The sequence below is a fragment of the Phytophthora cinnamomi genome (genome assembly GCF_018691715.1).
Source record: "Phytophthora cinnamomi strain GKB4 chromosome Unknown Contig27, whole genome shotgun sequence".
NCBI lineage: Eukaryota > Oomycota > Peronosporomycetes > Peronosporales > Peronosporaceae > Phytophthora > Phytophthora cinnamomi.
In genome coordinates this window covers 1,584,467-1,717,343 of record NW_027150960.1, presented here as the reverse complement: position 1 = coordinate 1,717,343, position 132,877 = coordinate 1,584,467, and the positions used below count along the sequence as shown (strand labels likewise).

General features: G+C 57.1%; 31 protein-coding genes across 34 annotated transcripts; 14 read left to right on the top strand and 17 right to left on the bottom strand.

Moving 5' to 3' along the window:
* Window positions 1-23,289: 23,289 nt before the first annotated feature.
* On the bottom strand, window positions 23,290-27,414 carry IUM83_04233 (pleiotropic drug resistance protein ABC superfamily; the record flags this gene model as incomplete). Its single annotated transcript, XM_067928292.1, has 1 exon — window positions 23,290-27,414. One exon carries the CDS (start codon window positions 27,412-27,414, stop codon window positions 23,290-23,292), a length of 4,125 nt encoding a protein of 1,374 aa, XP_067793704.1.
* A 5,313-nt stretch (window positions 27,415-32,727) lies between these two features.
* Window positions 32,728-36,852, top strand: IUM83_04232 (pleiotropic drug resistance protein ABC superfamily; the record flags this gene model as incomplete). Of its 2 annotated transcripts, none has more annotated exons than XM_067928291.1 (1): window positions 32,728-36,852. In XM_067928291.1, the coding sequence occupies one exon, from the start codon at window positions 32,728-32,730 to the stop codon at window positions 36,850-36,852; it is 4,125 nt and encodes a 1,374-aa protein (XP_067793705.1). The 2 variants fall into 2 exon arrangements, with proteins under 2 accessions (XP_067793705.1, XP_067793706.1); XM_067928290.1 differs by having other exon boundaries at window positions 33,490-36,852.
* A 944-nt stretch (window positions 36,853-37,796) lies between these two features.
* On the bottom strand, window positions 37,797-39,605 carry IUM83_04231 (putative ubiquitin family protein; the record flags this gene model as incomplete). The annotated part of the gene is made up of 3 exons (XM_067928289.1): window positions 37,797-38,106; window positions 38,189-39,338; window positions 39,425-39,605. The coding sequence occupies 3 exons, from the start codon at window positions 39,603-39,605 to the stop codon at window positions 37,797-37,799; spliced, it is 1,641 nt and encodes a 546-aa protein (XP_067793702.1).
* A 184-nt stretch (window positions 39,606-39,789) lies between these two features.
* Window positions 39,790-40,540, top strand: IUM83_04230 (uncharacterized protein; the record flags this gene model as incomplete). The annotated part of the gene is made up of 3 exons (XM_067928288.1): window positions 39,790-40,045; window positions 40,119-40,199; window positions 40,293-40,540. The coding sequence occupies 3 exons, from the start codon at window positions 39,790-39,792 to the stop codon at window positions 40,538-40,540; spliced, it is 585 nt and encodes a 194-aa protein (XP_067793703.1).
* A 62-nt stretch (window positions 40,541-40,602) lies between these two features.
* IUM83_04229 (E3 ubiquitin-protein ligase) lies at window positions 40,603-41,325 on the bottom strand (the record flags this gene model as incomplete). Its single annotated transcript, XM_067928287.1, has 3 exons — window positions 40,603-41,049; window positions 41,115-41,208; window positions 41,282-41,325. 3 exons carry the CDS (start codon window positions 41,323-41,325, stop codon window positions 40,603-40,605), a joined length of 585 nt encoding a protein of 194 aa, XP_067793909.1.
* Window positions 41,326-42,316: 991 nt separating this feature from the next.
* On the top strand, window positions 42,317-44,555 carry IUM83_04228 (Coiled-coil domain-containing protein 63; the record flags this gene model as incomplete). The annotated part of the gene is made up of 8 exons (XM_067928286.1): window positions 42,317-42,769; window positions 42,841-43,077; window positions 43,142-43,374; window positions 43,444-43,521; window positions 43,581-43,701; window positions 43,766-43,849; window positions 43,912-43,986; window positions 44,064-44,555. 8 exons carry the CDS (start codon window positions 42,317-42,319, stop codon window positions 44,553-44,555), a joined length of 1,773 nt encoding a protein of 590 aa, XP_067793908.1.
* A 541-nt stretch (window positions 44,556-45,096) lies between these two features.
* Window positions 45,097-46,116, top strand: IUM83_04227 (uncharacterized protein; the record flags this gene model as incomplete). Its single annotated transcript, XM_067928285.1, has 1 exon — window positions 45,097-46,116. One exon carries the CDS (start codon window positions 45,097-45,099, stop codon window positions 46,114-46,116), a length of 1,020 nt encoding a protein of 339 aa, XP_067793901.1.
* A 918-nt stretch (window positions 46,117-47,034) lies between these two features.
* IUM83_04226 (uncharacterized protein) lies at window positions 47,035-48,054 on the top strand (the record flags this gene model as incomplete). Its single annotated transcript, XM_067928284.1, has 1 exon — window positions 47,035-48,054. One exon carries the CDS (start codon window positions 47,035-47,037, stop codon window positions 48,052-48,054), a length of 1,020 nt encoding a protein of 339 aa, XP_067793900.1.
* A 132-nt stretch (window positions 48,055-48,186) lies between these two features.
* On the bottom strand, window positions 48,187-52,103 carry IUM83_04225 (CAMKK protein kinase; the record flags this gene model as incomplete). Its single annotated transcript, XM_067928283.1, has 6 exons — window positions 48,187-50,385; window positions 50,746-51,294; window positions 51,359-51,430; window positions 51,524-51,568; window positions 51,638-51,907; window positions 51,972-52,103. 6 exons carry the CDS (start codon window positions 52,101-52,103, stop codon window positions 48,187-48,189), a joined length of 3,267 nt encoding a protein of 1,088 aa, XP_067793903.1.
* Window positions 52,104-52,566: 463 nt separating this feature from the next.
* IUM83_04224 (Transcription factor IIA, alpha subunit, N-terminal) lies at window positions 52,567-53,018 on the bottom strand (the record flags this gene model as incomplete). Its single annotated transcript, XM_067928282.1, has 3 exons — window positions 52,567-52,614; window positions 52,711-52,836; window positions 52,911-53,018. 3 exons carry the CDS (start codon window positions 53,016-53,018, stop codon window positions 52,567-52,569), a joined length of 282 nt encoding a protein of 93 aa, XP_067793902.1.
* A 355-nt stretch (window positions 53,019-53,373) lies between these two features.
* Window positions 53,374-53,877, top strand: IUM83_04223 (succinate dehydrogenase, cytochrome b556 subunit; the record flags this gene model as incomplete). The annotated part of the gene is made up of 1 exon (XM_067928281.1): window positions 53,374-53,877. The coding sequence occupies one exon, from the start codon at window positions 53,374-53,376 to the stop codon at window positions 53,875-53,877; it is 504 nt and encodes a 167-aa protein (XP_067793905.1).
* Window positions 53,878-55,124: 1,247 nt separating this feature from the next.
* On the top strand, window positions 55,125-55,880 carry IUM83_04222 (Zinc finger protein; the record flags this gene model as incomplete). Its single annotated transcript, XM_067928280.1, has 1 exon — window positions 55,125-55,880. The coding sequence occupies one exon, from the start codon at window positions 55,125-55,127 to the stop codon at window positions 55,878-55,880; it is 756 nt and encodes a 251-aa protein (XP_067793904.1).
* A 2,579-nt stretch (window positions 55,881-58,459) lies between these two features.
* Window positions 58,460-59,293, top strand: IUM83_04221 (Zinc finger protein 76; the record flags this gene model as incomplete). The annotated part of the gene is made up of 1 exon (XM_067928279.1): window positions 58,460-59,293. One exon carries the CDS (start codon window positions 58,460-58,462, stop codon window positions 59,291-59,293), a length of 834 nt encoding a protein of 277 aa, XP_067793907.1.
* Window positions 59,294-59,801: 508 nt separating this feature from the next.
* On the top strand, window positions 59,802-60,674 carry IUM83_04220 (Proteasome subunit beta type-5; the record flags this gene model as incomplete). Its single annotated transcript, XM_067928278.1, has 1 exon — window positions 59,802-60,674. One exon carries the CDS (start codon window positions 59,802-59,804, stop codon window positions 60,672-60,674), a length of 873 nt encoding a protein of 290 aa, XP_067793906.1.
* A 337-nt stretch (window positions 60,675-61,011) lies between these two features.
* On the bottom strand, window positions 61,012-63,221 carry IUM83_04219 (NEDD4-binding protein 2; the record flags this gene model as incomplete). The annotated part of the gene is made up of 4 exons (XM_067928277.1): window positions 61,012-61,402; window positions 61,477-62,093; window positions 62,219-62,410; window positions 62,637-63,221. 4 exons carry the CDS (start codon window positions 63,219-63,221, stop codon window positions 61,012-61,014), a joined length of 1,785 nt encoding a protein of 594 aa, XP_067793745.1.
* A 1,061-nt stretch (window positions 63,222-64,282) lies between these two features.
* IUM83_04218 (Beta-glucosidase 32) lies at window positions 64,283-65,992 on the bottom strand (the record flags this gene model as incomplete). The annotated part of the gene is made up of 1 exon (XM_067928276.1): window positions 64,283-65,992. The coding sequence occupies one exon, from the start codon at window positions 65,990-65,992 to the stop codon at window positions 64,283-64,285; it is 1,710 nt and encodes a 569-aa protein (XP_067793678.1).
* A 695-nt stretch (window positions 65,993-66,687) lies between these two features.
* On the bottom strand, window positions 66,688-68,424 carry IUM83_04217 (Glycoside hydrolase; the record flags this gene model as incomplete). The annotated part of the gene is made up of 1 exon (XM_067928275.1): window positions 66,688-68,424. One exon carries the CDS (start codon window positions 68,422-68,424, stop codon window positions 66,688-66,690), a length of 1,737 nt encoding a protein of 578 aa, XP_067793679.1.
* A 91-nt stretch (window positions 68,425-68,515) lies between these two features.
* Window positions 68,516-70,337, bottom strand: IUM83_04216 (putative glycoside hydrolase; the record flags this gene model as incomplete). Its single annotated transcript, XM_067928274.1, has 2 exons — window positions 68,516-68,597; window positions 68,737-70,337. The coding sequence occupies 2 exons, from the start codon at window positions 70,335-70,337 to the stop codon at window positions 68,516-68,518; spliced, it is 1,683 nt and encodes a 560-aa protein (XP_067793680.1).
* A 555-nt stretch (window positions 70,338-70,892) lies between these two features.
* IUM83_04215 (putative beta-glucosidase) lies at window positions 70,893-72,590 on the bottom strand (the record flags this gene model as incomplete). The annotated part of the gene is made up of 1 exon (XM_067928273.1): window positions 70,893-72,590. The coding sequence occupies one exon, from the start codon at window positions 72,588-72,590 to the stop codon at window positions 70,893-70,895; it is 1,698 nt and encodes a 565-aa protein (XP_067793681.1).
* Window positions 72,591-72,892: 302 nt separating this feature from the next.
* IUM83_04214 (Beta-glucosidase 25) lies at window positions 72,893-74,635 on the top strand (the record flags this gene model as incomplete). Its single annotated transcript, XM_067928272.1, has 1 exon — window positions 72,893-74,635. The coding sequence occupies one exon, from the start codon at window positions 72,893-72,895 to the stop codon at window positions 74,633-74,635; it is 1,743 nt and encodes a 580-aa protein (XP_067793682.1).
* A 2,165-nt stretch (window positions 74,636-76,800) lies between these two features.
* On the bottom strand, window positions 76,801-80,667 carry IUM83_04213 (Argonaute3 (AGO3); the record flags this gene model as incomplete). 2 transcript variants are annotated; one of them, XM_067928271.1, is made up of 2 exons in its annotated part: window positions 76,801-77,460; window positions 77,602-80,667. In XM_067928271.1, the coding sequence occupies 2 exons, from the start codon at window positions 80,665-80,667 to the stop codon at window positions 76,801-76,803; spliced, it is 3,726 nt and encodes a 1,241-aa protein (XP_067793684.1). The 2 variants fall into 2 exon arrangements, with proteins under 2 accessions (XP_067793684.1, XP_067793683.1); XM_067928270.1 differs by having other exon boundaries at window positions 76,801-80,667.
* Window positions 80,668-83,718: 3,051 nt separating this feature from the next.
* On the top strand, window positions 83,719-85,001 carry IUM83_04212 (er lumen protein retaining receptor; the record flags this gene model as incomplete). Its single annotated transcript, XM_067928269.1, has 6 exons — window positions 83,719-83,756; window positions 83,838-83,946; window positions 84,043-84,399; window positions 84,469-84,579; window positions 84,667-84,869; window positions 84,947-85,001. The coding sequence occupies 6 exons, from the start codon at window positions 83,719-83,721 to the stop codon at window positions 84,999-85,001; spliced, it is 873 nt and encodes a 290-aa protein (XP_067793685.1).
* A 647-nt stretch (window positions 85,002-85,648) lies between these two features.
* Window positions 85,649-86,854, bottom strand: IUM83_04211 (myosin-like protein; the record flags this gene model as incomplete). Its single annotated transcript, XM_067928268.1, has 1 exon — window positions 85,649-86,854. One exon carries the CDS (start codon window positions 86,852-86,854, stop codon window positions 85,649-85,651), a length of 1,206 nt encoding a protein of 401 aa, XP_067793686.1.
* A 1,019-nt stretch (window positions 86,855-87,873) lies between these two features.
* On the bottom strand, window positions 87,874-88,773 carry IUM83_04210 (WD repeat-containing protein 5; the record flags this gene model as incomplete). Its single annotated transcript, XM_067928267.1, has 1 exon — window positions 87,874-88,773. The coding sequence occupies one exon, from the start codon at window positions 88,771-88,773 to the stop codon at window positions 87,874-87,876; it is 900 nt and encodes a 299-aa protein (XP_067793687.1).
* A 1,060-nt stretch (window positions 88,774-89,833) lies between these two features.
* On the top strand, window positions 89,834-93,735 carry IUM83_04209 (uncharacterized protein; the record flags this gene model as incomplete). Its single annotated transcript, XM_067928266.1, has 3 exons — window positions 89,834-93,249; window positions 93,308-93,452; window positions 93,523-93,735. The coding sequence occupies 3 exons, from the start codon at window positions 89,834-89,836 to the stop codon at window positions 93,733-93,735; spliced, it is 3,774 nt and encodes a 1,257-aa protein (XP_067793877.1).
* A 15-nt stretch (window positions 93,736-93,750) lies between these two features.
* On the bottom strand, window positions 93,751-95,347 carry IUM83_04208 (uncharacterized protein; the record flags this gene model as incomplete). 2 transcript variants are annotated; one of them, XM_067928265.1, is made up of 4 exons in its annotated part: window positions 93,751-93,846; window positions 93,969-94,571; window positions 94,656-95,052; window positions 95,175-95,347. In XM_067928265.1, 4 exons carry the CDS (start codon window positions 95,345-95,347, stop codon window positions 93,751-93,753), a joined length of 1,269 nt encoding a protein of 422 aa, XP_067793876.1. The 2 variants fall into 2 exon arrangements, with proteins under 2 accessions (XP_067793876.1, XP_067793875.1); XM_067928264.1 differs by lacking the exon at window positions 93,751-93,846 and having other exon boundaries at window positions 93,909-94,571.
* A 117-nt stretch (window positions 95,348-95,464) lies between these two features.
* On the bottom strand, window positions 95,465-96,247 carry IUM83_04207 (uncharacterized protein; the record flags this gene model as incomplete). Its single annotated transcript, XM_067928263.1, has 4 exons — window positions 95,465-95,651; window positions 95,743-95,792; window positions 95,885-95,948; window positions 96,048-96,247. 4 exons carry the CDS (start codon window positions 96,245-96,247, stop codon window positions 95,465-95,467), a joined length of 501 nt encoding a protein of 166 aa, XP_067793881.1.
* A 152-nt stretch (window positions 96,248-96,399) lies between these two features.
* On the top strand, window positions 96,400-97,869 carry IUM83_04206 (mitochondrial 2-oxoglutarate/malate carrier protein; the record flags this gene model as incomplete). Its single annotated transcript, XM_067928262.1, has 4 exons — window positions 96,400-97,221; window positions 97,285-97,370; window positions 97,445-97,682; window positions 97,741-97,869. The coding sequence occupies 4 exons, from the start codon at window positions 96,400-96,402 to the stop codon at window positions 97,867-97,869; spliced, it is 1,275 nt and encodes a 424-aa protein (XP_067793880.1).
* Window positions 97,870-97,981: 112 nt separating this feature from the next.
* Window positions 97,982-98,983, bottom strand: IUM83_04205 (putative D-isomer specific 2-hydroxyacid dehydrogenase; the record flags this gene model as incomplete). Its single annotated transcript, XM_067928261.1, has 1 exon — window positions 97,982-98,983. One exon carries the CDS (start codon window positions 98,981-98,983, stop codon window positions 97,982-97,984), a length of 1,002 nt encoding a protein of 333 aa, XP_067793879.1.
* Window positions 98,984-100,045: 1,062 nt separating this feature from the next.
* Window positions 100,046-101,047, bottom strand: IUM83_04204 (D-isomer specific 2-hydroxyacid dehydrogenase; the record flags this gene model as incomplete). Its single annotated transcript, XM_067928260.1, has 1 exon — window positions 100,046-101,047. The coding sequence occupies one exon, from the start codon at window positions 101,045-101,047 to the stop codon at window positions 100,046-100,048; it is 1,002 nt and encodes a 333-aa protein (XP_067793878.1).
* Window positions 101,048-101,654: 607 nt separating this feature from the next.
* Window positions 101,655-102,656, top strand: IUM83_04203 (D-isomer specific 2-hydroxyacid dehydrogenase; the record flags this gene model as incomplete). The annotated part of the gene is made up of 1 exon (XM_067928259.1): window positions 101,655-102,656. The coding sequence occupies one exon, from the start codon at window positions 101,655-101,657 to the stop codon at window positions 102,654-102,656; it is 1,002 nt and encodes a 333-aa protein (XP_067793885.1).
* Window positions 102,657-132,877: the final 30,221 nt, after the last annotated feature.

Here is a 132,877-nt window from a genome sequence, read left to right as displayed (position 1 = left end):
AGCTGAAGCTGTTTTTGATTCAAGCTCTAATGCCTTCTCGCGTCACCTCATGCGACAAAAAAAAATCAACCCAGGCTGCACAAGATGTTATTAGTGAAGCTCACACTAATACGGCACTCTTCGAAGCGGGCGAGCAGTCGGTCCAAAGTCTCGAGCCAGTCATCAAACGACTCACCCCCGAAGTAAATATCGTCCACAAATGATCGATGCTCAAACACCGGGACTAGCGAGGACTCGTCGGGTTCTCCAGTTGCGAACATGTCGGCTGCCCGGCTATTAATGAGTTCCGCGACCGAGTCTTCGGCCCGAGTGCTGTCGCAGCTTGCTTCAAACTTCGTGGGTGTTTGGTTTGGGTCAGGTGACGGATCGTCCGACGGTTCAGCCAGGGTCCGTCCGAGGGTTCGACCAAGGTCTCGGTCACTCTCCTCCGCACACCGCATTAACTCTGCGTAGTGTTTCCATCCACCTTTCGGTTGTACAATCCCCACAGTGCATTATCGAGCATGCGTTGGTAAATCATCGGTGCATTCTTTAGTCCAAAAGGCATCCTGAGCCACTCAAAATGACCGAGGGCACACACGAGGCCGAGATTTGGCGAGCCCTCCGCTTGTCATCATAATCGCCCAAAATCCACTTGCCGCATCCAACGAGCAGTACCACAGATACTTCTCGAGGTCTGTGAGAAGGTCATCGACCAGAGGCATTGCATATTCCATGATTGCGGTGATAGCATTCACCATCTTGTAATCAATGCATAGCCGGATGTCCTCGCCGTTCTTTTCAACACAATCACGATTGGCGAAGCCCACGGGCTGTTCGGAAACGCTACCAGGCCCGCCTTGAGCAGGCCTCGTAGTAGTTCGTACAACTTCCGTAGGTGCCGAAGGGGCACTCGCCGAGCTCTCTGTTTGATGGGCGAGTGTTCGTTCACATCGATATCACACACCACCCCATAAGCGGGTGGAGTAACATTTTAGAGATCATGATCTTCTCGTGCTTCTTGAGCACTACAACGCGATCCTGGCGTTCCGCACTCACTCCTGGGAGACGCATTCGGCGCCGAGTAGTCGAAGTCTGTCACCGAGGTCTCCGTTAGGTCGGGAAGGAACGTCAGTTCGTGAGCGTAGTCCTCTAAGTTGATTTCATTGGGCATATGCTCCGACGAGGGTTGATCACCCCGTCATCTGCGCCCTCTTCCGTCGCCAACGCAGTAGCTACAGACAGGTACGTCGCTTCTAGGGTATCCGTCGAGTCTTCCCCGCCGACTCCTCGGCCGAGTCTTCAGACAGCCCAGGCTTACGCTGATAATAATTGGATTCCGCCGCCTCTGGGACCTCATCGGTAGACACGCTTAGTTCCGAGCTCACGTCGGAGCCATCGTCGCTGGGCTGGTCGAACGTGACCTCGTTCGTAACTTTCGCCGAGGTCTCGGTACTGTGACGAGGTCCGAGCCAATTCTGGCCAGGACCCATCAGAGGCCCAAACCCTACCACGTACCGGCCACATGTCACTTGAAACGTGGATATTTCTTGACCCAAGTCTGGTTTTGTACATACTTCAAGTTGTGCTGGCTACATCTGGAAACTGAGCTCTGCGAACGTCGAGTTGCGGCGACCCCAGAATCCCCAGGTCTGAGATTTGAATTCGGTCTGGAGTCTGAGGTCTGAGAATCGCTCTAGAGGCCACAGATCTGAGGTTCCAGGCCTTGAATCGGACTCTGGGCGAAGAGCTGAGCCCTGGCCTTCTGGGTTTGTGATTTGAAGTCCCATGGTTGCTTAAGTCTCAGACCCCAGGTCTCAGATTGGTGACCTCACAGTTTGGAATGCCCGGAGTTCTGAGACCTGAGAATGATGGCAAAAAGTCTGAGACTTGGTGATTTGGAGTTCGGTCTGAGGTTTGCCTGTGGACCAGACCCTGAGATGTGCAGTTTGGGGTCTGGGAAGAGGGCGTGGCGTGCGGCGTCTGATTTCATCTCGGCTTTGGGGTGCCACAACTGAGATATGGAGTCAACATCGTAATTTTGCCCCAGCTCAGATTCCCAGACTCAGAGTCCCAGAAGTTGAACCAAAACTGAGACTCGTCAAATTGGTTGGACAGACGGGATATGGAATCAACATCGTAATTTTGCCCCAGCTCAGATTCCCGGCCTCAGAGTCCCAGAATTCGAGCCAGAATTGAGACATGTCAAATCGGTTGGACAGCCGGGGTATGGAATCAACATCGTATTTTTGCCCCCAGCTCAGGTTTTCAGCCCGGCAGTCCCTCAACTTGTGCCAAAACTGAGACACGGTGATTGTGGGCGCAAGTTGGTGTCTGGATGCACGATGTTCGTGAGGATAAGTGGCAACTGGTGAAAGACAGCTGATGCTCCAAGCCTAGGACGTGACTAAAGCCTACGGCGTGCCTGCAGAGCCCGAAGTATGATTTCGTGGCCTCGCATATGAAGTGGGTACACAAGCGATGGCTACATTGCCGGTCTGGGAGCTGCGGTAGTTGCTCTTCGGAGTTGGCGGTTGCCGCTTGGAAGGTCGCTCTGAAGGGTCGCCCCGTTGTGGCTTTTCGGCCCCTGGTGTCGGGCACACAAGATTCGGCCTGACCAGTCGCCTATGGATTTGGGCCAACGGGAGCCGCAGAATCTTGGCGTCATCCTGATCACACACTGATTTGTACCCAGAGTAATCAGTGTAATCAGGTGATGACAGACCAAGTCCGCCCAATCCCGGCCACAAGATCCTGGCGTAATCAGGATATCACTGATTTGCACCCAGGTGTAATCAGTGTAATCAAGTGATGACTGACACAGACAGGCCAATGGAAGGGCCGACGCGCATTCACGGGCGCCGCCAAGCCAGTAGCTTAGTGGGTGTCTCACCCTTGTTCAAGGTGTACCCAGGAGATGTTTGCACCCTTACTTGATAGGCCCTTTGTATGTGCATGTGCATGATAATAATCAGAGTTTGTTTTGCCCCGAAGACCGCAAGGTGCGGAGTTCGTCTTGCGCCGACGGGCGTGTTGCTTCACAGGGACCAAGTCCCTGCCCCCCGGCAGCGCGCGCAAGGTCAAGTGGAGTCGCTACGAGTGTTCTACGGTCAAGCTCAGCTAACTCCAAATAAATTCAAGTTCAACAACCAAGCCTTTTCGTGTTTCGGCCCGGTTTGCCTTCATTGTTGTATTTCCACACGCTGGACATTGGTTTTGCTGGTTTTCGTGCTGGTTGGCTGGTTTCCTGGCGGTGCTTCATATTTTCGGGCGGAAGGTGCTCCGCTCTGAGGTTTCGGCAGAGCAACACCTGGGATAGTGGTTTCTGGGGTTGCTGGTGGTATCCGTGTGGCGCGAATAGTCTGGGATAGTGGTTCCCAGCTTCGCTGTGTCGCCTACATCAAGGCGTGGTGCGCGGAAGTCCCAGGGTGCAGAGCGAGAACCCTGGATCAAGGCAGGCTCAGACCGAGCCAACTCTCGGGGCCACTCTGGTCTGAGGGCGAGTGAAGACCGTTGTGCGGCTCTCAGTCTGAGCCGCCGGAGGAAGTGTCGTGACTGGAAGCGACTCGAAGCCGGAGTCGCTGAGCAAGGAGGAGGCTGTTAAGGCCCAGAGTCCAAGGGCCTGAGAGAGAAGTGGACTAAGTGTGTGTGGAGTGAACGTGTTTATATTCAAGAAAACGGGGCACAGCGGACTCAGCACGTGCGTACAAGGGCCTTCCAAGCAAGGAGCAAGCTTCGTCTGGGGGCATCTGGGAACTGTCGAGTTCGGAGGCAGCTGGTGTGGCCGACGCAAGTCTGGGCCCACAGCGTAGCCTTAGGAAGAACCAAGTCAAGGGATTGCAAGAGTGAGGAACACACGCCTCACCCAGCTTGGGATCTGAGATCTAATCTCAGATTCTGAGTTGAGTGGTCTGAGATCGAGGTCTAGCCGCGAGGCTATTCCCTGATTTTGGAGCCCGCATCGCCACAGCTGGTGCGCGTGCCCGGATCAGGAAACGACTTTGGTGACGGACTTGTGCAAGTCATGTCGACTGCTCCCGACTCGAAAGTTTCCGAGACAAGTGGTGAGATGCCTGAGTCTTCGCTTCGGCGAAGTCTCAGAGTTGCTGGTTTGCCGGCTGAAGTGATGACGGAAAATGCTGGGACGCCCAGGTCCAGGAAGTCGGAAAGGGTCCCAGAAAGTGATGATCTGAGCGTATCTGCTGAGGAAGAAGCTGAGCTGAGTGCTGAACCTGAAGCTGCGCCCAAAACTGAGGATGCCGAGCCGCCGCCCAGCTCGCCTGTGAAGAAGCAAGCTGAGACTGGTCGAGATTCGGATCCAAGACAAGATGTTCCGATAAATGATGGTCCGAGTCTGGGATTACCACCAGCGAGTCACAGCTCGACACATCGAGGAAGTTTCTCAGCTGAGATGACCACTGCTCAAGCGCCGAGTCTCAGCCCAGAGCCAACTACTGGGAGTAATCCCGGTAGCCAAGCCGAGGGTGGTGCGCTCAGCCTTTTGGGTAAGCGCGAGCTACATCTGAGAACGAAAAGTGTTTCTGGGGCTGGGACGACCCCTACAAGGCTGAGTTATGCGCCTGGTGTCACACTTCCCAGCTATGCAAGTGGTGGCGGTGCTTGGTCAAGTACTCTGTGGCCTGAACAGAGAACCACTCGCAGATTGCAAGGTGTGCCTGAGGGTGAAGCTGAGACTTGGGCTCTAGCCCCACTCCCAGAGATGACTGACGAAGATATCCTGAGCTATGCGCGATCCCAGTTTGAGATGTGGATGGGAGTCCCAGCTGAGACTGTTCACCCGGTCGACATCGCGTACAACCCGTGTCACGGTGGTTACGACCTGTGGGGATTCATCAAAGCTGCTGACTCGACCGGTCGACACTTGTTTTCTGTGACCCGGTCGCCTGCCGCTAGGTGGCTGAACGTGTTTCGAGCTGAGCGACGTCGACTCCCAGTCATCTCAGACCTGAGAGCTGTGAAAGTTTCGCTGAAATTGCTTCCACCGATTGCCTGCGTGGCGCTGTTGCAGACTATGCTCTGGGAAGCTGGGTATGAATTTGTGAACCGAGTCCCAGCTTGGCCCAGCTTGGATGAAGTGTCTGGGGTCCCAGATTCTCGGGTCCGAGTTGAGATCGAGCGAATCGCTCATTTCTTCGGCATTGAGCTGGCGACTTGGAAATCTGTGGTTGGTACTACAGCATACTATGTTCGACAAACTTCAGATTCTCTTCAGACCCAGTCTGCCGCTCAGAGATCTGAGACCCAACTCGGATTTCCAGTTGATCGAGATGGCGATGTGGCTATGGGTGAGGATGCCCAGCTTTTCCTTGGCCCAGAAGTGGTAATGCGTCTTCAGCTGACTGGTCTTCGGCCGAGAAGCCCAGCTTCGAGCTTGGATGAAGAACCAATTCGCAAGAAACCCCAGCTGAGCCATGAACCGGCTGAGATTCCGCTGCCCTCGTCGCGCTCAGATCCTTCGATCCCTCAACATCTCTGCTATCCTGGCACGGGTCTGGGAGTGATTCGGATGCTATGCGAAGTGCAAGATCGGGCACAGTTCCAAGTGTGGTTGGTGCAAAAGCTGGTTCTGATGCCTCCATGGCTGGGAATGACCAAGGGACGGACCTGTCTGGATTAAGTTCCTCGGGATCGTCTCTGATGTCTTTCTCAGATTATGGTGTTGGAGCTGGAACGTTTGGACCCACTTCAAGTGCAACGGTGATGATGGGATCTGTGACCTCAGCCGCGCGGAGTAATTTCCCAGCTGTAATGGTCTCAGTTACACCCCAGACTACTTCAGCCTCAGCTCGGTCTGAGACTGGGACGGCCAGGGACGTGAACCCCTCGCAAGTGCCATTGCCTGGCACACCAGAATCTGAGAAGAACGCTCTCAGCGGCATGAATGACGCGGAACCTCAGAGAACTGTGACCCCAACTGTGAAGCCGACCTGGGAAATTCGTCAGACTGCGCAATATGCTTTTCCGGAAATTTCTCAGCCTCCTATGACAGACACTGAACTGGAGAGTGTGTATCAACGCGAGATAGCTCGAGTCCGAGCTGGGGCGGAAGCCAGAATTGCTGCAGCTCAGGCAAGACGAGCTGAGCTGGAGGCTTAGCTGAGAACTTTACTTGTGGAGCAAGGAGCTGAGTCGATTGATCACCGCGCTCAGCACTACATTCCCCAAACAAGTTTAAACTCAGCTCCCAGATCTCAGAAGTCAGAGCAACAACTTCAGTTGGAAGCACTCGAGCGGTTGGCCAAGCAGAGGGCTGAGGAGGAATCTCAGAAACGCAAGGAAGACGAAACCCGTGCTCGGTATCTCTTGGGTGTGCAACAAAGTCTCAGAGAAACTGAGGATCGAGCTCGGCAGGCTGAGCGGAAGAAAGCTGAGGAAGCTGAAGCGAGCAGCATTCGAGCCGAATACGAATCTGAGCTGAGAATGATGAATGAGAAATATGACCAAGCTCAGATCGAACACAGGAAGGCAGTGGCGATCCAAGAAGAGAAAATCCGCCGCTTCCAAGCGGCTCAAGACCAACTTCGCCAAACCGCTGCTTCTCGATCTCAGTCTGAGACCCCAGCTCAGATTATCCCAGCCATCCCGGTTACATCTCAGACTCCTGGAGACTCTGTGACGGCCCAGCTTGCTCAGCTGACGAGTATTGTGCAACAATTGGTAAAAGCCAGTCAAAGCAAGCCAAGTTCAGCTGGGAAAGCCCAGGCTTCAACCAGGACCAAGACTTCTGAGACCAAATCTGAGACCAGGTCTGAGATGAAGTCAGGCTCAGCGTCTCGCCGAAGTCAGAAATCTCGGACGTCGCCGCCAGAAGGCCCAGATGATAGCGGATCTGAGTCAGACGATTCCAGCTCAAGTGACTCTTCTCAGGATGAGCTCGAAAATCAGTTTGGAGCTGTGGCCCAGTCCAAGAGTGCTGACCCCAGCTCTGGGACTCGAGTGGTAGTCCAAGCGATGATTCCCCATGATGCTCTGGAAAAGTTCAATGAATATGCACCCCTGGAGGACCGAGTCAACTGGTGGGAGCGTTTCATGTACTATGCTACCATGGCACCCTGGGATGAACGAACTCGGATTGTTCAGCTTCGTATGAGACTCTCAGGTTCTCTGAAAGACTGGCGTACTCAGCTCTCAGATGATGTTCGCTCAGACTGGAAACAGCTTTCACACGTTTTCAAGAAGGAATGGTGCCGAAGCATTGGTTCCAAGGCTGAGCGGTACTACGAGATGAGGATCCGAGACCGAGAGACCCCCAGAATGTTCTTCTACCGCCTCAACCGTGCTGCAAAGAAGGCCAACATCGCTTATCTGAAGCCAACCCCAGACCGTGAAGCGCATATTAGGCGCTTCATCAAAGCTGTGGGTGATTCTCGGCTGAGAACCACTCTGCAAGGTCAGAAGTTTGACACGCTGAGCGAGTTGGAGGAGACTTTGAAACGTATTGAAGCTCTGCAGCGAGATGAAAGCCGGGATGCTCAGCAAAAGCGAAGCCCATCTCAGACTGTGCAGTTTGGCAGGTTTAAGCCTCAGCAACGACGAGCTGAGGGCCGGGCGTTCTTGGCTGATGGAGGAAATTTCGACTCAGATCTGAGACGACATGTCCATTTCAAGGATGACTCTGAGATTCCCTCCGAAAATAAAGCTGAGACTGAAACGGAGACCGGAGCTGAGAATCTGAGCTCTAAAGAGGCACAGATGTCCGGGAAGGAGATCACAGAACCATCTGAGCTCAGCTGTACAACAGCCCTACTGGATGAGGAGATTTACCGAGTTGCTGAGAAATTGGCTTGGAAGCCCAGATCCCAGCCCAGAAGTGATGAGTACCAGCATGCTGAGACTTGTGGAGAATGCGGCAGCAGCCGCCATACTACGGAGAAATGCTGGAGCAAGCTCATCTGTGGACGTTGTCACGAAGAGGGTCACCCGACTCAGTTCTGTCGACGCCAACCATGTTCCAAGTGCGGCGAATACCATCGCCGGGGTTTATGCGACATGTGGTCGGCTCTGAAAGCAGTACAGGATGTCATCCGTGCTGGGGGTTCCATCGAGGGCCTCGCTCCTGACGTAGTCCAAGCTCTATTGGATGGCCCGGAGTCTGGGACGCCGTTAAACCACTAGGCTCGCTGGTCTGGGAACCAGTGCGTGACGAGCCGAAGTCCCAAGCATGCTGCGCATATGCATATGTGGGCTCTGCCCTTCCATGTTGGCGCAGTAATAACCCCAAATGTATGTCTTCATCTGAGCAAGGATGTGTTTATTCCGTTGGAGCTGACCTCGAAGACCCAGACTCTGAGGCTGAGCTTGAGAACCATCTCGAGTTTGCCCTAGTCCCAGGTCAGAGATATGGCTGGTGGAGCAATCACACTTTACTTGGTGAAAGACGGGCGGTGGCAAAGGTGCATGGAGCGATTTTCGATCACAGATTACAGATTATGTTGGATTCTGGGGCTACTACGAGTTTTATGAGCTTAGACCTTGCACGCAGGTTAAGGCTCAAGCTCAGACGTGGTTACAGACTCAAAGTAACTGGGGTCGGGGACGTTCCCACCTGTGTCTCAGCACAAGCTAGGATCAAGTTGACGCTCGGAACTCGGGTTGTCTACATCATGGATATCTGGGTTGGCAATGTTGGAGAAGGTGTTGACTGTCTTTTGGGAATGGACTTCATGATTGCTGCTGGGGTTCGCCTCTGTGCACGCGAAGGCATGGTCCAACTCCCAGATGAGGAAAGTCTTTTCTTAGTTGGAGGACCTGAGGTGGATCACATCGGTTTGGAAATCGGAGTCAGAATGTTGGAGACCGCCTGGCTACAACCAGGAGAATCTGTGATTCGCGCTGTGAAGTATGACCGTGCCGACCCTCAGAAAGTCCAGGAATGGGCTGGGAGGGGCAAGCAATGGGTGACACAATTCATCTATGGAGCTGGGCGGAAACCGAAAGCAGTCAAGATTGTCAATATCTCAGACCGGTTGACCCCAGTATATCAACACACTGTGGTTGCTTGTTTGGTGGAGAAGGATTACCTGCCACATGGAGACTTTTTTGTGCGGCCGCGATCTCGGAAGTATCGGGAATGGGCACAGTTGATTTTTGAAGCAGAGCCCTCTGAGGATTTTCTGAGGCGAGAAGAGGAAGCTGAGAAACTCCGGGAGTTGAACGAACCCCCTGTCGTTGAGAAGCATTCTTATCCTTGGCCTCAGAAGATCCTAACGAACCCGAGATTTGTGCGAAAATCTGAGCCAGCGACCTCTGAGAATGCTGATCAGGAACTGAAGAGAGTTTTTTCGAGACAATCTGAGGCTTTTGTGGGCAACCCCAGATCTCAGCTGGACGAGACTTTTTCCCGATGTCTGAGAATGGAGGCTGAAATAGATGAAGAAGCTACGGTGTTTTATCACGAAGGAAGCGCGCTGCTGAGCGATCTCCGAGATCAACTAGCGGCTCTCCCTAAACTGAAGGACTTGAACCCCAAAGCGGACCTGAACTCAGCTGACATCGGCGAAGTTGGTGAAACCACACCTGAGATGGACTCCCAGATCCGGGAGATCTTGGAAAGACACCACGCAAGTTTTCTGGGAGATGGGAATGCTGTCCCAGCCCCTGCGCGAGGTGTTGTCTGTGACTTAGATGTTGGTGACGCCAAGCCTATAGCTCAGCGCTCGAGATCGATTCCTCCGCATCTGTTGCCGAAGGTGTACGATCTTCTCAAGAAGTTACTGGAAACTGGACTGATCAAGACTTCACACTCAGATTGGGCATCACCCATTGTCATTGTGATGAAGAAGAATGGAGTTGATATTCGACTTTGCATTGACTACAGACTGGTGAACCAGCTGATCAAGCTAATGCATTACCCTCTGCCTTTGATCGATGACTTATTGATTGGGTTTGAGAGTGCGATGTGGTTTCTCAGCTTGGACATGGCTAGTGGATTCTGGGCTGTGCCTATGACGATCAGAGCTAAGCTCATATCAGCTTTTATTTGCCCGTTAGGCCATTACCAGTGGACCCGCATGCCGTTTGGCTTGAAAAATGTCCCGCTGATCTACCAACAAATGTTGGACAATTGTCTGTGGGGATTTGTCCGCCTTCCAGCCTCGGAAGAGGCTCAGGTGGACCCAGATGTGCTGAGGTTTCTGGGGATTAAGCCAAAGGCCTCAGATGGAGTTGAGAATGAGTTGCCGGTGTTGTGTGCAGAGCTGACGGTGTTTCGGAGAAACATACCAGCCCCTCTTCAGCTGAACCCAGTTCTGGGACGAAGTTCGTACATCGATGACATCGCTTATGGAGCTGAGACCTGGGATCAACTGTGTATCGACCTGAATCGATTGTTGTACCGACTGCGATATTGGGGAATTTCTGTGAGCCTACCCAAGAGTGAATTCGGTGAAAAGACGATCTCGTACTTGTCCCACGAAATTGGGGCTGAGGGGATCCGAGCTCAGCCGAAAATCGCCAAGGGAGTCCGAGATTTGCCGTTCCCGTCGACTTTGAAGGGGGTTCAGTCTTTTCTGGGAAGTCTCAATTACTATAACAAGTTTATTGAAGACCTCCCAGTTGTAGCCTCTGTCCTCTATGAGTTGACCGACGATCAAGTCCGGGAAGGCCGAGATCTCAGTCGAGCTAAGGAGGCGTTTGGGATCCTGAAAGAGAAAATTGTTTCGACGCCGTTGCTCAGACACCCAGACAGGGAAAAGCCGTTTGTGATCATAGTTCACGCTAATCCCTGGGCTGTCTGTGCCGTGCTGGGACAAGAGTACGATGGAGTAATTCATCCGGTGCGTTACACCGGAAGGGTGCTTCATGATCAGGAGCTCAGATACCACCCAGCTGAGAAAGAGGTCGTAGCCCTACTCAGGGTTCTCAGAGTTTTCTACACAATGCTGGTTGGATGCAAATTGCTGAAAGTCTACACCCGGTATTCAGTTCTGAAGTGGTTGTTCAGGTCTCAGTCCCTGGAAGGTCGCTGTGAGCAGTGGGCTGCTCGCTTGGCTCCATGGCCCTTGGAGGTTCACAGAGTAGAGCGTGATGAAGACGGACTCGCCGCAATTCTGGGAGCTGGGATAACCCCCGGGAGCAGCTTGATAAAATCGCTGAGAACCTGATCCCAGCTAAGGGACGTGTAGTTCGAGCTCCGCCCATCAGTCTGGAGATGCTTGAAGCTGATTACGAGGGATGGCTGCTTAGTTTTGACGGAGCAGCTAAACTTTCAGATCGGCGAGGCAGTTCCGGGTGCATCCTGTGGAAGTTGCCGTCCTGGGACGTTGTAGAAGCTCGAGGTTTTCATTTCGAAGGTGTCACGGTGAATGAAGCCGAGTATCATGGTCTAATCGAGGGCACTCGCATGGCTTTGGAACGTGGAATCTCAGATTTGGTTGTAGTTGGAGATTCTCGAATTGCTATTCAGCAGGCACAGGGTTTGATTCAATGTTTGAACCCTGGGCTTCAATTATTGCTGGCTCAGTTCGAGTCTACCCGCCTCAAGTTTAAATCGCTGAGACTAGTACATGTCAAGCGAGAATTCAATGCTGCCGCAGATTATTTGACCTCAAAGACACTCCTTGCTAAGGGCCCAGTAGTGGTTGATGACCCGGTGGAGCTGAGTCAGCTCAGACAGATGAATCGAATCCCTGAGAAATTGGTGAAATCTGAGGCACCTGAACCTGCTAACCCCTCGGCGGAACACTTAGTTGTCACAAAAACTGCGCCCGGACCCAAGACAGAACCAACCTCTCTCGAAGCTGCGGCTGAACCATTGACTCCTGACGCAAAGATTTTTGTGGTCACTCGTAATCAAGCCCGGCGCCAAGAAGCGGGCGCTGATGCAGACAGGGAACCCCCAACGGAGACTTCAGAAATCCAGGCTGAAGCAGAACCCAGGTATGTACCTGAGATGACGACACCCGCCGCATCAATAGCCGAAAGGTGGCGACGAATCCTCGTGCAGCAAGAAGCTGAGCCCTGGTCAAAACAGCTCAGAGCTTATCTTAAAGGTGAACTTGAAGACATGTCCGCGGCCGAAGCTGAAGATGTGGCGAAGGTTGTGGAGCGTTACGTGCTAGACTCTCGGGATATCCTGTATTCTCTGAGCCGTCCTACCCCAGGTCGACCCGGGGACGCTGCTGGGAATCTGAGATTGGTAGTACCTTCCGCTCTCAGGGACGACCTGTTGCAGCTGAGCCATGAAGATTATCAAGGCGGCCATCAGGGAATTACTCGCACCTTCGAGAGACTTCGCCAAGAATACTATTGGCCTGGGATGTATGCAGATGTGGAACGCTATGTCAAGGAATGTGTGGATTGTGTCACTGCTAAAGGAGCTCCGCCCAACCCAGGGCCTTCACCCGGAAATATTCTGGCGTCTCGGCCCTTTGAGGTGGTCTCTATGGACTTTGTGACACATCTTCCTAAGTCAGACCGTGGCAATGTATTTCTGCTGCTTTTCCAGTGTGCTTTCTCAGGGTATGTTATTGGGCGGCCTATGAGTTCTACTACAGCTCAGGATGTGGCTGAGGTTTACATGGAATATGTCTTTCAGAGGTTTGGAGCGAATGAAATGCTGCGTCATGACCGAGATCCTCGGTTTATGGGTGAGGTTTTCACCAAGTTCCGGGAAATGCTGGGAAGTCGACAGCGTGCGACCCTAGCCTACCGCCCTCAGGCCAATGGCCAGCAAGAACGCTCTGTGCAAACCGTAGTCCGAGCTATCCGAGCTTACGTCTCCGAGCCTGACCAAAGCGACTGGGACGACCAAGTGGAGAAGTTGATGTGGGCTCTGAACACGTCCTTCGACGCTACTCGTCTCGACACTCCATTTTATTTGATTCACGGTTGGGACCCGAAAAGCACAGTCTCAGCTATGCTGGGATCTCCCCCAACTGGGCTGGATCAAAGGACCGCTTATGAGTGGCGACGGAACGTGCAGAGGCAATATGAGTACGCCCAAGCTTGGGCTAAGGACCTCCAAGCTAAAGCCAAAGAGAAACGTTCGAAAGCTCAGACTAAGGTCTGGGCTGAACTCTCTGAGAGGCTGAAGTCAGGGTTTGCTGTCGGTGATGCTGTTTGGTTATACTTGGCCCGAGTGCAACCTGGACTGAGCAAGAAATTCGCTCATCTCTGGCATGGGCCGTTCCGGATCTTGGAAGTCTCAGATGACTATCGGTGCAAGCTGAAAATCGAGGGGACTGGGTACAAGCTCTACCCGTGGGTCCACGTGAGTCGACTCAAGCCACGAGCACTGTTCCCAGACCGACCCACAGCTGAGATCGAAGTTTCTGAGGAAGATGATCTAGATGCAGCTTTACTGCCCGAGGATATTGACGAGCCCGATGAAACTCAGGATGTCTATGAGGTTGAGGCCATCCGAGATGTCCGCTGGGTCAAGAGAACCCGGACGTCGAGAAGAGTCCGAGAGTATTTGGTAAAGTGGAAGGGTTATTCGGAGTTGGAATGGCTGCCGATGTCGCAGCTGAACTGTGGAGCTTTACTTTACGAATTCAACAAAAGCACGCGAGCGCATGCACGGTTTAAAGCTATGCAGGCTGGTGATGAACCTCCTGAGCCTGAGGCTCAGTAGAGGTATTCAGCCTAAACCGTGCATGTGTTAGTGTTGCTTCGTGTTTGAAATTTGTTGAAGTTTTACATGTTTACCCTATTCTGAAGATGCCTGGAGTGAGCCGAAGCGGTTCCTAGCTGAGGAAGTGAAAACAAGCTGAGATGCATAAGAACTCAAGTGACACACGCAATGCAAAATTGTGAGGACGTCATATTAAGTTAAAAACGCTACATCTCTGTGAACTACTCATCCTCCTCTCCTCGGTGGCGCCGAAGGCTCTCCAAAACTCTCTCCAACTCAGCTTGATCGTAAATGATGCTTGGGTCGATCGGATTCTGGGCTCGCTCTTCATCGTCCAGTAGGTCTCTTTGGAGCTCGGCCGGGGCCAGGTCCAGAAACGCGTCGTCCGAGCTGCGAGTGGCGAATTGCGTGCGAGCCGGCTCAGCATCGTCCAAAGTCTCGAGCTGATCCGGGAGCGAGATCTGGCGACTTGGGTCGCGAAGGATCCAATGACAAGGATCGTGAGGCACGACCCAGAGTCCAGGCTCGTACCAGATATCATCCGTGTAGCCTTTGACGCGTCCCAGGTCATCCATGAGCTCCCGACGTCGAACCTCGAACTCGGCACTGCGCTCCTTGCGGTCACGGTAGAGATCCACAAGCTCAGGAATGCCCAAAAGTGCAGCCATGGCTTCATAATCAAAACGTGTATCCATCGTGACCCAGTGCAAGCGTTCCCAGTAAGCTCGCCGCCAGAGGCTCATGAAGTTGACCACGCGCTTCAGAGCGCGAACCATAACCGGGCCCAAGTCGCGACATCGAAAGAATACCAGAGTCTGGATTCGCTGATTCCACATGGCATCCCAGGGCTTTGTCTTGAGAAGTTCCAAGTACTCGACCGGTTCCCAGCGCTGGTGCAGGTGCTGAATATGGCTCTTGCACGGCGCGTATCTGGGGAAGCCAAACGTCTGCCGAGGAAGGTCTTGGACTCTGATGCCATAATGCAGCCAGCTACCTTGGCCCGGTTGCGGTTCTTCGATAACTCCATCATCTGGGCGCGCTGCGAGCCCTGCCTTAGAGCGTCCACTCGAGCGAACTGAGATCTGCTGCGGAGCCAATGTACGAGCTGGGTCAATCGCTTGGTCAGACACTGGAACCTGCAGATCAACAGGACTGGACCTACCATGCGAAGTTGTACGGGACGAAGTCTTGCCGCGCTTGGAAGTTGAGCCACCGGCGGACGAAGTTGGGTCGCGTATCCTTTTGCCCCCACTGGAGCTTCTCCCTGAAGCGGCACCTGACTTGGAGCTCTTGACTTGGTAGTGCCCGCCACTGCCCAGCTCATCATCATCGTCATCGGCATCGTCGTCGACATCTGAGAAGTCAGTGTCGATTGAAGAGTCGTCGTCCTCGTCCTCCGGGCTGGGCTTCTCAGGCAAGGGATCCCAGTTGGGCGGCCGTTGACTCAAGTGCACGTCGCGGACCCGCTTGATCGCTGCCTCGTAGTACGCTGACGGCACGTACGCCAGCCAAGGCGTGGAATCCAATTGCTCCCAGTAGATCGCCGAGACCAGCATGCTCACGAGGGCCTTCTTCCCAAATTGGTCATGCAGGAGTTGCGCCTTCCCGGCTTGGTCCACGGCGTCCCAGAAGTCGACGCCGGCGCGCATCAACTCCCTGACGTCGCCACGGACATGCTCCCACGGCAGATGTCGGGGGAGTTTGAGCGCTGCCAGACGATCTGAGACCCGGGACGGAGATTCCTTGGAGGCGCGAACCTTCTGGGGCGAATGGGACGAAGGGTAGCCGGGCAGACTCATCCGATCGTTGATACGCTTGATCCTGAGGTGTTTGGATGGACTTGTGCTGGAAGCGGCGAGAAGACCTGAAGACTTGCTTGGCTGGGCTGGAGCTTTGGCTACCTTGCCACCAGCCTTTCGAGCGCTGCTCAGCGAAGGAGTCCGGGCGGAGCTTGGCTTCTTGTTCTTCTTCTTGCTCGGCTTTGCTGTCGACGTGGCCTTGGGCTGAGCTAACGTGCTGCTGGGCTGAGCTGAGGCTTGAGCTTGGACCGGGACCGAAGTGGGAACCTGAGCCGATGTCGCTGACGCCGCCGGAGGTACAGCCGAACCCAGGAGAGACGTCAACGTCGAAGCCGCAGCGCTGAGAACGATCGCGGACGCTGGGCTTGGGACTGGGTCGGCGGTGTTGAGCGGAACGTAGGGCCCGCAGTCATCCGAAGTCTGGTCCCGCGCCGAAATTTGGATTGTCGTCCTGAAGCTGGCTGGGACGTCCGTCTGGCTCTGGAAACGCTGAAGCAGCTCATAAAGGCGCGCCCAGTGCCCCGAAGCGCTGCAGTTTGCCATCAGGAAGTTCATCAGCGCCTCAGCTGAGAACGGGACCGCGCTCAGTAGCTGGTGCTTGAGCTGCGTGGTGTAGACGTCGCTGGCGTGCAGAGTGCTCTGGCAGGCGGCGAGGTCGCTGCCGCACTTCTTCAGCTGCCCGCAAAGCGCTTGGTTCTCAGCTTGCACGTCGTCCAGCCTCTTGGCTAGCGCTTGAACTTCAGCTTGAAGTAGCCGATCCGGACTGCTGGCCGGAGTTGGGGCTGGTGGCTGTGCCCTGAGCTGAGCCCGAAGCTTCTTGTTCTCGGACAGCTGGAAATTGAGCTGAGCCTCAGCGGCCTGGAGCTCACCACGGACCACCTGTTCTCGCCCGGCTGCGGCAGCGTCGTACTGGTGAGAGCCTTGATAGTCGCGCATCTCTTGAGCGTGGCGCTCGCGCTCGCGTTTCAGCTCCACGGTCAGCCGATTGATCTCGGCCGAGAGCTGCCCGACTTGAATGTGGGCCGCACCACCGGGACTGGGACGCTCGAGTGCTTGAGCGTAGTTCAGCACGCGCTGCAAGCACTGGGCCGTACCGACAACGCGGCGCGCGAAGTGCTCCACGCCGAAACACTGCACCAGGGGGACGGTCTCTCGCTCGAAGCGAATACGCGATCTTGGATCCGAGAAGTTCAGCGGCACGGAAGCGACTGGCTGGATCACGTCCTGCGAAGCGGTGACATGTGCCATCCTGCTCAACCACGCCAACTCGTTGCTCGAGAAGCGTGTGACGTCTTCAATGCGCGCAACCCCATCCAACCCATCAACGAGGTTTGCGCGGTTCTCCACGTCATCAAGCGTCGCGGGGACCCGAATGGTGGACGGCACGGGCGACGGGTGGCGTTGCGAGGGACTGAAGAGCGTGAACGACCGCCGTGGACCCGCCGGAGACGTCGCCGAAGGCGTCTGCAACGCTGGCGGTGGCGTCAAAGCTGCCGTGCTCACGGATGCGAGCGTCGTGGATGCGGATGGTGGTGTGATCGACGTGCAGGAGCTCGTGGTGCTGCCGGACGGTGGCTGCGAAGCCGGCAGTGCCGGTGCAGAGCGCGGAACCGTCGAGGCGGATGCTGGAGTCGCCGGAGACATGCTGGAAGCTGCCGAAGATGTCGTGGAGCCCGTGTGCGCCCTCGTGGAGGTCGCCGACGACGCGAACGCGCTTGTGGAGGTCGCCGTCGCCGTGAACACGGAGGCGGAAGCCGTGGGAGTGCTGCCAGAGGCCGTGAACGTGCTGCTTGTGGACGTGGACACGCTGCCGGAGGTTGTGGGAGCCGCAGGAGCGCCCCGCGACCCCGCGTCTTGTCCGCCGCCACCTTGCGATGGCGCGGGGAGCCGCTGGTCGTCCGCGTGGTCGTCGGCCATCCGAAAAATGTGCTGCGCGTGCCAGCGCTGCAATGTGAAGTTCTGTGACTCCGGACTGTTCGCGAAATGGCTGGGCCCGAGGCCCGGGAGCCGCGGCAAGAGATTTCGCGGCCGGGACGGGGCGAGTGTGGGCATCTTCCGGTTATGTGCGTTGGGGCCAACTCGAGAATGATCTCTTTGGACCCAGCGCACATAAGGGACGGTTGTGACGAGGTCCGAGCCAATTCTTGGCCAGGACCCATCAGTCAGAGGCCCAAACCCTACCACGTACCGGCCACATGTCACTTGAAACGTGGATATTTCTTGACCCAAGTCTGGTTTTTGTACATACTTCAAGTTGTGCTGGCTACATCTGGAAACTGAGCTCTGCGAACGTCGAGTTGCGGCGACCCCAGAATCCCCAGGTCTGAGATTTGAATTCGGTCTGGAGTCTGAGGTCTGAGAATCGCTCTAGAGGCCACAGATCTGAGGTTCCAGGCCTTGAATCGGACTCTGGGCGAAGAGCTGAGCCCTGGCCTTCTGGGTTTGTGATTTGAAGTCCCATGGTTGCTTAAGTCTCAGACCCCAGGTCTCAGATTGGTGACCTCACAGTTTGGAATGCCCGGAGTTCTGAGACCTGAGAATGATGGCAAAAGTCTGAGACTTGGTGATTTGGAGTTCGGTCTGAGGTTTGCCTGTGGACCAGACCCTGAGATGTGCAGTTTGGGGTCTGGGAAGAGGGCGTGGCGTGCGGCGTCTGATTTCATCTCGGCTTTGGGGTGCCACAACTGAGATATGGAGTCAACATCGTAATTTTGCCCCCAGCTCAGATTCCCAGACTCAGAGTCCCAGAAGTTGAACCAAAACTGAGACTCGTCAAATTGGTTGGACAGCCGGGATATGGAATCAACATCGTAATTTTGCCCCCAGCTCAGATTCCCGGCCTCAGAGTCCCAGAATTCGAGCCAGAATTGAGACATGTCAAATCGGTTGGACAGCCGGGGTATGGAATCAACATCGTATTTTTGCCCCCAGCTCAGGTTTTCAGCCCGGCAGTCCCTCAACTTGTGCCAAAACTGAGACACGGTGATTGTGGGCGCAAGTTGGTGTCTGGATGCACGATGTTCGTGAGGATAAGTGGCAACTGGTGAAAGACAGCTGACGCTCCAAGCCTAGGACGTGACTAAAAGCCTACGGCGTGCCTGCAGAGCCCGAAGTATGATTTCGTGGCCTCGCATATGAAGTGGGTACACAAGCGATGGCTACATTGCCGGTCTGGGAGCTGCGGTAGTTGCTCTTCGGAGTTGGCGGTTGCCGCTTGGAAGGTCGCTCTGAAGGGTCGCCCCGTTGTGGCTTTTCGGCCCCTGGTGTCGGGCACACAAGATTCGGCCTGACCAGTCGCCTATGGATTTGGGCCAACGGGAGCCGCAGAATCTTGGCGTCATCCTGATCACACACTGATTTGTACCCAGAGTAATCAGTGTAATCAGGTGATGACAGACCAAGTCCGCCCAATCCCGGCCACAAGATCCTGGCGTAATCAGGATATCACTGATTTGCACCCAGGTGTAATCAGTGTAATCAAGTGATGACTGACACAGACAGGCCAATGGAAGGGCCGACGGGCATTCACGGGCGCCGCCAAGCCAGTAGCTTAGTGGGTGTCTCACCCTTGTTCAAGGTGTACCCAGGAGATGTTTGCACCCTTACTTGATAGGCCCTTTGTATGTACATGTGCATGATAATAATCAGAGTTTGTTTTGCCCCGAAGACCGCAAGCTGCGGAGTTCGTCTTGCGCCGACGGGCGTGTTGCTTCACAGGGACCAAGTCCCTGCCCCGGCGGCGCGCGCAAGGTCAAGTGGAGTCGCTACGAGTGTTCTACGGTCAAGCTCAGCTAACTCCAAATAAATTCAAGTTCAACAACCAAGCCTTTTCGTGTTTCGGCCCGGTTTGCCTTCGTTGTTGTATTTCCACACGCGGGACATTGGTTTTGCTGATTTTCGTGCTGGTTGGCTCGTTTCCTGGCGGTGCTTCATATTTTCGGGCGGAAGGTGCTCCGCTCTGAGGTTTCGGCAGAGCAACACCTGGGATAGTGGTTTCTGGGGTTGCTGGTGGTATCCGTGTGGCGCGAATAGTCTGGGATAGTGGTTCCCAGCTTCGCTGTGTCGCCTACATCAAGGCGTGGTGCGCGGAAGTCCCAGGGTGCAGAGCGAGAACCCTGGATCAAGGCAGGCTCAGACCGAGCCAACTCTCGGGGCCACTCTGGTCTGAGGGGCGAGTGAAGACCGTTGTGCGGCTCTCAGTCTGAGCCGCCGGAGGAAGTGTCGTGACTGGAAGCGACTCGAAGCCGGAGTCGCTGAGCAAGGAGGAGGCTGTTAAGGCCCAGAGTCCAAGGGCCTGAGAAGAGAAGTGGACTAAGTGTGTGTGGAGTGAACGTGTTTATATTCAAGAAAACGGGGCACAGCGGACTCAGCACGTGCGTACAAGGGCCTTCCAAGCAAGGAGCAAGCTTCGTCTGGGGGCATCTGGGAACTGTCGAGTTCGGAGGCAGCTGGTGTGGCCGACGCAAGTCTGGGCCCACAGCGTAGCCTTAGGAAGAACCAAGTCAAGGGATTGCAAGAGTGAGGAACACACGCCTCACCCAGCTTGGGATCTGAGATCTAATCTCAGATTCTGAGTTGAGTGGTCTGAGATCGAGGTCTAGCCGCGAGGCTATTCCCTGATTTTGGAGCCCGCATCGCCACACCAATATTCCCGGATTTTAATAAAGGAAATAGTGCGTCCTAGTAAACCGCAGCATCATGACGAAAATGAGTGCGAGGAGCTCACCGAACCTCACGCAATGCATTATCGTTGTCGTAGCTGAAAAAGGCATTAAAGTTGTCGCTTAAGAACGAGAGAAATGAGCGAATGAAGCGCGGGGGGGGGTCCGAACCGAGCCGGAATGGAAAAGCCAGTCCATTCGCCGTTCGTCTCGCCAGAGCTCAGAGCTCCCCGACGCCACACAGCTCAGAGCTGCCAGACGACGTAGCCTGGCTGTCTGGAGGAATTTTCACAGCCACGATTGTCACCAAGCCGGTTCCCCTTGCCAACAACCCACCTTGCCGTACTTCGATGGACTCCGCCCTGGACCGCCTGTGCAGCTCGAAGCGTCGGATGAGCTTGACGGGAGGGGATCGGTCTGCGTGACTCTGGACCGCCGCCCCAAGCTTCTGCTGCCGATCGACCGCGGTCCATTCGATGGAGTGTGTCGCCCTGTCTGGCAGGCGATGTTGACAATTCTACGACGTGACCAGCGCCGTGAGGACCTCCCGTTGGCCATCTAAGAACACGTTGACGTTGAATGCTGAATCCCGCTTTGGCGTCTGACCCGGATCAACCGCGACTTATCAGCGGAGCTCCTGGTGCGCCCGCTGTTGTCAATCTTACGCTTCGTTCGATTCAACGTTTTCTACGTGGATACATCCGACTCAGACACCAAGTGTGTTCGCCGAACGTCTTACGTTCCCGTTTTGGGGCAGGTACTCACCTATTCTTCTGCCTCCTCGATCACGTTGGTGGTCGACATCAACATTCTATGATCCGGAATTTGAGCTCGGCGCTCAAGGATACAAACGCACAAACAGCTAAGTGGACAGGAAGCAGCCAGCTACTACATCGATGCTCAAGATGCAAGAACTCGTCCAGCTCATCGAGTCGCAGGAGCAGTTCGTATGGGGGTCAATCGCCCTAGGATTCTTCGTCCTGGACAGATTTCGCAGTGCGGAAAGCTGCTTTCGTTTTTGTGACATTTTAACAGTTGCAACCCAGGATTGCTTAGGCATGGCAACTTTGCAATCCATCAGGACACTGGGAAAGATATGTATCACAGTGTGTATGATTTTGGCTAATCATGAACGCGTCAGCCATTGTCGGCACGATCATTAAATATTTGATCGGGCACTGATGTAGGTGTTTATCCAATTAGAGGCCGTACTGTGGGTGCTTTGACCAATCAAACATCGATGATATTTCATGAATAAAAATAACTGTTATTTTTCCTTATGGGATAGTGTAATTTGAATGCGTTATGTTAGGTATTCCCACGGACAGGTTCTTCATGACGTTCGCTAGTTTTCGGTGCGCGGTTTTTCTTATAAATGTGCCCTCGATCGATATCACGCTTAACAGAACAGTGGAGTGTAGTATGCTCTCGGCTTATGTTCTGTCGTGATAGCGCCATGTGCTTATAATGTGTCGACGAGAGGTTTCGAGCTTTTTGCTTCGTATCTATTTAGTGATACAGTCAAACCTGTTTATATGATCCTCCCTATTTGAGCCTTGCCATTTATTTGATGCAAGCTTTGTTGCTACCAAATATTTTACTTAGTTTTTGTATAACCTCTGTTTATATGTATACAAGGTATATGAGTCACATTTTGGAGGACCAAATTAGGTCTAACCTGTTTATTTGATTCACACTGTTCACGACCACACACTCTTCAAAGCCCCCACTGCTCAACGCCCAACGCCCAACGCAAGCCCCCTTCCCTCGCAATGTCTCCTCGCAGCTAGAACAAAAGCTCCAAGTGCACCTAAAGCTCAAGCAGAATCCTGGCATGAACAACCCCATGCTCGCTGAGTGGATCTACGCGACGTTCAAGGCCCGGGTCAGCCGTGCCACCTGCGCAACCTGCCTTCTTCCTACTTCAGTCACGTCGACCTGAGTGCAACCAAGCGGCGCCGAGTGAAATTCCCACAGTTCGAGCGGGAACTGAGGGAAATTTTCTTTCAGAACGAAGCTAAAACGGCAAAGGCGGACGACGTGCTCCTGCTGAAGGCGCATGAGCTGGCGGAGCGCTTAGGCATCGATGCAGTTTCACAGGACGAGCAGGAGGAGGAGGAGGAGGACCAGGAACCCACAATTCAACCTGCCATCGCTCTGAGACACTGCATGGAGCTGTCTGCATTTCTGCTTCAATGCGGAGAGCAGACTGATAGAGAACGAAGAGCTTTACAGACCGTGACCGCTTTGGTTCGGGAGACTACGGTGAAGGCAAAGCGGCAGCGAATTATGCGCGATTTCTTTACGTGCACCACATAATTTTTTTAACTGAGTACATTTTATATGAGTCATTGTTGTAGATGGCCACCAACGGGGCCTCATATAAACAGGTTTGACTGTAGTATCATTTGACGGCCTGAGTATTGAGTGATAGTATTTTTGGCTGCGGTTGAGGCTTGACGCGGAGTACTACCTCCAGGTACTTGACCATATAGGAAGTGGGATCCTTTTGATGGTTGTCAAGTGGTTTGCATCAGGCCACCCGCGCAAAGTATCCCTCTAGACTGCAGTAGATGCTCGCAATAGTGGCTTTGACTTGCCCGCAGCAAGCGAGCAGATCAAAGTAGGAACACATCCTAATCTCTTCTTTAGCTCCGGCTCCTCCATCGCGTTGCCCTCCCTCGGCACCTGCTCCTCAAGTTCGTCTTGGCCTCTGTTTGCTTTAACTTGGTGAACGGGCTGTAGTTATCCCGTGTCACTTTCATGACCACGCGAGCTGTGTTCTCGCGTGGTCATGAGCAACTCCAACTCGCATTCCGCCTACCGTGCGTGTGAGCACCAGAACTAAACACAAGAGGATTCGCCACCGATCGAGAACATGAGATGCGGCTGAGAACGGCAGGCAAATTGGGCTACTAGTAGGTCCTACTACGGTTCATCGCTAGCTCAGCAGTCAACGGTGCTATTGACTGGATCCGTATCAAGTTGAAGTTCGTTTTCGCATCAAAATGACCAAATCTGTAGAACAACCTTTAGACAACCACAAAACACTAATATCGTCGTGGTGACAAATGGAGCAAAAAAGTCATCCACAGTGATCGAGACACTCAAAGAGCAACGCAATTCTAGTTGTAAGTACAGTTCATTTATATTCTAATACTTAGTAGTATGTACGTAGTAGCTGCTGCTGGCTGGGCCAAGCAATGCTCTTCTTGCTCGCCAACCGACCACAGCCCCTGCCTAACTCGCGCTCCCTCTATCTCTTGGTGTGGTTGATGTAGCGCAGCGACACCATCGACAGCACGCGGAAGATGATGATCGTCACGAACACGTAGCCGAAGTTCGCCCAGCGGTCGTCGTAGTTGTACTTGAACGTCGACTCGATGTACTCCTTCACCGTCATGTGCGAGTACGTCACCGGCAGGCCCGACATGGGCTGGCAGCCCAGGTTCGAGCCCACGTTCTCGTACTGGCTCAGCGACGCGTTCCACGTCGGGTCCTCGGGGCAGTCGCAGAACACCAGCGCCGACAGGATCGAGATGGAGAACCGCTGCGGCACGATCGTGTACAGCCACTTGTAGCCCTCGGGGATCGACGACGCCGGCGGGTTGAAGCCCGCGAACAGCAAGAAGATCGAGTTGATCAGCGCGCCCATCACGGCCGCCACCTCGATGCTCGGGAATGCGTGGACCAGCAGCTGGGCGAAGTACATTTGGCCCAGCACGAACAGAGACACATGCACCCAGTAGAGCACCGCCGTGGCGAAGCCCTGGAAACCCACCATCGGATAGAAGATCACGATGAACAGCAGCGACTGGCCGAACACGTACGGGATCTCCACCACCGTCGTGGCCACGAAGTACCATAGCGAGTTGTACGTCTGGGCCGCGCGCTCGCGGTAGAACGCGGCGCGGTCGATCGAGTACACGGGCAGCGTGCCCATGAAGCCAGCCATAGCCATGAACAGCGTCGACATGAACACCAGACCCACGCCGCCCACCAGGCCGCTGTACGTCGTGTAGTCCACGCTCAGGAACGACAGGCCGCAGATGATAGCCACGCCGAACACGATGCCGAAACGCGTCAGGTTGAACGCCGGCGAGCGCCAGTACAGCGCGAAGAAGCGCTTCATGAGGAAGTACATCTGCGTCGAGCCCTTGGACGCGCGCTTCTTCATGAACGTTACCTCCGGCCACTCGGGCGACGGCGTCGTGATGCCGGGCTGCTGCAGCATCGCGTCCAGGTTGCGCTTCTCCTCGCTCTTGGAGAAGATGTCCACGAAGTCCAGGTCGCGCGCGCGCTCGTTGCTCACGCCGGCGCCGATGACCTCTAGCATCCACGTCGCGGGGTTCTGCTTGGGCGGGCACGGCTTGACGCTGGGCACCGCCTCCAGGTACTTGACCAGCTTCTGGCACCGGTCGCCCAGCTCGCCCACGAACACCGACTGACCACCGCGCTTGAGCAGGATCAAGTGGTCGAACAGGAAGAACACGTCCGACGAGGGCTGGTGGATCGTGCACACGATGGTGCGGCCGCTGTCCGCCACCTTGCGCACGCCGTCCATGATCAGCTTGGCCGAGTGCGCGTCCAGGCCGCTCGTCGGCTCATCCAGGAACAAGATGCTCGGCTGCGCGGCCAGCTCCACGCCGATCGTCAGGCGCTTCATCTGCTCCTGCGAGCTGCCGCGGATGATCTGGTCCGCGATGTCGTGCATGTCCAGCAGGTCCAGGCACTCCTCCACCGTGTCGTACTTCTTGCTGTCCGGGATGCTGCTGTCCTGGCGTAGGAACGCGCTGAACGTCAGCGCCTCGCGCATCGTCGACGCCTCCGAGTGCACGTCCATCTGCTCGCAGTAGCCCGTGGCGCGGCGGATGGCCAGGTCGTTCGCCTTGTAGCCGTTCAGGTAGATGTTGCCCTGGATCGTGCCCTCCGTCTTGCGGCCAGCGATCACGTCCATCAGGGTCGTCTTGCCAGCGCCGGTGGAGCCCATCAACGCCGTCAGAGTGCCGGGCGTCGCGTAGCCGCTGATACCCTTGAGCAAGTCCAGCGTCTCCTTCGGGTTCGTCGGGTCCGGCACCGAGTACCACAAGTCCGTGAACGCGATGGACACGGGCGTGAAGTTCTTCTCACGCCGCGGCACCGCCACCATGACTTCGTCGTGGGACGTGTCCGAGCCCGAGTCCTCTTTGTGCTTGGACTTGGGCGTCATGGCCAGCGCGTAACCCTCCTCGGCCTCCTCCTCGATCTCCTTTGGCAGCAGTTGGATGTTGGTCGGCGCCAGGTACCGACGGTACTCGAGCAGGTAGGTGCTGGCACCGAGCAGGAACACGTAGAACAGGAACATGAAGATGGCGCCCGTCCACAGCCACGTCTTGCTCGACGGCACTCCGAACTGCGACAGGTAGTACTCGCCCATGGTCATGTCGAACTCGGAGCAGTAGTTCACGCCGCCGTACTCGCACACGTCGTACTTGGACGAGCGGTACTCGTTCACGGACAGCGCGCGCATGCACCACCCGATCGGGTTGAGCCAGTAGATCCACACCAGGTAGTCGGGGATCTCGCTCTTGGGCTGCACGAAGCCTGCGAAGATGATGATGAACACGATCGAGAACGTCGACATGGGCTTGGCGATATCCAGGCTCGGGCACAGCGCCGTCAGCAGGAAGAACCACGTCGATAGCACCAGGTTCGTCAGCGTCAGCAGCACCAGGTAGATGATGTACGCGCCCGCGTTCGCGACGAAGCCGCACATCCAGTACACCAGCGAGCCGAAGATGATGATCTCGAACAGCGACGGCGGGATCAGCGCGATCGAGTAGCCCACCACGTACGACAGCGTCTGGTAGAAGTTGGCGCCGCGCTGCTTGTAGAAGATCTCGCGCGCCTCCATGAACACGGGGATCTGCGACGCCTGACTCAACGACATGAACAGCACGGCCTGGAAGATCACGCCCAGCATCACCTGCACGTCCGTCGGGTCCACGTCGAAGAACGTGCTGCCGTAGATCAGGCCCATGAAGCACGTCATCACCACGCGACTCGCCACGTACGCCTTGTTACGCCACAGGATGGTCATGTGCCGCACGCTCAGCGCGCCGATGTTGCGCAGCCACGACCGACGGAACTGGTGCACCGGGTCCATGTACTCGTTCATGTGCTTCTTCAGCTCGGGCTCCAGCGGGGCCTCGATCATGCCCACCATGTCGGCGTACACGCGCGAGTGGATGAAGGCTTCGGCGAACTCGCTGGCCGAGCGAGGGTGCTTGGTCATGCCCAGAGGCAGCGGCACCTCGTACTGGTGCTGCATGCGCGTGCCCAGGTCCAGCAAGTAGTCGGCCACGTCACGGTCCGCCGGGCACTTGAAGCCCAGGCTCTCGAAGTACGGCACCACGTCCTCGCGGCGCCCGTGGTACATGACCTCGCCCTCGTTCATGATCAGGATGTAGTCGAACAGCGCGAACACCTCCGGTGCCGGCTGCAGCAGCGAAATGGCCACAGCCTTGTGCAGCGTCTTAGCGATGTCGCGCTGCGTGCAGATGATGTCGTAGGTCGCGGCGCTGTCCAGGCCCGTGCTGATCTCGTCCATGAGGCTCACGTACTTCATGCCGAACTCCATCTCGCCCGTCGTCACGCGCTTGCGCTCGCCGCCCGACACGCCGCGCAGCATGGCGTTACCGATGATGGTGTTCTCGCAGTTCTGCAGACCAAGCTGGCCGATGACCACGTCCGGGTAGTTCTTGTAGTAGGCCTTGGCGGCCTCGATGGCGGCCAGGTTCTCCTCCACCGACCCCTTGGTGAACGCCTCGGCGCCCTTCTCGGCCAGGCCGGCGCCCACGAACTTGTGCGCGTACTCGAGCGTCTCGCGCGTCGTGAGCGTGGCGAAGTGCCGGTCGGACTGCGGCACGTACTCCACGAACTGCGGCACGCGCTTGACGATGTCCTTCTGCGGCACGCCGTTGTATGTGATCTCGCCCTCCACCGTGATGTTGCTCTCCACGGGGAACTGCGCCGACAGCATCTTCATGAGCGCCGACTTGCCCGAGCCGGGCTGGCCCAGCACCAGCGTGATGGTGCCCGGCTTGAACACGCCGCTGGCGTTCTTGATGACCTCCTTGCGCACCACGCGCCGCATGGGCGACATGCGCGCCAGCGACCGCGCCACCGTGTTGTAGAGCGTCGGGATCTCCGACTTGGCCGTCACGTCCTCGGTGATGATGATGTCGGCCGTCACGGACAGGTTCTTGTAGCGCACCTCCAGCTGCGGCATCTCGCTGCCAATGGCCGGCTCGAAGCTCGAGGCCAGGTACCGGTTGAGCGCCTCGGGGCCCCGCTCGAGCATGGTCTTGCCCGACTCCAGGTTGAGGGGCGGAGCGGACATGGTCGCTGCGTGTCTTCTTCTATCGCTAGGAGTGCCCTCGACCAAAGCAAAGCTTGGCGTAACTATTGGAGGAGGACTTGCTGTCGAACGAGCGAATTCAAAAATGAAAGGCGCAAAGACAGCGGCAACTGGCCGTCAATGGGCGACCGCGCGCTGCGAGGAGCAATCTCGGTGCAGTCGATTGCGCGGCGCGAGTGCGAGCAATCGAGCGGCCCCGATTGCTCGCACACAGTGGGACCGTGCGCGTCAACCGGGTCGCAGGTACCTACTGTACTGTGTACAGGGGCGCACGCGTCGCAGCTTGCTCTGCAACGTGACCACGAAGCGCCCTGTATTAGGGCAAACTGGCAGAGCGCTGCTTACGTGTTTGAGAGCGCAGCATGGCGGCTGACCGAGCTGCTTGGCAACGACGCGCGCCTCTGTCTCCCCCGTTTAGTATCCATCGCGATAGTCGCCGACTAGTCACCGACTTGGAGACGAATACACGCATCTCGGCGAGCGGCGATCAACGATTGGTCGAGCCGCGACACACAAGTGATACACAGGTGGCCATCATCTGATCCATACTGATCAGCTCTGATTGTGGCGGCGAGGTGAGACAGTCCATCCCCCTTGCCAGTCGCGCCGGCGCACATACACTTGGCGCGCTTGGAGCTGCTCCATTATTGCCGCTGTTGCCGCACTGCGGTGCCGCGTGCCACGACTGACAGAATCGGAAGCGAATAGCCACAGCATTAACGCCCGGGTCAGAGCAGCAAATGCATGCAGGTGCAGCAGATGCAGGTGTCGCGTAGGGCGTTGCGGGTGGGACCGGCATCAATAGCGATAGTGTATGCGATACTGTAGATGGGCAAGCACACCACTGGCACCGCGCATCCTCAACCGAGCTCGTTCCAACACCGGTACTCCCCGCGAAGATTTCCTCTTCTCCAAGGCGCCAGCGCTGGGTGCACACTGAGGCGATGTCTGTCCGCGCGCGCCTTCGTCGGTCGCGCTCAACAAACAGACAGACAGGCAGCAGGCAGGCAGGCTGCAGGTCCGCCCCGTGGCGGTCGTGGATTTCCCTTGATTTGGCGGGCACTGCGGACTTTACCTTTCAGCAGTGGTAGCCTACCATTGGTAGGTAAGCCTGTCAAACGTTCCGGCCGGCCAGCCAGCGAGCCAGCCCCAAGGCGCATGGACGTCGCGCCGGCAGCTCGTTCGTTTAACCGTGCGGAGTCAACTTCTAGAAGCTGACGCCTGCGCTCGGAGCCCGTGTCGACGCCGCGTGCCTTGAGGAGCCACGCTATCGCAATGACCTCACTCCCTAGTACGAGCGTCTGTGGTTCATGGACGTGCAGGCATACAGTAAGGCCTTACTGCAGTGGCGGACTACGATACCAACGACAGCAACGATAGTGCGGCTCTGCAACTGGGAACTTCGGCGAGTAGACGCATAAAAAGCGAAGCGTGGCCTTACAGCCCCGAGTTTGCGAGCTCATCGCTACCCTGTCCTTATCTAGCTCCTTGGTAGAGCCCTGTTCGTTGGCCGGTGATTTCCGTCCGGCTCTCGATGTGGTAACTACCCTACTGTTTTTTTTGCATTTTTGTTAGTTTTCCGGTTTGAAAAACGAACTTCGACTTGACACGGATCTAGGCAATGCGCTTGACTGCTCCGGTGATAGTCGCATCTTAAGTTGGAGTGACAGTGTTTTCCTATGCGTTCTTGGGTAGCCGAGAAGTGAGAATTGTCGATGCAGCGTCGAGCTTCGTGGCCCCAATGTTACCTAACGTGCATCGATCTGTGGTCACCCTCTTCGTGCCTAGTGCCAATGCTGAGTGTAAATCGAAGCTGCGCCGCTTTCGAGTCGCATCCATCTGGGACAGCGGTGATGCGAGATTACTGTTATTACTGGAGCAAGTTGTGGAGACAAGTACTGCCATTTTCGTCATGGTCTTGTGACTACGCAACAGGATGGTTGATCGCGTCGCCTGCGCACAACAACCTCAGCCTTTAGGTGCTGTACGAGAACAGGCCCAGGACTTGTGCAGCTCAATGCAGCACATCTTCTGGCTCAGGCAGCTGACTGCCGATGGTGCTGACAATGTACGGCAGCAGCCTCGACAGCAGTCTCGTTGCCAATAACTTCGATCAGTTGAAGGAGTGCGAAGAGCGTTAGGTGCTCGTGTTTGAGAACCCCGTTGATGGAATGCTGTGCTAAGACTTTTTTTTCGGGTGCGGGCTAAACAGCAACCGTTTAGCACTTCTTGTACGTTTCCTCTTCCTTTTATGTGGTAGATAGGCGGAGATTCCTGCCGCACTAGATGTAAGTGTTCCTATGTTTCTATGAGACGACGCGTCAGGTTAGTGATGGTTCCGGCTGAAGACATCGGAAGTGCATTGATGTCGCTTAGTTTCTTTGGTAACGACTGCTACTTCATCCAGCCGCCCTGTTGCGCCACTTACTAATAAAATGAATCATCCCGTAGGCGGAAGAGTTCTGTTCGGGTAGCTTACATTGCTGGATGCATACTGAATACAACACACAAAGTCGAGTCGGAACCACACCCTTGAATGGGTAGTTTTTTTTACGCTGCGACGCGAGTGCATCGCCACGTAAATCACCGCGTCACGCCTGCAGACAAAGTAACATCAATATCATATACTAGCAGCGTGTACGTTGCCGAATTCGCGGGTGCGTTTTGCTCGCGACTGGCATTGAGTTGAGAAGAGTACCAAGTTACCAGCGGGAGTCAAAACGGCGAATGTGACGATTTGTCATTCCGGTGCCCCCAATACGTAGGGATCATTCAAAAGAACGAGGCGACAAAAAGCTCGCAAACACGGGGCTGGGAGGTAGTTCTCTGTTTTTTTTGTTTTTTTTTTTTCAGAGCGGTGCAACAGGGCGGCTGGATGAAGTAGCAGTCGTTACCAAAGAAACTAAGCGACATCAATGCACTTCCGATGTCTTCAGCCGGAACCATCACTAACCTGACGCGTCATCTCATAGAAACATAGGAACACTTACATCTAGTGCGGCAGGAATCTCCGCCTATCTACCACATAAAAGGAAGAGGAAACGTACAAGAAGTGCTAAACGGGTGCTGTTTAGCCCGCACCCGAAAAAAAAGTCTTAGCACAGCATTCCATCAACGGGGTTCTCAAACACGAGCACCTAACGCTCTTCGCACAACGTCAACTGATCGAAGTTATTGGCAACGAGACTGCTGTCGAGGCTGCTGCCGTACATTGTCAGCACCATCGGCAGTCAGCTGCCTGAGCCAGAAGATGTGCTGCATTGAGCTGCACAAGTCCTGGGCCTGTTCTCGTACAGCACCTAAAGGCTGAGGTTGTTGTGCGCAGGCGACGCGATCAACCATCCTGTTGCGTAGTCACAAGACCATGACGAAAATGGCAGTACTTGTCTCCACAACTTGCTCCAGTAATAACAGTAATCTCGCATCACCGCTGTCCCAGATGGATGCGACTCGAAAGCGGCGCAGCTTCGATTTACACTCAGCATGGGCACTAGGCACGAAGAGGGTGACCACAGATCGATGCACGTTAGGTAACATTGGGGCCACGAAGCTCGACGCTGCATCGACAATTCTCACTTCTCGGCTACCCAAGAACGCATAGGAAAACACTGTCACTCCAACTTAAGATGCGACTATCACCGGAGCAGTCAAGCGCATTGCCTAGATCCGTGTCAAGTCGAAGTTCGTTTTTCAAACCGGAAAACTAACAAAAATGCAAAAAAAACAGTAGGGTAGTTACCACATCGAGAGCCGGACGGAAATCACCGGCCAACGAACAGGGCTCTACCAAGGAGCTAGATAAGGACAGGGTAGCGATGAGCTCGCAAACTCGGGGCTGTAAGGCCACGCTTCGCTTTTTATGCGTCTACTCGCCGAAGTTCCCAGTTGCAGAGCCGCACTATCGTTGCTGTCGTTGGTATCGTAGTCCGCCACTGCAGTAAGGCCTTACTGTATGCCTGCACGTCCATGAACCACAGACGCTCGTACTAGGGAGTGAGGTCATTGCGATAGCGTGGCTCCTCAAGGCACGCGGCGTCGACACGGGCTCCGAGCGCAGGCGTCAGCTTCTAGAAGTTGACTCCGCACGGTTAAACGAACGAGCTGCCGGCGCGACGTCCATGCGCCTTGGGGCTGGCTCGCTGGCTGGCCGGCCGGAACGTTTGACAGGCTTACCTACCAATGGTAGGCTACCACTGCTGAAAGGTAAAGTCCGCAGTGCCCGCCAAATCAAGGGAAATCCACGACCGCCACGGGGCGGACCTGCAACCTGCCTGCCTGCTGCCTGTCTGTCTGTTTGTTGAGCGCGACCGACGAAGGCGCGCGCGGACAGACATCGCCTCAGTGTGCACCCAGCGCTGGCGCCTTGGAGAAGAGGAAATCTTCGCGGGGAGTACCGGTGTTGGAACGAGCTCGGTTGAGGATGCGCGGTGCCAGTGGTGTGCTTGCCCATCTACAGTATCGCATACACTATCGCTATTGATGCCGGTCCCACCCGCAACGCCCTACGCGACACCTGCATCTGCTGCACCTGCATGCATTTGCTGCTCTGACCCGGGCGTTAATGCTGTGGCTATTCGCTTCCGATTCTGTCAGTCGTGGCACGCGGCACCGCAGTGCGGCAACAGCGGCAATAATGGAGCAGCTCCAAGCGCGCCAAGTGTATGTGCGCCGGCGCGACTGGCAAGGGGGATGGACTGTCTCACCTCGCCGCCACAATCAGAGCTGATCAGTATGGATCAGATGATGGCCACCTGTGTATCACTTGTGTGTCGCGGCTCGACCAATCGTTGATCGCCGCTCGCCGAGATGCGTGTATTCGTCTCCAAGTCGGTGACTAGTCGGCGACTATCGCGATGGATACTAAACGGGGAGACAGAGGCGCGCGTCGTTGCCAAGCAGCTCGGTCAGCCGCCATGCTGCGCTCTCAAACACGTAAGCAGCGCTCTGCCAGTTTGCCCTAATACAGGGCGCTTCGTGGTCACGTTGCAGAGCAAGCTGCGACGCGTGCGCCCCTGTACACAGTACAGTAGGTACCTGCGACCCGGTTGACGCGCACGGTCCCACTGTGTGCGAGCAATCGGGGCCGCTCGATTGCTCGCACTCGCGCCGCGCAATCGACTGCACCGAGATTGCTCCTCGCAGCGCGCGGTCGCCCATTGACGGCCAGTTGCCGCTGTCTTTGCGCCTTTCATTTTTGAATTCGCTCGTTCGACAGCAAGTCCTCCTCCAATAGTTACGCCAAGCTTTGCTTTGGTCGAGGGCACTCCTAGCGATAGAAGAAGACACGCAGCGACCATGTCCGCTCCGCCCCTCAACCTGGAGTCGGGCAAGACCATGCTCGAGCGGGGCCCCGAGGCGCTCAACCGGTACCTGGCCTCGAGCTTCGAGCCGGCCATTGGCAGCGAGATGCCGCAGCTGGAGGTGCGCTACAAGAACCTGTCCGTGACGGCCGACATCATCATCACCGAGGACGTGACGGCCAAGTCGGAGATCCCGACGCTCTACAACACGGTGGCGCGGTCGCTGGCGCGCATGTCGCCCATGCGGCGCGTGGTGCGCAAGGAGGTCATCAAGAACGCCAGCGGCGTGTTCAAGCCGGGCACCATCACGCTGGTGCTGGGCCAGCCCGGCTCGGGCAAGTCGGCGCTCATGAAGATGCTGTCGGCGCAGTTCCCCGTGGAGAGCAACATCACGGTGGAGGGCGAGATCACATACAACGGCGTGCCGCAGAAGGACATCGTCAAGCGCGTGCCGCAGTTCGTGGAGTACGTGCCGCAGTCCGACCGGCACTTCGCCACGCTCACGACGCGCGAGACGCTCGAGTACGCGCACAAGTTCGTGGGCGCCGGCCTGGCCGAGAAGGGCGCCGAGGCGTTCACCAAGGGGTCGGTGGAGGAGAACCTGGCCGCCATCGAGGCCGCCAAGGCCTACTACAAGAACTACCCGGACGTGGTCATCGGCCAGCTTGGTCTGCAGAACTGCGAGAACACCATCATCGGTAACGCCATGCTGCGCGGCGTGTCGGGCGGCGAGCGCAAGCGCGTGACGACGGGCGAGATGGAGTTCGGCATGAAGTACGTGAGCCTCATGGACGAGATCAGCACGGGCCTGGACAGCGCCGCGACCTACGACATCATCTGCACGCAGCGCGACATCGCCAAGACGCTGCACAAGGCTGTGGCCATTTCGCTGCTGCAGCCGGCACCGGAGGTGTTCGCGCTGTTCGACTACATCCTGATCATGAACGAGGGCGAGGTCATGTACCACGGGCGCCGCGAGGACGTGGTGCCGTACTTCGAGAGCCTGGGCTTCAAGTGCCCGGCGGACCGTGACGTGGCCGACTACTTGCTGGACCTGGGCACGCGCATGCAGCACCAGTACGAGGTGCCGCTGCCTCTGGGCATGACCAAGCACCCTCGCTCGGCCAGCGAGTTCGCCGAAGCCTTCATCCACTCGCGCGTGTACGCCGACATGGTGGGCATGATCGAGGCCCCGCTGGAGCCCGAGCTGAAGAAGCACATGAACGAGTACATGGACCCGGTGCACCAGTTCCGTCGGTCGTGGCTGCGCAACATCGGCGCGCTGAGCGTGCGGCACATGACCATCCTGTGGCGTAACAAGGCGTACGTGGCGAGTCGCGTGGTGATGACGTGCTTCATGGGCCTGATCTACGGCAGCACGTTCTTCGACGTGGACCCGACGGACGTGCAGGTGATGCTGGGCGTGATCTTCCAGGCCGTGCTGTTCATGTCGTTGAGTCAGGCGTCGCAGATCCCCGTGTTCATGGAGGCGCGCGAGATCTTCTACAAGCAGCGCGGCGCCAACTTCTACCAGACGCTGTCGTACGTGGTGGGCTACTCGATCGCGCTGATCCCGCCGTCGCTGTTCGAGATCATCATCTTCGGCTCGCTGGTGTACTGGATGTGCGGCTTCGTCGCGAACGCGGGCGCGTACATCATCTACCTGGTGCTGCTGACGCTGACGAACCTGGTGCTATCGACGTGGTTCTTCCTGCTGACGGCGCTGTGCCCGAGCCTGGATATCGCCAAGCCCATGTCGACGTTCTCGATCGTGTTCATCATCATCTTCGCAGGCTTCGTGCAGCCCAAGAGCGAGATCCCCGACTACCTGGTGTGGATCTACTGGCTCAACCCGATCGGGTGGTGCATGCGCGCGCTGTCCGTGAACGAGTACCGCTCGTCCAAGTACGACGTGTGCGAGTACGGCGGCGTGAACTACTGCTCCGAGTTCGACATGACCATGGGCGAGTACTACCTGTCGCAGTTCGGAGTGCCGTCGAGCAAGACGTGGCTGTGGACGGGCGCCATCTTCATGTTCCTGTTCTACGTGTTCCTGCTCGGTGCCAGCACCTACCTGCTCGAGTACCGTCGGTACCTGGCGCCGACCAACATCCAACTGCTGCCAAAGGAGATCGAGGAGGAGGCCGAGGAGGGTTACGCGCTGGCCATGACGCCCAAGTCCAAGCACAAAGAGGACTCGGGCTCGGACACGTCCCACGACGAAGTCATGGTGGCGGTGCCGCGGCGTGAGAAGAACTTCACGCCCGTGTCCATCGCGTTCACGGACTTGTGGTACTCGGTGCCGGACCCGACGAACCCGAAGGAGACGCTGGACTTGCTCAAGGGTATCAGCGGCTACGCGACGCCCGGCACTCTGACGGCGTTGATGGGCTCCACCGGCGCTGGCAAGACGACCCTGATGGACGTGATCGCTGGCCGCAAGACGGAGGGCACGATCCAGGGCAACATCTACCTGAACGGCTACAAGGCGAACGACCTGGCCATCCGCCGCGCCACGGGCTACTGCGAGCAGATGGACGTGCACTCGGAGGCGTCGACGATGCGCGAGGCGCTGACGTTCAGCGCGTTCCTACGCCAGGACAGCAGCATCCCGGACAGCAAGAAGTACGACACGGTGGAGGAGTGCCTGGACCTGCTGGACATGCACGACATCGCGGACCAGATCATCCGCGGCAGCTCGCAGGAGCAGATGAAGCGCCTGACGATCGGCGTGGAGCTGGCCGCGCAGCCGAGCATCTTGTTCCTGGATGAGCCGACGAGCGGCCTGGACGCGCACTCGGCCAAGCTGATCATGGACGGCGTGCGCAAGGTGGCGGACAGCGGCCGCACCATCGTGTGCACGATCCACCAGCCCTCGTCGGACGTGTTCTTCCTGTTCGACCACTTGATCCTGCTCAAGCGCGGTGGTCAGTCGGTGTTCGTGGGCGAGCTGGGCGACCGGTGCCAGAAGCTGGTCAAGTACCTGGAGGCGGTGCCCAGCGTCAAGCCGTGCCCGCCCAAGCAGAACCCCGCGACGTGGATGCTAGAGGTCATCGGCGCCGGCGTGAGCAACGAGCGCGCGCGCGACCTGGACTTCGTGGACATCTTCTCCAAGAGCGAGGAGAAGCGCAACCTGGACGCGATGCTGCAGCAGCCCGGCATCACGACGCCGTCGCCCGAGTGGCCGGAGGTAACGTTCATGAAGAAGCGCGCGTCCAAGGGCTCGACGCAGATGTACTTCCTCATGAAGCGCTTCTTCGCGCTGTACTGGCGCTCGCCGGCGTTCAACCTGACGCGTTTCGGCATCGTGTTCGGCGTGGCTATCATCTGCGGCCTGTCGTTCCTGAGCGTGGACTACACGACGTACAGCGGCCTGGTGGGCGGCGTGGGTCTGGTGTTCATGTCGACGCTGTTCATGGCTATGGCTGGCTTCATGGGCACGCTGCCCGTGTACTCGATCGACCGCGCCGCGTTCTACCGCGAGCGCGCGGCCCAGACGTACAACTCGCTATGGTACTTCGTGGCCACGACGGTGGTGGAGATCCCGTACGTGTTCGGCCAGTCGCTGCTGTTCATCGTGATCTTCTATCCGATGGTGGGTTTCCAGGGCTTCGCCACGGCGGTGCTCTACTGGGTGCATGTGTCTCTGTTCGTGCTGGGCCAAATGTACTTCGCCCAGCTGCTGGTCCACGCATTCCCGAGCATCGAGGTGGCGGCCGTGATGGGCGCGCTGATCAACTCGATCTTCTTGCTGTTCGCGGGCTTCAACCCGCCGGCGTCGTCGATCCCCGAGGGCTACAAGTGGCTGTACACGATCGTGCCGCAGCGGTTCTCCATCTCGATCCTGTCGGCGCTGGTGTTCTGCGACTGCCCCGAGGACCCGACGTGGAACGCGTCGCTGAGCCAGTACGAGAACGTGGGCTCGAACCTGGGCTGCCAGCCCATGTCGGGCCTGCCGGTGACGTACTCGCACATGACGGTGAAGGAGTACATCGAGTCGACGTTCAAGTACAACTACGACGACCGCTGGGCGAACTTCGGCTACGTGTTCGTGACGATCATCATCTTCCGCGTGCTGTCGATGGTGTCGCTGCGCTACATCAACCACACCAAGAGATAGAGGGAGCGCGAGTTAGGCAGGGGCTGTGGTCGGTTGGCGAGCAAGAAGAGCATTGCTTGGCCCAGCCAGCAGCAGCTACTACGTACATACTACTAAGTATTAGAATATAAATGAACTGTACTTACAACTAGAATTGCGTTGCTCTTTGAGTGTCTCGATCACTGTGGATGACTTTTTTGCTCCATTTGTCACCACGACGATATTAGTGTTTTGTGGTTGTCTAAAGGTTGTTCTACAGATTTGGTCATTTTGATGCGAAAACGAACTTCAACTTGATACGGATCCAGTCAATAGCACCGTTGACTGCTGAGCTAGCGATGAACCGTAGTAGGACCTACTAGTAGCCCAATTTGCCTGCCGTTCTCAGCCGCATCTCATGTTCTCGATCGGTGGCGAATCCTCTTGTGTTTAGTTCTGGTGCTCACACGCACGGTAGGCGGAATGCGAGTTGGAGTTGCTCATGACCACGCGAGAACACAGCTCGCGTGGTCATGAAAGTGACACGGGATAACTACAGCCCGTTCACCAAGTTAAAGCAAACAGAGGCCAAGACGAACTTGAGGAGCAGGTGCCGAGGGAGGGCAACGCGATGGAGGAGCCGGAGCTAAAGAAGAGATTAGGATGTGTTCCTACTTTGATCTGCTCGCTTGCTGCGGGCAAGTCAGAGCCACTATTGCGCGCATCTACTGCTGTCTAGAGAGATAATTTGCGTGGGTGGTCTGATGCAAACTACTTGGCAACTTGTTTCAAGTTTGTCTTGCAGTATTCCTGCCTGCCGCGCGTGGTAAACGTAAGAGTGACTACCGATGAGCCACATCACCCGATAAGTTTTGAATGAACATAAGCCACTTGACCGAAAACAATTAATCTGTACTTTGCTAGTAGCTTGTATTATTGCAGATCGGAATGGCGATAACTTGTCAAAGCGATCCGCCCCGCACTTCCTATATGGAGCCGCTGAGCAAGCGCTCGACGGCAGCGTGCACATTGCCCAGTGTGGCCTGCAACGCGCGGATGTTCTGGTCGCGATTGGAGAAACCCATGTCGTTGAGCTGCGTCAGCTGCGACGCGTAAATCTCCTCTGGGTTGCCTGCAGGAGCGGCAGGGGTGCTCGCGGCCCCCGTAGCAGCTCCACCGAAACCTGCTCCGGGGAAGCCGCCAAACATTGCGAACGGGTTTGCCGCAGCAGGGTTGGGCGATCCAGCAGCCCCAGCTCCAGTAGCACCAGCATCACCCAAGTTCAGACCTTCAAGTCTACAAACATAAGAGAAGTTAGCACCACCGAACAGCAAAACATGGAGATCGCAACCGTTGCATCACCACAACGAAGACTTACCCGGGCATGAGTCCGGCGCCGCGTAGCTGGTTCATGGCGTTCTGCATCTGCATCATGGCCTGCAGGTTCTGCGGGTTCATAGCCTGGCGAAGGAACTCCGGGTTGGCCATCATCTGGCGCATCTGCGGGTTGGCGTTCATCATGGCGGCCATCTGCGGGTTCATGGCTTCCATCTGCGCCAGGAACTGCTCCGGGTTGCTCGTGACCTGATCCAGCGCCGCCTGGAACAGCGGACTCTGCATCATCTGAGTCATCATCTCCGGGTTGGCGCCGCCCATGCCCATTCCTCCCATTCCCATTCCCGCTCCCATTCCCATGCCTCCCCACGGGTTAGCACCGGCACCAGTTGCAGCTGGACTCGCGCTCGCTCCAGCGTTTGCCCACGGGTTAGCACCAGCGCCCGTTGAAGTTGCCGCAGACGGAGCCGAAGTTGAAGTTGAAGTTGCATTGTTGCCGGTGTTGCTGTTGCTGTTGCTGTTGCTGTTGCTGTTGCTGTTGCCGCCGCCAGCAACGCCCGGCATGGTGAAGGCGGGGCCTCGGGGCGCGGGGGCGCCGCTGGCCGCCGCGTCCATGAGCGGCTCCTGCACGTCGTGGTACATGCGGCGCAGCGCGTTGAAGCCCTCCGGGTGGCTCTCGATGTTGCGCAGCGCCGTGTCCTGGTTGCGCATCATCTCGCGCATGGCCGCGGGGTTGCGCATGGCCTCCATGCTCTGGCGCAGCAGCTCCGGGTCGTTCATGATGTGGTTGAGCTGCGGGTTCTGCTCCATGAGCTGCTGCATGGCCGGGTTGCTCTGCATGAGGTTGCGCATCAGGTCCGGGTTGCTCAGCAGGCTCTGCATGAGCGGCGAGTCCATCATCTGCCGCACCATGTCCGGGTTCTCCATCATCTGTTGCTGCATCTGCTGCATGGTGCCGGCGCCGGCGCCTAAGTTGCCGAACATGTTGCCGCCGTTAGCACCTCCGAGCCCCGGGAACAACGGGACGTTGAACGGGTTAGCACCAGGGGTAGGCGTTGCCGCCGCCGCCGGGGCTGGAAGCGCAGCAGGAGTTGCCGGTGTTGCTGTTGTTGCCGCGGGTGTTGCCGTCGCGGGCCTTGTTGTTGCACGCGCCGATCCTTTGACGAAGTAGATGGTATCTTCCGCCTGGATGCCTGCAACGGAAAGTTGCAGCAACTTGCGCGGTTAGCACTAGCCTAACCTAGCCGGTATTAACCTGGCGGGGCGTCTGTTGCCGTACCGTAGCTCTCGAGGGTGAGGTCGTCCTTGAGCACCTTGCCCTTGTAGATGAGCCGCTGCAGCGCCGCGGGCACCTCCGTGGGCGCCACTAGCGCCTCCTTGCACTGCAGCACGGTGCTGTCCAGCGCCACGTCCACCTTTACCTTCTTGCCCGCCGTCGTCTTGACGTGCAGGTTCACCATCGCCGCCTTACGGTAGTGCTAACCGCGCAGGTTTCCCTTCTCTCTCCCTCTCTGGAAGTTGCCACGTTCACGTAAAATGCGCTTCGAGAAGGAACCCTCTCGCACTTTACCGAGTGTACCGATTACGCAAACTTCACTTAAACGTTATGACAGTGCTGACCGCCGACCAGTTAGGTGAATAGCCATGGCCAGCACGCCCGAGGACGAACCCATGCCGCCGCCGGAGGCTGTAGAGGCTGTGGAGGCAGCCCATGCCGCGGAGGCAGCGGAAGATGTTGCAGAGGTCGCGCCGCCGCCCGCCAAGCGCGCGCGCATGGAGACGTCCGGGCGCACCTGCCAGTTCTGCAGCAGCAAGAAGCACGTGGCCATCGGCTGCAAGAACTTGGCGTGCAAAAAGTGTTGCCTGGCGCACGAGGGGGAGTGCGGTGTCCACCCGAAAGGTTAGTGCCCCATACGAAGCGCAAGTTACGGTTAGACACGCGGTAATCACACTTTTTGTTGCCACGAGTGCAGAGGTGGAAAAGCCCGAGTCGGAGCCCACCAAGCCCAAGAAACCCGTGATCAAGAACGAGTTCCGCGAAACCAATTTCCACTGTCAGTTGCCAATATTTTGCATTATTGTCTTCATCTCTCTTACTGAAATTATTTCTGTTATTATCATTGGCGAACTAACTACTGCTGCTGCAGACTACGGCGAGACCGTGACCATCTTCTGCGTGAAGGACTTCTTCGAGAACAAGAAGCTGAGTCAGGGCGTGCTGAACGACCAGGAGCGGGCGGAGCGCGTCAGCGGCAACGTCTGGGGGCGGCGCAAGAGGAAAAACGCCGCCAACCCCCAGTTGAAAGAGCTCATCCAGTGCGCGCTGGGCAAAAAGCCGGCCCCCGCTGGCTACGGGGACGTCCCGGGGGCTGTTGCCATTGCTGCTGATGCATAAAGTGCCGAAATCTCCATTGTCATTTTTTTCTTGTTCAAGGGTCTTATATTCGAGGGAGGGTGTTAACCGTTTTTCATCCAGCACGGCACGTCGTCTGCGTCGGTATCTGGGGACAGTTTGGGCTCCGGTGGAGGAGAATTGTTGGTGGTTGGTGCCGGACTATCGATGCTTGGTGCTGTTGCTGCCACTTTCCGGTTCTTGAGGAAGACGATCTCTTCCTGGAGCTGTTTGGCGCGGAACTGGCAGTCGCGACAGTACTTACGAGCAGTTTCCAGCTCCATTGCTGCGTCTTCGAGTTGCTGTTCTTGGAGGGTGTTGGCGTTTTCTAGAGCTGCCACTCGAGCCTGCAAGTGTTTGGTTTGTGAGCTCATCTGACCTCTACGGGCTTTGAGTTCGAGGTTCTCCTTTTTTAGAGTTGCGAGCTGCTCCGTTAATTGGTCCTCGACGCGGGATAGCTCGTTCTTCTTTCTCTCCACGTCGGCTGCTCTCGAACTCGCACCTTTCAACGTCTTTGCCAAAACATCTCGTTAGAAGAATTGTGAGATTTGGTATCCAGTCATCTCTGCCAGCGCACCTTCATCAACGCTCGTTGTTTTTCTTCAAGGGCAGTCTTCTCCTCTTCAATCCTCTTTACGAGGTTTTCAGCTTCTTCACTCTTTTTCCCCTCGCTTGCCAAAGCCTGCACCAAAGCACAATCAGAACAAATGCAGAAGCTACAGTCTATCACAGCAAAACTCTCACCTCTCGAAGTTGCAGGCAGATTTGCTGCGATGCTTGGACTTCATTTTCAAGCTGGCGGCATCTGGATTCGAGCTGAGCTACCTGCATATCCATCAAATGTTTAAAGTAGATTCAATACCCAAGTGCAAACGGAACGTACCGAATCGTTTTGAGCTTGCTGATCCTGAAGAACTCGCTGCAGTTTGTTTTCTAGAGCGTATCGATCGTTGATACTTTGCTCTCGTTCTCGTCGTAGTTCGTCTACTATTCGTTGGTGACTTTTGCTCTCGACGCGTGCTTGCATCTGATCCTTCTCGCGCAATCTCCTTTGCTCGAGTGCAGCCGTATGCTGCGTTTCACTGTCGACTTGCAACTACAGCAATTGCGACGTCAGTCGCGAACGCTACCCAGTATACACGAAGAGGTAACAGTCATACCCATTCGCACTGAATCTGCAGATGCTGCACTTGTCGCTGCAGCTCCTGGTTTGTTGTCATCAGTTCACTTACAACCCGACCATGCTCTTCTTGTTGCTGTTGCAATTGGCGATCGTGTCCTGCAAGTTCTCTATCGACTGTATTTTGCTTGCACCGTAGCATCTCCACTTCTTTCTCTTTGTTGGCGAGCTTGACTGTGAGCATTTCGACGAGTTCTTCTTGCACTCTTCGCTCCTCCTCCTGTACAAATGGACTCGATGGTTGGTTCTCCCAACTCAAACTACCTCGAACATCCTGCAACGAAGGAGCGCTGCTGTTATCGAATCGTACTGATCACGCAAATAATCTCGCTTGTAGGGCTTACAGATACGACACGACCCACGCGAAGGCCACCGCCACGCTTAACCGTGGGCAACTTGTGAGGCTTAATTGGTTTGGGTTTTTCACGGATTCCGCTGCTGGTTGAATGACGGGGTGTCTTCCACGACATGACAGAGAAATCTTGCACCAGCTGAGCCGGCAGAGCAGTGGAGACTCATTCATGGTGATGGCGGGACGAAAATACTTGGCGCGTTTCAGGTCCGGGGCATCGGCCTGTTGGGCACTGCTTCTCTTCGCGATGTCCAAGTCGAATGTTCGGGCGCAGAGTGAGCAGCTCTTCAATCTGCAGGTACAAGGAGACAAGTATGCCAGACTGCTAGTGGAGCAGAAGCACCGCCTTCGACAGCTGGATGACCACTGGAAAAAGGTTCACGAGGAGCTCAAGGAGCTGCGCTTGAAGCGTGGTGAGAGCGACCAACGCGGTGGAGGTGCAAACGCTGTGCGCGCTCGAATGGCCGACGAGCAGCGCGAGCTGATGAAGCTCGAAAACCGACTGTCGGCCTGTAGAACCCGTGAGAGCAAAATGGTCGCCTACAACTCCGAGCTTCGGAGCCGAGTGGACGAACTCCGTGCCAACCGAGTGCTGAGCCAGACCGTGTTCGAGAAGAACCAGCGGCGCCTTCGTGAGATCCAGAAGCAGATGCAAGAGACCTTCCGCCAATCGACCCAGATTGTGGCCGAGCGCGACCGCGTAAGTGATGTTGCGGTGTGATCTAGGCCGCGGTTTTGCCTAATGAGGTTACCATACTTCCTTGAAAACAGATTCTGTCGCAAGCAAACTCGTTGTCAGGGCAAAACATAGATGAGCAAGAGGCTTTCGACCAAGTGTATCAAAGTCTCGCGTCGATCATCAAACGAGAGAAGGAAAGTGCCGAGACTTACAGGAAGCAGATTCTTGAGCAAGACCCTTTAGACCTCGCAGACGACTTTGTTCGAGGCAACATGAAACTCGAGGACGAACAGCAGCTCAAGAAGACTCTGCAGAAGCTCGACACCACGGTAGGTGTCACATTGCTTCGATTCAACTCTGCCTTTGCTAATTCATATTGGGACTGCTTTGTAGATGTTGGAAGATAAACAAAACATCGTGTCCATCAATGAAAAACTGCAAGAGTTCGAGACAACGTTCGCGGCGCTGCAGCAGGAAATGGGAGTGGACGACTACCATGAGCTCGTCGAAGTGTACTCCAGAAAGGAGGAAGAAAACTTCGCACTCTTTCGCTACGTTCAGAGCACAAACAACGAAGTCGAGCAACTCGAAGATGAAAAACTGGCGCTGGAAAGGGAGATTCAGAAGTGAGTCCTCGACACTGTAAGCTTGTTGAGAACTCGTTGCTGATACACCTCTGCCTGTGGTTTGCTTAGATTAAAGAGCGACATGCTCGACGGCAGCGCCAATGCCCGAAAGCGGATGGTCGACGCTCTCGTAGAAACTCGTCAACGGTTCGTCGACTTTTTAGTTGTTGGGATCAAATTCAAGCTACTAAGAACTCTGTTTGCAGGATTTTGAAAGAAAACGCAGAGGTCGAGAGACTCCGAGCTGCAGCCGCTCGAGAATTTCAACCGCTGGCTCGCGTCGTCGATCGATTGTACAACGCGCTTGGCTGCAACGATGTCATGCCCGTACGAAACTTGGCAAATGTAATGTGGATAACAACTTCGTCTCACGTTTTTTGCTTTCGTTTAGCCTGTCGTGGGTACTTCCTCTTCCTCAAATGGCGGGGATTCAAAGCGCACGAGAAAACAGTCAGAAGACCAACTCGCGATGGTGGTAGGTCTCCACATGCACTCAACCACAAGAAACAGTTAGCTTATCTCTGTCTTTTTGACTAGGCACGCATCAACTCCATGAACGATCTACTAGCTGCGCACGGCATCACCGAAGGAAACATTCTTCAATTCCTGGCGGTTAGTAATTCGACATCTTCACGCTCGAACGCTGTAAGGCTAACTGGAGCTCACTACTTTGCTTTCTCCTCGAGTAGATTATTGAGCAGCGGAGCAACGAGCTTATCGAGCAGTTTTCGCGTCGTCTTCAGTATAAGAACCCTGCAGAGGCTCAACGCGCTTCACTGGGAGCCAATCTGCGTCCTAGCGACCCGACTCGGTCTGCCAATGCCGTCCGCGCTCTTCTACCGGAATTCTTAGGTGGTCCTGCAACAAACAGCGGATATGGTGGAACTAACTCTCCGCTAGCCACGAGCCCGGTGCAGTCAGCATCAACAGCAATGACGGTCGGAGGTGCAGGCGCCGAGTTTAGCATCCACAAGCAATTATCCGGAACCAGCGTCATGAACGCTTCGATCGCCGAGGACGAGCCCGAATCCCCCAGAAGCGACGACGAAGACTGTGATCGCCCGCTGACCAGGGTCGAGCTGCAGAAGCGAGCGGCGAAAAGCTTCGCAAGTCTTCAGGCCAGTCCAAAGCTGCAGCCCATCCGGATCAAACCCGTGCTCCCCAAGAAGAAGAAGTTCTGATCCGTGCCAAGTGAAGCTTGAAAGTTGGTCTACGCTGATGCAGACTTCACCACCCATGTATGACATGTAGACGAATTCTAGGTATCATCACTAGCAGCTGCGATTAAAATTCTATCCGATCGCGACTAAAATGTCGACCACCACTACACGAACGAGGATTTCACGGAAGCACTTGCCCCCCCCCCCCTAGAACTCCTCCACACACTGCATTATGGCTACGAGTAGCGTTGGTATTTGGAGGCACACCCTTGACTCACATGCCGGCTGTCTTGTCGAAGGGTTCAAGCTCACCCAGCAGTGGCGTTGTCTGCGCGTTGCAGACGAGCAGAGTTCCCGTTTATGACAGGTCTACCTCATGCATGCAAGCTCGCCTTCAAGGTGTCGGCAACGCGCGAGCCCGTCGTGACCGAAGACTCCGGTCTCTGGCACGATTGATGAGAGGAGAGAGCATGCCTACGCAACCGCGAGCACCAACGCCAAGCCGTCTCCAGCACCAACCACCTCGTCATTTCTCGATTGGCGCCAACATCGACAAGCAGAGATGAAGGTGTTCGCAGCGAGTGTGGCGGTCACGGCGGTGGCGGGCTTCCTGTCCACGACTCACGCTTGGTGGGACAACGGCCACATGCTCGTGGGCGAGGTGGCCACGCAGCTCATGACCTTGAGCGACGTCGCGACCATCGAGAGCATCCTGTCGCGCTGGGACGAGGACTTCCCCAACACGGGCGAGATCACCACCTCCGCCGTCTGGATGGACATCGTCAAGTGCACGGCGCTCAGCTCGACGTGCACGACGCCGGCCTCGCCTTCCATCACCAGCATGAGCGACTGGCACTACATCGACCTGCCGCTCAACATCAACGGCGACAAGTGGGAGGACAAGGACGCCGACCTCACGCTCTTCGACGACACCATGGGCGGCGACGGCGTCTCGGTGATCGAAGGCGCCATGAAGTCCTTCAAGACCACCAAGTCCAAGTGGGCGGCCAACCTGTTCCTGCGCAACTTCATCCACATCTTCGGCGACCTGCACCAGCCGCTGCACACGGTCACGGGCATCAGCGAGGCCTTCCCGGAGGGTGACGGTGGCGGCAACAGCGAGACTTTCGTGTCTCCCTGCGCCTTCAGCAACCTGCACGCGGTGTGGGATGCCGCTGGTGGCCTCTACAGCCTCAACAAGTGGTCGCTCGACATCTCCGCCTTCAAGCCGACGCTGCAGAGCAACGCGTCCGAGCTCATCGCGCTGCTGCCGAGCGTGGCGGACAACTTCACTTTCTCGCAGTACGAGAACGCCACGTACGACGAGCTGTACGCGGCCATGGTGACCAAGTCGGGGCTACGCGAGGTCATTCTGGAGACGTACAACTACGCCAACACCATCGTCTACTCCAACCTGGACCTGAACGCCACCAGCTCGGGCAGCTACCCGTGCCCGTCCGCGTCGTACCTGGCCATGGCCGGTGAAATCGCTCAGAGACGCATTGCCCTCGCCGGCAGCCGACTCGCAGTTATCCTCAAGCACTTCGCGGCACAGTTGCGCGTGCTCGGCCTGGCCGACTAGATCGTCAATTCTTGTACTCAAGCAGCATGTCGGCGGCGGCTTTCGAGCCTTAGCTCGGAGACTAGAATGCATCAATTAACTCAGCATCATCGAGGTGTTTTGCCTAGATCACTGCTGTTTGAAAGCAGTACGTTGCTGAAATAGCGCTGCTTGCTGAGGCCGTACAGTGGCTCAGACTACCGATACCGATCACGCCGCCCCTCTTGCTTCACAGGAGTGGAGATCCCCTCGCCGGCGCACACCTGAAGGGGTGATGGATGTCATGCATCCTGCTGGGGAATTTGTTGGCTGTGTGCAGTAGGTCCTGCTGCCCTCCTTGTAAATTCCAAAGGTGAACGCGACGCTGGCAAAAAGGGCCCAGCACTATGGCCAACGCGAGAGAACGAACCAGACGCTGTCGATCGCATAGACGTCGGAGCGCTGTTGGCGAGTTTGTGTCTCAACGCCTGCAGAAATCTTCAACATCGACGACTACCAAAACAACTTCAATAAATAAACTGTTGCCGGTTTTTCAATATGTGATTGACCTAAAGTGAACTCATCTTTTTAGGCAGTAAAAGACAACTATAGAAGATAAAAGGTTGTTAATCAACGGCAAAGCCGGCAGTCTTTCTCGTGGAGCACGTTCAAGTTGTTGCCGAGTCCGAGGAAGACACCGAGCGAATGTTTACACCAAGTGCAAAGTGATGCTGTTCGCAGCGGTGACAAGCGTGGCGACGAGTCAAAGCTGTGCCGGGCCATGCAACTTTTCGCTGCAGACGGGCACATGGACCTTGTACATTCACGCACGGGATCAGATAAGCGCGTCGTGACTTACCTTCGAATCTCCGAGCATGGCGCTTCCTGACCGCTACTAGCTGATCACGGCACGACCAAAGCCTGCCATTCTCTCTTTCGTCAGCAGGCCAAGAAGCCGAGATGAAGGTGTTCGCAGCAAGTGTCGCGGCAACGGCATCGTTGAGTTTTCTGCCGTCGACTCACGCGTGGTGGGACAACGGCCACATGCTCGTCGGCGAGGTGGCCACGCAGCTCATGGACTCGACCGACGTGGCCACAATTGAGAGCATCCTCAGCAAATGGGATGAGGACTTCCCCAACACGGGCGAGATCACCACCACCGCGGTCTGGATGGACCTCATCAAGTGCACGTCCGTTAGCTCGTACTGCCAGTCGCCTGTCTCGCCCTCGATCGCCAGCATGAGCGACTGGCACTACATCGACCTACCGGTCAACATTAGCGGAGGGAAGTGGGAAGACAAAGATGCCGACCTCACGCTGTTCAGCGACACTATGGGTGGTGATGCCGTGTCCGTCATTGAGGGGGCTATCAAGTCCTTCAAGACCACCAAGTCGAGCTGGGCCGCCAACCTGTTCCTGCGTAACTTCATCCACATTTTCGGAGACCTGCACCAGCCTCTTCACACAGTGACGGGCATCAGTGAGGCCTTCCCGGATGGTGACGGGGGTGGCAACAGCGAGTACTTCGTGTCTCCGTGCGCCTTCAGCAACCTGCACGCCATTTGGGACGCTGCTGGCGGCTTGTACAGCCTGAACGACTGGGCTCTCGATATCGACGACTTCAAGCCAACACTGCAGAGCAATGCCACGGAGCTTATCGCCTTGCTACCAAACATCTCGGACAGCCTCAACTTCGCCCAGTACGACAACGTCACGTTCGACACGTTCTACACTGCCATGGTCACCAACTCGGCTCTGCGCGAGGTGGTGCTGGAGACGTATGCGTACGCCGAGTCGGCCGTGTACAGTGGCATAAACCTGAATGCTACCAGCTCGGGCGATTACCCGTGTCCTTCGGAATCATACATGACCATGGCGGGCACCATCTCACAGAAGCGCATCGCTATAGGTGGCAGTCGGCTCGCGGTTATCCTCAAGCACTTCGCAGCTCAGCTTCGAGTGCTGGGCTTGGCTGACTGACCTGATCAACACACGGAAGACATGGTACGAGCGATAAGAGTTGAGTTAAGCTTGTTTAGTTCATATACCCGGATTAATTCACAGCAACGCTATCACGTAGGCTCACTCGAATGCCACCACTGTCCTCTTCTTTCAGCTTTTGCGTCCGCGGTGGGAGATGGAGAACTTGCAGCCGAGATAAATGCACGACTTGAGCACTGACGCCACGCCTTCACGCGTTAGAGTTTTGTCGCTCTCGTCCAAGAGCATGTACGGCTTGAGCGACGGATGTGTCTTCGCAACCTCGTCAAATTCTAGACCAAAATGCCAGCCGTTGGATACGTACTCGGTTGCCCACACCTCGTGCGAGTTCTCAGCAAGTAGATCGATGAGCATCATGATGTCCCATGACAAACGGACGTGGTCCATTGGGAAGGGAGCCTCGTGTGCTTTCTGCTTCGCTGGACGGCGGTATTTAACGTGAACTCCAAGAGCTACAATGCACTTGATGATCTCGTCAACCGAGCAGAAATTGCGGGTTCGGGCGGTATCATCTAGCACACGCATCGGCACCATACAAGGGTGGAGCAAGCGTGCGTCATCGCGAACGTCGCCGTATTTCCAACCAGCCAACGATTTGCCATGGCACCAGTCATAGTGCATCTGAGCTGCAACGAGCTCGCGATGAGGCTGGAACCACTGCGGGAGCTCGGTCGTCTTTGTGTCAACCGGATTAGGCCGATATTCCTCTCCAACTAGAGGCAACGGCGTTGCGTCCGCGTCTGCACTACTTTCTACGGCCAAGTCGCCCAGAGTATTATGTTGAATCGCGGCTGCCATTTTCAGGAACCTGCTCTGGTGCACAGACACCGCACTCCCCAGTTCGTGCTCCTCGACCGAGAGCACTGGGGCTTGCTTCAGCGCATTCACTTGTTTGCGCAGATTCTTCGAGTCTATGTTGCGATTTGTCCAGCGATGCTGCAAAATGCCTTCTAACGATACACGCTTCTCCGGGTCCTTCTCCAAGATCGCTTTCAGCAAGTCCTTCGCGTCATTATCTTCGCATGACGCAGGGAACTCCAGAGGATCATTCTCAATTTTATCAAACAGCTCGCTTACATCGCTCGAGTAGAACGGCAGCGACCCGAAACTAAGCGCATACATTGTCACTCCAATCGCCCAAATATCAGCCTTAAAGGCGCAGTAGGCATCTCCGCTGAGCGATTCGGGAGCCAAAAATTGGTACGTCCCTTTCGTGGACTTGATCATGCCTCGAAGGTGCCCATCTTCGTTGTTCGGCGTAGAATTTGCCACAGAGAGGGACGGGATGGGACTTTGGTTGATATCCCACAGCTCAATAGCATCGACGTCTTCTTCGTCGCGCAGCTCGCCGTTTTCTTCTTTAAAGTAGTGTGCGACGCCAAGATCCCCCAGCTTACATAGCGAGTGCTCCTCGTTGGCCATCAGGTTCTCTGGCTTGATATCGCGGTGCGCCAGGTTGTTCAAATGAAGTCCCTGTATGGCGAGCACGAGGTTCGTCACATACGTGCGCACCGTGCTTTCGTCCAACAAGCAAACACTGCCACTTGCAGCACTCTTTGCTCTCGAGCTGACATACGATTTTTGCGAGCTATCCCACTCAGCAATGGCACCACCGCCCATGTACTCCATCACCAGGTAATATTCGCGGTTCTCATTGTCGAGGATCACGTCGTGCAGACGAATGACGTAAGGAAGATTGCTGGCCTTCTTCAACAGAGCCACTTCTCGTCGAACGTCGTCAGGAATTGCGTTAGGTTTACTCATTTGCACCGATGGTCGTTTCCCTGTGGCCGCAGGAATCGCTCGACGATTGGGAATGCCCTTGGCTTTCTGAGGAACGAACTTCTTGATCGCAAACGGCTTGCCTTGCCAGGTGTAGAGGGACACGATACCCGAAGCACCTCGTCCAAGCTCTCGAACTAAGAAGTACTTGCCCGCCAGCAACTCGCGATCTGCCAGCCTATCCGCGACTCCAGACGTGAATCCACTGGCTGTCTTGTTGATTGCAAATAACCACGAGCTTTGATCGTTCAGCGACTTGGTACGGAACGCTACTTTCGCTCCTCCTTGGGTGCTTACTTCAAAGCCAGTAATCGAATTGTTTTCTCCCTCCACAGGTAACTCATCACTGCTCACACCATTCGGTGCCTCAGAAAGTGGTCGCGCATCTGCGATAAGAACGTCTCCGCCGAGCACACTGCCGTACGATCCCGACGGTTGATGGTTAGTCGTGTTGCACTTGATGAGCGCTACTTTGACACCGTCCAGGATAAACCAGCGCTCTTTCCACTTGCCATCCTTTCCCTGGTACTGCAACAGCCCTTGATGCGTCACAAAACAAGAGCTCCCCGAAAGCCCAAAGCACCCAACCTCACGACCTTCAGCCCCCATTTCAACAAAATGAAGCCTAATCGATTGTGGTCTAGAGTTGGAGTTACCTCCCTGCTCTCAGGTCGTCCTCGACGGAGTCCATGTATCTGAACAGGATGCCCAGATCAATCCCACAAAGCAAAAATACTTCGATCTCACAGGTAAGATGAATCGACAGAGTGCTATCGTACTGTTCTGATAATACCTATCACGTCGCATCCATTGGCGCCGCTACCGCTACCGGTTGCCGCGGAGCTGCACGGTACCCTTGTGAATAAGGTATTCCTTTAGACGACGCACTTGATGCATCTGAACTGTGATGACAGTCCCCTTGGCATCTTCAACCCTTAATTCATCAAGGGTATCGCCCAGCGAAACCACCTTCACGAGTCCCAAGTGGCCATCAAACCCGCGTTCTCCATAACACCAGACCAGATCTCCCGGAAGAACGGATTCGCTAGCGCTCAACCTGCTCGGCCACGTCAACACAATCGCGCGCAAATCACCAGCATAGCCACGGCGAACACCGCGATGCCCAAACTTTGTGTACTCAGCAGCCAACTGCAGTGGCAGGTCAATGCCCGAGAGTCCCGATACAGGAGCTATATCTTCCTCGGAAATGAGCAACGATGTCGACCCCGCAGGATTTAATGGCAGCTCTTCATCATTCTGTCGAACGTCTTCGTCCTTTTCTTCCTCCTCCTCTAGGGCATCCTGGTGTATCCCGTTCTCTACTTCGTCTGCGTCGCCGTTATTGCTGCCCTGTACATCGACATCGTCAACATGCACTACCGATGGCAGGACTGCACTATTTGCTGGATCTTCGCTCTGTGTGTGCTGCAGCTGCTGCTGCAGGGAGAAAATCAATCCTCTATGCCTATACGAGCATACTAACCAAAGCATCGACTCCCACCTTGCTCTTAGCAACGTCTTCCTCATCCGAGTCGGTTCCATCCAATTGATGCAGCTTCCGCTTGCCTCCAAGCTGACCAGCACCAACACGAAAACAACAGCCGCACCAATCAGACATGCTCAACCTCACCAATGTAGAACACTAAACAACGCATTGCGTCCGCACCATCCTGGCAAAGATGGACGAGGTCGTCGACGTCGCGGTACTCGACTACATCCAGAGCCATCGACGCCCTGTTAGTTCACAACATGATCCCCGATATCTTCCTGGACTGCTCACCAACTCCGCGCTTGGTCGACCGATGGGCATCTGTGGAGCAGCTTCCGACGCGAACGAAGACGCAACCGAAGACGACACAGAAGAAGAAGAGGAGGAGGAGGACGACGACGAAGAGCTCGACGACACCGACGACACCTCGTCCTCGTCGTCCGAGGCTTCGCTCTCGACGGGCGGCTGCTCCGCCTCCGTCGCTGGGGGCTCAGCCTCTTGTACCGTTGCACCCGGTTGCCCCCGCTTGCCCGTGTACAGCGCCAGCTTCTCCTTCCATGTCTACGGCAGGTGGGCAGGTCAGCGGCTATTCAGACCCCAGTAGCGGTAGACTGGGCGTGCGAACCTGCCGCAGTTGCGCGACGGCTGCGTCCGCCGGCAACTCGCTCTCGTCCTGATAGGAAGAACACACGCGCTGCATCACGCGCGCATAGAACGCCGCCAGCGCCGCCGCCTGCGGGTCGCTGCTCTCCTGCATGCTCGATGGTGGTGCGCTGTGTACGAACGTCTAATGACTTGCTGATTGTATGCACTCGGATAAGTGCGATGAATAGACCAAGCGGAAGTCGTTGCGCTGCGTAGCTGCTGGTGGGGATACCCTTCCTCACCTGGAGGCGCTGCCCAACTACTGTACCTGTGTCGGGACTACCACGCAGGTAGTGCAGATACTACTGCTGGTTGCTGCAGAGTAAAGCTGTTAATTCGATTTTGCTGGCGCAATGAAGCCGAAGAGGTTAATTGTTTTTTTCATGGACGAGTGCGACTTTTCAATGCGCGAACCCGTCGGCGGTAGACAACTAACCTCCGTCTCGTGCTACGAAGATCCACGAGAGCTCCGCCGCTCCAGCTACTTATTGTCTTCATCTGTCCACCCAGCCAGTCTTCAACTCTCCGCTGGCGTAGACGATCATCATCCACCAAGAGACGCAGCTCAGGCTCATTTACTGGCGGAAGTTCTCCGGAACGCCGTTGCGCAGGTCGCGCTTGCGCTGCAAAGGCACAGCAGTCCAAAGCACCAACGAGTCAGTCCACTGTCCAAAGCGACAGTCTATTAGTCAAACAATGGCCTCGACAGCGCAACGTACGCGTTCGTCGGCGCCCATGACGTAGTAGAGGCCGAAGGGCACGACGCCCCAGGCCACCAGCGACGTGAAGAACTGGCCGTCGAACTGGAAGCGCTTCTCCGAGTCTCCCCGCCAGTTGTTCCAGTTCTGCAGGCAATGAACAGGAAGAGGTCAGACGCGCCCAGTTCTCGTCGCCTTCACGCCCAGGCCAGCAGACGCACCTCGATGTGCTTGTTCTTGTGGAGCGAGCCTCCGTGGCGGCGCTGGTTCTGCAGCTGCGCGAGCGCGCGCTTGGGGGCCGCCGAGCGGCGCAGGGTCGTGGCCAGCATCGCGGTGAGAGGTTTCCTGCGCTGCGGACCGCACAAATGCCTGCGGCCGGGTCCCCCCACGGCATTGGCTGAAACGCAACCTTTTCAGCCAATCACCTTCGTCGACCGACACCACCGGAACCTGCACGACCTTATCCCCGCCCAACTTGAGCTTGCGCAGTCCGCTCATGCTGTATTACAGTCTATACTATTCTCACAGGATACTCTTCCCGTCAAAAGCATAGTGAAGCCGCCGTTAAACACGCATGCGTTCTCGCGAGCCCAGCGCTTCCACGCGCGCTGCGTCGGCCTCGAGCCTTCAGTCTTGCATTCCCCACACAGAAGGTCGCCGCCTCGCCCCCACACTCGCCAGAGCATGAGTCTGCAGGTGCTGAGCAAGAAGCTGGCCTCGCGCGCCGCGGCCCCCACGCTGGCGCGCGCCGTGAGCACCGAGAACTACTCGGCCACGCAGGCGGCGCTGGGCCGCCCCATCTCGCCGCACGTGGAGATCTACAAGTTCCCCGTCACGGCCATCTCGTCCATCGCCAACCGCTTCGCCGCCATGGGCATGTCCTGCGCCTTCGTGGGCGGCGCCGCGCTCGGCATCGTGGGCGCCGACGTGCCCGCGCTCATCCACGCGGCGCAGGACTCGATCCCGCTCTTCGTGCCCGCCTCCAAGGCGCTCGTGGCCTTCCCCGTGAGCTACCACCTGCTCTGCGCGGCGCGCCACAGCCTCTGGACGTACAAGCCCGAGCTCATCAACAACGCGGACGGCCCCGCGAGCTGCTACGCCATCTTCGCGGCCGCCGGCGTCATCACGCTGGGCGCCACCGCCGTCACCATCAAGGCGCCCGAGGCCACGCCCGCCGCTGGCCAGTAGGCGGCTGGCTCCTCCCAGTGCTGCCTGCCTGTCGGTCGCACGCGCACGCGGCGCTCTCGCCGACTTGGATTAGACGAACACGCTGGCAGCGGCGGAGTGGCTGAATGGCTGGGGAGGACGCTCGGGCGTCGTGCGGTCGTCGCTGCTTGTTGCGGCGGGTGCACTCTCGAGACTTGAGATGGACGCTCAAGAAAACCCGATAAAAATGAATGAACGTAACGAAACTCGCAGCGCTGCGTGTGTGTCTGTGTCTGTACCCGTTGCCTGGACGTCGTGCGTGGCGGGGCCGTTGCCCTCCGCCGCCCACGGTCTCGGATGTCTGGACCCCGGGTCTCGACGCACGCGAGGCTGATTCGCGTCGCCATTGCGCGGGTCCGAGGTGACGCATGCGCGGCGTGTTAAATGGCGTGCGCGCCGCCCGATGCAGTGTCGTGGCACCCGTCGAAGTCGGCGAGTCCAACCCGGGTCTCTCGTGGCGTGACGTGCGTGACAGCAGTATCCACACTTCCGTCGCCACTGACGAGCCCGCGCTGACCGAAGCTGAAGCTACATGCAAGCGCTGACCGAAGCAGCCTGACCGAATGGCACCACGGCCGTTGATCTGAAATGGCTGCACCGGCCCGTGCTGTCCAACACGAGGGCGGAGATCGCCAGGCTTCACATCAGTGCAAATCGATCGCGCGGCGCGAGAAAATCAAGCTCGGCCAGCGGCAACATCAAGATGGCTACGAGCACTTGACTTGAAGCGCGCCCGCCTCCACTGGAGCAGCGGCGGCGGCCCTCATCTTTGCACTGGTAGCTGCGAAAGAAAGCACGCAACGCTTAGGTCAAAGTTTTAGTGCTGTGGACACGCTTATTAGAAAGGCTGGATTCCGCCTATTGCCCCCAGCGCCGTCGCAGTAGCACTGCCCCGTTCGAATGCGCCGCTTGCGCCGCTGACGTGCCGCCGCGAGACCACCATGCAAGCGCCCGCATGACTCACCTAGAGACGGCCGCGCGCGTCTGCGCGCCATCAGATCGCCGTCTCAAGGTCCGACGAACACCTCGGCCCGCAGAGTCTTACGCCGGGCAACACCGAAATGCCACATGGGCATCAGCGCTGATGATGCTGCCAATTTTTCGCCCACGAAGAGGGTGCAGCTCACGCAGGTGAGCCCTGACCCGCTGTCAGCAGACAGCCTCATTCTCCAACTTAGCGTTGACCCCACAAGACCCTCCTTACACGACCCACCGACCGACTCGCGAGCATGTCCACCGCCGTGTACCAATACGTCTCCACCATGACCCCGCGCTTCGCGACGGAGGTACTCAAACCCGCGGCGCTCTCGTCGCGGCCCTTCCTCAGCTTCCAGTGCGGCGAGTGCCCTCGCCAGTTCTCGCGGCGCTACGCCCTGCAGGAGCACTTGGCCACGCACACGGGCGCCAAGCCCTACGTGTGCCCTGCGCGCGGCTGCGGCAAGCGCTTCACTACTACGAGCAACCTGGCGCGCCACCGCCGCCTGCACGGCGACGAGCTGCAGCCGCTCGCCTGCCCCGTGCCGGCCTGCAACAAGACGTTCTCAACGCAGCACAAGCTGCAGCGCCACATGCGCGTGCACATGAGCGCGCCCACGCGGCGCTGCAAGTTCGCCAACTGCAACAAGACCTTTAGCTCCACGGGCAACTTGAACCGCCACATGCGGAACCAGCACATCCGCTTCGGCCATCCGCTGGCCAGCGATGCCCACAAGCTGGACCAGTCGCCCACCAGTGTGGACGCCGACCCGGCCAGCTTGTTCGCGTGGGGCAGCGACAGCGACAGCGACTGCAGCAACAGTAGCGTTGCAGCCGTCCAAGTGACGCCCATCGGCGAGGACTTGGCACTGGACGCCAGCAGCGAGCACGACGTCTCCGACGAAGAGCTGCTCGAGGTGCTGTCGTGCCTGCTGGACGACGAGCCCATGCCCAGCCAGGAAGACGCCCCGGCCACTGCCGTCGACCAGGCAACTCCTGGCGAGCTGTAGGCGCTGCAGGTACCAGGTGCTCAACCTGTCGACCAGAGAAATGGTTTATTCCGTCACAAATCACAATTTTTTATTCTGGATTTCTGGGTTCCACCCTAAATGCGCAACATAGCATAATGAAAATGAGTGAAGGTTGCCGCTTAGGAGAATTATGTAACGGAAGCACATGTAGCTTTCGCCACAGCGAGCGACCGAGCGTGCGTGCTCTATACGAACGCAGTTTCCGCAGCCCCCCGACACTCTAGCTTGAGGTCACGCTACAGGGAAAACTCGAAGCTGGGGTGGCGTGAGGACAATACTACATGTATATGTGTAACGTTTTGATGTTCGAGCTGCTAGCAGACCGCTAGTAGCAGTGGTCGCAGCGCGCGAATCCGCTCGTCAAGACCGTGAAAGCAGTTGGTGCGGCATTAAACTGGATGGAGGGGATCCCTACCTTTTAACAAGCACTCGGGGCGAGGGGATGGATTGAGGAGCGCGATTCGCGTGGGGTTTCCCTGCGACCATTGCGGTGATGCTATCGTCCCTACGAAGATGTTCTCGCTCACCATGACGGAACCCTAGTGTTCAAGGATCCAAGAGCTCATTGCGAACGATCGGTTCAACAGGAGAAGAAGGCGTTAAGATGCAAGGCCAAAGCTGCGGCGAAGTGCAAGCAGATAGGTCAATGGCCAAGCAAGCAGCCACAGCGACCGCACCTCGAATTTGCAAGGAGAAAGCGACGGAGGGAGTTATAGGGGCAACGCCTTCCTGTTCGGCAGCGCCACGGCTCGGAGGCGGCGCGAACCATCGAGCAAGCAGACGAAGATCGGGTACTGTCCACGTGCTACGGTCGTGTCTCGACAATCAGTCCCGAGCGGTGGACCAAATCCGCGCCAACTGCTGAAGGCTGCCACCAGCTGCGGCAAACACTACTGTACTCACCTGTGAATCGCAGGCCGCTACTTGATCAGCGCGTACAACCTGGCGCGCTGCGGCTGCGGTTGTTGACTTGACCCGTTCACCAAGACGGTGGAGGCGACGCACACGGCGCCTCAGCTGGCAAACGCAGGCGAGTTTCCAGCTTCGTAAGAATTTAGGCTTTAGCCTGACTGACAGAGTGCTCGATTCGAGAGCGTTTGTTGTACACTGATCTGTACGACTGTTGGAGACCCTACAGGGACATCGTTTACACTGAGCGCCCTCCCGCCCGGCTCACAGCTTCAACGCGATCCAGCGCTGTGTTGCGTGGCAAGAAAACTCGCCAGGAGCTGCTCCGTTGCGCTGCGTGTGGGTCTGCATCGCCTGCGATGGCGCTGGGGGATCATTTGCATCTCGTGCGCCGGGCGCGGGGCCGCAGCGGAGCAGCGGCAGCCATCGTCTACATCCAAGCGCGCGAGCTCGTTGCAGTGGTAAGCTCGCACGGATAACAGTACACCGAGGAGTCAGCGGCGCCTGGGACAAGGCAGCTCGCCCGGCTCAGTGTTGAAGTGGCAAAAGCTGAAGACGACGCGACGGCCAGCGGAGTGGAGCCACATGCTTGGCCCAAGCAGCCTCGTTACGCCCCAACAGCTTGCCTGCAACGTGCGATCGAGCGGCGCCAGCGCCGTCGTTGTCTTCCTGAGGCGGGGCGCCGCGATTGCGGTGCGGTGATCCAGGGGTCACCATCCTGGCGCTGCGCATTGAGTCAAAGCTTGAGTACTGTACAGGACGCAGGTCCGCCGTGACGAACCGCCCGCCTCGCCCGGCTCAGAGGTCCAGCGTGATCTTCCCCGCAGCAGTGTTACCACGGCTGGCCGGTATGGGGGCCATCGTGATGGAGGAGCGGCAGCCTGGAGCTGCTGCCTGCTGCTTCTTGGGGCGCGATTTGACCCAGCTGCCGGCAGGCGTCCTAGTGCATGTAGCAGGCAACGGCGGGAAGAAGCCGCTCTTGGCTACATAGCTAGCTGCATTAAGGCTATGCGCTGATTACACTGGCGGCTCTGCCTCGCCTTCATAAGGAGACCTCCGTGTTTCGTCCGACCCACCGGCCGGCGAGGCCCCTGCCTCTCGCCGCTCAACACCTGAGCCCGTGTTGCCGCGCGTCCTGACAGAGGATGTCGTACCTGCCCTGCGATGGAGTGGAGTGTCAACGGGCTTTGCACTCGCAGCGCCGATTCCATGTCGGCGCCGCCCTGCTCAGCCACGCACCGTTTCGCTGGCTATTCTAGCCAGATATTTTTACATGGGTTACGTCACTGTAATAGCCAGTGTTGCGGCGGAGCTGCCATCATGAGCTGCACGGGCAGCGGTAGCCATGGCGTCGGGGCTCACGCGCTCGGGATGTGTGCGCGCGGCCGTCGCCCGCCGACAGGCGCGTTCATCGCAGCGGTGATCGCGACGACCTGCCGGCCGGCGAGCCCCTATCATGGGTCTGTGAGGCGGCACCAGATGCCGGACCTGCCGCTGGCCGTTTTCTGAGACCAGTCTCACGGCGCCCCATCTCAGCGAGCCGTCAACGGCAAGGCGCCGCGAGCGAGTCCGCCATTTCGGAATCGGACGCCCCGCGTCAACAGCGCCCCAGGCCCCCACCCACCCACTCAGACAGACCGACGACAACGATGCTCGCAGGCAGCGTGGACCCGGCGATGGCGCGGCAGGTGGTGTTCCGGTGCTCGGTGCCCTACTGCGAGCGCTCGTTCGGCGACAGCTTCTCGCTGGCCGAGCACCTCAAGAAGCACGCGGGCGAGAAGCGCCACATTTGCCCCGTCAAGACGTGCGGCCGCCGCTTCAGCACGCCCGGCAACCTGTCGCGCCACAAGCGCCTGCACGGGCCCATCCGGCCGCTCGAGTGCCCCGTGGCCGGCTGCATCTGCACGTTCCGCAGCGAGAACAAGCTCTCCAAGCACATGAAGTTCCACCTCGGCAGCCCCGTGCACGTGTGCCCGTCGCCCGGCTGCGGAAAGACGTTCAGCACGGCCGGCAACCTCAACCGACACATCAAGGGCCACCACCCGGAGCTGGACACGCGCAAGACCAAGCTCATGGCCGCCAACATGGCCCCGCTGCCGGGCCTCGACGCGTCCTACGACAGCCCCACGTGCGCGGACGAGCTGCTGCAGGCAGGCGCCGAGCACATGTCCATGATGACGGAGCTGCGCACGCCGCTGTCGCCGGCCTCCAGCGTATCGACGGTGGACGCGGCCCCGTGCAGCCCCGCGCCCAGCTCGTCCTGCGCGTCGCCCATGCCGAGCATGACGCCGCTGGACATCGAGATGGACGCTGAGCAGCTGGACGAGCTCGTGTCGATTCTGAACGAGACCGTGACCGTGGAGGACTCGGAGCCGAGCGTCGTGCCCAGCCAGAGTTTCCCGGAAGAGCAGCTGTCGTCGGCGCCGCAGACCAGCGTGCTCGACGACATGATCCGGTTCCACATCGACCACCTGCAGATGTGAGTTCTGTAGCTATTACCCTTAACTTATAATTGAACGGAGATGTTGTTGTCAACGAGAGTCTCGGTCTTGCTTGTAGCTTAAGCTTAGCACCAGTTTGCTTTGGCTCGTTCATTTAAACGTTGGCGGCCTCGTGACCTGCCGGGAGTCGCAGCGTCCATGCCGACGACGGCGCGAACGTCTCCAGCACTTTAACCCACGTGCGCAAGCCCAGGCCAGGCCTCGTCGACGCGCGGCGCTGATTACGAGCGCCAAGTGCGTCCGCTAATCCGCCCCACCAGCTTCCTCGGTGCAGCCGGCGCAAGTCGCAGAGGAAGACACCAACGCAACGCACTCGCCAATTCCGTGTGTTGTACACAACATGTCTACACATGTTGCGTGACGGTTGCTCGAGCCTGCTCCCCTCTATGCGGCTCTTCGCGCAACCTCGCAGCCGTCTTGGATCTCTCCCCAAGGCAAGATAGATATCCTTCTCGACCCCCCCCCCCCTCCTTCCGAGACCTCGAGAGCTATGAGCGCGCCCGTGGTGGACCTCAACTTCCTGCGCGCCGGCAGCCGCGGCGCGTCCGTGACCTACGGCGGCGCCATGCCCAACATGCAGACGGCGGCGCTGGACGACCTGCGTGTGGACGCGCGCGCGGGCGACGCGCTGGGCGCGGGCTTCCTGCTGCCGCCCGTGGCCGACCCGGCCGCGTACTCGCGCGAGCACTTCAAGGTGCAGTACACGGCGGACAACGAGCAGACGCTCAAGTTCGCCAAGGGCACCACGACGCTGGCCTTCATCTACGGCGGCGGCATCGTGGTGGCCGTGGACTCGCGCTCCACCATGGGCCCGTTCATCGCGTCGCAGCAGGTGAAGAAGGTGAACCCCATCAACGAGTACATCCTGGCCACGCTGGCCGGCGGCGCCGCCGACTGCCAGTTCTGGCAGCGCAACCTGGCCGTGCAGTGCCGCATGTACGAGCTGCGCAACCGCCACCGCATCTCGGTGCGCGCCGCCTCGAAGCTCATCGCCAACACGTGCAACTACTACAAGCGCTACGGCATGTCGCTGGGCATGATGATGATGGGCTACGACAACGGCCAGCCCGTGCTCTACTACGTGGACGACGAGGGCTCGCGCATCCCGGCCAGCAAGGACGTGCCCAAGTTCAGCGTCGGCTCCGGCTCCACGTACGCCTACGGCGTGCTGGACACCAACTGGCGCTGGGACCTGACGGACGACGAGGCCGTCGAGCTCGGCAAGCGCGCCATCTACCACGCCACGCACCGCGACGCCTACAGCGGCGGCATCTGCAACGTCTACATCTTCAAGCCCGACGGCTTCAAGCACGTGGTGCACCAGGACGTCAAGGAGATGCACGACTACTCGCGCGACAACTGAACGGGGCGAGAACGAACCTTACTTACGGGTAGGTGGTGGGTCGTTTCCTGAAGCTGCTGACAGGCGTGCTTCTTGGACCACAGGACCCACTGCCTGCCGGTAGTTGACGCGGTAATACACAGCAAAAAATGTGTATGTGTGCGCTGACGGCTGTGCGACTGTTGTTGTAAAGGCCTCCGATCCACCACTGTATTTCCTTCCCATTAGTCCTCCGCGATATCGTCACCACACGTGAATGAACAAGACGCCGCCATGCTATCCCTACAGCACTGCAGATGCACACAACACGCTGCCACTCAAGTTTTCTGCATTTTTTGCTTGTTCGTACAGGCTTCCACTACCACCGCAAGTCCACAAGCAGCATCCCCACGAACCCTGCGCCGTCCGCCACGGGTGTGTACTGGTAGCCCTCGTCCGCCAGGAAGCGCTCGACTGCTGGCAGCAGACGCGCGTTGCCGTCGGGGCCCTTTGAGTGGTGCCCGGAGCCTGTGACCAAGTAAATGCTGTCCACGCCTTCGTCGGCGAGCTTGGGCAGCATCTGGGTGAGGAACTCCACGGCTTCAGCTACGTGCAGTCCGTGCAGATCCATCATACGATCCATGTACAGCTGGTTGGGCGGGTTGCGCGACTCGAATATTTCTGACGCAGCCAGGAAGTGGAAGTTCTTCATCTTGGCGTTGTACTCGTGTCCTTGCTTCGACAACCCCTTGGCCAGCGCCTTGTTACCACTGCAGACACAAGTGCACATAATAGAAACGTGAGCGAATAGCGTCTTGTTCCAGACTCAGGCGGCACAACATACTTGCGATATGCTTGAGTAGCGCCCATGAAGCACTTATTCCGGGCGCAAGCCATCTCGTATGCCTGCTCGCGCAGCTCCAGGTACTGGGTAGCCACACTCTGGCCTGTGGAAACCCACTTGGTCCCAATGCCTTCGCTGCTTCCTGCCTTGTGATACAGTGGACGGTGCACAGGGGGTGGTGGCGGCATTCGTCGCGTCGAGTCCAAGCCATAGCTGCCATTACCCAGAGGACGGGTGGTCGCTGCAGGCATCGGCTGGAGTGCCACGGCTCTGGCAAAGTTCATGGTCAGATTCGCCACAGCATCTTCCGTCGACGGGTACGTAGTAGCTGCTGTCAATGAGGGACCATCACTTCCTTGGGGTAGCGGCGGCGAGGCTGGTGCTGTTGCTCCTGACGTGGCGCTCTGCAGAGACGGGAACATGTCCTCCGCTTGGATGTCTAGCGGGGCGCTGTTCTGGTCCATCTCGTCTTCGCTATCGTAATCGCGCTGGCCCAGCGCGTTGTCGTCCATCGAGTAGTATTCACAGAAGTCGTGCGCGAAGACGCAGTGCTCTGCTTGCAAGCAGGTGCCACGCAGCCAGAACCGACAAGTGATCTTGTCCGTGTCGTGCAGGAACTACAGCCACAGGCAAGCCAACGTGAGCCGCAACAAGAGAGGAGCCGGAAGCCAGTGAGCATCCACCACACCACCCTTCCGCCTCTTACACCGCCCAAGTCTCAGCTTGCAAATGACAGACGCACCATGCAGTCCGCGCGACGACACTCGCCCTGCAAGTAGTGGCGGCACACTTGGCCCGGTCCAATGGACTCACGCTCGATCGTCGCCTTCAGCACCGCGTGGGCCTTGTCCACGTCCAGTCCCACCAGCCGCAGGAGGTCGCACAGTCGATTCGGATCGATGTCCGGGAACTTGAGTTGCAGGTGGCTCACGAGCTAAACGCACCACCAGAAAAGCAACAACACAACAACAGCAACAGCAACACGTTAGCCCCCCTGCACCACCTCTCCTCCTGCAAACAGCCCTCAGCAGCCGCCACTGCCGCAGAAAATTAAATGAATAAATAAATAAAAGCACAGAACGAGAACGCGGCGTCTCCATCCCGACGAACGAAGAGGTGCGACGTGACGTGTCCAGGTCCCGGGTGCCAGAGCACTCTACCTCGTAGGCCACGGACCAGAAGAAGCTGTCCTCGTTCTGCAGCGCGGCGCTGTCCTCGTCGTCGTCCTCGTCCTCGCCGTCCACGGCCTCCTCCTCCTCGTAGCCGTCGAGCGTGAGCGGCATGGGCGGGGGCGGCGGCGACGCGGCCGCCTGCGCGTGGCCGAAGCCGCCGCCGAACGGTCCCTCGGGGCTGCCCGTGGGACGGAACTCGGCCACCACGGGCGACAGGAACTTGCCGCGCGGCACGAAGGTGGGCGCCGAGGCCTTGAGCTCGTCATCCTGTGCCAGCAAGCGGCCGATGTCGTCCTCGATGCTGCTCTGCGCGGCCAGCGCCATGGCCGCGTCCGTGAGCTGCGCCGGGTTGTCGGCCAGCTTGGCCAGCTCGTCCACGAACTCGTGCGCGCGCTCCTCGTCCTCGGGCGCCAGCCAGCCCATGAGCACCTGGTGGATGTTGAACTTGGCGTCCTCCAGGTTGTCGTCCGCGCCGCCGTGGGACGGCAGCATGCCCACGATGTAGGGCGCGAACACGCCGTCCACGCCCAGCGCCTCCAGGCGCGCAGTGGCCCACGCCTCCAGCAGCTGCATCGGATCGCCAGCCAGCGCTTCTACGATGCGCGTTGCCCTAGTATTATACTGTAGCGTTATGGAGCTGCTCGCTCCGACATGGAGAAAAAACCAGGACCCACGCGAGCGCATGCGCATGACGATAGGGAGGTCAGAACTGGACTGCGGTAAGCCACTTTAGAGACTGGATGTATGTATCTTCACTCGAGACGGAAGCTGAAGCTGCACGGAGTGGATGCACTGCGGTGAATTACACTCGACGGCGAAACAGTTAAATGAGAGTGCCAGGCGCGGAGGTAGAGGTTGAATGGGTTGAGCTGGATCCCCCTCTCGTTGGGGTCTGGACTCCATACTCCCCCCTTACGAACAGTATGGCTGCGTGAAGCACTCAGATGCCAACCATGAATCGTTGACTGCACTAGGCTCGGCGAGCGCGCGCTCATGAGCAATGAGTGTTTTGGGTGCATGCATGTTTGACCAACTGCACGTTAAATAAAGGAGGTGGAAAGCCTACACCAGGCGCGACGACGATGACGACTTCGGTTGCACAACGCGCAGACTCTAGCGACAAGACCTGTCGCGCGCGAATATGTATAGTGCACGTGTGCAGTTTACACAAGTGGCAGGGAATTGGAAATAGGGCTTCATGATAAACCACTTCGATTCCCTGATCTAAGCCTACGTCTACATTTCTGTATGCCAACCACAAGATTAGCAAAATGCTGACTATAGACGAGTTGAGTGAATACACGAAAGAATGATGCTGGCAAAGCTGCAAGGGGGGAAGTCGATCTGAGCACAATAGGCTTAGTCGTACTCGCAATACTAATAGTGTATTGGTGGATAGTGAACTGTGTCGATCAACTCATGGCCGACCAGTCTGGTGGGCTGTCCTACTACATGTAGTAGCACTGCTAGTAGCATCCATGGATAAGTGATGCCATCCTTCGCAGCCATCTCGTACAAGTAGGAAAAGCAAGGCAACTAAGCTCTTTATATTTTGTGTCAGCACGTTTGCCTTTCAAAGATAACTCGACACACATATTGTCCTAGTATCCATGCCGAATGCGCAGTGGAGTAACCTAGTTGCGCGACAAAAGCGGCTCGTAGCCACTGCGACGGTGGCGGAAGACCAGTACCACAACCACGCCAATTACGACAGCGGCAAGCGCGACGAATCCGAACACAATGCCGAAGATGGACGTTTTGCTCTCGTGCGAGGCAGTCGCGGCCTTGGTGTCGACCTCGCTCCAGCCGTCGAGGCACTTGGTGGTGGCCACCTTGTGGAACCACTTGGCCGACGGACGCGGAATACGGGCCAAGTCCGTGGGCTTGGGCTCGTAGAAGTCGGGGGAACCGGTCTGCTCCGTGAAGTTGACGTAGTACATGCCGAACCGCGGGCCGTACGAGCCCCACTCGTAGTTGTCCAGGAACGACCAGGCGGTGTAGCCGATGACGGGGATCTTCTCCTCGACGACGGCCTTGTACACCTGCTCCACGAAGGCCTTGAAGTACCAGAGCTGATCCATGTTCTCGATCTCGTCGTTGCCGCACCATCCGTTCTCCGTCAGCAGGATGTCCACCGTCGTGTCCTGCGAGTGCAGGTAGCGGATCATGTCGAGGTATCCAGGCGGGTAACCCGTGAACATCTCGCAGTAGTTGTTTCCGAAGCGGTCCGGGACGCCGGGGCGCGTGCCCGGCATGAGGTGGGTGTCGTCCACACCCTTGTCCGCAGGGTACCCAGGCAGCAACGTCGAGCACGGCGTGTTGGACTGGTCCGAGTCGCAGTCCGTAATGGCGCGCGAGGCGTAGTGGTTCATCATGAAGATGTCGTACGAGCCTTTCAGCAGAGCGGACTCCTCCGCCGTGAACTTGGGGAGACGGTCGCCGGCACGCTCGCGCATGACAGCGGGGTAGTCGCCGTTGACGATGGGGTTCAAGAACCAACCGAAGTCAAAGTCGAACGCGCGCTTGGCAGCAGCAACATCGCGAGGGTCATTCTCGTTGAGCGGATAGTACCAGTTGGAGACCAAGACGATGCCGATGCGGGCCTTGTCGCCGATCACGTCGGTCGTCTTGAGCTCTCGGAACTTGTGCACGGCCTTGGCGTGGGACAGCAGCACGTTGCGGGAGACCGTGTAGGCCTGCGTGTCCGACCCGGAGTAGCCCGGGGCGTGCATGCCGAGGCCGTAGCCGGCGCCCACGAAGGACAGCGGCTCGTTGAACGTGGTCCAGAGCTGCACCTTGCCGCCGAACTCGTTGAACAGCAGCGTCGAGTACTCGAGGAAGTGGTCCACGATCTCCGGGTTGAGCCAGCCCTTGGGCTCGAGCTGCGTCTGCAGCTCGCTGGGCAGGTCCCAGTGGTAGATGGTGAGGATGGGGGTGATGCCGTTGGCGTTGATCTCGTCGATGAGGTTGTGGTACCAGGCGATGCCCTGGGCGTTGGGCCGCATGCGGCGCGTGACGGGGTCCCAGTTCATGGTGCGCGACCACGAGACGGAGAAGCGGAAGGACTCGAGCCCCGTGTCCACCATGAGCTTGACGTCGTCCTTGTAGCGGTGGTAGAAGTCGTCGGCCACGTTGGCGCACTTCATGCCGGGCTTCTCGCGACAAAAGTCGTCCCAGATGCTCGGCGTGCGGCCGCCCTCCTTGGCGGCGCCCTCCACCTGGTACGAGGCGGTGGCCGAGCCGAACATGAAGCTCTCGGGGAAGCAGCGCGGCTCGGAGGCCGACGCCACGGACCCGAAGAGGGCCGCCGCGGCCAGGGGCAGCAACTGGCGGAGGAAGCGCATCGTCTGGCGGCGTGCGGGAGAATTAGACTTCGGTGCGCACGAGCCGGCAAAAGGCGGAATGGATTGGCGTCAAGTGACGGCGACGGAGGGAAGATCGCTAGACACTGGAGCGCAGTCCACGCAGTTTTGATGCGCTTGAAGCTCGAGGCGAAGTTCATCCACTCGAAAACAATGACATCAGCTGTTTTCGACTGGCCTGGCGGTTGATTTGCTACCTTGTGTGTACCGGTACACTGACTGAGTAGCATACATGGAGGTATCCCTCGCGTGTGCACTACGTCAGCTTTACGACGCTGCTGCTTCATACACAGGTCATTTATTTTACTTCTATTGATCTGAACTGTTTTTCTTGGCGAATTCAACGCGAATATGCCGCCATTGGTGACATGTACTGAGATACGGCGCCCATGCATATTCCACGTCAAACCGAAAGCTTCATCGATGCTCAGTACCAATCAAAGAGAGAGAAGCTATAATACTTCTGCCACTATGTGGTACTACACGGCATGCGGTTTGTTCAATGGTTAGCATGGTCGAGATACGCTGGCCAAGCAAGGCTCGTACAGCCGTATCGACCTGGACGAACGCTTGTTTTCGATTGAATGCTGCTACTACGACATGTAGCTTACGCTGGTCGTGACCTTAGTCAAAACGCCAACATTGCGGACTGTTTTGCAGCCATCCTGGTAGGCAGATCAATTCGCCGATACCAGCGGAATACGTTCATAGTTCCGACGACGCTTTTGTGTCGCGATCCCCACCATGAGAACGAGTGCCATCACGCCAAGCATGACCAGCGGAGCTCCAAACAACTCGGTAATGTCCTTCGTCGGCTCCTCGACAGCCAGTGTGGTGCTGCTCGTCTCGACCTCGTCCAGGCACCTGGACGTGGAGAGTTTCTGGAACCACCTGGCCGATGGACGAGGAATGCGCGCCAGGTCCGTCGGCTTCGGGTTGTTGAAATCGGGCGAGCCCGTCTCACTCGTCCAGTTCACGTAGTACAGACCGAAGCGCGGCTTGTACGATCCCCACTCGAAATTGTCCAGGAACGACCAGGCAGTGTACCCGATCACTGGGATTTTCTCCTCCACCACGGCCTTGTACACTTGCTCCACGAACGCCTGGAAGAAGCGCACTTGGTCCATGTTCTCGATTTCATCGTTGCCGCACCAGCCATTCTCCGTCAGCAAAATGTCGACGGTGGGGTCCTGTGCGTGCATGTACTTGATCATAGCGAGGTATCCTGGAGGATACGGGGTGAACAAGTTGGCGCAGTAGTTGTTGCCGAAGCGGTCGGGCTTCGGGTGCAGCGTCCCAGGGATAATGTGCGTGTCATCCACGCCTTTGTCCGCCTGCCAGCCTGGAGCAAGCGAGGTGCAGTCCGCCTTTGACGTTGGTGAATCACAATTCGTTACCGCTTGCGTCGAGTAGTGGTTTAGCTGGAACATGTCGTACGATCCCTTGAGGATAGCCGATTCCTCGGCCGTGAACTTAGGAAGACGGTCACCAGCGATTTCACGCATGATAGCAGGGTAGTCACCCGTGAGAATCGGCTGCAAGAACCACCCCATGTCGAAGTCCAATGCTCTCTGCGCGGCGGCGACGTCTTTGGGGTTAGACGGATCGAGCGCGGTGAACCAGCTAGAAACCAACACGATACTGATGCGAGCGTCTGCAGCAACCACTCCAACCTCTCTCAACTCACGGAACTTCTTGACAGCCTTGGCGTGGCACATGAGCACTCCGTACGATACTTCGTACGCCTCGGTAGGAGATCCCCTGCGGGCAGGAGGCATGTTAGGGAACCCCATACCATAAGCGAAGCCCACCAAGCCAAGCGGTTCATTAAAGGTTGTCCAGAACTTCACTTTGCTTCCGAACTCGTTGAACATGAGCGTAGCGTAGTCCTCAAAGTGAGTGGAGATGTCAGGGTTGAGCCATGCTTGCGGGTCAAGTTCGTTTTGCAGTGCCAGGGGCAGGTCGTAGTGGTGCAGCGTCAAGATTGGCGTGATGTCGTTAGCGTTCAATTCATCGATGAGTGAGTGGTAGAACGCGAGTCCTTGCTGGTTGGGCCGCATACGACGCGTTTCGGGGTTCCAGGTCATGGCACGCGACCACGAAGTGGAGAACCGGAAGGACTGCAGGCCCGTTTCGACCATGAGCTGGATGTCGTCATGGTAGCGATGGAAGAAGTCGTCCGCGACGTTCGCGCACTCGATTCCCGGAGTTTCGCGGCAGTACGCGTCGTAGATGCTGGGCGTACGGCCAGACTCGTTCCAGGCACCCTCGACTTGGTATGCCGCTGTCGCCGAGCCGAACATGAACTCATCCGGGAAGCAGCGACGTTCAGCCACCACAGAGGATGGGAGAGCGGATAGCAGCAATGCGGCGATGCTACCGGCCAAACGGAGACCGTGCTCCAGGATCCGCATGCTGATTGACGTTTAGCGAATTCAAAAGTGAGATTTCGTAGTAGGGATTAACGAGGGGCCATCAATGATCGGTGGATGCAAAACGCGCGTGCTAGTGCTGCAGATGGTTGAAGTGTGGATGACACGGTGAAGTTGAAGCACTCCCGTCGGGAAGGCTCGCCACTACATTATTCCTAGGTGGTGGAGTTGATGAGTGGTGGCGAAGGGGGAGGTTGTACGAAGTCATGGAAAACTCAACCAGTGTCGTGTTTTATTAACTTTTAGCGTGCAAGCCTTCAACCATGCATGGTTTAGTGTGGTTGCTGGTTCGACGCAGTTTGGGGAACGCGTCGGTATCCATGGCGGCGCTTGATAGTGACCACGACTGCGGTTAAACCGATCGCTACAATAGCAACAAAGATGACCCAGAAGCCGAAGTTCTCCACCGATCGCGCAGTAGATATGTCCGCAGCAGCCTCCAGTTCGTCCCAGCCATCCAGGCACTTGGTCGTGGCCACCTTGTGGAACCATTTCGCAGCCGGACGTGGAATGCGCTCCAAATCCGAAGTCTTCGGCTTCTGGAAGTCAGGTGAGCCCGTCTCGGCGGTGAAGTTGACGTAGTACAGTCCAAAGCGAGGACCATACGACCCCCACTCGTAGTTGTCCAGGAACGACCACGCGGTGTAGCCCACCACCGGGATTTTCTCCTCTACAACAGCCTTGTGCACTTGTCCGACGAACGCCTTGTAGTATTTGAGCTGGTCCCAGTTCTCCACCTCCTGATTGCCGCACCACCCATTCTCCGTAAGCAAAATGTCCACGGTTGGGTCGTGCGAGTGCAGGTAGCGGATCATGTCGAGGTATCCCGGTGGATAGCCCGTGTAGCGGCCGCAGTAGTTATTGCCAAACTTGTCTGGACGGGGCTGCATCGTTCCTGGCATGATGTGGTCTTCGTCGACGCCCTTGTCGGCTTCCCACCCCGCGGTGAGCGATGAGCAAGGCGTTGTGGATGCCTCCGAGTCGCAGTCCGTGACCACCTTCGAGTAGTAGTGGTTCATCATGAAGATGTCGTAGGAACCCTTGAGCAGAGCGGACTCCTCCTCGGTGAACTTGGGAAGGCGGTCTCCAGCGCGCTCACGCATGACGGCGGGGTAGTCGCCAGTCACGATCGGCTCAAGGAACCAGCCGAAGTCAAAGTCGAGCGCGCGCTTGGCAGCATCAATATCGCGCTTGTTGTCAGCTCGAAGCGGGTAGAAGTACGCAGACACCAGCACGATTCCAATGCGAGCCTTGTCGCCAACGACGTCGTTCACCTTGAGCTCGCGGAATTTGTGAACAGCCTTTGCGTGCGCAACGAGTACGTTGCGCGAGACGGTGTACGCCTCCGTGGGTGAGCCTTTGTGGCCTGGAGCGAACATGCCCGTTCCGTAGCTGTAGCCGACGAACGCGAGCGGCTCGTTGAACGTCGTCCAGTAGTCGACCTTGTGGCCGAACTCGCTGAACATGAGCGTCGCGTACTCGACGTAGTGGTCGACGATTTCAGGACTGAGCCAGCCGTTCGGGGTCAGCTCGTGCATCAACGCGGACGGCAGGTCCCAGTGGTAGATCGTCAGGATCGGCACAATGCCCCTGGCGTTCATTGCATCGATCAGCGCGTGGTAGAACGCGATCCCCTCCGGGTTCGGACGCATATGTCGGGTCTCCGGGTCCCACGTCATCGCGCGCGACCACGAAATGGAAAAGCGCAGAGACTGCAGGCCAACCTCTTGCATCAGATTCAGGTCGTCCGGGTAGCGGTGGTAGAAGTCGTCGGCCACGTTGGCGCACAGCATGCCAGGCTGCTCACGGCAGAATTCGTCCCAAATGCTCGGGGTTCGGCCACCTTCATTCCACGCGCCCTCCACTTGGTAGGCAGCGGTGGCCGTGCCGAACATGAAGTCTTTCGGGAAGCACCGCGGCTCCGAGGAGTTCACGATAGGAGACAGCATCGCAGCGGATAAGCTTCCAACAAACCCAAAGAGGGACCACTTCATCTTGCAGTCACCGCAGCAGCTTGTTGGCGATCGAGCAAATTTGGTAATGCCGAATGTGCATTCGATACCGCGAGATTGAGCAGTTCCGCTGCTTCAGCCACGCATATTTGATGGTGGATACCAGCTCGAAGGCGAACTTGAAGCAGACAACGTACAGCGGATTTGCAAGTCTCATTTCGTGCCATTCCGGTGCTCGAGTTGGGAAAAACAACACACACGCATCAAGTTTGTTCGTCGGAATTCCAACGACGTGTACTGTATCAAAGTGAACTTCACGCCAAATCAATGATGAAGACAACAAACGAATGTGTGTATACTACGTGTACTCATACAGCTAGCTTTGATAACGAGACCAAACCGCGTCGTATCCCTACCACGCTAGCCCCATCACGTAGCAGACTAAAGCAAACGAGTAGCTTCGGTGGCCGAGCCTTCCTCATGGCCACGGAAGTGGCGCTAAATGCGACGGCCGAACAAGAACACCAACACAACCACCGCCACGAACGCCGCAGCCGCAAACACCACGATGCCAAAAAGCCAACGCCACACGTGGTGGTTGTGGCCGGCACTCTCGGGCGTCGTCGCAGTGGTGGCAGCAGCCTCCTCCGCTCCCAGACACTTGGTCGACGCCACCTTCTGGAACCACTTGGCCGACGGACGAGGGATGCGAGCGAGGTCGGTCGGCTTCGGCTCGTAGAAATCGGGTGACCCGGACTCGGACGTGTAGTTGACGTAGTAGAGACCGAAGCGCGACTCGTACGACCCCCACTCGTAGTTGTCTAGGAACGACCAGGCGGTGTATCCGATGATGGGTATATGTTCCTCCGTGACGGCCTTGTGCACTTGATCCAGGTAGGCCTGGAAGTACCATAGCTGATCTGGGTTGTCGATCTCGTCGTCACCACACCAGCCGTTCTCGGTGAGCAGGATGTCGGCGGAGGTGTCGTGTTTGTGGAGCCACTTGATGGTCTCAAGGTAACCAGGCGGGTAGGCAGTGAAGGACGCGCAATGTGAGTCTTTCAGTGCCTTCTGACTGCGTTGCCTGGTACCGGGGACGGTCTGAGAGATATCAACACCGCGGTCACGTTGCCAACCCACAGCAAGGTTGTTGCAGTCCGTCTTCGAAGCACTGGAGTCGCAATCCGTAGCGGCGCGAGTCGAGTAGTGGTTCAGCATGAAGAGGTCGTACGATCCCTTCAAGAGTTTGGTCTGCTCGGGCGTGAAGCGGGGGAGACGGTCGCCCACAATCTCGCGCATGACGGACGGGTAGTCGCCAGAGACGATAGGAGAGAGGAACCAGCCCACGTCAAACTCCATTTTGCGCGAGGCAGCCTCGACATCGGCACTGTTGGATGCATCCAGAGGATACGCGTAGTCGGCGTTCAACACGATGGCAATGCGAGCCTTGTCGTTGATGACCTCGGTGTCTTTGAGCTCGCGGAACTGCTGGACCGCCTTCGCATGAGACAGCAGCACGTTGTGTGTGGCGACGTACACCTGAGTCGGCGAGCCGGTGAACCCGGGCGCCTCCCTGCCGGTGGCGTAGCCTGCTGTCGTGAACGACAATGGCTCGTTGAACGTCGTCCAGAAGTTCACCTTGCCCCCGTACTCGTGGAACATAAGCGTTGCAAACTCGGCGAAGTGTTCGACGATGTCTGAGTTGAGCCATCCTTGCGGAGACAGCTCGGTGTGCAGCTCGAGCGGCAGGTCCCAGTGGTACAGCGTCAGAATGGGCTCGATGCCGTTCGCGTTCAGCTCGTCGATCAGCGAGTGGTAGAACGCGATACCCTCCGAGTTGGGGCGCATGCCGTGCAGCGCCGCATCCCAGTTCATGACCCGAGACCACGAGATGGAGAAGCGGAAGGACTGCAACCCGGTCTTCACCATGAGCTGGATGTCGTCCTTGTAGCGGTGGTAGAAGTCGTCGGCCACGTTGGCGCAATTCACGCCCGGGCGTTCACGGCAGAACTGGTCCCAGATACTTGGCGTGCGGCCTCCTTCTTTCACTGCCCCCTCGACTTGGTAGGACGCGGTGGCCGACCCGAAGAGGAAGTCCTCCGAGAAGCATTTCGAGTTCGCGGCCGAGGTGGACTCCGTCGTCGCTAGCAGCAGTGCCGCCGTGCCTCCGATCAGATGGAGAAGCCTCTGCATCATGCAGCCTCGCGAAGCCTGTCGCGCTTGGCGGAATTTGCAGCAATGCATGACGCCTGCGCAAGATTCCCCGTCGCAGCAATGATGAGTGGCGCGCATGCCGTTGAAGTTGCGATGCACCTTCAACTTGGCCCAGGGCGACAATACTGACCAGATGCTTCAAACACGCTTATCGAATTGTACGGGTTACAACTTCAACTTAGGCCATACAAATATCAGTATTATGGCATGTGATTCAGGGGTCGGTGAGACCGTCGCCAATGACGGCGCCATTGCTGGATTCGCCCTCGCCTCGCTTCGACGAAATGCGTCTCGCCACTCGCACCCTCCAATTGCTGGGGCTGGCAGCTTCTGCTGCTGTGGTCCATGCCGATTCTCGCTGTTTCCCTGAGGACTTCCTCTTCGGGTCGGCCACCGCCTCGTACCAGGTGGAAGGCGCAGTGAAGGAAGGCGGCCGCACGCCCAGTATCTGGGACGAGTACTGCCGAACGCAACCAGGCCTCAAGTGTGCCAACGTGGCCGACGACTTCTACCACCGCTACAAGGACGACGTGAAGCTCATGGTGGAGACGGGGCTGCAGAGCTTCCGCTTCTCGGTGTCGTGGTCGCGGGTCATGAACTGGGATGCGGCGCTGCACGGCATGCGCCCCAACTCGGAGGGTATCGCGTTCTACCACTCGCTGATCGACGAGCTGTCCTTGAGCGGCATCGTGCCGATCCTGACCATTTACCACTGGGACCTGCCCATTGAGCTGCACACCCAGCTGCGCGAAGAAGGTTGGCTGGACTCGGAGATCATCGACCACTACGTCGAGTACGCCACGCTCCTGTTCAAGGAGTACGGCAAGAAGATCAACTACTGGGCGACGTTCAATGAGCCATTGTCCTTCTCTGCGGGAGGTTATGCGCTGGGCATGGGGGCGCCGGGGCATACCGGATCCCAAACGCAAGCGTACACGGCGACGCACAACGTGCTGCTGTCACACGCGCAAGCGGTGCAGAAATTCCGGAAGCTCAAGGCCGACAACGTCGTTGGGGACAAGGCTCGGATTGGCATAGTGTTGAACGCTGACTACGCATATCCTTTGGATGCATCGGACCCTGCCGATGTCGAGGCCGCCTCGCGCAAAATGGAGTTCGACGTTGGTTGGTTCCTCTCTCCTATTGTGACGGGAGATTACCCGCCGATCATGCGAGAGATTGTCGGTGACAGATTGCCCCAGTTCTACGGAGGACAGTCCGAACTGATCAAGGGCTCGTACGACCTGCTGATGCTTAACCACTACGGATCTCGCCAAGTGACGAGCTGCAACTCCAAGTCGTCGAACAAGGACTGTGCTATCCTTACTCCAGGCTTTGAGCAAGACCGGGGAATCGACGATTCGCAAATCGTGCCAGGTACCAGACAGCGCAGCAAGAAAGCCCAGCAAGACTCGCACTGCGCGTCCTTCACTGCCTACCCGCCTGGTTACCTTGAGACCATCAAGTGGCTCCACAAACACGACACCTCCGCCGACATCCTGCTCACCGAGAACGGCTGGTGTGGTGACGACGAGATCGACAACCCAGATCAGCTATGGTACTTCCAGGCCTACCTGGATCAAGTGCACAAGGCCGTCACGGAGGAACATATACCCATCATCGGATACACCGCCTGGTCGTTCCTAGACAACTACGAGTGGGGGTCGTACGAGTCGCGCTTCGGTCTCTACTACGTCAACTACACGTCCGAGTCCGGGTCACCCGATTTCTACGAGCCGAAGCCGACCGACCTCGCTCGCATCCCTCGTCCGTCGGCCAAGTGGTTCCAGAAGGTGGCGTCGACCAAGTGTCTGGGAGCGGAGGAGGCTGCTGCCACCACTGCGACGACGCCCGAGAGTGCCGGCCATAACCACCACGTGTGGCGTTGGCTTTTTGGCATCGTGGTGTTTGCGGCTGCGGCGTTCGTGGCGGTGGTTGTGTTGGTGTTCTTGTTCGGCCGTCGCATTTGGCGCCACTTCCGTGGCCATGAGGAAGGCTCGGCCACCGAAGCTACTCGTTTGCTCTAGGTTTCGCAACCGCAGTCTACCTTTGACAAAGTACAGATTCTAAGGTAAATCTACGAAAAGCTTTGGTTTGGTGTACGCAAAGAACATGAAGTGCATAGCCTTTTTGTGTAAGACGTATCACGGAATACTGTTCCAGTTTACTCGGAACACTTCCCCGTGTCTTTCATATTCGCCTTAGCGATGACCTAGCAGCGTTGGCATGCCAGTGCTATCCGTGCCGGACATACTTCGGGCCAGATTTCGATTATCTTGATTAAACTATGCAGGCAATAGTGGTCCGATCACATTCCTGGCCACCATGCTTATCTCAGACCCAAGCAGACATGCAGATCCCCTCGATCGGAGGATTGTTCGCAACAGAGAACTTGGTACGCTTCTGCAATGATCGCCTAGCTCTCGAGATCGCCTTCTTCTCTGCATTCGCGGCCTTCTTCACTGCGCGGAGTCGCGCCACCTCCTTTTCTCGAGCAGCTTTTCTCCTCCGCCCGAGCTTGCCTTTCCAGCGCACGCTTCGCTTTCTCGTTTTCTCGCGCTTCCTTGATTCTCTGCCTCTCAGCCGCGCGTTCAGCCTTTTCCTTTTCCTCTTGCGCCTTGGCCGCTGTTTTAGCTTCTTCGGCTGCAACGAACATGTCGTAGTCGAGCAAGTCTCCATCTACGTGCCGCTCATCAAGATACTTACCTCTTTTTCGCTTTGCCTGTTTTGGCGCCACCGTGTGGCGCGACAGGAGATTAACAACGTTTAGGGCGTCCACGTTCACATCTAGCTCTCGCAAAACACGTCGCTGACGTTCAGAAACTTCAACTCGCTGGGACGGTTGGCCATTTTGCCCCATGATAATCGAGACGTGAGGCAGCGTATCGCGCGACACGAAAGGTTCCTTCAGTAGTTTCTGCAGCTTCACGTATCATGCAGCGGAGTTCTTCGAACCCGACGCACATGCCGTGCAGAGCCCGATAGCGCACGTCTTCAACACTTTGGAACCACCTTCGGAGAGGTACACACGTTGAGGTCCAGGCTTAGCGTCGAGTGGCACAAGCCCATTACACCGCTGATGAAGCGGCTCTCGAGCTCATTCCGTCTTTAACTGCAGCCACTGCTGCGATCCAAGTGTCAACCGAGGGTTTCTCCTTTGCCCTCGGCTTCTTAGATTTGGCTGAACTTGGCTGGCCGATTGCGCGCGCCCAAGTGATCGTTGGGGGGCGAGCGAGGGCTTGTTTGAAGGAAGGATTTCGCGCCTTTCGATAGAGGCGCTTAGAGTGCAACAGGACTATTATTGAGGTAGTTACGACGCGCGCAAAATGGTGCCTCTTCAACCTTATTGACTTGATTTTGTATGTGAGACCGCTGCCCTGAAATATGTCCAGACCTGGAATATGTCTGGCACGGATACCGCCATGCCGGCTGCACTTTCCTCTGGAGTAGTCTGACCTTTGCTCGGTCATGCGGGTGTCCACGTATCCGGGACTCAGGGTCAGCGCAAAAGATACCGTCGGACTTTTAATTAAAGCCAGGGATAGACTCGAGTTGATCGTGTTGCCGCCTTCGAAGCACGGAATCCGTACAAACCGCCGCTGTGATGTTCCCCAGAAACGTGAACAACCTTGGCCGAGCCGTTCTTCACTGCTGCGAGCTTCAGGTTCGGGAAGAACGCGCGTCGGTAGATTCGGCTTTGAGCTGACCAGCAGCAGCAACAATCGACTTCTCCTCACGTGAATGATGTTCTTCACCTGGAGCTATGTTCAGAAAAATAAGAATGTTAATACGATGCACGAAAGTCGAATGAACCGAACGCACCTCGCTGCCATTTTGTGGGTCTCGCACAGCGGCAAAGGCCTTCCAGTCCTTGTCCACGTAGTGCTTCGTTAAGGTCAGTCCGATACCTCGGTTGCTGCCGGTGATCAAAACAGTATTGGCACCCATCTCCAGCGCCGCAGGAAGGTGTGTGGTGTGCTTGGAAGCCAGCGAGCGATTCGAGTTCAATCATTATTCATTCAAATTTCTTGTTAGGTGGCACGAGTTAGTCTGTCACCACTACTGTTTATCGTCTCGATTCAACGCCAACCTGTGCGCAGCAGTGCGGATGTCATCGGATCATAGCAGCCCGATCCAGTCGTCGTCCATTTCAGCGTCGTAGCTCCCAGCAACACCCACCGACCTGCTGCAACTAAATGAAAAACATGCAGTTCTTGAGGTCGTTGTGCAGCTCCGTGAAGTCGAAGTTGGACGAGCTCGAGTTGAACGAGCCCACCGTGGACGCGCCGTCGGAGCCTTCGTTCAGGAAAAAGCGCGCGCGCCCAGCAGCCAGGTGCGCATAATATGCTGGAGTAGCAAACGACACTGAGCGCGTGCAGCGCGCAAACGTGTACCCGAGATGGTACGTGAGCCGCTGCACGTCTTCCGCCGTCATCTTGTTCTCGTCGTGCAAGACGGTGTAGTGGCACGGGACACTCGTGCCCTGGATGCCGCTGTGGCCGTACAAAAAGAAGTCGAATCGGTGCGAGTCGACAATGCCTGTGTCAATCACAGTTCCGGGGACCACGTTGCCCTTGCGATCGGCGTCGCGCGGGTTAATCGGGAACGCACGCATATGGTGTCGCTTGTTCACAATGATGAACGTAACTGGCGGGTTATAGCCGTCAGAGATCATCTTGAACGCTTTGCGCAGCGCACGCATCTCCGTCTGCAAAATGTCGTAGAACTGCCCCTCGCTGACACCGTCGCGGTAGTAGATCACATGCTCGGGCTTCCGGTTAGTGCTCTGGTAGTAAGCCAAGAAAAGATCACGAAGCATGTGGGGCAGAAGCTGAATGTCACTTGAAGCCTTCTGCGCAGCGACACGAGCGACATATTTCGCCGAGTAGCGGTCTAGCGAAGCAACAACGGAAGCAATCGACGGTCGCGATCCTATGCCTGAGCGAGGGTGCTCCACATCAGCGCCGATGATAATAGTAGGTGCGTCACTCACCAGCGGCAGCGACTCGCGCAGAATCGAATTCTTTCCGCTCAACTTCATGTTGATCTTCAGGCAGACATTGGCGCAGTATTGTGGCTTCGCATTGCGGACGTTCTGGGAAACGATGCACTGACTGGGGATGCCCAACACCGTATCGGACATACGCTTGATATCACCGTACGATCCAACGCTCTTATCTTGCTTGATCACCATAATGAGCTGCGGAGGGCCCCTGTTGCGCGATTCCAATTCCTTGAAGCACGTTTGCATGAGCTCCTCCACCTGAGCACCACGGAAGTGATCCATATGCACAATGTGTGGGTTGCTGTCCTCAATGGTCAGCCCACTCTTGCCTGCCATGTCCACCAAATTACGAATGAAACCTTGCACGTCACGCTCACCGACATTGGCAGTGATCACAACACCCCAGTTCCGCATAGTGGCGCCTTCCACGAATCGCTTGTCACGCAGATTCCACTGACCACCCGATGGTCTCTCAGACACATTTGCATACTGGACATCAGGGGGATCCATCACACGAGCATCGGTGGTTTCCAGACGCTGCTCTATCTTGATGCCGAACGCCCCCAGGTATGGGTCGTTTTCAAAACCAGCCTGGCGAACCTGATCAATGATATTTTCCTGGCGAGTCCGCGGGTTCTGACTGGTTTGTCGGATAATCTCTGCAGTGTCCAGCTCATTGATGTTCGGGCAGCGCTGTCCCGGTGCCACTTCACACAGCTCAATAGGCAACCAGTTTTCCTTCCCCGCGCGTTTACTACCCACGTTCACCAAAGGCAACTGCGGGTATCTCAGGTTCATGTTGTATCGCTTGCTGAAGTAGTCAGCAACAGACATCGTCTCCCCCTTGATGCTCACAATCGTCTGGTTGGCAGGTTGCGCGCTAATACCGAAAATGGCACGCTTGCGATCCTTGCGGTGGGTAGGAACGACTTCGATCTTGCGCAACGCACGCGCCAAGTTCTTTGCATCACGGTCTGATAAACCACGAATATCGTTCGGCGAGCGCGCGTTCAGCGCAGCTAGCACAAGCTCCATCAACTCTTTCGGAGCGTAAAACACCGTAGCAGCTTGATCGACGTTCATGAGAACTTTGCGATCAGCAATGCGGATAGCCTGGTGATAGCCCCAGCACAATTCCTTGCCACCCTTGAGTGGGAACGTCTTCTTCATGGAGAAAAAGTTGCGGCCCACAGCGATCAAACGCTGGGCTCCAAGATGACGTGCAGCCACATCCAGAGCTTGCAAGACTGGCATGACGTTCACATCCGGGTTGGAGTAGTAGTCCGTCAAGGAATTTGAGGCGATCGTCTCAGCAAGCTTGATCTTCACCACGAACGTGCGAGGCCCTCGGAACGGGCGGCGCGGCGCTTCGCCAGCCGCTGGTGGTGGAGCAGGCGCGGGTGTCGGACTGGGGCCATCCGGATTAATGTCTACAAAGGTCTTGGAGTGTGCCTCCCACGGCAACAAGGAAGGTGCAAACATGGCCGACATACCATCGTGGACAACGCGGATACCGCCGAACTCGGCCTCGTACTGTCTGAGAGCAGCGTTGATCACGTTGCGCACTAGCGTGCGCGGCAGCGGTCGTTCAGGACGCTGCTCGCGCTTCGGAGCCGCCGAAACTTCGCTCATTTCCACGTCCTTGTCCTCTTTGTCCTCCTTCTCGTCCTTGCCCTCTTGCTTAGGTTCGTCGCCCATGGTGTCGTCCTTTTGGTCTCCAGGCGCACCGCCGGACGGGCCGTACTTGGAGTCTGCCGCGAGGTCAGGTGAGCGCTCGACGTCCACGTGGTACTTGAAAATCTCCGCCGGGAGCGAGTCCAGCGAGACGCCGAAGTAGTTCACCTGCAGCTGCATCGACTTGCCGCCTCTGGCCACGTTCGGGCGGCGGCAGATGAGGTATCCCTGCTGGAGGTCGGGGTCGTCCGCGCGCACGTCGCGCACTCCGGCGCGGCCGGTCCACTCGTCCTGGAGACGGGGGTCAGCCACCGGGTCGCCAATGTTCTCGTAGCCGGAGCCAGTCACCGTGCCAACACCAGGGCCTGCTTCGCCACGGCCCCCGCCGCGCCCGCCTCCTCCTCCAAAGCGGCCTCCTCCACGGCCCCCGCCGCCGTATCCACGGTCTCCGCCGCGATCACCTCCGCGGCGGTCGCCTCCGCGGTCTCCTCCGCGGTCGTCACGGCGGCCGTATCCGCGGTCCCCTCCACGGTCTCCTCCGCGGTCTCCTCCACGGTCTCCGCCGCCTCCATAGCCGCGGTCCTCTCGGCCGCCGCCGCCACCACCGTAGCCGCGCTCTTCGCGACCGCCTCCATACCCTCGGTCGCCTCCGCTGCTTGCGCCGCCATAGCCGCGATCACCGCCGCCGCTGCTGGCCCCTCCATAGCCGCGGTCGCCGCCGCCGCCGCCGCCGTAGCCTCGGTCGTCCCGTCCGCCATATCCGCCGCGCGAGCGGTCCTCGTAACCGCCGCCGCTTCCGCCGCTGTACCCGCGCGAGCGGTCATCATAGCCGCCGCTGCGGCTCTGGTCGTAGCCACTTCCTCCGCCTCCTCCATAGCCGGCGCTGCGGCTCTGGTCGTAGCCGCCGCTCGAGCCTCCGTAGCCGCCGCCGCGGCTGTCGTAACTGGACGAGCCGCCGCCCCCATACCCCCCAGAGCCGCCGTAGCCGCCTCGGTCGTCGTAGCCGGAGCCTCCGTAGCCGCCTCTGCTGCGCTCATCGTAGCCGCCGCCCCCGTAGCTGCCACTGCCGCTGCCGTAGTCGCCGCGACTGCCGCCGCCTTCGTAGCCGCGCGAGCCTCCTCCCCCTCCTCCTCCGTAGCCGCCGCGGCTGTCGTAGCCCGACGAGCGCGAGTCGTAGCCGCCCCCGCCGCCGCGCGAGTCGTAGCCGCCGCGCTGCTGGTCGTAGCCCTGGCCGCGCTGCTGGTCGTAGCCCTGCTGCTGCTGGCCGCGCTGGTCGCCGTAGCCGCCTCCGCCGCTGCTCGGGCGCTCGTCGTAGCCGCGGCGCTGGTCGTAGCCGCGCTGGTCGCCGTAGCCGCCGCCGCCGCCGCCGCTGTAGCTCATGGCCGCTCCTTTTCACTTGGCCTTTGTATGCGCAAGTGCCACTGCGGGCGAGTTGAGGACTGGGGCTGATGGCTCTGCAGCGCGTATCCATGAAAGGACCGACCCGTGATTGGTCCAGACCCCGCCTTTCGGCCAATCGCAGGCCCGCGTCGCCCTTCCTTCAACATACGGTACGCCACGGAAGGTTCTGCCAGAGGCAACGGGTGCAACTGTAGCGCTTGCTGGACCAGCACCGCTGGAGCAGGCCGTAGAGGGCGATAGAACTCGGTGTGTGCTGTACGAACTTAGGGATGTCCCCTGGTAGAAGACGAAAACGCAAAGGTGAATTGAAGAGCATCGTTTGCTTAATAATAGCTTGCTCTGCAATCTACCATGCAAAACATTTTAGTACGCAGCCAGTTGGTTTTGCATGTACGGCGATATTTTCGAGCGGCTGGAACCGACGCTTGCAGCAATCTTCAGTGTACATGTAGTAGCCCAGCTTGATGTTCATGTATGCCGCGCGCACCGCACCAGCACCAGCACCAGCACCAACCAACCTTATGATTGGTTGCATCGACCGAACTCGGACTAGCTCGAGGTTTCCCTGCTCTGCTACTTCGGCAAATTTGTCCACCATTCACAATACGTACTCCTATGCAAACGCGATAACCCGGGAATTGGTTACGGTACGGTACCACGAACATGTTGTCTGTGACTGCTGGGTAAGGGCTACCAGGATCAGCTTCTCCATGTAGTGTAGTACAATTTGGCGCGACACGAGTGCGTCTCATTCAGTATTCGTCGATAGCAAGCTCTGGGCGTGAAAAGCACCTGCTTCAACTCTCTTCGCAGAGATGTCCGACTTTGCAGTTGCTCTAGCTGTTTTCTACGAGTTGCGCTTTATTTTCGTGGCCTTGAGGACGAACACAGACTAAAGGGGCTTTATCCGGTCATTGTTTACAAATATGTCACTAAAAATCAATTTTTGAAGTATCCGTCCAACACTGCGATGACGTGTTGCTAGTTTTGGGTAGAGGTCAGTGCAGACTGACGGACACTTTTAGTCTGAATTACGAAATGCAAGGACTAAATGCAAGGACTACACAATTTCAACATCAAAACGGCTAATTCCAAATTCTCGAAGCCCCCCCCCCCCCCCCTCCCGCGTTGCTAGAGCGACAAGCTTGGCGTATTTTTGCATTAGTATTCAGGTGCTGCATCAAAATTTGAAATGTATTCCACGAGTAAGTTTTATTTTGTATAGCTCTCGCCTTCTCCACACCCTGCACAATGAAGGCCTCCCAGACCAAAGAATCGCCTCTAGTTTTAATAACACGACAGGTTCACGGCATCACGAGAGTTCACCTTGTGACACAGCGGCATCACAGAGGGACATTTCTGAACATTTTGTTGCGGATACGTCAGGTAGTTTGTCTGAGGCTAACCACACGACTCTTATCCTCCAAGGAAAAAAAAAATAAGCAGCAAAAAATGGTCTCACAGCCGAAGGCAACAACCTTGTTTGGCACTATGCTCATCCTCAACAAAAAATATTCCTCGAGGTATGCCCAGAAAACCAACTTAGGTGGCCCAGAGAAGTATTCGGCTATGTTCTTATATAACAGGTCTATCAGGTGTTTTGAAACTTTTTTAAAAAGTGAATTTTACACAGTTTTAAGTATAGTGTAACGGATCAGTTTAGTGCACACTAACCGGTGTTCATATTTGTGGTTCTGAATCGTACAGTCTGTTTTGACGAGTTTCAGCCAATCGCAGACGGGCTTGATCCCGTCCAGTCGTTCGCTGTTAGCAGCCGCCGATGCTTTAAGCCTTCATCACTTCTCCATTGGACTCGACTTCAGCAGCTAAGAACTTGTCTCTTGTGTGCGTGTGAGGTTCCGATCGATCAGTTGCCCCATTTGCCACTCACGTCGCCTTCTCCGTGCGTCGCCTGGGTCTTCCGTACACTGTACACGGAGGCATAGAGCAGGCCCCTCTTGCGGATGTTGGGTCCATCAGCCCGACGCGAAAGTCCCTTGGGACGGCCAGAAGCGCTGGGCACTTTGGGAGGCGCCGACTCGCGTTTTGCGGTCTAACGCCTCCAGAAGAATCAGCATTTCGACATCCCCCATCTACTTTATTTGCTTGTTGCTGCGTGTGTTGTTGCCTGGTGGAAGCGCGAGGAGGAATTGATTTACGATGATTCAGTCGAAAGTGATGACTAACTATTATCATCTCTCCTACTCAATCTGAGCGCCCCCTACTACTACTGCATTCTTGTGCGTGTTACCGAGTTGCACTGTCGCCGAGCCCCGATGATATACAGTTATTAGCTCTAACCGAATCCACTTACTATCGGATAAATGTGTGGAGATCTTATTTAGCTGAGGGACTCGTGTCATCCACCACTGCATGCGCGTGGTTAAAGTCTGTTGTTGCTGCCGTCGTCACTTTCGGCAGCTGCCGAAGTTGCTAGGAGGCACATGGCTTTACTACTTGTTACTTTGCTTCAATCGATTGCGGCGATTTGTGCAAACCGACGGCGGCTTAGCCAAACGAGGACCGCACGATCGAGGCAAGCGGATGATGCTGCGAGTCGATTGGCGACCTCGAGTCGTTTAGTCAGCGCGCTTTACTTGTGAGCTTTGCCGTAGTCTCATCGTCTAGTGCGGCCGCATCCTCCTTTAGCCATCGTCCGCCACCTGCGACGTCAACGTCCGTGGGGCATTTACAAAACACCGGCCTGTTGCCCGACATCCGCCGTCGTGAGCTGCTGCTGCTCCTCCACCAGCCAAAATGTCCTCCCATTCCGCGCCGGATCATGCGCTTTGCAGGTGGGGGCTCCAGACGCTGCCACGCAGCAGGCAGCAACTGCAAGGCAAAAAGCACCGAGCCGTGGCGGTACACCAGATGTATTCAAAAGACCGCGCGTTCTTATCCGGCGCTGATTGGCCGAAAGGGACACGGACGACTCGACGACCGGAAATCTTCGGGTAACCTGCCTACGCGGCGCGTTGCCATTATCTTTTGGCGGCAGTGGCAGCGGATCAAGCGACGGACTTCGCAGCCATGATGGACCTCAACAGCAAGGACAAGTCCCCCGGCGCGTGCGTGGCCCTGCTCCCCCTGCCCCCGCAGTCTCCGCAGCCGCTCACCCTCTCCCCCTCTCTCTGTTCTCTCTCGTGCAGCGCGTTCCTGACGCAGCACAAGAGCAACATCGCGCTGTGGTCGGGCTTCGTGGTGGTCGTGTTCTTCTGCTACCACCTGTTCAGCGATGGCGACTTCTCCTTCCTCATGGTACAACCCCTTGCTTCTCTGCTCTCCCGGGCTTTTGATTGCTGGCCAGGCTAACCCGTGGCTTGGACGCGTTGCTCCTGCCGCCGCCGTCTCTAGACCATGGGCGCGTTCGTGCGCGCCTTCGGCTTCGCCTTCCTGGTCTTCAAGGCCTTCTCGCAGCGCTCGGTGGCCGGCCTGTCGCTCAAGACGCTGGAGCTCTACGCCTTTGTGTTCCTCTTCCGCCTCAGCTCCATCCTGCGGTACCAGGGCTACCTGCCCTACGACCGCAGCGGCGACTGGCTCTACACGTTCCTGGAGATCGTGGCGCTCACGCTCTGCTGCGGCGTCATCTACCTGGTCACCATGCGCTTCAACTCGACCTATGAGCTGCGCTACGACACGTTCGGGTGGCTGCACTTGCCCACGGAGCTCGGCGGCCTCTACATCCTGCTGCCCTGCATGTTCTTCGGCATGGTGCGTGGGCTATTTCTCCTCTCAGAGGTCTTGTAGGAGATTAACCGCAGGCTTGTGCCGTGTCTATAGCTGATCCACCCGAACCTGAACCGCAACTGGTCCTCGGACGTGGCCTGGACCATCGCGCTGTACATTGAGGCCATCGCCATCCTGCCTCAGCTGTTCATGTTCCAGAAGCGCGTACGTATTTGTCAGGTTTTTGGTGGCTGGGTTGGGTCTTGCCCAGTATCTTACGTTCGGTTGCTGCGTTGCATATTATCTGTACAGGGCGGTGGCGCTGTGGAGTCGTGCATCTCGCACTTCGTGTACGCGCTCGCTTTCGGCAGCTTCCTGCACCTGGTGTTCTGGTTCTCGTCGTACCACGAGCTTGGAGAGAAGGACGCTGGCCAGCACGTGGGCTACACGGTGATCTTCGTGCAGATTGGCCACATGCTAATGATGGCGGATTTCCTCTACTATTATTTCAAGAGGTACGAGCATCTTGTGTCTGTCAAGGATTTTGATTACTGTAAATGCTGATAGTTTCTTGGTTGGATTCTGCGTGCAGCATGAAAGAAGGAGGTCCGATGATGCTGCCCACGCACGGCGCCTACCAGGCGTAATCGGCTGTAGGTTGCATCAAATACGGACACCTTGCGGTGTGGAGGATATAGCGTGCTGACTAATCCTGCGAGGCTAAAAGCGGCGCCGGAGTGATAAATGAGAGAAAAACAATGAGCACGGGTGAAAATGTTTGAAAACGAGTGTGGTTGCTTGATTGAATTAAAGTTGAAGATGTCCCTCACATGTGGTGAAGTGCATCAAGTGGATACTTTACGAACATCCAAGGTTAGCGCTGCCAGCCGGTGTCGTCCTGCGTTCGTAAAAGCGTCCCCTTCGTGTCAAGAGACTGATGTGTTTCCATCAAGTGTTGTTAGTTTGATTGGCATTGCCGTCACGTACCTACAGAGGGCATACAGCATGGTGTCAAGCCTTCTGCGTCGTGAGCTGGTAAACTTGACGAGGTGGGGTTCGCTAAAGGCTGCTAAGCAAGATAAGTAGGCCAAGCGCATGTAAAACTTCTGTCGATTACTCGAGATGTGTGCATTCTAGCGGGTGTGCAGGCTAGAAGATGCCCTATTAATCATGGTACAGCCAATTGTATGGAGAAAGGTGGAGAGGACGAGAGCGAAGCGCATCCGCGGACAGGAGGCTCCATCCCTCCTTTGCTGCCGAATGAAGCGCCGACTTCTTCACTCGAAGTCTCTTCCTAGTCCCGTTCGTCTTCCTCCACGAGCAAATAATCATCGTCATAGTCGATAACAGCGTCGCTAGCTACCAATCGGTCCGCCGTGGTGCTTGCCCACGACAGGTCATTCTGTGCGACCTCGCGGACAGTGATACACGTACTGCAAACCTTCATCATTTCATGCCGCCCCTTGTTCGTAGGCTTGATGGCCATGTCCGTGAAGGGTAGGCGGCGCTTGTACTTGGAGCACGGGCCGCAGCAAATACGTCCGCATAGTCGGCAGTGATGGCGCCGCACGAGGAGGCCGAACTTGCGCGAGCACACCATACATGAGCGCTGGGTCTCGTAGGGCACCCACTCTGGCGGGTGCACGATGAACTTGGCTAGCCACGCGAGCTGCGGCGGCGACAGGATGTCCAGGACCATCACGCCTTGGTTGTTGCGGATCGTCATGCCAGCCTGTTCCCGTACGAGCGCCGCGGCGACCTTCCACAGCCCTTGGGACACCGCGATGTGCAGCACAGTATTGCCAGCGGCATCGACGGTGTTGGGGTCGCTGCCGTTCTTCATGAGCAGCTTGACGATCTCCGGGTCGTCGCTCTGCGCCGTGAGCGCGTGCGCGATGATCGGGAAGACGTCGCGCTTGCTCTTGATGGTCGGGTCTGCGCCGCGCAGCAGCAGCAGTGCCACCACGTCCGCGGCGGAGGGGGCGCTGCAGGTGGCCGCGAAGTGCAGCGGCGTGTTGCCGTTGCGGTCCGGCAGGTTGACGAGCTCGCGGAACTCGGGCGCGGCCAGCAGACGCACGGCCTCCAGGTTGCCGTACTTGGCGGCGATGTGCAGCGCGATCTGCTGCTGCTTGAAGGACTTGATGGCGGCCAGGTCGATGGCCTTGCCGTCGTACATGGCCAGCAGCGACGTGACCACGGCCTCGTCGCCGCGCTTGGCCGCGCGGTGCAGCGCCGTGTAGCCCGAGGCGTCGGGCTTGTACGGGTGGTAGCCCATCTTCTTCCACTTGTTGGCCGTGACCATGCTGAAGCGCATGGACTCGCTCTCGCGGATGGTGTTCATGCCGCTGAGCGCCTGCGAGACCTTGGTGGACACGCGCTCGCTCGTCCAGACGTGCAGCCTCTGCAGCGCCGCGGGGATCTCGTAGTCCGAGTCCATGGTGGACGTGGACGAGAAGGACGACTCCTCCTCCTCGCTGGGCGGGACGCGACGGAACGCCATGGCGGACGGCGTGCTGGGAGCTGCTAGACAGCGAGCGGAGCTGGCTGCAGTCGGCCAGAGATCAGAGTCTCGAGGCCGAGGCCAGAGATGGAGTTCTGCCTGTCGTCCGATAGGCCTGGATTGCCGATGTGACCAGCCTGTCCGACAATCCCGCCAAAACGGATAGAAAAAGTCCGAGTCCTTTGTAATCCGATTTGATTTGTACTATCGACTATTGCGTCTAACGGGTGAGGTTTTACTTCATATTTGGTATGTGAGCATAGTTAGTTTGGGTATAATAAAGATTGCCTACTAAAGGCTGTACATTGACTAGAAACAAGGCATGCCGGGATCGATACGGAGAGGGCCAGCTCTATGCCATGTGTCACACACAAGCATTCAGCGCGATTCCACTTCAACGCAACGAAGTTTGTGTGCCAGTCGCAGCTCCGGTGCAAATGAGCCCGCTCGAGTCGTGGCGGAGACTTGCCGCGCTCCCGCGCGCATCCGCATGCCGAGGCAGTCAGCGTCGTAAAAGCCGAGCCAAGGCGGACCGTACCATACTGTACATATGGGCCATACATCGAGTTGATGTTGATGAACCTCGGTCTCTACTTTCGGTGGCGCTCGCCATGTGTTTGCTGCTTGGTGGATGCGCTTCAGCACTTCAGCAAGTGCAGGTTGCACATGCACTTACGTAGCGACAATGGTCATTCTCGTTCGTGCAAACCCCGGCGTCACCAGCGTCGAGCCTCGACGGTCGAGGCGGTCGACAAAATCCCACCCAGCAACACCCTGCTGCTACAACTCGACCACGCCCAGCAGGTACGTGGCGGTTCATGTATCCGCCTGCTGCTCGAGCGTGCCAGTGGCACTGCCACGACGGCGCTCCATCATGGAGTCCACGCGAGTCGCATGACGCAGTGAGTGTGCGGCTCGAGTACAAATAGATGCAACGCTGATGGGGAGGGAACTGCATGATATTACCGGAGAGCTCGGGGCTCTGCTTATTTACTTGCTGCCGCGGAGCACTACAACCTTTAGCAAATATACCATAAATCGGGGAAGATTTGCCCGCAGGCGTCCATGTCTTCATCGTCGTTGAGGCTTGTGCTCGATCGAGTGAGCACGCGGGAAGCTGCGGCGGCCGAGGCATTCTTCACCACCAGACGGTGAAGCACGTAGTGGATCTCGACGCTCGACTCGGAGCCGTCCGCCGTCGTCAAGGCGCTGTGTCGGTAGATCGGGCCCGCGGCCTGCGCGGCGAACGCGGCGTCCAGGTCCACCGCCACTTGGCCGAGTCGGTGCTTCCTGCCGAGGCCGCCGGGCGCGACGCTCTCCACCTCGATGGTCACCTGGTGGTACTGCGCGTCGTGCTCCCGCCGCTCGAAGACGAACTTCTCGTCGAAGACGAACTCGTTGTCGCTGCGCTCGGGCTGCGCCGACACCTTGGTCGTGGCGCCGCTGCGCACGGTGCAGGCCACGCGGTGCGGCAGGTGCAGCTGGCCCTGCGACCACTTGGCGGAGCCCCAGATCGACGACTTGTGCAGTCTGCCGGGCCCGATCGAGCTCACGCGGTCGTTCTCCTCGGCGTCGTCGGCGCCCGAGTCCGTGACCTTCTGAATAGCCACCACGATGATCTCGCAGATCTCGCCGCGTGCGGCGTCGTCGTCGACCTGCTCGTCGGCAGCCATGCTCGCTGACTCAGTCGGGTCGTCCACCCCCGTGGGGCTGCTCTGGAAGCCCCAGAGCTTCCGGTGCGGCGGCGGGAACGCCTTGGCGAAGAAGCTCTTGGTCATGGAGGCCAACTGGCCGCGCGCGCTCAGCGACGGGAGTAGCGGCGTCTTCTTGATCAGCGCTAGCGGCAGCGCCGACGGGTCCGCGGGCTGGCTGGATGTGTTGTGCGTGCTCATGATCTTGCTCGGAAGCAGCAGCGCCATGGTGTGTAGACTGATTGATAGTTGTAGATGTGGGCTGGTATTGAAGCGCTGTTGCACTCGAGCGCGTTTCGCAGACTGCATCGGTCAGCCATGAGGGCACGACACCCCGTGGAACGCCCCCGCCTTGGACTTGGTCGAACGGTTAGCGATTGTGGACTGTCGCCATCTCCGGAGCTGGCGTGCGCGATCGCTCCTATGAGTGCTGACCACATCTCGGTCAATGCCAGCGGCGTCTTCGCGGATTCAGCGCGGGGCACGCCACGGCCCCAATCCTTGCAGGAACTCGAGCCCAAACCAGGAACTCGAGCCCAAACCAGGAATTCGCCTCCAGCCGTGCGGCGCGAACGCAGTGTAAGGCCTTATTTGGCGCCGTCGCTGCTTGGTCATCTCGAAGCCACACGCGGCCCGGTCGCCGATCCTTTACGCGGCGTCAAGGCGTGATGGCTCCCATCGGCAAGGCACCATCGAGTAGATGATGAAGTTACTATTACGTTGAAGGCGTCAAAGAGCGCACCTCCCTTGCTGCAGCTCCGCTGCGACCGAGACGCGCTGCAGCACCGGCAGTCGCTACTCACTCCCCTGGTCAAGTCAATCGTTGCTCGATAACCGCCACGCCATTAGCAACGAGAACCTCGACCGTTATCAGCCGCGAGTCGACGACGCCCTACTACTGCAACGCTACTGCAACGCAACAGGAGGAAGGGCTCCATTGCATTGCCGACTTGTCGAGCGAGCAGATCGACTGCCGGCACAAGCGCTGCAACCGTACAAGGCGACCAAACACACCGGCGCGTCTGACGCGTTCGCACAGCAAAAAAATTGCGCTCGCGGCAACGGAACGACACGGGGCACGCGAGGATGGCAGTGTAGCGCGTCCTGACGGAAGCTGCATTGCCGTCACCAGTGGTGTATTAGTACGACGTCCATGTCGAAGTTGCAGCGCCAACATCAAGGGGCGACTACCAAAACACCGTAGTAAATACGACTCACTTAAGTATCTCTGCATCAATCCTTGCCCCGCTTAAGTACACAGGTTCAACTGATCCCCCACGCTCGAACCATGGAGTCGCTGTTCGTGCGGTCGCTGGCGCTGGGGGCGGCGGCGCAGGACGCGCAGGCGCTGGCCAGCGCGTCGCGCACCACGGCGGACGCGACCTTCGCCGTGGCCAGCGGGCGCGAGGGCGTGATCCGCGTGTACGCGGCGTCGTGCTCGGCGCTGCTGCACGAGTTCGCGGCCATCCACAGCCGCGTGCACGCGCTGCACTACACGAGCTTCTCGGACAGCCTGGTGACGCTGGAGAGCGACGGCGACGACGAGGACGCCGAGACCTTCCTCTGCGTGTACCACGACTGGCGCGAGCGCAAGATGGTGCGCGGCTACACGCTGCCGCTGGGCGTGCTGGAGAGCCCGTCCTCCAAGCGCAAGGCCGACTGCGTGGCCGTGTGCAGCTTCACGGGGCGCGTCGCGGTGGCCATGGGCTCCGTGCTCAACATCTGGCAGTGCAGCCGCGGCTTCTTCGAGCACGTCCTGGAGCTCAAGGTGGACATGGCGCAGCGCCACGCCTTCCTGCAGGTGGAGTACGTGGCCATCCACGGCGTCTACGTGGCCTTCGCCTCGCAGACGGAGGTGCGCGTCATGGAGATCCACGTGCGCAGCTCCAAGGACGCGGAGGACGCGCCCAAGCTGGACGCGCCGCTGGACAAGACCACGGCGCTCGAGGACTGGACCGCCAGGCACGAGGACGACGGCGACGCGGTGCCCGAGGACGCGGCGCAGTGCGTGCAGGTCGCCAGCTTCGAAGACCTGGACGCCTTCGTGGAGGTGCCCGTGTCCTGCTCGGCCTACAGCACGATGGAGGCGGACACGAGACGCGAGCAGGACGAGCAGCGGATCTTCGACGAGCAGGACCAGATCCCCATGGTGCTGGGGCGCAATGAGGCGCAGCAGGAGGTGTGGAACCTGGCGGGGCTCGTGAAGAGCCAGGATATCCGCACGAACCAGGCCATGTCGTACTTCATCGGCGAGAACGACGTGAGCGTGCTGCTGCAGCGCTACTTGCCGCCGAACCACAGTGTTCGCTCGCTGAAGTTCCTGCCGGAGACGGTCGACAACCGCGTATGCGTCGAGACGAGAAGCTACACGCGCCTGCTGGTGGCGACGGAGAAGCACGCATTCCTGTACTATTTCTTGTCGGAAGAAGCAGACTCGACGAGGAAGAAAATGTCCAAGAAGGTGCTGGGCAAGGACGAGCGCACACGATCGAGGGGCATGCATAAACCCATTAAAGTGGGGAAGGTGGTTGTGGGGCAGAGTCGAGACTCATTCACTAGTGTCGAGGAGGATGAAGACGAAGGCGATGCTGAGGCAGATGGCTCGACGGAATCTGGGCGTGTGGTGATGCATTACAACTTCACCTCAGCGGTCACCAGTATCACAGCCAACAGCTCTTTCCTGTTTGTCGCGACTCTATCGGGTTTGCAAGTATGGTCCATTTGGAGTCCTTGCCACTACGTTGCAGCTAGTCGCGCGCTCAGTAAGTCGCTCGTGCCGCAACCTTCGCAGCCGCAACTCCTATGCACGCAGCCCATTCCGTATCCGGTATCACAGCTAGCTGCTCTTGACTCGTATGTTGTATTGCTCCCGCAAGTAAATTCGTTGGCGTACCAGAGGCCAAATGATATCGTCCACATGGCGAGTCTAGCTGCGGCTGAGCGTCTTCCGGAGGCCGAGTTTGAAATGCGTCCACCTCTCGGCTTTGAGGAAGACCCGACTCAACGTAGCATCATGATTTTCCAGCAAAGTCCGCCGTCGCTGATATTTTCCTACGTGCGTCAAGGTGTGCTAGCTCCTGATGGAGATATGAAACCGTTCCAGATCGACTTACTGTTGAGTTTGTTCTCGTTGTATCGCTACCGTGCGGATGTGGGTTTCGATCTCCTCCGTCTTGCTATCAGCGATGAAGCTGCTCGAAAGGAGGTTGCAGCTTCGATCTCGGGTCGTAAAGAGAAGTTGGCTCTTGAGCTAGAAACAAAGTTGTACGACGGTCTCGCCAGGGAATGCGCGGCAGATCTAGCAGCAGTGTTCATGTCGGAGCATCATCGCAACTTGGAGAGGGCTGCTCTTTTGTTTGTGGCGTCAAATGTCTCCTCCATTGAGGTGATGCATCGCCTCCAGGCTATCGTAGGAACTGTGGACCGATCGGAGGTGATTAAAGCGACGGGAAAGTACCTCGAAGCCTTTGTGTTCCCACCCCCAGAATCGCTTGCAGACATTTGTTCCCCCCACCTGGCTCCAGTTTCAAGCTCAGCCGACGCGAAGTTTACGAGGATTGTCTTGTTACACTACGGAAAATACTTCCCGGAGCAACTTTCTCGGCTGATTGTCGACTCATCGTTGAAATGGAGCCTGGAAGATATTGCGTTTGCACTCGAGAAGCTGGATGAGTCCTCTAGCCATAGCATTCTGGTCAAAATCGCGAGACTTGTACTAGTGCTACGCGCAGCTACATTCCCGGTTGAGGATTGGGGCGCTCTTAAAACCTCACATGGAGATTCTACAGCGGATTTCGCCGAGCAATGTTCATATCCGTTCATGCTTGCTCTGGTGGATGACTTGCTTGAGAATCACGTCGATGCACTCGTCCACCTGACAGTCACGCATCCGGATCTACTCATTCAAGAGATCCCTATCTCAGCGGATGAAAAACGTGAATCTGGCTTCGGTAGACGCTTTTCCAGCTCCAAGCTGACGAAGGCACTCCTCGAAAACGCTCCATCGCAATACTTGGACATCCTGGAACGCGTTTTCAACAACGCCATTGGGCGTCAGGAAACGATCCAGTTCACACTTCTATTTTGCTTGAATGCGATTGGTGACGCCGCTGAGCCGTCAGCAGCGAGAATTGCTTTGAGTGGATCGTTGTCTGAAGATGTCGGCTTGGTAGACACGTCGTTCGTTCCTGATCAAGCGCTAGTGCTGCGCTTCCTCGTGTTCGTGCTTCAGATGTTCCCGACACTTGAAATACTCTCGGAAAAGGAAGAGGTGCAAGACGATGAAGAGGACCTAAAGAGTGCGAAGGCAGCTGTGGCAGCGGAGTTGACGCGCCTTTGTGTCAAGCTAAGCTCATGCTTTCATGGCTTAGAGAATAACGATGAAGACGGGCGTGTGGAAACTACAGTGTGCGATCTGTTTGAGCCGATGGTTTCGGACTCTGTTACTCATAGTTTGCTTCCTGGCTGGGTGCAAGAGTATTTGAAGACGCGCTGTTTGCCGGATTCCCCTCGACTGTGCAGAACGCTTGGGTTTCTTTTCTACCAAGCTCTGGGACTTCTGCACGAGAAGGACCTCATTCACCCTCAGGATGTATTATCAGTGTATGAGGCGGTGGATTCAGAGTCACCCGACGAGTCTTCGTGGAACCTTGAGAACGACTTGGCTGCACTCGTTGTTCTCTTGACCTTGCCTCGCGTGTCCAGGTACGCAGCGTTGCGGATGGGTATCTACGTTTCTGGTACTAATCTATCTGTGCTACAGAACGGTGGATGGATTGACTCTCATTGCAAAACGCGCGGACTTCGTTAATTTATTCCTGCCGTACGGCAAGAGCTTTTGCGCTACTCTGAACGAATGGCGCTTTTTGATCAGCACCCTATCATCCATTTCAGACAACGCAACGGAGGTATGTTCTGGAAACAAATTTGGTACTTCGTGCTCCTCTGCGTTAGCTTACCTTACCTCGTGCTTTTCAGGCGGATGGCGCTGACTCCCACGATGAGAGCGCAATTCTCGAGAGCATTCTCAATCACGTGTGCTTGACCCTTAGTCCTGAGGACCTACTCCAGGTTCTCCCCGATGACGGTGATCTTGCTCTGTACATGTCGACAATCGAGGTCAGCATGCGCTTGGACCAGGTGCGGGAAAAGCAAAAGGATACTCGACTTATGAGTGCGGTTGCCCGCTGAGCATCAGCCCCCACTTCAATCCGCATCCGCAGATTGCGGCTCAGTCACTGCAGCTCGAGATCCGAAAGCCGTCCCTTGTTTTTCCATCAGCTTTGTGATGGCCTCAATGTACTATTCACAGCGAAGTAGTCATCGCACAAAGGTAACAAAAAAAAACACGAAATGTCAGTTGGTTAATTTGCGGATGCTCGTGTAGCTGTCGGTGCACCACGGGAAATTGAGGACGGACTCACCGCAGCACGCGTTTGGCGGAAGTGCGTCTTCTGTTTAGCCTGAACAAATGTCCTGAACTGGATCACCCAGCGCTTGTTGGGCTCCAGCGCCACGTAGCCTTCGTTGCCTCGTGCACGCTGTATGACCCTTTCTTCTTCCTGCTGGTTCTCGTCAAACAAGAACTTGGTAGCCGTTTCTGTTGGTCCCGCATTCGTGAATCCTCGAACGCTGAGGCTTTCGCGAGGAGTCGACGCATCCATGAACGACGACGTTCCTTCATCCAGCGTAGCAGTTCCGTCAGCAGCAAGGACAACAACAGGGTCCCAGAACAGCAACTGATCCATATCTTGAACAAACTCGCGCACACGTTTGGCCGGGATGTCTGCCGGAAGTTGGACGTCCAAACGAAGTGGCCACAGAAACTTGTGAAACACCTCGGTAGTGTTGCTGACAGTGCCGCCCGCCGGAATGAACGTCTTGGTGTTGTCCGGCGTGGCCAACACGATAAACCCCAGCGGCGCGTCGCAAATGTTCCCCTTCCTCGACCCGTGCAAGTAGATTCGAGAGTCCAAATGCAGCATGTTGGCCAGGAACATGTAGTGCGCGCCCATGACATTGCGTAGCTGCAGCGCACGATCCACAATGACAACACAAAGTCAGTAAAAAGAAAAGAAGCCAGCACGCACGACTAGCGTCACAGCGCGTACCAAGGGCAGCGCAGCCAAGGCGATGGACACGAAGAAGCCGACGGAGAAGAGCAGCCGCAGCTCGCTCGATTCCTCGATGCGCGGGGCCACGTAGTACGTGTAGACGATGAGCACGAGCAGCAGCATCTTGGCCAGCGTCGTGCCCTCGTACAGCAACGTCATGCGGCCGGCCTTCTCGTCCTTCTTGTAGCCCACCACGCCCTTGCGCACGATGACCTCGCGCAGCACGTTGCCGCCCGCGTCCATCCAGATGATGAAGCACACGCCGAAGATCCAGGCGGGCCACTCGTACAGCAGCAGCGACAGGCGCGACACGAGGATGGCGATCCACAGCAGCCCCACGCGGCACACGAGCGACGTCTGCCACATCATCATCTGCCGGGCCTCGTCGGGCCAGCTACAACAGAGCACAGCACAAGGCAATGCGATGCAGTGCAGTATTAATACAGCAAATACACTGGGCGTTAATACTCGGGCGCAGGCAGTAGGGCTCAAGGCGTAGGCTGCTGCTGCACGGACATCCACTTCTTGGGGCAGGCCTTGCGCACGCTCCAGAAGAGGCAGCGCGCGATGGGGTTGGCCAGCACCGTGGACAGGAAGAAGAGCACGATGGACACGTAGGTGCTGATGCGGCCGCTCTTGGTCTCGTGCCACCAGTGGTCCCACGCCTCCTGCGTCGACTGCGACACCATCTCGGACGACGTGCTGTCAAATATCAAATGCAAAATGCAAAATGCAAAATGCCAAAATGCCAAATGCAAAATGCAATGTAAAAAAAAAGTTTTATTGGCAAAAAACTGGGGCTGCAACTACTGCATCTCCTCGTCGTCCTCCTCGTCGTAGGACTCGTCGCCGGCGCCCTCTCCGTTCGTGATGGCTTCCTTCTCCTTCTCCAGCTTGCGCAGGTACGCGCGGCGGTCGCGCTCGCGCATGCCCTCCAGCTGGTTCTCGAACTCGCGCTCCTTCTTCTCGTGCTCCGCCAGCAGCTCTTGCTCGCTGCAGCAGCAGAAACAACCATAACAACAGTCACGCCACGTGAGTCACTGCGCCCAGCAGTAACCGAGGCCATTGCAACAGCGGCACGCACCTCGCGACGATCTCCTTGGCCAGGCAGCACTTGGCGCAGATATCTCGCTCCTGCAGTACGCGTCACCACAGCTCGCAATCGTCAGAACCCAAGTGTCCTACACAACAGCAGCATTCAATGCAGCAGCATGAGCAGCCCTTACCTTGGCGCACGGGTCGCAGGACGCGTGGTAGGCGGACGTCACCGTCTTCTGGTGGCAGTAGATGCTGCGTACAGCCAACGCACGCACACAGACAACAGACAGTTAGTTGGAACGCGTGTAGTGCACTACAGCACTGCAGTGCAGCGCAGTGAGCAACTCGTACCAGGAGCCGGGCTGCGTGAGCGGCTTGTATTTGCGGTACTTCTTGCGCCACTCGATCTGCTTGCGGCACTTCTCGCAGAGCCCGTGGATGGGCATGGACAGGATGCGCTCCGTCTTCTTGGACTTGGGGTTGTGCTTGAACGCGAAGGTGTTCTGGTGCTTGGGCGCGCGCTTCTTCACGTTGCCTCGCTGCGAGCTCATGGCCGCTCGCTCACTACGAGATGCACTTGGCTACACTGTCTCCTCTTCTTGCTGCAACGGCCAGTCAATGAGCCGCGTCGGTACAGTGTACCACATTAATGTATACCACATAACCCTTGTCACCCACGCAAATGTAGCCATATCTTGAAGCGATGCAGGTGGATCCGAAGGAGACGCCGCCACCGAACGCGCTACTGCTGCTCGTGAGTGGTGATGGCATCCCGTTGCTCGTCCGGCCATATGGCGACGTCCGCGTGCCTCCCAGCGCTGTGGTGGGCGTCGCGAGCGCGCTGTTCCATGCGGCAAGGCGCGAGAACGGCTCAGCCGTGGACCTGCAGCTGCTGGGGCTCGAGACCAAGCACCGCTCCGTCGTGTACGAGATGACGCCAATCGACATGCTGCTGGTGTTTGCGTCAGACAAGCCTTGCGATGGCTGCCCGTCTACAGGGGTGATGACTCGACGCATGCTGCGCACGGTCTTCGCCGCTCTCTTGCTGTTTATCGGACAGCGGAACTTGCGCGACTGGGACGCGTCCAAGCTTCGTGCAGCCATCTCGAACCAAGTGGAAGTGTTGGACGCTATCGTCACGCAGTTTCAGATAGATCCACGCTTCGTTTTCGGACGACCAGTGCGAGACGTAGTCCAGTATCGAGAGCTGGATGGCATTGACATCGGCAAAAGTGGCAGCTTGATGCAAGGCGCGTGGCTTGAGAACGGCGAACTCGTGGGCGAGTACTTCCATCCAGACGGCCCCAAGATACTCGACGCGAAAGAACTGATGCTTCTGACTGTACTAGGGGAGTGTGTGGGGCGGAAAGAGAGTAACTATACACACCACATCGGTCGCATCCACCTCACTCGGACCAAAGCAAACGTCAAAGTAGTGATCCGTAACAGCTCCAGAGGCCCATTGATCACTTTCATTGGCATTTTCAGGGTCAAGGCTGAAGAAGACAAAATCCTGCGCGATACGGTTCGTACAGGTTGTGCTTCCGGTGCGTATGGGGTGGAGGACTTACTTGTGTAACTATTTCAGGCAGACAGATTGCTGTCATACCGAGCCAAGGCTCGCGTAAGAGAGACAGGTTGTCCGTTACAAGACATTCCAAGCACCTTGATCTGGTATGTTACTGGATGTGCTGCTCTAGTAGTGGAATCTCATCTATGCTCATGTTGATACGTTTAAAACGGCCCAGCGCGTATGCTTCTCGTCTTGGTGACACACCTTCGCCGTCCTGCAGAACACTGTTCTACCTCAATTCTGCTTGGGAGACCGTCGTGAAGGCCGAAGTGTCACGACTGAAGCTCCCCATCGTCTTCAAGGACCTGTCACGGAACTTCTGGTGGAGAGAACTCTGTCGGTTTGCTGCACACCGACAGTTTACAACTGGGAATGCTGCAACCATGCCTTCAGACTTCAAGCGAGAAGACGAGGTACGCCATGCAGCATCCTGTCGTGCTGATGAGAAAGTCACTTACCGCAGATGCCTAGAGCTTGACGTTCCTGCAGCATGTTCGAGGGCCCATCCAGTTCGTTTCCCTGTGCATTGGGCCTGTTCCGGTATCAAAGATGGTGGCTATAGGCGACTCACTAGCTTTAGCAATGCTGAACATTCAATGAAGAACGCAGAATTTTCATGTATTAAGCCTTTGAAGAATCAATGAGCGTAAGTGAATGCAAGAGGCCTTCACAGTGACTTGACCGTAGTCAGCTTCAGACCAACGACGAGCTTTTACTTGACCTCGTTCACTAGCGGCTCCTTAGCCACATACGCCTTGATGTTGGTCATCGTGGTATGACCGATGTTGTCCAGAGCCTCCTTGGTGAAGAACGCCTGGTGCCCGGTAATGATTACGTTGGGGAACGTGAACAGGCGAGCGAGGGTCTCATCAGCGATGATTCCGCCGGAGCAGTCCGAGTAGAAGTACTCGCCCTCGCCCTCGAACACATCCAGGCCGACTGCGCTGATCTTACCGGTCTTGAGGCCGTCCACAAGGGCCTTGGTGTCGATCAGACCACCGCGGCTGGTGTTGATGATCGTGACCCCCTGCTTCATCTTGGCAATGCTGTCAGCATTGATCATGTGCTTGGTAGTGGGGAAGAGAGGCGCGTGCAGCGAGATGATATCCGAGCGGGCCCAGATCTCGTCCTGGCTGACGTACTCCACGCCGTAACTCAGAGCTTCTGGGCTCTGCACCACGTCGTACGCAAGAACTTTGGCGCCGAAGCCGCCAGCGATACGGGCGAACAGGGCGCCGATCTTGCCCGTGCCCACGACGCCGATGGTCTTGCCGTGCACGTCGAAGCCCAGCAGACCCGCCAGGCGGAAGTTCTGCTCGCGCGTGCGGTTGTACGAGCGGTGGATCTTGCGGTTCAGCGTCATCATCAGGGCCGCAGCATGTTCGGCCACGGCGTACGGCGAGTAGGCCGGCACGCGGGTGACGGCCATGCCCAGCTCCTTGGCGACCTTGAGGTCGATCATGTCGAAGCCGGCGCAACGCAGGAAGACGGCTCGGGTACCGCCAGCGTGCAGCGCACGCAGTGACTGCGCGTCGGCGACGTCGTTGACGAAGATGCAGACGCCCTCGCAGCCCTCGGCCAGCTTGGCGGACGTGTGGTCGAGGCGAGGCACCAGGAAGGTGATCTCGTGCTGGGGGGTGACGCCGTCCTCCTTGGCGATGCGCTCCATCGACTCGATGTCGTAGCTGTGCGTGGAGAAGAAGGCGATCTTCATGGTGCGAGGCTTGGCAGGGCAGGGCGGGGCGGGGCTTGCTTGGGCCTGGGCAAAAGTGGGAATGAGGCGCTGGAGCCAACGCCACCGGCGTGCGCGTCAAAGGTACGGGGTCTGCGGCTGTTGGGCGAGGATCGCAAGTGCGTGTTTTTGCGATCCGCCCAAGCAACGCTGGGGCCACCGCGGGCCACAGAAGTCGCTCACTTCAACATGGATGCCATAGTAATGACTACATGATTAAAGGTTTGGACAAAGACTTTCGTGAAGTACCACTGTTGTAGTCTGGATATGCTAATAAACATGCGCCTTCGTGCGGTGAGGATTCCACCGCTAGCCCCGAGCTGCGTAAGTGGGCACAGTATTCACTGGTGCTTGATTCTCAAAGTTGCCGCCGACGAGCTGTGGATGACCGGCGTGATACTACGGGCGCGTCGTCGCGTATCTTTCGGTGCTTCAAGCACCATGACCAAGCTGCACTCATTTCCTGCGATTGCAGATTCATCTAGCTGATATGTTGAGAGTGAAGGGAGGCAATTGCCACGTACTTGTATTGATGACGAGGGTCGAGCGCTTTCATGAAAACTGTATCAAGCCTCGTTCGCTTAAATCTACGCGATCTAACTGCGTCGCCGTCTTTTTAGAGGCAGCATCCGAAATGCGCGTCCTCGCCTCAGCTATGGTGAATCGCAAGCCTGACCTCATGTTGAAGCTGCTCTACTTAGAGCTCGAACATTGTAATTCATTGCTGTAAATCCAGTCTACGAAGCGCACCGATCGGAGTAACTGCTAACCACCCAGCTAATTCCGTTTCCGCACGCTCAATCTGCTCCCACTACAATATAGTACAGTAGCCAGACAGGCAACTCAACATAAAACACTACGACAAAAACAATGATACCGCTCACCTGAAATACAGCCACGACCTAAGAGCAATACTACTAGTAAGAAACAGGTACGATGGTAGCATTCTCAGCAAACACCAATGCATCGCCTAGGCAAAATGGACATGTGCATTTATGATAGATACTGAAGCATCCGGCTATCGAAGCGAAGTCATGCAGAGCTTTACTTGACCTCGTTCACCAGAGTCTCCTTGGCGACGTACGCCTTCACGTTGGCGAAGGTCGTCAGGGCGATGTTGTCCAGGGCCTCCTTGGTGAAGAAGGCCTGGTGACCCGTGATCAGCACGTTCGGGAACGTGAACAGGCGGGCCAGCGTTTCGTCGCCGATGATGGCGCCCGAGCGGTCCGAGTAGAAGTACTCGCCCTCGCCCTCGAACACGTCGAGGCCGACCGAGCCGATCTTGCCGCTCTTGAGGCCGTCCACCAGAGCCTTGGTGTCGATCAGGCCGCCGCGGCTCGTGTTGATGATCACGACGCCGTCCTTCATCTTGGCGATGCTCTCGGCGTTGATCGTGTGCTTGGTCGACGGGAACAGCGGGCAGTGCAGCGAGATGATGTCGGCGCGGGCCCACATCTCGTCCAGAGACACGTACTCCACGCCGTAGCTCAGGGCCTCGGGATTCTGCACCACATCGTAGCCCAGCACCTTGGCGCCGAAGCCGGCGGCGATGCGAGCGAAGAGCGCGCCAATCTTGCCCGTGCCCACGACGCCGATGGTCTTGCCGTGCACGTCAAAGCCCAGCAGGCCCGACAGGCGGAAGTTCTGCTCGCGCGTGCGGTTGTACGAGCGGTGGATCTTGCGGTTCAGCGTCATCATCAGCGACGCGGCGTGCTCGGCCACGGCGTACGGCGAGTAGGCCGGCACGCGGGTGACGGCCATGCCCAGCTCCTTGGCCACCTTGAGGTCGATCATGTCGAAGCCGGCGCAGCGCAGGAACATGGCCTTGGTGCCGCCGGCGGCCAGCACGCGCAGAGCGGCCTCGTCGGCCACGTCGTTGACGAAGATGCAGACGCCCTCGCAGCCCTCAGCCAGCTTCGCGGAGTCCGCGTCCAGGCGCGGGGTGAAGAACTTGAGCTCGTGGGCGGGGGTGACGCCCTGCTCCTTGGCGATGCGCTCCATCGACTCGATGTCGTAGCTGTGCGACGAGAAGAAGGCGATCTGCATGGTGGTGGTTGGTGGTGGTGGGGTGGGGTGTTCTTGGCAAAAGGAAGAATGAGCTTCGGGTCGCTGCACTCGAGTGACGAGGCGAAGGCGTAGCGGTCGAATCTCAACTCGATCTTGCTTACTCGCTGCTGCGACAGACAACTGGGCCCGCTTCATTTTTAATCACTTGGCCTTTGTGTCGGCTTGCTCGTCCTGGTTGCTGCGTTTCTTTAGATTTCTTCTTTTCGTGTCCACGAGGCTCGGCGGACCGCGTTTTAACATGCACAACATGCCAGTCGAGCGTCGAGCAAGCAAGCGAGTGCCGCTTGGCGTGGCGCGCCGCACAAGTGAGCGTCCATCCGCGGCATCACCTTGGACCCAGTATGGTCCAAATGTTAAAATATTTTTGTTGTGCCCCATACGGTATGAGTCTGTTCAAGAAAGGTCCATCGCGACACCAAGCAACGACAGAAACGCAGAGAAACGCTCCTGGGCCAAGCAGGGTCAGATGCTGACGTTTGCTGCGCCCAAGCACCAAGATTCGAGCCGTGGGGATCGAGTGCAGCGACCCGAAGCTCATTCTTCCTTTTGCCAAGAACACCCCACCCCACCACCACCAACCACCACCATGCAGATCGCCTTCTTCTCGTCGCACAGCTACGACATCGAGTCGATGGAGCGCATCGCCAAGGAGCAGGGCGTCACCCCCGCCCACGAGCTCAAGTTCTTCACCCCGCGCCTGGACGCGGACTCCGCGAAGCTGGCTGAGGGCTGCGAGGGCGTCTGCATCTTCGTCAACGACGTGGCCGACGAGGCCGCTCTGCGCGTGCTGGCCGCCGGCGGCACCAAGGCCATGTTCCTGCGCTGCGCCGGCTTCGACATGATCGACCTCAAGGTGGCCAAGGAGCTGGGCATGGCCGTCACCCGCGTGCCGGCCTACTCGCCGTACGCCGTGGCCGAGCACGCCGCGTCGCTGATGATGACGCTGAACCGCAAGATCCACCGCTCGTACAACCGCACGCGCGAGCAGAACTTCCGCCTGTCGGGCCTGCTGGGCTTTGACGTGCACGGCAAGACCATCGGCGTCGTGGGCACGGGCAAGATTGGCGCGCTCTTCGCTCGCATCGCCGCCGGCTTCGGCGCCAAGGTGCTGGGCTACGATGTGGTGCAGAATCCCGAGGCCCTGAGCTACGGCGTGGAGTACGTGTCTCTGGACGAGATGTGGGCCCGCGCCGACATCATCTCGCTGCACTGCCCGCTGTTCCCGTCGACCAAGCACACGATCAACGCCGAGAGCATCGCCAAGATGAAGGACGGCGTCGTGATCATCAACACGAGCCGCGGCGGCCTGATCGACACCAAGGCTCTGGTGGACGGCCTCAAGAGCGGCAAGATCGGCTCGGTCGGCCTCGACGTGTTCGAGGGCGAGGGCGAGTACTTCTACTCGGACCGCTCGGGCGCCATCATCGGCGACGAAACGCTGGCCCGCCTGTTCACGTTCCCGAACGTGCTGATCACGGGTCACCAGGCCTTCTTCACCAAGGAGGCCCTGGACAACATCGCCCTGACGACCTTCGCCAACGTGAAGGCGTACGTCGCCAAGGAGACTCTGGTGAACGAGGTCAAGTAAAGCTCTGCATGACTTCGCTTCGATAGCCGGATGCTTCAGTATCTATCATAAATGCACATGTCCATTTTGCCTAGGCGATGCATTGGTGTTTGCTGAGAATGCTACCATCGTACCTGTTTCTTACTAGTAGTATTGCTCTTAGGTCGTGGCTGTATTTCAGGTGAGCGGTATCATTGTTTTTGTCGTACTACCTCCGTTCGGAAATAGATGACCATTTCCAATCATATTTCAGCCTCTCCAACATAATTCCCCTTCCAAACAAATCGAGTTTGAATTCTGAATCTCCCGCGCTTTCCCCGCTCACTAGACCTTCAAATCAGAATTTGACAACTACGCGGTGAGCTGTGCAATCAGGGAAAACGAAGGTGCGACATGTTAGGGTATTCATCTCTCGGCCGAGAGCTGACCAAGGAATTGATATTGAAAGAGCTGAGAAGATATGATCAGTCGTTCACTTGGTCGGCTCCTTCGTGCGTGCACGAATCGCGCGAATTCTCTCGGCTCTCCTGAACAACACGCCCGTTTTTTAGATCACTGGTGGCTAAATTTTCAAAAATAAGAAATATCATTTAGAAGCTTCTTATTCATTTCTGATTATCGCAGTAACTAAGCCTGCCAGATATAAAGCTGTGCTGGCACGCACAGGAAAACACCACGAGCGCCACATATACTCATCCAAGTAGCCGTCCACGCGGTCCTTCGTCATGCCGCGCATGTGTTTGATGTGGCGCTTGATCCGGGTTTCCCAGAGTCCCAGTTGTGGACAGCACGCTCGGAGACGTCCGCCAACTCGCTGGCCTGGCCGTGCGCAAGTCGCATGAACCAAGCCAGCAGCAGTCGTACGGCACTACATAGGTTTAGCTTAGTCTCGCTGAAAAACGAGTTGGTCAGCATGCCCAGGCTGACCTCTTTGCCTGTGGCATGCTGCGTACTGCGGCAGCAGCGCCAACGCTTGAGCTCGCAGCTGAGCCGCATGGGCATGCTGCATAGTGGGCAGAACTTGGTCTTGTCGATCAACCCCACCTCCTTGCACCACTCCACGCAATCAGCCTCCTCGCAGGTGACCTCCATCACCTTTGCGAGTGCGAAGAGGCTCTCGTTGTTCGCGAGGTACTGATACGCGGAGGCCATGACGGTGGGAGGCGGGGCTGGTGGAGGGGGGGGGGCTGGTGCTTGGTAGTGGAGGGGGGGGGCGAAGAGGCGAAAGCTAAAGTGAGGCCCAGACTGTGAGGAGGACAGGACTCGACGGGCGTGTATTTCCATTGCATAGTAAAATGTAGTATAGCGCAAGATAGCTCTGTCCGGAAATTGGCACAAAAGCGGGCGTATCGTGCACTAGTGGGTGGCTTGGAGCGATCTCTGGATGTGTTGTGTGCGGACACATCGCATAGTGTTCATACACAATTTCAGTTTTGCCCGTTTACTACAGTTCAGATTTAGTTCTGGATATTCAAATTAGAAAAGCGGGCGTGTTGTTCAGGAGAGCCATTCTCTCTGCTTTTCACTCAGTCGCTGCATGTCATTCTTCAAAATCCCATCTCGCTACCGATCATCATGGCTCGCACCACTCCCAGCACCCGATCCTCGCTTTCTTCAGCCCGCTCTGGCCTGACTTCGAGCTCTCTTCGTCCCGAGGCAGCCTCGGAAGAGAGGCGCAATGCTCGTCGGGGTTTCTTACAGCTCCAGGAGCTGGAGATTTTACGCGCGCGCTTGCTCGCGCGTCATCACTTCGATCTATTGCCTGATAGTGACGAAGATGAAGACGCGGACCACGCCATTTTGGACAACTTCCAGGCGCTTGGGTACCGCGTACCAAGTTTTACCGTCACTTTCACTGCACGAAAATCACGATCTGCCCATTTAATCAGAATCCGATCGTCCAACTCGGAATCTTTCGTATTGTGCTAGCCGTAGTGGAATAAAGGGAGTAGCTGAGCTCGTGTCATCGCCATGGTGCTCTCGATCAGTAGCAGGCGGAAAAGGGAACAAAGGTTGTGCTTGGGCAACTAGGCCCTACCGTGCAGGGTAGGCAGCTTCCGACCTCGAGGTCTACTGGCCACCACACACTGCTGGCCCCCGCACACTGGCTTCTGGATTCATTTCGAAAGTAGGCGGATGGGGGAGATTACGGATAGTGAACGCCAGGCCGTCTGGGAAACCCTACTGCTTCGCAGCATAGGAGGCGTGCGTACACGTGGGGAGATCGTCCGGGTTGCAATGTACTTCCACGTGAGCCGCCAATTGTCGAGCGCATTGGAAGCGTGGAATCAACTCGATGGGAGATCGAGTAGCAGCTGTGGTCAAGTCAAGAAAGAGTGCAAGATGGACCGCCGCCCCGCTGCCCCCCGGACGACTCTCGTCCCCCACCTCGCCGACGCCACGCGCTGACGCTGCTGCGCCGAGGCCTGGAACGCTGGATTCGACCTTTCGTGCCCGGACCGATTCCCCCCGTGTCTCGCATGTACATGCGCTACGTGCCCCGCGCTCGACTTGGCGCGCGTCGTGTGCTGGAAGCGATGCGGGATCTGACGACGATGGAGGGCTCGGTTGCTGACGATGAGCGTGAGGCGAAGGCTGAGAGCGACGCTTGGACGGAGGGCTCGCGCTTCCCGCTGCCAGCGCGCACGGAGCATATCATGAGCTCTAATGGTGGAAATGATTACCGGCTCGAACATTTGCTAAGTACAAACTGATGCGAACGGACAGTCTTCCAACGTCATTGCCATGCGATGCAACATCTCTCAGCAAGTGGGATCCTCGTAGCACCCGAAGCCAAATCATGTGCCCCTCAAGGATGAAGTGAGATCTTAGATCCATTTTTGTGTATGTAGTGCGGCGGAACAAGAACGCCTGCGCCTCTCTGGACTGTCTTGCTTAGTGTCAACTCTAGATCTCCAGCCCTCCCACATTTTAAACGCCTGCGCCTCTCTGGACTGTGCCTCGCTTGGTGTCAACTCTAGATCTCCAGCACTCCCACAATTTTATAATCAGGAAAATGAACGAGGCGGAGCGCTGCGCAAAAAAAAAAACAAGTGGTTATCTATTTCCGAACGGAGGTAGTAGTGTTTTATATTGAGTTGCCTGTCTGGCTACTGTACTATATTGTAGTGGTAGCAGATTGAGCGTGCGGAAACGGAATTAGCTGGGTGGTTAGCAGTTACTCCGATCGGTGCGCTTCGTAGACTGGATTTACAGCAATGAATTACAATGTTCGAGCTCTAAGTAGAGCAGCTTCAACATGAGGTCAGGCTTGCGATTCATCAAAGCTGTGTGCGTGTATTTTTTATGTTTGCTGCGATATATACTGCACCCCACCACCGCCCGCGATACGAGTGCGTGTGGAATCGAGGACGAGCGATTCGCATTGGTATCTACATCTCCTGTAGCTTATGTTCGCTGTTTGTCGAATTGGGATCAATCGCTCTCTCCGGTTTATTGCAAAAGAACGTTGACAAAACACTTTTGACGTGAATACGTAACGCCAACCCAAACAGTATTCATTGAGATCACACTGGGTGGAGTTCTGCGTACAGCGTTTCCAGCATGCCCCCCACACCTATTCTGCCGCTGCAGAGAGCTCCAGTGGTCGGAGCATCATGTCGGATAGGGTGACACCCATATTCGGAGGTTCGGGAGAAGTGTCGTGTAGGAACACGCGCTAAATTATATATTGGCACACTTTCCCCACCACCAACACCCACCAAGTCACCGAAGATTCAATGGGCTTGTTAGGGTTCGAACCTGAAGGCCCAGGAACTTTCCCTTGCACCGGGTTGATGTTTCCCTGTGTACCGAGCTTCCGCTAGTCGACCGACGGAAGACTCAGCGTCACTAGCCACGAGCAAAGGCTAACACGCTCTCACACACAAAATATACCTCGCAGGCCCTCAAGGAAGGGTCCCGGCCTGTTACGGCGTGATACGAGGGTGTCGGAGCTATACTCCGGCGGGAAGAAATAAATGGAGTGCGCTTTCGCTCCTCCAGTTCCTGGCGACGACTCGTCGCTACCAATACACCGGTCACTACTCTTTTGGCCCTGCCAGGGATGAACACACGCTACACTAGTAGATGTGCCCACCGACAGTCATAATCCTACCTACCAGGTTTACCTTGAGCTGCAGGTCGTTCACTGCAGGCACCGGTGTCGCACTTGCGTGGTTGGGAGGAAAAGCTGTTATGTTATTGTTGCCCGAAGGCTTATCTTGTCTTCTCTTAAGTTTCCTATCGATCAATACAAATATCGAGTATAAACGCGTCCGTTTTTGGACCGCCAGTTGTAACTCACGACTCTTCAGCGCTTTCTCTGCGACGTGGCGGCGTTACCGACGACTCAAACGGCCGCTGAAACGCCACCAACGTCTGGGGACAGGCGCCGATGACTCATAAGTTCGGATCTTGCCAGTAGGTTCGCACCGTACTTAGCGAGCTGCAACCGCCCGCGCTTGACTTGGGACCGTCGACGCGTCATCGTCACCCACCGATTTAGGCCAATCAGCGATCGGGCGTTTGGTCCAATGACTGGCGATGGGTTGTGACTTGCCAGTTGGCGCCGACGCCTCGAGTCTTCTTCGCCCCTCGTCCCGCCTTTGGGTTTTGGCTTCGGCTTCATTTCCCGATACCACAACTGCCCCCACCGACTTGAGCCGCGTGCTTGTGAGCGTTGGGGTGCTCCTGCGTCATGGTCGGTACCTCGCGCGCTGCCCAACCGCCGTGAACTCGGCGCTCAGGGCGCTCAGTGTGTCTCGGTCTTCGCTCCAGGTAAGCCGTCTTCTCTTGTTCGCTCGCCGTCTTCACTGCTAACCAATATCTTGGTATCTTGGTCAGTCTTTGCCTGGTCGAGGAAGCGCGCTTGGTGCTGGCAGTCCGCCTTCTGCTTCTGCTACCTCACAGTCGGCGGTGTCCGAAGATGAGAGCGTTGCTGAGTCGACGGCCAGTTCGGCCACGGTGAGTTTCCTGCCGTCTTTCGCCTTCCGTCAGCTTCACACGAGGTGCTGATGCTTGACGGCTTTGTGCGTCTGCTTCCCAGGTTGTCCTGTCATCTCCGGGATTGAGTTCACTCAGTGTCGGCGATACGCCGAGCCAAGCTTCGCTGGAAGCTTCTGCTGAGTCGTCCGCGTCGCTGGCCACATCTCCTGCTGCTTGTTCTTTCGGTACGTCTCGTTGACTTGCACCTTGATCTTGAGTCGCTCTCGCTTACCTTCGATATAATTCTCTTCGTCTCTTGTCTTGCAGGACGCTTCTCTGGTCGATGTGCCCGTTGGTAATGCTGCCGGCGACTCGGTTGCGATCCAGTCGTCGCAGCTAGTTGCTCGGGGTTCTACTTCGAGTGCTAAAGCTGGCTGTTCCACCACCGACGACTCGCTTATCGCGGTATCGCGTGAAGACCTCGAACAAATCGTCATGGAGGCCAGTGTTGAGGCGTCGGAACGCGTGATCGCGGTGTTGGGCCCTCGGCTGGATCTCATCGGCCGTCTTAATGTCACCCTGCACCAGGGCCCCAACATCGTGGGCTCTCGCTTGGCTGCCGCTCGCTCGCTGGAAGACGTGGTGGCGGCGGCTCAGCCCAACATGGGAGTCCACGATGACATCAACCTGAACTTTGCTGTGATGCGAGGCCAGTTGCATTCCGCTGAAGCTGCGCGTGCTGCCGCCGAAAACTGGGCGATGAAGGAATCGTTCAAGTAGCAGGCGGAAAAGGGAACAAAGGTTGTGCTTGGGCAACTAGGCCCTACCGTGCAGGGTAGGCAGCTTCCGACCTCGAGGTCTACTGGCCACCACACACTGCTGGCCCCCGCTCACTGGCTTCTGGATTCGTTTCGAAAGTTGGCGGATGGGGGAGATTACGGATAGTGAACGCCAGGCCGTCTTGGAAACCCTACTGCTTCGCAGCGTAGGAGGCGTGCTTACACGTGGGGAGATCGTCCGGGTTGCAATGTACTTCCACGTGAGCCGCCAAGTTGTCGAGCGCATTGGAAGCGTGGAAACAACTCGATGGGAGATCGAGTAGCAGCTGTGGTCAAGTCAAGAAAGAGTGCAAGATGGACCGCCGCCCCGCTGCCCCCCGGACGACTCTCGTCCCCCACCTCGCCGACGCCACGCGCTGACGCTGCTACGCCGAGGCCTGGAACGCTGGATTCGACCTTTCGTGCCCGGACCGATTCCCCCCGTGTCTCGCATGTACATGCGCTACGTGCCCCGCGCTCGACTTGGTGCGCGTCGTGTGCTGGAAGCGATGCAGGATCTGACGACGATGGAGGGCTCGGTTGCTGACGATGAGCGCGAGGAAGGCTGAGAGCGACGCTTGGACGGAGGGCTCGCGCTTCTCGCTGCCAGCGCCCATGGAGCATATCATGAGCTCTAATGGTGGAAATGATTACCGGCTCGAACATTTGCTAAGTACAAACTGATGCGAACGGACAGTCTTCCAACGTCATTGCCATGCGATGCAACATCTCTCAGCAAGTGGGATCCTCGTAGCACCCGAAGCCAAATCATGTGCCCCTCAAGGATGAAGTGCGATCTTAGATCCATTTTTGTGTATGTAGTGCGGCGGAACAAGAACGCCTGCGCCTCTCTGGACTGTCTTGCTTAGTGTCAACTCTAGATCTCCAGCCCTCCCACATTTTAAACGCCTGCGCCTCTCTGGACTGTGCCTCGCTTGGTGTCAACTCTAGATCTCCAGCACTCCCACAATTTTATAATCAGGAAAATGAACGAGGCGGAGCGCTGCGCAAAAAAAGAACAAGTGGTTATCTATTTCCGAACGGAGGTAGTAGTGTTTTATATTGAGTTGCCTGTCTGGCTACTGTACTATATTGTAGTGGGAGCAGATTGAGCGTGCGGAAACGGAATTAGCTGGGTGGTTAGCAGTTACTCCGATCGGTGCGCTTCGTAGACTGGATTTACAGCAATGAATTACAATGTTCGAGCTCTAAGTAGAGCAGCTTCAACATGAGGTCAGGCTTGCGATTCATCAAAGCTGTGTGCGTGTATTTTTTATGTTTGCTGCGATATATACTGCACCCCCACCACCGCCCGCGATACGAGTGCGTGTGGAATCGAGGACGAGCGATTCGCATTGGTATCTACATCTCCTGTAGCTTATGTTCGCTGTTTGTCGAATTGGGATCAATCGCTCTCTCCGGTTTATTGCAAAAGAACGTTGACAAAACACTTTTGACGTGAATACGTAACGCCAACCCAAACAGTATTCATTGAGATCACACTGGGTGGAGTTCTGCGTACAGCGTTTCCAGCATGCCCCCCCCACACCTATTCTGCCGCTGCAGAGAGCTCCAGTGGTCGGAGCATCATGTCGGATAGGGTGACACCCATATTCGGAGGTTCGGGAGAAGTGTCGTGTAGGAACACGCGCTAAATTATATATTGGCACACTTTCCCCACCACCAACACCCACCAAGTCACCGAAGATTCAATGGGCTTGTTAGGGTTCGAACCTGAAGGCCCAGGAACTTTCCCTTGCACCGGGTTGATGTTTCCCCTGTGTACCGAGCTTCCGCTAGTCGACCGACGGAAGACTCAGCGTCACTAGCCACGAGCAAAAGCTAACACGCTCTCACACACAAAATATACCTCGCAGGCCCTCAAGGAAGGGTCCCGGCCTGTTACGGCGTGATACGAGGGTGTCGGAGCTATACTCCGGCGGGAAGAAATAAATGGAGTGCGCTTTCGCTCCTCCAGTTCCTGGCGACGACTCGTCGCTACCAATACACCGGTCACTACTCTTTTGGCCCTGCCAGGGATGAACACACGCTACACTAGTAGATGTGCCCACCGACAGTCATAATCCTACCTACCAGGTTTACCTTGAGCTGCAGGTCGTTCACTGCAGGCACCGGTGTCGCACTTGCGTGGTTGGGAGGAAAAGCTGTTATGTTATTGTTGCCCGAAGGCTTATCTTGTCTTCTCTTAAGTTTCCTATCGATCAATACAAATATCGAGTATAAACGCGTCCGTTTTGGACCGCCAGTTGTAACTCACGACTCTTCAGCGCTTTCTCTGCGACGTGGCGGCGTTACCGACGACGCAAACGGCCGCTGAAACGCCACCAACGTCTGGGGACAGGCGCCGATGACTCATAAGTTCGGATCTTGCCAGTAGGTTCGCACCGTACTTAGCGAGCTGCAACCGCCCGCGCTTGACTTGGGACCGTCGACGCGTCATCGTCACCCACCGATTTAGGCCAATCAGCGATCGGGCGTTTGGTCCAATGACTGGCGATGGGTTGTGACTTGCCAGTTGGCGCCGACGCCTCGAGTCTTCTTCGCCCCTCGTCCCGCCTTTGGGTTTTGGCTTCGGCTTCATTTCCCGATACCACAACTGCCCCCACCGACTTGAGCCGCGTGCTTGTGAGCGTTGGGGTGCTCCTGCGTCATGGTCGGTACCTCGCGCGCTGCCCAACCGCCGTGAACTCGGCGCTCAGGGCGCTCAGTGTGTCTCGGTCTTCGCTCCAGGTAAGCCGTCTTCTCTTGTTCGCTCGCCGTCTTCACTGCTAACCAATATCTTGGTATCTTGGTCAGTCTTTGCCTGGTCGAGGAAGCGCGCTTGGTGCTGGCAGTCCGCCTTCTGCTTCTGCTACCTCACAGTCGGCGGTGTCCGAAGATGAGAGCGTTGCTGAGTCGACGGCCAGTTCGGCCACGGTGAGTTTCCTGCCGTCTTTCTCGCCTTCCGTCAGCTTCACACGAGGTGCTGATGCTTGACGGCTTTGTGCGTCTGCTTCCCAGGTTGTCCTGTCATCTCCGGGATTGAGTTCACTCAGTGTCGGCGATACGCCGAGCCAAGCTTCGCTGGAAGCTTCTGCTGAGTCGTCCGCGTCGCTGGCCACATCTCCTGCTGCTTGTTCTTTCGGTACGTCTCGTTGACTTGCACCTTGATCTTGAGTCGCTCTCGCTTACCTTCGATATAATTCTCTTCGTCTCTTGTCTTGCAGGACACTTCTCTGGTCGATGTGCCCGTTGGTAATGCTGCCGGCGACTCGGTTGCGATCCAGTCGTCGCAGCTAGTTGCTCGGGGTTCTACTTCGAGTGCTAAAGCTGGCTGTTCCACCACCGACGACTCGCTTATCGCGGTATCGCGTGAAGACCTCGAACAAATCGTCATGGAGGCCAGTGTTGAGGCGTCGGAACGCGTGATCGCGGTGTTGGGCCCTCGGCTGGATCTCATCGGCCGTCTTAATGTCACCCTGCACCAGGGCCCCAACATCGTGGGCTCTCGCTTGGCTGCCGCTCGCTCGCTGGAAGACGTGGTGGCGGCGGCTCAGCCCAACATGGGAGTCCACGATGACATCAACCTGAACTTTGCTGTGATGCGAGGCCAGTTGCATTCCGCTGAAGCTGCGCGTGCTGCCGCCGAAAACTGGGCGATGAAGGAATCGTTCAAGTAGCAGGCGGAAAAGGGAACAAAGGTTGTGCTTGGGCAACTAGGCCCTACCGTGCAGGGTAGGCAGCTTCCGACCTCGAGGTCTACTGGCCACCACACACTGCTGGCCCCGCACACTGGCTTCTGGATTCATTTCGAAAGTTGGCGGATGGGGGAGATTACGGATAGTGAACGCCAGGCCGTCTGGGAAACCCTACTGCTTCGCAGCATAGGAGGCGTGCGTACACGTGGGGAGATCGTCCGGGTTGCAATGTACTTCCACGTGAGCCGCCAATTGTCGAGCGCATTGGAAGCGTGGAATCAACTCGATGGGAGATCGAGTAGCAGCTGTGGTCAAGTCAAGAAAGAGTGCAAGATGGACCGCCGCCCCGCTGCCCCCCGGACGACTCTCGTCCCCACCTCGCCGACGCCACGCGCTGACGCTGCTGCGCCGAGGCCTGGAACGCTGGATTCGACCTTTCGTGCCCGGACCGATTCCCCGTGTCTCGCATGTACATGCTCTACGTGCCCCGCGCTCGACTTGGCGCGCGTCGTGTGCTGGAAGCGATGCGGGATCTGACGACGATGGAGGGCTCGGTTGCTGACGATGAGCGCGAGGAAGGCTGAGAGCGACGCTTGGACGGAGGGCTCGCGCTTCTCGCTGCCAGCGCCCATGGAGCATATCATGAGCTCTAATGGTGGAAATGATTACCGGCTCGAACATTTGCTAAGTACAAACTGATGCGAACGGACAGTCTTCCAACGTCATTGCCATGCGATGCAACATCTCTCAGCAAGTGGGATCCTCGTAGCACCCGAAGCCAAATCATGTGCCCCTCAAGGATGAAGTGCGATCTTAGATCCATTTTGTGTATGTAGTGCGGCGGAACAAGAACGCCTGCGCCTCTCTGGACTGTCTTGCTTAGTGTCAACTCTAGATCTCCAGCCCTCCCACATTTTAAACGCCTGCGCCTCTCTGGACTGTGCCTCGCTTGGTGTCAACTCTAGATCTCCAGCACTCCCACAATTTTATAATCAGGAAAATGAACGAGGCGGAGCGCTGCGCAAAAAAAAGAACAAGTGGTTATCTATTTCCGAACGGAGGTAGTAGTGTTTTATATTGAGTTGCCTGTCTGGCTACTGTACTATATTGTAGTGGGAGCAGATTGAGCGTGCGGAAACGGAATTAGCTGGGTGGTTAGCAGTTACTCCGATCGGTGCGCTTCGTAGACTGGATTTACAGCAATGAATTACAATGTTCGAGCTCTAAGTAGAGCAGCTTCAACATGAGGTCAGGCTTGCGATTCATCAAAGCTGTGTGCGTGTATTTTTTATGTTTGCTGCGATATATACTGCACCCCACCACCGCCCGCGATACGAGTGCGTGTGGAATCGAGGACGAGCGATTCGCATTGGTATCTACATCTCCTGTAGCTTATGTTCGCTGTTTGTCGAATTGGGATCAATCGCTCTCTCCGGTTTATTGCAAAAGAACGTTGACAAAACACTTTTGACGTGAATACGTAACGCCAACCCAAACAGTATTCATTGAGATCACACTGGGTGGAGTTCTGCGTACAGCGTTTCCAGCATGCCCCCCCACACCTATTCTGCCGCTGCAGAGAGCTCCAGTGGTCGGAGCATCATGTCGGATAGGGTGACACCCATATTCGGAGGTTCGGGAGAAGTGTCGTGTAGGAACACGCGCTAAATTATATATTGGCACACTTTCCCCACCACCAACACCCACCAAGTCACCGAAGATTCAATGGGCTTGTTAGGGTTCGAACCTGAAGGCCCAGGAACTTTCCCTTGCACCGGGTTGATGTTTCCCCTGTGTACCGAGCTTCCGCTAGTCGACCGACGGAAGACTCAGCGTCACTAGCCACGAGCAAAGGCTAACACGCTCTCACACACAAAATATACCTCGCAGGCCCTCAAGGAAGGGTCCCGGCCTGTTACGGCGTGATACGAGGGTGTCGGAGCTATACTCCGGCGGGAAGAAATAAATGGAGTGCGCTTTCGCTCCTCCAGTTCCTGGCGACGACTCGTCGCTACCAATACACCGGTCACTACTCTTTTGGCCCTGCCAGGGATGAACACACGCTACACTAGTAGATGTGCCCACCGACAGTCATAATCCTACCTACCAGGTTTACCTTGAGCTGCAGGTCGTTCACTGCAGGCACCGGTGTCGCACTTGCGTGGTTGGGAGGAAAAGCTGTTATGTTATTGTTGCCCGAAGGCTTATCTTGTCTTCTCTTAAGTTTCCTATCGATCAATACAAATATCGAGTATAAACGCGTCCGTTTTTGGACCGCCAGTTGTAACTCACGACTCTTCAGCGCTTTCTCTGCGACGTGGCGGCGTTACCGACGACGCAAACGGCCGCTGAAACGCCACCAACGTCTGGGGACAGGCGCCGATGACTCATAAGTTCGGATCTTGCCAGTAGGTTCGCACCGTACTTAGCGAGCTGCAACCGCCCGCGCTTGACTTGGGACCGTCGACGCGTCATCGTCACCCACCGATTTAGGCCAATCAGCGATCGGGCGTTTGGTCCAATGACTGGCGATGGGTTGTGACTTGCCAGTTGGCGCCGACGCCTCGAGTCTTCTTCGCCCCTCGTCCCGCCTTTGGGTTTTGGCTTCGGCTTCATTTCCCGATACCACAACTGCCCCCACCGACTTGAGCCGCGTGCTTGTGAGCGTTGGGGTGCTCCTGCGTCATGGTCGGTACCTCGCGCGCTGCCCAACCGCCGTGAACTCGGCGCTCAGGGCGCTCAGTGTGTCTCGGTCTTCGCTCCAGGTAAGCCGTCTTCTCTTGTTCGCTCGCCGTCTTCACTGCTAACCAATATCTTGGTATCTTGGTCAGTCTTTGCCTGGTCGAGGAAGCGCGCTTGGTGCTGGCAGTCCGCCTTCTGCTTCTGCTACCTCACAGTCGGCGGTGTCCGAAGATGAGAGCGTTGCTGAGTCGACGGCCAGTTCGGCCACGGTGAGTTTCCTGCCGTCTTCTCGCCTTCCGTCAGCTTCACACGAGGTGCTGATGCTTGACGGCTTTGTGCGTCTGCTTCCCAGGTTGTCCTGTCATCTCCGGGATTGAGTTCACTCAGTGTCGGCGATACGCCGAGCCAAGCTTCGCTGGAAGCTTCTGCTGAGTCGTCCGCGTCGCTGGCCACATCTCCTGCTGCTTGTTCTTTCGGTACGTCTCGTTGACTTGCACCTTGATCTTGAGTCGCTCTCGCTTACCTTCGATATAATTCTCTTCGTCTCTTGTCTTGCAGGACACTTCTCTGGTCGATGTGCCCGTTGGTAATGCTGCCGGCGACTCGGTTGCGATCCAGTCGTCGCAGCTAGTTGCTCGGGGTTCTACTTCGAGTGCTAAAGCTGGCTGTTCCACCACCGACGACTCGCTTATCGCGGTATCGCGTGAAGACCTCGAACAAATCGTCATGGAGGCCAGTGTTGAGGCGTCGGAACGCGTGATCGCGGTGTTGGGCCCTCGGCTGGATCTCATCGGCCGTCTTAATGTCACCCTGCACCAGGGCCCCAACATCGTGGGCTCTCGCTTGGCTGCCGCTCGCTCGCTGGAAGACGTGGTGGCGGCGGCTCAGCCCAACATGGGAGTCCACGATGACATCAACCTGAACTTTGCTGTGATGCGAGGCCAGTTGCATTCCGCTGAAGCTGCGCGTGCTGCCGCCGAAAACTGGGCGATGAAGGAATCGTTCAAGTAGCAGGCGGAAAAGGGAACAAAGGTTGTGCTTGGGCAACTAGGCCCTACCGTGCAGGGTAGGCAGCTTCCGACCTCGAGGTCTACTGGCCACCACACACTGCTGGCCCCCGCACACTGGCTTCTGGATTCATTTCGAAAGTTGGCGGATGGGGGAGATTACGGATAGTGAACGCCAGGCCGTCTGGGAAACCCTACTGCTTCGCAGCATAGGAGGCGTGCGTACACGTGGGGAGATCGTCCGGGTTGCAATGTACTTCCACGTGAGCCGCCAATTGTCGAGCGCATTGGAAGCGTGGAATCAACTCGATGGGAGATCGAGTAGCAGCTGTGGTCAAGTCAAGAAAGAGTGCAAGATGGACCGCCGCCCCGCTGCCCCCCGGACGACTCTCGTCCCCCACCTCGCCGACGCCACGCGCTGACGCTGCTGCGCCGAGGCCTGGAACGCTGGATTCGACCTTTCGTGCCCGGACCGATTCCCCCCGTGTCTCGCATGTACATGCTCTACGTGCCCCGCGCTCGACTTGGCGCGCGTCGTGTGCTGGAAGCGATGCGGGATCTGACGACGATGGAGGGCTCGGTTGCTGACGATGAGCGCGAGGAAGGCTGAGAGCGACGCTTGGACGGAGGGCTCGCGCTTCTCGCTGCCAGCGCCCATGGAGCATATCATGAGCTCTAATGGTGGAAATGATTACCGGCTCGAACATTTGCTAAGTACAAACTGATGCGAACGGACAGTCTTCCAACGTCATTGCCATGCGATGCAACATCTCTCAGCAAGTGGGATCCTCGTAGCACCCGAAGCCAAATCATGTGCCCCTCAAGGATGAAGTGCGATCTTAGATCCATTTTTGTGTATGTAGTGCGGCGGAACAAGAACGCCTGCGCCTCTCTGGACTGTCTTACTTAGTGTCAACTCTAGATCTCCAGCCCTCCCACATTTTAAACGCCTGCGCCTCTCTGGACTGTGCCTCGCTTGGTGTCAACTCTAGATCTCCAGCACTCCCACAATTTTATAATCAGGAAAATGAACGAGGCGGAGCGCTGCGCAAAAAAAAGAACAAGTGGTTATCTATTTCCGAACGGAGGTAGTAGTGTTTTATATTGAGTTGCCTGTCTGGCTACTGTACTATATTGTAGTGGGAGCAGATTGAGCGTGCGGAAACGGAATTAGCTGGGTGGTTAGCAGTTACTCCGATCGGTGCGCTTCGTAGACTGGATTTACAGCAATGAATTACAATGTTCGAGCTCTAAGTAGAGCAGCTTCAACATGAGGTCAGGCTTGCGATTCATCAAAGCTGTGTGCGTGTATTTTTTATGTTTGCTGCGATATATACTGCACCCCCACCACCGCCCGCGATACGAGTGCGTGTGGAATCGAGGACGAGCGATTCGCATTGGTATCTACATCTCCTGTAGCTTATGTTCGCTGTTTGTCGAATTGGGATCAATCGCTCTCTCCGGTTTATTGCAAAAGAACGTTGACAAAACACTTTTGACGTGAATACGTAACGCCAACCCAAACAGTATTCATTGAGATAACACTGGGTGGAGTTCTGCGTACAGCGTTTCCAGCATGCCCCCCCCACACCTATTCTGCCGCTGCAGAGAGCTCCAGTGGTCGGAGCATCATGTCGGATAGGGTGACACCCATATTCGGAGGTTCGGGAGAAGTGTCGTGTAGGAACACGCGCTAAATTATATATTGGCACACTTTCCCCACCAACAACACCCACCAAGTCACCGAAGATTCAATGGGCTTGTTAGGGTTCGAACCTGAAGGCCCAGGAACTTTCCCTTGCACCGGGTTGATGTTTCCCCTGTGTACCGAGCTTCCGCTAGTCGACCGACGGAAGACTCAGCGTCACTAGCCACGAGCAAAGGCTAACACGCTCTCACACACAAAATATACCTCGCAGGCCCTCAAGGAAGGGTCCCGGCCTGTTACGGCGTGATACGAGGGTGCCGGAGCTATACTCCGGCGGGAAGAAATAAATGGAGTGCGCTTTCGCTCCTCCAGTTCCTGGCGACGACTCGTCGCTACCAATACACCGGTCACTACTCTTTTGGCCCTGCCAGGGATGAACACACGCTACACTAGTAGATGTGCCCACCGATAGTCATAATCCTACCTACCAGGTTTACCTTGAGCTGCAGGTCGTTCACTGCAGGCACCGGTGTCGCACTTGCGTGGTTGGGAGGAAAAGCTGTTCTGTTATTGTTGCCCGAAGGCTTATCTTGTCTTCTCTTAAGTTTCCTATCGATCAATACAAATATCGAGTATAAACGCGTCCGTTTTTGGACCGCCAGTTGTAACTCACGACTCTTCAGCGCTTTCTCTGCGACGTGGCGGCGTTACCGACGACTCAAACGGCCGCTGAAACGCCACCAACGTCTGGGGACAGGCGCCGATGACTCATAAGTTCGGATCTTGCCAGTAGGTTCGCACCGTACTTAGCGAGCTGCAACCGCCCGCGCTTGACTTGGGACCGTCGACGCGTCATCGTCACCCACCGATTTAGGCCAATCAGCGATCGGGCGTTTGGTCCAATGACTGGCGATGGGTTGTGACTTGCCAGTTGGCGCCGACGCCTCGAGTCTTCTTCGCCCCTCGTCCCGCCTTTGGGTTTTGGCTTCGGCTTCATTTCCCGATACCACAACTGCCCCCACCGACTTGAGCCGCGTGCTTGTGAGCGTTGGGGTGCTCCTGCGTCATGGTCGGTACCTCGCGCGCTGCCCAACCGCCGTGAACTCGGCGCTCAGGGCGCTCAGTGTGTCTCGGTCTTCGCTCCAGGTAAGCCGTCTTCTCTTGTTCGCTCGCCGTCTTCACTGCTAACCAATATCTTGGTATCTTGGTCAGTCTTCGCCTGGTCGAGGAAGCGCGCTTGGTGCTGGCAGTCCGCCTTCTGCTTCTGCTACCTCACAGTCGGCGGTGTCCGAAGATGAGAGCGTTGCTGAGTCGACGGCCAGTTCGGCCACGGTGAGTTTCCTGCCGTCTTCTCGCCTTCCGTCAGCTTCACACGAGGTGCTGATGCTTGACGGCTTTGTGCGTCTGCTTCCCAGGTTGTCCTGTCATCTCCGGGATTGAGTTCACTCAGTGTCGGCGATACGCCGAGCCAAGCTTCGCTGGAAGCTTCTGCTGAGTCGTCCGCGTCGCTGGCCACATCTCCTGCTGCTTGCTCTTTCGGTACGTCTCGTTGACTTGCACCTTGATCTTGAGTCGCTCTCGCTTACCTTCGATATAATTCTCTTCGTCTCTTGTCTTGCAGGACGCTTCTCTGGTCGATGTGCCCGTTGGTAATGCTGCCGGCGACTCGGTTGCGATCCAGTCGTCGCAGCTAGTTGCTCGGGGTTCTACTTCGAGTGCTAAAGCTGGCTGTTCCACCACCGACGACTCGCTTATCGCGGTATCGCGTGAAGACCTCGAACAAATCGTCATGGAGGCCAGTGTTGAGGCGTCGGAACGCGTGATCGCGGTGTTGGGCCCTCGGCTGGATCTCATCGGCCGTCTTAATGTCACCCTGCACCAGGGCCCCAACATCGTGGGCTCTCGCTTGGCTGCCGCTCGCTCGCTGGAAGACGTGGTGGCGGCGGCTCAGCCCAACATGGGAGTCCACGATGACATCAACCTGAACTTGGCTGTGATGCGAGGCCAGTTGCATTCCGCTGAAGCTGCGCGTGCTGCCGCCGAAAACTCGGCGATGAAGGAATCGTTCAAGCACGAGAACACCATGGTGTTTCTCAAGCAAGCGCGCGCGGAGCTCGAGCACTCCAAGAAGGAGGTTAAGCGTTTGCGGATCTTGGACGCTCACTACCTCCAGGAGATGGAGGGTCTTCGTGGAGCCGTGGATGCGCACACCGAGACGACCGCCCGCTTGGAGAACCGCGTGAGAGCTGCTGACCTTGGGAGGACCACGGTCAACATCGCCGAGTACACCGGCATGAACAACGGCGTTATCGCCGCGATCGAACACGGTGCCGAAGACTTGGTGGTCGTGGGAGACTCGAGACTCGCGATCCAGCAATCCCTAGGGGTGATAGATTGCCGGAAGGAATCACTGATGGCACAGCTGAACCATCACAAGGAGATCACGGCACGGTTGCGATCAGTCAAATATCTGCATGTGGTACGCGAACACAATGCTGCCGCGGACTCGTTGGCAACTGAAGCCTTGGAGTCAAAGATTTCACAGGTCATTCTGAGTGAAAACCGGAAAGCAGAGTTGGCTGGACTTAATCGGATAAAAGAAGTGATCTACGAGTCGCCGCCGCAAGGATCAGAAGCACAAAACCTGGTTCCAGGAGGCTCTATTCAAACTCTGAGCGGCGTCTTAATCCTGAAACGCAAAACATTTGCCGATTTCGTGCGTCCAGAGCATGGAATGGTACTGACGATGACTCGGGCGCAGACCAAGAGCAAGAAAAAACATGTCCGATTCACACACGACAAGCCGAAGCCTCACCCTAACCGGAAACCTCCCGAGATTCAAGCTCCAGAACCGACTCAAGCTCCACCAGCAGCTCCTAACGCACAAGACATTGATCCTGTGGAAGTCCAAGAGGAGAGGCGACGGCGCATAGCTGCTGCACAAGACGAAGAATTACGATGGGCTAACCTGAAGACCTTGTTACGAGGAGATGTCGAGAAACTTGGATACCGAGCCGCCAGAGATGCATGGAAAATCGCAGATAAGTTCGTGTTGTCGGAGGACAATTTGCTACACTACATGGGAACAAGTCGTCAGCGTGACGCTGAGTCGCAAGAGGAGATCTTGCTACGTCTGGTGGTACCCACCACGATGATTCAAGAAGTACTCCAGAACTGTCATGACTCGCCGGAAGGTGGCCATCAGGGTGTGGTGAAAACCTACCAGCGAGTCAAGCGAGATTACTACTGGTTGGGACTCTACATCGACGTGGAGAAGCACGTGAGATCGTGCCCCGACTGCAGCACCAGCAAAAGCCGCCCCCAACTGAAAGGATACACTCCTGGCAACATGCTGGCGGAACCACCGTTCCAGATAGTGTCTATGGACTTCGTGATACCACTGCCGAAGACTCGGAGGGGCAACACAGCCCTGTTGCTCTTCCAATGTTCTTTTACGGGTTTTATCATTGCGAAAGACATGGCGGATACGGGCGCACTCAAGGTGGCACAAGCATTCGAGGAATGCATTTACCGACGATTCGGTGCGCCATCACTCATCCGCCATGACCGCGACTCACGGTTCATGAGCGAAGTGTTCCAAGCGTTTGCAGAAATGATGCAGTCAAGGTCCCGAGCAACGCTGAGTTACCGGCCGCAAGCCAACGGACAGCAAGAACGGTCAGTCAAAACTGTAATGCAATACGTCAAGGTATACGCCGAAGACCCGCTCCAACAAGACTGAGACGAAATCGTGGAGCGCTTAGTCTTCGCCATCAACAACTCACAAGACACGACTCAGAAGGAGACACCATTCTACTTGGTGCACGGGTGGGATGCCCAATCAACGCTGAAAGCCATGTCATACTCGCTTCGACACGGAACGCCGAAGCAGTCAGACGCACTAGCGTGGCGCCGCGAGGTCAACAGACAACAGCAAATTGCTATGGAGATGGCCAGGGAATACCAAGCCACCGAGAAGACTCGCAGGGCACGGGAACACAACGCCAAACTAAGCAGGAAAGAGAAAGCGATACTGGGGAAAACTCGGGATCCCGAGTCGTCGGCGGCAGCACAAGACCAACCGTCTACGGGACAAGACACCCCCGTCCCAAGTGACCTGTCGCTCAAATCGAGTACGTATGAGCCACCGACGACTCGCGAGTCGTCGGCGAGTGCCCCAAACCAACCGTTTGCTCGACAGGGGGCCCATGTCTCTCGGGACAGGGTGGATCCACCGAAGACTGGCGGAATTGAGCCGATTGCAGGTCGGAAATCAATGCTGCCGGTCCCGTTCGATGTCGGCAGCAGGGTCTGGTTGTACATGGAGAGAGTCAAGCCGGGCCTTACCAAGCAACTGGCACACCGGTGGCATGGACCCTTCCGGATCAAAAAGAGGATCGAAGACTATGCCTTCGAACTCGAGTTACCGGACCGCAGTGGATACCGATTTTATCCAGTCGTCCATATTTCCCGACTGAAGCTGGTTGATGAGTTTGGAAATCGACTGAAGACTCGTCTCGCGCCCGGACTTGTCGACGACACGCGGCTAGACTTTGACGAAGAACTGCTCCCCGAAGATAGTTGGGAGCCAGATCACGTGGCAGGAGAATATGAAGTTGAAGCCATCCTCGACGACCGTGTGCCGTTGTCCACGGGAACTGAGAGAGCAGTTCGCGAGTTTATAGTCAAATGGGTCGGCTACGATGAACCAACGTGGGAGCCAGCCGCTAACCTTTCTTCCGGCGGGCTCCTCTATGATTACCTGCGGCGCAAAAGAAGCGAACAGCGCCTGCAGATGGTTCAAGTCGCTGACGAAGACTAGGCGGCTATGTGTCACCGCCATGAGGACCTGTACTTGGGGCAACGCAGCCCAAGACCACAGACGAAAATAGCTACTGCGGCATTATCTTTTGCATTAAAAATTAAAACGCTATCAAGACGGACAGCTAAATCAACGACAACTCAGAAGCGAGACTGGAAATGAAAGCCAAATGGATAGAAGACGCTGCCGACGACTCGCTTGAACTCAACTTCAACTCACTCAGGATCGGAAGCAACAGCTGCCCGAGCCAAGACACCAAGCAGACCCGAGTCGTCTGAGCCACCCGCAACATCCGAAGCTTGTCCTTTCGGAGCAGACGCAGCTTCCAGCAAAGCCTCGGACGCAGCAGGAACGCGAGCATCACCAAACTCGGCCACTCACTCTGGGATCAGCTCACCCGGTTGCAGCGACGAACTTGGAACGACTCGACGACCAACGTCGGCGCGTGAAGAACCAGCCGGGACAAAGAGCGGAGCCGACGGGTTGCACGGGACGATCGTGGTGTTGTAGGGGTGCTCTTCTGGCACATCGATCCAGCCGTTCCGCCAAGGCTCCGCAGCGTCCAGGGCCGCGACCTCGCTCAACCAGTCGACAGTCTTGGGCTCCCAAGGCAAGTACTCCAGAGAATACCCGGGTATGTCGGCTCGAGCATGAACTCGGGCTTCACCTCCGAGAAGCCAGGATCCTGGCTGCTGCCCCACTTCCAGATGGACGGGACCACCTTGGCGCGGAGACGGTCGCTACGTTTGTTGCGCTCGACCACGTACCTCGACCAGGCAGCCTTCAAAGTATCCAAGTCCTTCCTCGTCCGAGTCTTCCGCGCGGCAGTCCAGTCCATCATATCCAAGTCAGCAGCAACTGCGGAGAACGTAGTCTCCACGGCCTTCGGAAGGATCCAGTGATCGCGCTCCCAAAGCGAGAAACCAAGGTCGGCGTTGTCAGAGTCGCCACTCCCACGGAAATTGCTCCAATATCCCATCACCCGAGTCATCGGCGAAGCCCGCTGGGACACCTTGGAGTCGGGATCGAACTCTGAGGTGTCAAAAAGACACGCTTGAGACGGGAGTCGCCGGCGAAGCTTCTGCCACGGATGATCAGGGTTTTTGCAATCCGCGAATGCCGCGATGCCTTCAGGACTGGAATAATTCGGAGATCCCGGGGCACCGGTGCAGGCAACCGAGCATTTAGCATCTGGGTCCAGCACTTGAGAGCCCCAGGACGCGTAAAATGCGGCTCGATGTAAGGCACAGCCCACTTGGCCACTTGCTTGGAAAATCGGACGAGAGGCTCCTGACCACGCACCGGCGACGGCACCGCAAGCGGACGCTGGGAGCTCGGTTCCGACCCAGGGGTGGACGACAAAGTGGCGACGACTCGACTGCTTCCGGAAGACGCAGGCTGGCGTGGAACGGACGACGTTGTCGACGGTGACTCGTTTGAGTCTTCGGTGGAGCAGGAGACGCCTCCTTAGGCTCTGCATCAACACCCTGAATCGCTCCCGACGACTCAGAATCCGGAAGCCCCATGAGAGAAGAGGATTCGGGAACGACTTCCGGCAACCCAATCACTGATCCAACAACCAAGTTTTCTGCCTTCGAACCAGTGTCTGGAAACCACTCGAGAGAAGCGCCAGAGTCGACGTGAACTTGCTCGGAAGGAGGAGCAATAGTGCATGACGAGACGACATCTTCATCCGATGACTCCACCACACGAGAAGACTTGCGCGAAGGAATAATAGGTGAGCTGTCCGACGAAGACTTGGCCGCGCTTCCGGAGAAAACGGCGCGAGCTGACGGACCGGCAGAAGGCTGAGGACGGGCCCATCGCCCCTTGGGTTTCCGCTTCGACTTGCCCTTGGACGATGAAGCTCCGGAAGCACTTGAAGCCAGCACCGTCGATTTGGACGGGGATCCTGCAGCCGCAGGAGCACTTCCGGAAGACTCGATAACGTCCACCTCCGCTTCGAAGTGCTCACCATCTTGAGCAGAAGTCCGGACATCGCCAGGAGCTGCCACCGAAGACTCACGGCTACCACCTCGACGAGAAGAAGTTGAACGGGATCCACGAGTGGCAGAAGCTGAGTCTTCGGCGGGGCGACGAGGTCTCTTGCCCGGACGACTGGCCAAAGGACTGCGACGGCTTGACTACGAGCGAAGACGCTTCTGTGACACCGAACGAGAAACGGAGCTTGACCGACCACTCGGATGTCGGGAATCGGTCTCGTCTTGCGAGGAGCGTTTGCGAGAACGACCAACTTGCGCGGCGCGCGAAACACGGTCTGCCTCGACGTCAGCATCGCGAGTTCCAGGCGTTGTCTTGTTCGCCTCAGCCGACCGCTCCTCCGACGACAACTCAACGTGAGTATCCGATTCCAGGAAGGCAGCATTAGCCAAGTCAACAGCAATGGCGTCCTTGGTGCGTGACGGATCGGCATTAGCCAGCATATCGTTGAGGACTCGCCGAGTCTCTTGGATAATGTCCAGCAGGTTCCAATTCAACTCGCCAGTCGACAAACCTGTAAGACATGAGTCATCGCCCAGAGTCAGAACACAAGCCAGCACATGCAGCAACTCAACAACCAGCACGAACCTTCGGAGATCAGCACAAGGACGTCTGGGTCCATGACTTCAAACTTGACGTGCGCCCGAAGAGTCCGGTTCGCGCGTGTTAGCCGCTTCACCTGCTCTTGAAGGCCTTCATTTCGGCGCTGGAGGCGAGTCGACGACGAGTCATCGCCGGCATCCAAGCGAGCCAGAAGATCATGAAGACGCTTGCTTTGTGTAGTCGACGACGCCACGGCAGCCTTGAACGCCGTCTGCTCGCGAGTGGGCTGGAGAGCCATACGCTTGCACTCGTCATGCGTTCGCTGCAATCACTATTTCCCACTCCGGAAGGCTCCATACGATCCATGAACAACTGCCGTAACCACCGTACTTCTCGGTCTTCGCTGACTCATCGAAAGAGACCACGAAACCTGTATGAGTCGTCGGTAGGCGTGCATAGAGCAAGTTTGGGTCCACGCGAGTCGTCGGTGAGCCTTTAGTCGGCGGGGCAACCAGTTCCAGCGAGTCACTGAGATCGACGAAGTTGGTCACCGTCGACTGGAGCAACTGGGTGAGGGCACAGTCCTTCTCCTTGACTCGTTGGACGATCAGGTGCCACGGGGAGAGCAATACCGCGAATTGTACAGCTCTCCCAAAGAGTGACTTCGACTTGGTAATCCGCCCCAATGTGGAGAAGCGAGTGTAGACTCGTATTGTCCGTCCCGCCAACTGGGTGTAGCAAGTCTTCAGTAGTAGCAACAGCGCTAGCACCTCTTTCTCCACCGCATGATAGTTCATCTCGGCATCCTTCAATACACGTCCGCAGAAGCGAACAGGGTTCAACTTGTCCTCATGCAGCTGTTGCAGCGTGGAACTCAATGCCCACTCATTTGGGAACAGCATGACGTGCACTTCCTTGGTGCGGTCGAAGTGGCGGAGTATCGGCGCTGCCGCAACCTTGTCTTGGAGAGCTTGGAAACTCCGGCGGGCAACTGTGAGGTCACCCCCCGGTGCGAAATCGTCTGCTTTCAGCTGGTACAGTGCCGCACTGTAGACACCGAAATCTTGGATGAAGCGGCTGTAATAATTTACCGCACCTTGGAAAGACTGCATTCCCTTCTTCGTTCGTGGGAAAGACAGCTTGATGATCACGTCCAGCTTCTTCGGGTCGGGCCGAATGCCGTCTTTTGACACTTCATGGGACAGGAAGTCGACGCGTCCTTGCACGAAAATACTCTAGGTAAAGCTGACGCTGATCCGGCACTCTTCAAAACGACTGAGGAGTCGATCAAGCGTCGCCAAACAACTGTCGAAGTCTTCGCCACCGAAACAGATATCGTCCACGAAGGATCGCCGGTCGAACACAGGCACCAGCGACGACTCGTCGGCTTCGTTGGTCGTAAACATATCGGCCTCTGGGCTGTTAATGAGCCAGGTAATGGGCTCAGTCGTCTCCGAGTCATCGCGGGCGGCTGCAAACTTGGTTGGAGTCGTCACTGTAGTGCCTGGTAGGCGAGGTGATGACTCGAATCGTTGGCAGTGCTCTGCCGAGTCTTCGGCGGCTTTCATCTTTGCTGCAAAGGCGTCCCAGCCGCCCTTCGGTTGCGCAAATCCCCATAGCGCGTTGTCTATCACCCGTTGGTAGATCATCGGCGCATTCTTGAGGCCGAAAGGAATTCGTAGCCACTCGAAGTACCCTAGAGGGCACACGAATGCCGAAATCTTGCGCGCACGTAGAGTCATCAGGATGGTCCAGAATCCGCTGGCCGCGTCGAGCGAGCAGAACCACAAGCAAGTCTCCAGGTCCGTGAGCAAATCGTCGACGAGTGGCATGGCGTACTCCAGGATTGCCGTTACTGCGTTGATCATCTTGTAGTCGATGCAGAGGCGGATGTCCTGGCCATTCTTCTTGAGGACAATGACGATTGGCGAGGCCCACGGACTGTCCGAGAACGCGATGTGCCCCGCCTTGAGCAGTCCCTTGAGTAGTTCGTACAATTTCTTGAGATGCTTGAATGGGATCCGTCGGGCTCGTTGTTTGATCGGCGCGTGCCCCTGCACGTCTATGTGCAGACAACGCCATATGCTGGTGGCAGGAGTGCATTCCCGCTTGCAATCATGATATTTTCGTGGCGTCGGAGTACTTTAATCAGACTCTCTTGCTGGTCTGCCGACAACTCGGGATTCTTGACGTTCGCGGCCGAGTAGTCGAGTGTTGTCGGCACTGTTTCCGATAAATCGGGGAGGAATGCTAATTCATGCGCGTAGTCCTCCAATTCGATGTCCGCTGCCGGGTGCTCAGTCGTCTCGTCGTTTCTGTCGACGGTACCTTCCGTGGCCAGTACGCGCATTACTGTTATGAACGTCTGGTCGAGAGTCGTTGAAATGTCTCCGGCGTCTCGGCTGGATGCAGTCTGAGTCATCGGTGGATGCCTCTTCGGACTGCACTCTAGTCCTTGGTCTTCGTCGCAGCGCACCGTCGACTCAGCAGTCTCCAGTCCTGGTCCAGCTGCTTCTGGAGTCATGGCTTCATCGTCAGTCGTCGTCACCCCCGTCGAGTCGCCGGCAGTAGCGTCGAGTCGTCGGTGATGTTCCTGTGCTATCCATTCTGAGTCATCCGTCACCGACGAGTCGTCGGCACTGTCACGTTCACTGTTGACGGGTGGTTCCTCGGCCGAGTCCTCGTCAGGTCGCTGCAAGAGTCGGGTAACTCACTTGTTCCACCGCTGGAGGCTTCTTGGCCAACCATTGTTGGTAGAGTTCAGCTTCCCACTTGAGTGGTGTCTTGTCTCGTGCGGCAGCGTATGCGAGTACCTGCCACCCCTTGTACTTTGCGGAATCTAGCCGCACGTAGCCTTCAGTCTTCGGCAGCGACCCAATCGGAACCCAGACTATCACCGGGAAGTGCACCGGACAACTCGCCAGCCTATCTGTGGCGTTGGTAAGTCGAACCCTGACCGAACGTCCTTTGTAGAACCTGGTGACAGTCGGGATGGACGTCTCAGTTCGGCGAATCCAAGGCACGTGAGTCGTCGGCTCGGGTTGTCGCCGTTGTAGTTTGAACTCGTCCCATTCGTGGCCCGGTATTTGCATTGGTTCCGTCGGACCGTACGTGACGTGGCTTCCTTCGGCCTCATCCATCATGTTTTGAGTCTTGATCAGCGGGATCATTACTTCGTCGGGAAGCTTGGCTATCGCGTTGAGGAGGTCTAGTCGGATACCGGCCGGGATCATAAAGTCGGTGCCAAGCACCACTTCTACCCCGGCGCAGTGATCCATTATCCAGACTTCAAAAACATAAACGCGCTCCCATCCAAGGGTGCCTTTCACCTTCGCTCGGCGAGTCGTCGTCATCTTGCCCTTGGTGATCCCTTGAACATCCATGCAACGTCCATGCCCCACTACTTCGCGGAGTTTCAGTCGCTTGGTAAGTCTCTCCGAGTTGACACTGACGTTTGCCCCAGTGTCCAGCAATATCCTCGTGCGCGAGTCGTTCACGGCTCCGTTCACCAGTGTCCGCATCCTTACGCGCTTGTCAAATTTCTGCGCCGACCACCATCCCATCCGTTCTCCGGCTAAGAGTCGCACTTCCGGAGCGAGTCGTCGGCGCGAGTCTTCTTGTATTGCGCTTGACAGCCAGTCTTCGGCGGTATCTCCAACCTCTTCCTTATCGTCCTCTTCACACCATACACCTCCACCGAGGCAGTCACCTCTTTCCTTTTCCAGTTCCGTCGTTTTCATGTCGTTGTTTTGTTCAGTCTTCGTCCATTCGCACTCGCCCACAAATGCAAAGATGCACTCTGCTTCAATTGCGGGCTCGGCTAACTGTGGCAGCACGATTGGGACCAACACAGTCGTAGTTGGCGGGCTGCCTAGTTTAAATGGTCCGAAAACAGTAGTTCTTGGAGCTCGGGTGTGAGGTCTTTCTTGTCCACCTTGGACTTGACGATCTTGGTGATTCCTTGGAATACTTCACATTTTCCGGCGTCGTGCACTTGTTTGCACAGCTTGCACCGGCGCCGGCAGTAGTGCGCTGAGTGATAGAGGCCTCCGCAGGCTGCTCATGGCCCATACTGGCGAGGTTTCTCGTCGCGGTAGCCGCGGTTCTGGAACCGATTGTCCCGGCTTTGGCTGCGGCCCTCTGGGTCACCCTAGGTTGTCGGTTGTCAGACCGGGCGTACGTGCCTTCAGCGGCGACTCGGCGTTCGTTGTCATTGGCTGCCGCAAGGTAGTGGTCGCTTCCATCTGACGAATAGCTATCACCCTAGTCTTCGCCGTAACGCTGTGAGTCGTCGCTGCCGTGTTCACTTCCACCTTCGCTGTTGCTGTCGCCATTATATATGTGGCGCGGGTGCTGCAGATCGCCCCGAGCGTCCCGCATGACCCGTCCATGAAGTTCGGCCACGATATCGGCCACCGATGCTTCGTCACGCGAGGCATGTTGCGTGAGTCTTCGCGACGACGCTCATAATCTCGTTCGCGTCGGTCGCGTCGGTTGTAAGCATCTCGCGAGTCGTCGCGGCGGCGGTCATCACGTCGTCGGGAGGCATCACGAGCTCGAGAGTGAGGCAGCGACGACTAGCGGGACGAATTGCGCTCGTCGATCTTCAATATCTCTTGGATCATCTCTTCCAACTCATGTATATCTGAAATGCGCAGGTGGCACAGGCGCCGTTCGAGTCCTCGGTCACCGCAAGTCTCGAGGAACCGCTTGACGTGGTCGCGTGCTTTGCGGCCGTTGCTCTCAAACCGAATTCCAGCGTTCCTGGGATAGCCACTGAGCCGGTTTAGGTAGTCGCAAATATGTTCCTTGTCTTCGCGCTTGGCTGAGTAGTAGCGGGTCTCCGCTGACTGGCTGAACTGTGAGCAATAGTATTTGATGAAGGCTTCACTTAAGAGGCTCCACGTTCGGTTGGTCTTCTTGGGTAGTTGTCGGTACCAATGCAGAGCGCCGTCCCGAAGACTCAGCTCGAAAGGCATGCACCATTCATTGGGCGATGCTCGCGTCCCTTTCATCTCGTAGACAAAGGCGCGAAGCCATTGCATCGCGTTCTCGCTCTTGTTCGTGGTGCCCGAGAATGCCTTGATCTGCCCCAGTGGGCGATGAGTTGCCACCTCGATCCTCCTCGTCGCGTTAAGCAGCTCGGATTCGGTCACCTCACGGATTTGACGCAGGTATTCGCCCATCTGCCCCCCTCCATCACCGGTAAAGTCCGCTTCTTCGTCCGACGAGTCGTCGGTGGACTGGTAGCGGCGGCTGTTGCTCCGTCTGGAACAGTTTTTCGTGCTTCTGGCCGATTTTGAGGCATCGGTGGTGCGTCCATCGCGGTCTGAGTTGCCTGTAGGTGGTGGAGTCACCATGTGGGAGTCTTGAAAGTACGGGGATCGCTCCCCTGACGCGCTAAACACCCCTCCAGTGGGTTTTCGGCTGGGGTTTTCGCGGATTGTCCTCTTCGGAGTCGTCAGCAGCGGTACGTTAGCCGGATCGACCACTTCGCGAGCCGCACGAGTCTTCCGCGAGTCGTCCAGAGTGAACGAGTTCACGCCGAAGGCTGTGCGGAGTCGCTTCTTCCATTTCCAGAGCTCCGCGCCCGCTTCGGCCGGCACCCAGCACTCCAGAGTCGACGGCGAAGGGTGCTCCAGAGGCCGAAGCCCCAATGCTTTCAGAAATCGTTCGGTTTCCTTCACCACTTGTTCAATTGTTACGGAACTCACTGGGCGAGCCAACTCGTGACACAAATCGGCCCAAACCGCTTGGCGAGTCATCGTTGGCTCGAATAGCTCACCCCAGTCGCTCTTCTTCATCTCTTCGTAAAGTAGACCGAGAACCTTGTTGGCCGCCGGCGTGTCACCGTTGAGTGGCGGCCGGTTACCGGAGGTTTGCTCGATCTCTTGAGTCGTCAGGACCGGTGACCTCGAGTCGTCGGCGGCGTCTTCAAAGTCTTCTAAGTCGTCATACGCTAGCCCTGGGCCATCCACATCATCCAGTTCATCCGCGAGGTTGCGCGTCACGGAGCGCGTGTCATCGTCAAGCTCAACCGCGAGGTTTCGCGACAACGAACGCGTGCCCGCACTGCGTCCCGCAGACAGCACTGCATCTTCCGGAGTCTCGGGTGTCACCACCGCTGGCGCAGGCGCCTTCTCCTCCAGGTAATCGTCGTAGTCTTCATCCATTTCTTCGTCCTTGGCGTCGGATCCAGTCATCGAGTCGTCGAAGCTGACGGTCCGCTCAGCAATCGGGTCGAGGTGCGGCGTGATCAGGGCCGCAGTCGAGTCATCGCCACGCGTTCCGCCAGTCTTCATTGGAGTTGCTGGTACCGCTGAACGTGATCCTTTCGCCATTCTTCTTCTCGTCTTCTTTTTCTTCTTTTTCTTCTTCGCTTCTTCTCTGGTTGCTCGTAAAGTCGATCGACCTGCAGTAGCACGAAACATAGAAGGTCACACCAATCCCGCACTTTCCCCACCAACAACACCCACCAAGTCACCGAAGATTCAATGGGCTTGTTAGGGTTCGAACCTGAAGGCCCAGGAACTTTCCCTTGCACCGGGTTGATGTTTCCCCTGTGTACCGAGCTTCCGCTAGTCGACCGACAGAAGACTCAGCGTCACTAGCCACGAGCAAAGGCTAGCACGCTCTCACACACAAAATATACCTCGCAGGCCCTCAAGGAAGGGTCCGGCCTGTTACGGCGTGATACGAGGGTGCCGGAGCTATACTCCGGCGGGAAGAAATAAATGGAGTGCGCTCTCGCTCCTCCAGTTCCTGGCGACGACTCGTCGCTACCAATACACCGGTCACTACTCTTTTGGCCCTGCCAGGGATGAACACACGCTACACTAGTAGATGTGCCCACCGACAGTCATAATCCTACCTACCAGGTTTACCTTGAGCTGCAGGTCGTTCACTGCAGGCACCGGTGTCGCACTTGCGTGGTTGGGAGGAAAAGCTGTTATGTTATTGTTGCCCGAAGGCTTATCTTGTCTTCTCTTAAGTTTCCTATCGATCAATACAAATATCGAGTATAAACGCGTCCGTTTTTGGACCGCCAGTTGTAACTCACGACTCTTCAGCGCTTTCTCTGCGACGTGGCGGCGTTACCGACGACGCAAACGGCCGCTGAAACGCCACCAACGTCTGGGGACAGGCGCCGATGACTCATAAGTTCGGATCTTGCCAGTAGGTTCGCACCGTACTTAGCGAGCTGCAACCGCCCGCGCTTGACTTGGGACCGTCGACGCGTCATCGTCACCCACCGATTTAGGCCAATCAGCGATCGGGCGTTTGGTCCAATGACTGGCGATGGGTTGTGACTTGCCAGTTGGCGCCGACGCCTCGAGTCTTCTTCGCCCCTCGTCCCGCCTTTGGGTTTTGGCTTCGGCTTCATTTCCCGATACTACAGAAGACCGCAATAGATGTTTCCGTTGAGGGGCCAGACGCGAGAACGGTACGCTGCAACGGCCAGCCAGTTGCAAGCGCCACCACCAGCCAGCCACGCCGTTTGCCCATGCCAACCCACGCATCGCAGCGCGAAATCAGCCCGCCTCTGCCCTTGCCGAAGACCGCCGGCAGAAGCGCGCGGCCAGCCTCGAGCAAGTGGCAGCGACTGCCGCGGCAGCACGAGCGACAGCAGTCCCCCTCGCACCACCTCCGCGAGCGCGTCCACACATGGTGGTAAACGCCCGGCCAGGCCGAAGGCAGCCCCAACATCGAAGAAACAAGTCCGTCCAGTGGTGCCCCTGCAACCGACGCCTCACCACCCCAATCAGCGGCACCAGCATTCCCATCATGCCCCCTAGCTCACCAGGTTGAACTCGTCGTGCCGGCACCCCAGGGACCGGCACACGCCAGCCACACCCACCAGCCCCAAACCAGCCGCGTCGTGGGGGGGATACATCCCCAGCCAGGCTCCGACACCCGAGGTCGAGCCTGCGCGACCGCCACTGTGTCCTGCTCCAGTGCCGCGGCCGGTCGACTCCGACCGTGAGGACGACATTGCTCAGCCGACTACCGCCGTCAGCTCTCGGCCACAGCTTTCACCTTGGCGACGGCGCCGGTCCCACAACGACGGTAGACCCCAGTCGCTCGCAATTCGACTTG